The sequence below is a fragment of the Pagrus pagrus genome (genome assembly GCF_965226575.1).
Source record: "Pagrus pagrus genome assembly, chromosome: 24".
In the NCBI taxonomy this organism is placed as follows: domain Eukaryota; kingdom Metazoa; phylum Chordata; class Actinopteri; order Spariformes; family Sparidae; genus Pagrus; species Pagrus pagrus.
In genome coordinates, this window is record NC_140206.1 from 8,702,670 (window position 1) to 8,846,848 (window position 144,179).

Below are 144,179 nucleotides of genomic sequence, written 5' to 3' on the forward strand. Positions count from 1 at the left end.
CCTTAAGCCGGCCTCATGAAACATTGTCCCTCTCACTAAAATATTCGCCAAAAATACAAATTCCACCCGAATCGAATGCGGACTGCTGTGTCTCGTTCAGCCAGTATAGGACCACATGTGGGAGATATTTCGAGTCAATCGGTCCAAAGACCTGGAAGCTATTGAAAAAATTGGCCGACGTTTTCATGAAAAAGGCCATTTTTTCCTATAAAATATTCGCCAAAAATACAAATTCCACCGGAATCGAATGCGGACTGCTGTGTCTCGTTCAGCCAGTATAGGACCACATGTGGGAGAAATTTCGAGTCAACCGGTCCAAAGACCTGGAAGCTATTGAAAAAATTGGCCGACGTTTTCATGAAAAAGGCCATTTTTTCCTATAAAATATTCGCCAAAAATACAAATTCCACCGGAATCGAATGCGGACTGCTGTGTCTCGTTCAGCCAGTATAGGACCACATGTGGGAGAAATTTCGAGTCAACCGGTCCAAAGACCTGGAAGCTATTGAAAAAATTGGCCGACGTTTTCATGAAAAAGGCCATTTTTTTCTTTAAAATATTCGCCAAAAATACAAATTCCACCCGAATCGAATGCGGACTGCTGTGTCTCGTTCAGCCAGTATAGGACCACATGTGGGAGAAATTTCGAGTCAATCGGTCCAAAGACCTGGAAGCTATTGAAAAAATCGGCCGACGTTTTCATGAAAAAGGCCATTTTTTTCTTTAAAATATTCGCCAAAAATACAAATTCCACCCAAATCGAATGCGGACTGCTGTGTCTCGTTCAGTCAGTATAGGACCACATGTGGGAGAAATTTAGAGTCAATCGGTCCAAAGACCTGGAAGCTATTGAAAAAATCGGCCAACGTTTTCATGATAAAAGGCCATTTTTTTCTTTAAAATATTCGCCAAAAATACAAATTCCACCGGAATCCCATAAAAACTGCTGGCCTTTCTTCCGCCAGGATGGACAACATGTGTGTGCAATTTCGAGTCAATCGGTCAAAAGACGACCGTAACCCTAACCCTAGCCTCATAACCCTAACCCTAGCCCCACAACCCTAACCCTAACCCTAACCCTAGCGTCAGCCTTAAGCCGGCCTCATGAAACATTGTCCCTCTCACTAAAATATTCGCCAAAAATACAAATTCCACCCGAATCGAATGCGGACTGCTGTGTCTCGTTCAGCCAGTATAGGACCACATGTGGGAGATATTTCGAGTCAATCGGTCCAAAGACCTGGAAGCTATTGAAAAAATTGGCCGACGTTTTCATGAAAAAGGCCATTTTTTCCTATAAAATATTCGCCAAAAATACAAATTCCACCGGAATCGAATGCGGACTGCTGTGTCTCGTTCAGCCAGTATAGGACCACATGTGGGAGAAATTTAGAGTCAACCGGTCCAAAGACCTGGAAGCTATTGAAAAAATTGGCCGACGTTTTCATGAAAAAGGCCATTTTTTCCTATAAAATATTCGCCAAAAATACAAATTCCACCGGAATCGAATGCGGACTGCTGTGTCTCGTTCAGCCAGTATAGGACCACATGTGGGAGAAATTTCGAGTCAACCGGTCCAAAGACCTGGAAGCTATTGAAAAAATTGGCCGACGTTTTCATGAAAAAGGCCATTTTTTTCTTTAAAATATTCGCCAAAAATACAAATTCCACCCAAATCGAATGCGGACTGCTGTGTCTCGTTCAGCCAGTATAGGACCACATGTGGGAGAAATTTAGAGTCAATCGGTCCAAAGACCTGGAAGCTATTGAAAAAATCGGCCAACGTTTTCATGATAAAAGGCCATTTTTTTCTTTAAAATATTCGCCAAAAATACAAATTCCACCGGAATCCCATAAAAACTGCTGGCCTTTCTTCCGCCAGTATGGACAACATGTGTGTGCAATTTCGAGTCAATCGGTCAAAAGACGACCGTAACCCTAACCCTAGCCTCATAACCCTAACCCTAGCCCCACAACCCTAACCCTAACCCTAACCCTAGCCTCAGCCTTAAGCCGGCCTCATGAAACATTGTCCCTCTCACTAAAATATTCGCCAAAAATACAAATTCCACCCGAATCGAATGCGGACTGCTGTGTCTCGTTCAGCCAGTATAGGACCACATGTGGGAGAAATTTCGAGTCAATCGGTCCAAAGACCTGGAAGCTATTGAAAAAATTGGCCGACGTTTTCATGAAAAAGGCCATTTTTTCCTATAAAATATTCGCCAAAAATACAAATTCCACCGGAATCGAATGCGGACTGCTGTGTCTCGTTCAGCCAGTATAGGACCACATGTGGGAGAAATTTCGAGTCAACCGGTCCAAAGACCTGGAAGCTATTGAAAAAATTGGCCGACGTTTTCATGAAAAAGGCCATTTTTTTCTTTAAAATATTCGCCAAAAATACAAATTCCACCCAAATCGAATGCGGACTGCTGTGTCTCGTTCAGCCAGTATAGGACCACATCTGGGAGAAATTTCGAGTCAATCGGTCCAAAGACCTGGAAGCTATTGAAAAAATCGGCCGACGTTTTCATGAAAAAGGCCATTTTTTTCTTTAAAATATTCGCCAAAAATACAAATTCCACCGGAATCCCATAAAAACTGCTGGCCTTTCTTCCGCCAGTATGGACAACATGTGTGTGCAATTTCGAGTCAATCGGTCAAAAGACGACCGTAGCCCTAACCCTAGCCTCATAACCCTAACCCTAGCCCCACAACCCTAACCCTAACCCTAACCCTAGCCTCAGCCTTAAGCCGGCCTCATGAAACATTGTCCCTCTCACTAAAATATTCGCCAAAAATACAAATTCCACCCGAATCGAATGCGGACTGCTGTGTCTCGTTCAGCCAGTATAGGACCACATGTGGGAGAAATTTCGAGTCAATCCGTCCAAAGACCTGGAAGCTATTGAAAAAATTGGCCGACGTTTTCATGAAAAAGGCCATTTTTTCCTATAAAATATTCGCCAAAAATACAAATTCCACCGGAATCGAATGCGGACTGCTGTGTCTCGTTCAGCCAGTATAGGACCACATGTGGGAGAAATTTCGAGTCAACCGGTCCAAAGACCTGGAAGCTATTGAAAAAATTGGCCGACGTTTTCATGAAAAAGGCCATTTTTTTCTTTAAAATATTCGCCAAAAATACAAATTCCACCCGAATCGAATGCGGACTGCTGTGTCTCGTTCAGCCAGTATAGGACCACATGTGGGAGAAATTTCGAGTCAATCGGTCCAAAGACCTGGAAGCTATTGAAAAAATCGGCCGACGTTTTCATGAAAAAGGCCATTTTTTTCTTTAAAATATTCGCCAAAAATACAAATTCCACCAGAATCCCATAAAAACTGCTGGCCTTTCTTCCGCCAGTATGGACAACATGTGTGTGCAATTTCGAGTCAATCGGTCAAAAGACGACCGTAACCCTAACCCTAGCCTCATAACCCTAACCCTAGCCCCACAACCCTAACCCTAACCCTAACCCTAGCCTCAGCCTTAAGCCGGCCTCATGAAACATTGTCCCTCTCACTAAAATATTCGCCAAAAATACAAATTCCACCCGAATCGAATGCGGACTGCTGTGTCTCGTTCAGCCAGTATAGGACCACATGTGGGAGAAATTTCGAGTCAATCGGTCCAAAGACCTGGAAGCTATTGAAAAAATTGGCCGACGTTTTCATGAAAAAGGCCATTTTTTTCTTTAAAATATTCGCCAAAAATACAAATTCCACCCGAATCGAATGCGGACTGCTGTGTCTCGTTCAGCCAGTATAGGACCACATGTGGGAGAAATTTCGAGTCAATCGGTCCAAAGACCTGGAAGCTATTGAAAAAATTGGCCGACGTTTTCATGAAAAAGGCCATTTTTTTCTTTAAAATATTCGCCAAAAATACAAATTCCACCCAAATCGAATGCGGACTGCTGTGTCTCGTTCAGCCAGTATAGGACCACATCTGGGAGAAATTTCGAGTCAATCGGTCCAAAGACCTGGAAGCTATTGAAAAAATCGGCCGACGTTTTCATGAAAAAGGCCATTTTTTTCTTTAAAATATTCGCCAAAAATACAAATTCCACCGGAATCCCATAAAAACTGCTGGCCTTTCTTCCGCCAGTATGGACAACATGTGTGTGCAATTTCGAGTCAATCGGTCAAAAGACGACCGTAACCCTAACCCTAGCCTCATAACCCTAACCCTAGCCCCACAACCCTAACCCTAACCCTAACCCTAGCCTCAGCCTTAAGCCGGCCTCATGAAACATTGTCCCTCTCACTAAAATATTCGCCAAAAATACAAATTCCACCCGAATCGAATGCGGACTGCTGTGTCTCGTTCAGCCAGTATAGGACCACATGTGGGAGAAATTTCGAGTCAATCGGTCCAAAGACCTGGAAGCTATTGAAAAAATTGGCCGACGTTTTCATGAAAAAGGCCATTTTTTTCTTTAAAATATTCGCCAAAAATACAAATTCCACCCAAATCGAATGCGGACTGCTGTGTCTCGTTCAGCCAGTATAGGACCACATCTGGGAGAAATTTCGAGTCAATCGGTCCAAAGACCTGGAAGCTATTGAAAAAATCGGCCGACGTTTTCATGAAAAAGGCCATTTTTTTCTTTAAAATATTCGCCAAAAATACAAATTCCACCGGAATCCCATAAAAACTGCTGGCCTTTCTTCCGCCAGTATGGACAACATGTGTGTGCAATTTCGAGTCAATCGGTCAAAAGACGACCGTAACCCTAACCCTAGCCTCATAACCCTAACCCTAGCCCCACAACCCTAACCCTAACCCTAACCCTAGCCTCAGCCTTAAGCCGGCCTCATGAAACATTGTCCCTCTCACTAAAATATTCGCCAAAAATACAAATTCCACCCGAATCGAATGCGGACTGCTGTGTCTCGTTCAGCCAGTATAGGACCACATGTGGGAGAAATTTCGAGTCAATCGGTCCAAAGACCTGGAAGCTATTGAAAAAATTGGCCGACGTTTTCATGAAAAAGGCCATTTTTTTCTTTAAAATATTCGCCAAAAATACAAATTCCACCCAAATCGAATGCGGACTGCTGTGTCTCGTTCAGCCAGTATAGGACCACATGTGGGAGAAATTTCGAGTCAACCGGTCCAAAGACCTGGAAGCTATTGAAAAAATTGGCCGACGTTTTCATGAAAAAGGCCATTTTTTTCTTTAAAATATTCGCCAAAAATACAAATTCCACCCGAATCGAATGCGGACTGCTGTGTCTCGTTCAGCCAGTATAGGACCACATGTGGGAGAAATTTCGAGTCAATCGGTCCAAAGACCTGGAAGCTATTGAAAAAATCGGCCGACGTTTTCATGAAAAAGGCCATTTTTTTCTTTAAAATATTCGCCAAAAATACAAATTCCACCAGAATCCCATAAAAACTGCTGGCCTTTCTTCCGCCAGTATGGACAACATGTGTGTGCAATTTCGAGTCAATCGGTCAAAAGACGACCGTAACCCTAACCCTAGCCTCATAACCCTAACCCTAGCCCCACAACCCTAACCCTAACCCTAACCCTAGCCTCAGCCTTAAGCCGGCCTCATGAAACATTGTCCCTCTCACTAAAATATTCGCCAAAAATACAAATTCCACCCGAATCGAATGCGGACTGCTGTGTCTCGTTCAGCCAGTATAGGACCACATTTGGGAGAAATTTCGAGTCAATCGGTCCAAAGACCTGGAAGCTATTGAAAAAATTGGCCGACGTTTTCATGAAAAAGGCCATTTTTTCTTTAAAATATTCGCCAAAAATACAAATTCCACCCGAATCGAATGCGGACTGCTGTGTCTCGTTCAGCCAGTATAGGACCACATCTGGGAGAAATTTCGAGTCAATCGGTCCAAAGACCTGGAAGCTATTGAAAAAATTGGCCGACGTTTTCATGAAAAAGGCCATTTTTTTCTTTAAAATATTCGCCAAAAATACAAATTCCACCCTAATCGAATGTGGACTGCTGTGTCTCGTTCAGCCAGTATAGGACCACATGTGGGAGAAATTTCGAGTCAACCGGTCCAAAGACCTGGAAGCTATTGAAAAAATTGGCCGACGTTTTCATGAAAAAGGCCATTTTTTTCTTTAAAATATTCGCCAAAAATACAAATTCCACCCGAATCGAATGCGGACTGCTGTGTCTCGTTCAGCCAGTATAGGACCACATGTGGGAGAAATTTCGAGTCAATCGGTCCAAAGACCTGGAAGCTATTGAAAAAATCGGCCGACGTTTTCATGAAAAAGGCCATTTTTTTCTTTAAAATATTCGCCAAAAATACAAATTCCACCAGAATCCCATAAAAACTGCTGGCCTTTCTTCCGCCAGTATGGACAACATGTGTGTGCAATTTCGAGTCAATCGGTCAAAAGACGACCGTAACCCTAACCCTAGCCTCATAACCCTAACCCTAGCCCCACAACCCTAACCCTAACCCTAACCCTAGCCTCAGCCTTAAGCCGGCCTCATGAAACATTGTCCCTCTCACTAAAATATTCGCCAAAAATACAAATTCCACCCGAATCGAATGCGGACTGCTGTGTCTCGTTCAGCCAGTATAGGACCACATTTGGGAGAAATTTCGAGTCAATCGGTCCAAAGACCTGGAAGCTATTGAAAAAATTGGCCGACGTTTTCATGAAAAAGGCCATTTTTTCTTTAAAATATTCGCCAAAAATACAAATTCCACCCGAATCGAATGCGGACTGCTGTGTCTCGTTCAGCCAGTATAGGACCACATCTGGGAGAAATTTCGAGTCAATCGGTCCAAAGACCTGGAAGCTATTGAAAAAATTGGCCGACGTTTTCATGAAAAAGGCCATTTTTTTCTTTAAAATATTCGCCAAAAATACAAATTCCACCCTAATCGAATGTGGACTGCTGTGTCTCGTTCAGCCAGTATAGGACCACATGTGGGAGAAATTTCGAGTCAATCGGTCCAAAGACCTGGAAGCTATTGAAAAAATCGGCAGACGTTTTCATGAAAAAGGCCATTTTTTCTTTAAAATATTCGCCAAAAATACAAATTCCACCGGAATCCCATAAAAACTGCTGGCCTTTCTTCCGCCAGTATGGACAACATGTGTGTGCAATTTCGAGTCAATCGGTCAAAAGACGACCGTAACCCTAACCCTAGCCTCATAACCCTAACCCTAGCCCCACAACCCTAACCCTAACCCTAACCCTAGCCTCAGCCTTAAGCCGGCCTCATGAAACATTGTCCCTCTCACTAAAATATTCGCCAAAAATACAAATTCCACCCGAATCGAATGCGGACTGCTGTGTCTCGTTCAGCCAGTATAGGACCACATTTGGGAGAAATTTCGAGTCAATCGGTCCAAAGACCTGGAAGCTATTGAAAAAATTGGCCGACGTTTTCATGAAAAAGGTCATTTTTTCTTTAAAATATTCGCCAAAAATACAAATTCCACCCGAATCGAATGCGGACTGCTGTGTCTCGTTCAGCCAGTATAGGACCACATCTGGGAGAAATTTCGAGTCAATCGGTCCAAAGACCTGGAAGCTATTGAAAAAATTGGCCGACGTTTTCATGAAAAAGGCCATTTTTTTCTTTAAAATATTCGCCAAAAATACAAATTCCACCCTAATCGAATGTGGACTGCTGTGTCTCGTTCAGCCAGTATAGGACCACATGTGGGAGAAATTTCGAGTCAATCGGTCCAAAGACCTGGAAGCTATTGAAAAAATCGGCAGACGTTTTCATGAAAAAGGCCATTTTTTCTTTAAAATATTCGCCAAAAATACAAATTCCACCGGAATCCCATAAAAACTGCTGGCCTTTCTTCCGCCAGTATGGACAACATGTGTGTGCAATTTCGAGTCAATCGGTCAAAAGACGACCGTAACCCTAACCCTAGCCTCATAACCCTAACCCTAGCCCCACAACCCTAACCCTAACCCTAACCCTAGCCTCAGCCTTAAGCCGGCCTCATGAAACATTGTCCCTCTCACTAAAATATTCGCCAAAAATACAAATTCCACCCGAATCGAATGCGGACTGCTGTGTCTCGTTCAGCCAGTATAGGACCACATTTGGGAGAAATTTCGAGTCAATCGGTCCAAAGACCTGGAAGCTATTGAAAAAATTGGCCGACGTTTTCATGAAAAAGGCCATTTTTTCTTTAAAATATTCGCCAAAAATACAAATTCCACCCGAATCGAATGCGGACTGCTGTGTCTCGTTCAGCCAGTATAGGACCACATCTGGGAGAAATTTCGAGTCAATCGGTCCAAAGACCTGGAAGCTATTGAAAAAATTGGCCGACGTTTTCATGAAAAAGGCCATTTTTTTCTTTAAAATATTCGCCAAAAATACAAATTCCACCCTAATCGAATGTGGACTGCTGTGTCTCGTTCAGCCAGTATAGGACCACATCTGGGAGAAATTTCGAGTCAATCGGTCCAAAGACCTGGAAGCTATTGAAAAAATCGGCAGACGTTTTCATGAAAAAGGCCATTTTTTCTTTAAAATATTCGCCAAAAATACAAATTCCACCGGAATCCCATAAAAACTGCTGGCCTTTCTTCCGCCAGTATGGACAACATGTGTGTGCAATTTCGAGTCAATCGGTCAAAAGACGACCGTAACCCTAACCCTAGCCTCATAACCCTAACCCTAGCCCCACAACCCTAACCCTAACCCTAACCCTAGCCTCAGCCTTAAGCCGGCCTCATGAAACATTGTCCCTCTCACTAAAATATTCGCCAAAAATACAAATTCCACCCGAATCGAATGCGGACTGCTGTGTCTCGTTCAGCCAGTATAGGACCACATTTGGGAGAAATTTCGAGTCAATCGGTCCAAAGACCTGGAAGCTATTGAAAAAATTGGCCGACGTTTTCATGAAAAAGGTCATTTTTTCTTTAAAATATTCGCCAAAAATACAAATTCCACCCGAATCGAATGCGGACTGCTGTGTCTCGTTCAGCCAGTATAGGACCACATCTGGGAGAAATTTCGAGTCAATCGGTCCAAAGACCTGGAAGCTATTGAAAAAATTGGCCGACGTTTTCATGAAAAAGGCCATTTTTTTCTTTAAAATATTCGCCAAAAATACAAATTCCACCCTAATCGAATGTGGACTGCTGTGTCTCGTTCAGCCAGTATAGGACCACATGTGGGAGAAATTTCGAGTCAATCGGTCCAAAGACCTGGAAGCTATTGAAAAAATCGGCAGACGTTTTCATGAAAAAGGCCATTTTTTCTTTAAAATATTCGCCAAAAATACAAATTCCACCGGAATCCCATAAAAACTGCTGGCCTTTCTTCCGCCAGTATGGACTACATGTGTGTGCAATTTCGAGTCAATCGGTCAAAAGACGACCGTAACCCTAACCCTAGCCTCATAACCCTAACCCTAGCCCCACAACCCTAACCCTAACCCTAACCCTAGCCTCAGCCTTAAGCCGGCCTCATGAAACATTGTCCCTCTCACTAAAATATTCGCCAAAAATACAAATTCCACCCGAATCGAATGCGGACTGCTGTGTCTCGTTCAGCCAGTATAGGACCACATTTGGGAGAAATTTCGAGTCAATCGGTCCAAAGACCTGGAAGCTATTGAAAAAATTGGCCGACGTTTTCATGAAAAAGGCCATTTTTTCTTTAAAATATTCGCCAAAAATACAAATTCCACCCGAATCGAATGCGGACTGCTGTGTCTCGTTCAGCCAGTATAGGACCACATCTGGGAGAAATTTCGAGTCAATCGGTCCAAAGACCTGGAAGCTATTGAAAAAATTGGCCGACGTTTTCATGAAAAAGGCCATTTTTTTCTTTAAAATATTCGCCAAAAATACAAATTCCACCCGAATCGAATGCGGACTGCTGTGTCTCGTTCAGCCAGTATGGACTACATGTGTGTGCAATTTCGAGTCAATCGGTCCAAAGACCTGGAAGCTATTAAAAAAATTGGCCGACGTTTTCATGAAAAAGGCCATTTTTTTCTTTAAAATATTCGCCAAAAATACAAATTCCACCGGAATCCCATAAAAACTGCTGGCCTTTCTTCCGCCAGTATGGACAACATGTGTGTGCAATTTCGAGTCAATCGGTCAAAAGACGACCGTAACCCTAACCCTAGCCTCATAACCCTAACCCTAGCCCCACAACCCTAACCCTAACCCTAGCCCCAGCCTTAAGCCGGCCTCATGAAACATTGTCCCTCTCACTAAAATATTCGCCAAAAATACAAATTCCACCCGAATCGAATGCGGACTGCTGTGTCTCGTTCAGCCAGTATAGGACCACATGTGGGAGAAATTTCGAGTCAATCGGTCCAAAGACCTGGAAGCTATTGAAAAAATTGGCCGACGTTTTCATGAAAAAGGCCATTTTTTTCTATAAAATATTCGCCAAAAATACAAATTCCACCGGAATCGAATGCGGACTGCTGTGTCTCGTTCAGCCAGTATAGGACCACATGTGGGAGAAATTTCGAGTCAATCGGTCCAAAGACCTGGAAGCTATTGAAAAAAATTGGCCGACGTTTTCATGAAAAAGGCCATTTTTTTCTATAAAATATTCGCCAAAAATACAAATTCCACCGGAATCGAATGCGGACTGCTGTGTCTCGTTCAGCCAGTATAGGACCACATGTGGGAGAAATTTCGAGTCAACCGGTCCAAAGACCTGGAAGCTATTGAAAAAATTGGCCGACGTTTTCATGAAAAAGGCAATTTTTTTCTTTAAAATATTCGCCAAAAATACAAATTCCACCCGAATCGAATGCGGACTGCTGTGTCTCGTTCAGCCAGTATAGGACCACATCTGGGAGAAATTTCGAGTCAATCGGTCCAAAGACCTGGAAGCTATTGAAAAAATCGGCAGACGTTTTCATGAAAAAGGCCATTTTTTCTTTAAAATATTCGCCAAAAATACAAATTCCACCGGAATCCCATAAAAACTGCTGGCCTTTCTTCCGCCAGTATGGACTACATGTGTGTGCAATTTCGAGTCAATCGGTCAAAAGACGACCGTAACCCTAACCCTAGCCTCATAACCCTAACCCTAGCCCCACAACCCTAACCCTAACCCTAACCCTAGCCTCAGCCTTAAGCCGGCCTCATGAAACATTGTCCCTCTCACTAAAATATTCGCCAAAAATACAAATTCCACCCGAATCGAATGCGGACTGCTGTGTCTCGTTCAGCCAGTATAGGACCACATGTGGGAGAAATTTCGAGTCAATCGGTCCAAAGACCTGGAAGCTATTGAAAAAATTGGCCGACGTTTTCATGAAAAAGGCCATTTTTTTCTTTAAAATATTCGCCAAAAATACAAATTCCACCCGAATCGAATGCGGACTGCTGTGTCTCGTTCAGCCAGTATAGGACCACATGTGGGAGAAATTTCGAGTCAATCGGTCCAAAGACCTGGAAGCTATTGAAAAAATTGGCCGACGTTTTCATGAAAAAGGCCATTTTTTTCTTTAAAATATTCGCCAAAAATACAAATTCCACCGGAATCCCATAAAAACTGCTGGCCTTTCTTCCGCCAGTATGGACTACATGTGTGTGCAATTTCGAGTCAATCGGTCAAAAGACGACCGTAACCCTAACCCTAGCCTCATAACCCTAACCCTAGCCCCACAACCCTAACCCTAACCCTAGCCCCAGCCTTAAGCCGGCCTCATGAAACATTGTCCCTCTCACTAAAATATTCGCCAAAAATACAAATTCCACCCGAATCGAATGCGGACTGCTGTGTCTCGTTCAGCCAGTATAGGACCACATGTGGGAGAAATTTCGAGTCAATCGGTCCAAAGACCTGGAAGCTATTGAAAAAATTGGCCGACGTTTTCATGAAAAAGGCCATTTTTTTCTATAAAATATTCGCCAAAAATACAAATTCCACCGGAATCGAATGCGGACTGCTGTGTCTCGTTCAGCCAGTATAGGACCACATGTGGGAGAAATTTCGAGTCAATCGGTCCAAAGACCTGGAAGCTATTGAAAAAAATTGGCCGACGTTTTCATGAAAAAGGCCATTTTTTTCTATAAAATATTTGCCAAAAATACAAATTCCACCGGAATCCCATAAAAACTGCTGGCCTTTCTTCCGCCAGTATGGACAACATGTGTGTGCAATTTCGAGTCAATCGGTCAAAAGACGACCGTAACCCTAACCCTAGCCTCATAACCCTAACCCTAGCCCCACAACCCTAACCCTAACCCTAGCCCCAGCCTTAAGCCGGCCTCATGAAACATTGTCCCTCTCACTAAAATATTCGCCAAAAATACAAATTCCACCCGAATCGAATGCGGACTGCTGTGTCTTGTTCAGCCAGTATAGGACCACATGTGGGAGAAATTTCGAGTCAATCGGTCCAAAGACCTGGAAGCTATTGAAAAAATTGGCCGACGTTTTCATGAAAAAGGCCATTTTTTTCTATAAAATATTCGCCAAAAATACAAATTCCACCGGAATCGAATGCGGACTGCTGTGTCTCGTTCAGCCAGTATAGGACCACATGTGGGAGAAATTTCGAGTCAATCGGTCCAAAGACCTGGAAGCTATTGAAAAAAATTGGCCGACGTTTTCATGAAAAAGGCCATTTTTTTCTATAAAATATTCGCCAAAAATACAAATTCCACCGGAATCGAATGCGGACTGCTGTGTCTCGTTCAGCCAGTATAGGACCACATGTGGGAGAAATTTCGAGTCAACCGGTCCAAAGACCTGGAAGCTATTGAAAAAATTGGCCGACGTTTTCATGAAAAAGGCAATTTTTTTCTTTAAAATATTCGCCAAAAATACAAATTCCACCCGAATCGAATGCGGACTGCTGTGTCTCGTTCAGCCAGTATAGGACCACATCTGGGAGAAATTTCGAGTCAATCGGTCCAAAGACCTGGAAGCTATTGAAAAAATCGGCAGACGTTTTCATGAAAAAGGCCATTTTTTCTTTAAAATATTCGCCAAAAATACAAATTCCACCGGAATCCCATAAAAACTGCTGGCCTTTCTTCCGCCAGTATGGACTACATGTGTGTGCAATTTCGAGTCAATCGGTCAAAAGACGACCGTAACCCTAACCCTAGCCTCATAACCCTAACCCTAGCCCCACAACCCTAACCCTAACCCTAACCCTAGCCTCAGCCTTAAGCCGGCCTCATGAAACATTGTCCCTCTCACTAAAATATTCGCCAAAAATACAAATTCCACCCGAATCGAATGCGGACTGCTGTGTCTCGTTCAGCCAGTATAGGACCACATTTGGGAGAAATTTCGAGTCAATCGGTCCAAAGACCTGGAAGCTATTGAAAAAATTGGCCGACGTTTTCATGAAAAAGGCCATTTTTTCTTTAAAATATTCGCCAAAAATACAAATTCCACCCGAATCGAATGCGGACTGCTGTGTCTCGTTCAGCCAGTATAGGACCACATCTGGGAGAAATTTCAAGTCAATCGGTCCAAAGACCTGGAAGCTATTGAAAAAATTGGCCGACGTTTTCATGAAAAAGGCCATTTTTTTCTTTAAAATATTCGCCAAAAATACAAATTCCACCCTAATCGAATGTGGACTGCTGTGTCTCGTTCAGCCAGTATAGGACCACATGTGGGAGAAATTTCGAGTCAATCGGTCCAAAGACCTGGAAGCTATTGAAAAAATCGGCAGACGTTTTCATGAAAAAGGCCATTTTTTCTTTAAAATATTCGCCAAAAATACAAATTCCACCGGAATCCCATAAAAACTGCTGGCCTTTCTTCCGCCAGTATGGACAACATGTGTGTGCAATTTCGAGTCAATCGGTCAAAAGACGACCGTAACCCTAACCCTAGCCTCATAACCCTAACCCTAGCCCCACAACCCTAACCCTAACCCTAACCCTAGCCTCAGCCTTAAGCCGGCCTCATGAAACATTGTCCCTCTCACTAAAATATTCGCCAAAAATACAAATTCCACCCGAATCGAATGCGGACTGCTGTGTCTCGTTCAGCCAGTATAGGACCACATTTGGGAGAAATTTCGAGTCAATCGGTCCAAAGACCTGGAAGCTATTGAAAAAATTGGCCGACGTTTTCATGAAAAAGGCCATTTTTTCTTTAAAATATTCGCCAAAAATACAAATTCCACCCGAATCGAATGCGGACTGCTGTGTCTCGTTCAGCCAGTATAGGACCACATGTGGGAGAAATTTCGAGTCAATCGGTCCAAAGACCTGGAAACTATTGAAAAAATTGGCCGACATTTTCATGAAAAAGGCCATTTTTTTCTTTAAAATATTCGCCAAAAATACAAATTCCACCCGAATCGAATGCGGACTGCTGTGTCTCGTTCAGCCAGTATAGGACCACATCTGGGAGAAATTTCGAGTCAATCGGTCCAAAGACCTGGAAGTTATTGAAAAAATCGGCAGACGTTTTCATGAAAAAGGCCATTTTTTCTTTAAAATATTCGCCAAAAATACAAATTCCACCGGAATCCCATAAAAACTGCTGGCCTTTCTTCCGCCAGTATGGACAACATGTGTGTGCAATTTCGAGTCAATCGGTCAAAAGACGACCGTAACCCTAACCCTAGCCTCATAACCCTAACCCTAGCCCCACAACCCTAACCCTAACCCTAACCCTAGCCTCAGCCTTAAGCCGGCCTCATGAAACATTGTCCCTCTCACTAAAATATTCGCCAAAAATACAAATTCCACCCGAATCGAATGCGGACTGCTGTGTCTCGTTCAGCCAGTATAGGACCACATGTGGGAGAAATTTCGAGTCAATCGGTCCAAAGACCTGGAAGCTATTGAAAAAATCGGCCGACGTTTTCATGAAAAAGGCCATTTTGTTCTTTAAAATATTCGCCAAAAATACAAATTCCACCCGAATCGAATGCGGACTGCTGTGTCTCGTTCAGCCAGTATAGGACCACATCTGGGAGAAATTTCGAGTCAATCGGTCCAAAGACCTGGAAGCTATTGAAAAAATTGGCCGACGTTTTCATGAAAAAGGCCATTTTTTTCTTTAAAATATTCGCCAAAAATACAAATTCCACCCGAATCGAATGCGGACTGCTGTGTCTCGTTCAGCCAGTATAGGACCACATCTGGGAGAAATTTCGAGTCAATCGGTCCAAAGACCTGGAAGCTATTGAAAAAATCGGCCGACGTTTTCATGAAAAAGGCCATTTTTTTCTTTAAAATATTCGCAAAAATACAAATTCCACCGGAATCCCATAAAAACTGCTGGCCTTTCTTCCGCCAGTATGGACAACATGTGTGTGCAATTTCGAGTCAATTGGTCAAAAGACGACCGTAACCCTAACCCTAGCCTCATAACCCTAACCCTAGCCCCACAACCCTAACCCTAACCCTAGACTCAGCCTTAAGCCGGCCTCATGAAACATTGTCCCTCTCACTAAAATATTCGCCAAAAATACAAATTCCACCCGAATCGAATGCGGACTGCTGTGTCTCGTTCAGCCAGTATAGGACCACATGTGGGAGAAATTTCGAGTCAATCGGTCCAAAGACCTGGAAACTATTGAAAAAATTGGCCGACGTTTTCATGAAAAAGGCCATTTTTTTCTTTAAAATATTCGCCAAAAATACAAATTCCACCCGAATCGAATGCGGACTGCTGTGTCTCGTTCAGCCAGTATAGGACCACATCTGGGAGAAATTTCGAGTCAATCGGTCCAAAGACCTGGAAGCTATTGAAAAAATCGGCAGACGTTTTCATGAAAAAGGCCATTTTTTCTTTAAAATATTCGCCAAAAATACAAATTCCACCCGAATCGAATGCGGACTGCTGTGTCTCGTTCAGCCAGTATAGGACCACATCTGGGAGAAATTTCGAGTCAATCGGTCCAAAGACCTGGAAGCTATTGAAAAAATCGGCCGACGTTTTCATGAAAAAGGCCATTTTTTTCTTTAAAATATTCGCCAAAAATACAAATTCCACCGGAATCCCATAAAAACTGCTGGCCTTTCTTCCGCCAGTATGGACAACATGTGTGTGCAATTTCGAGTCAATCGGTCAAAAGACGACCGTAACCCTAACCCTAGCCTCATAACCCTAACCCTAGCCCCACAACCCTAACCCTAACCCTAACCCTAGCCTCAGCCTTAAGCCGGCCTCATGAAACATTGTCCCTCTCACTAAAATATTCGCCAAAAATACAAATTCCACCCGAATCGAATGCGGACTGCTGTGTCTCGTTCAGCCAGTATAGGACCACATCTGGGAGAAATTTCGAGTCAATCGGTCCAAAGACCTGGAAGCTATTGAAAAAATCGGCAGACGTTTTCATGAAAAAGGCCATTTTTTCTTTAAAATATTCGCCAAAAATACAAATTCCACCGGAATCCCATAAAAACTGCTGGCCTTTCTTCCGCCAGTATGGACAACATGTGTGTGCAATTTCGAGTCAATCGGTCAAAAGACGACCGTAACCCTAACCCTAGCCTCATAACCCTAACCCTAGCCCCACAACCCTAACCCTAACCCTAGCCTCAGCCTTAAGCCGGCCTCATGAAACATTGTCCCTCTCACTAAAATATTCGCCAAAAATACAAATTCCACCCGAATCGAATGCGGACTGCTGTGTCTCGTTCAGCCAGTATAGGACCACATGTGGGAGAAATTTCGAGTCAATCGGTCCAAAGACCTGGAAGCTATTGAAAAAATCGGCCGACGTTTTCATGAAAAAGGCCATTTTTTTCTTTAAAATATTCGCCAAAAATACAAATTCCACCCGAATCGAATGCGGACTGCTGTGTCTCGTTCAGCCGGTATAGGACCACATCTGGGAGAAATTTCGAGTCAATCGGTCCAAAGACCTGGAAGCTATTGAAAAAATTGGCCGACGTTTTCATGAAAAAGGCCATTTTTTTCTTTAAAATATTCGCCAAAAATACAAATTCCACCCGAATCGAATGCGGACTGCTGTGTCTCGTTCAGCCAGTATAGGACCACATCTGGGAGAAATTTCGAGTCAATCGGTCCAAAGACCTGGAAGCTATTGAAAAAATCGGCCGACGTTTTCATGAAAAAGGCCATTTTTTTCTTTAAAATATTCGCCAAAAATACAAATTCCACCGGAATCCCATAAAAACTGCTGGCCTTTCTTCCGCCAGTATGGACAACATGTGTGTGCAATTTCGAGTCAATCGGTCAAAAGACGACCGTAACCCTAACCCTAGCCTCATAACCCTAACCCTAGCCCCACAACCCTAACCCTAACCCTAACCCTAGCCTCAGCCTTAAGCCGGCCTCATGAAACATTGTCCCTCTCACTAAAATATTCGCCAAAAATACAAATTCCACCCGAATCGAATGCGGACTGCTGTGTCTCGTTCAGCCAGTATAGGACCACATCTGGGAGAAATTTCGAGTCAATCGGTCCAAAGACCTGGAAGCTATTGAAAAAATCGGCCGTCGTTTTCATGAAAAAGGCCATTTTTTTCTTTAAAATATTCGCCAAAAATACAAATTCCACCGGAATCCCATAAAAACTGCTGGCCTTTCTTCCGCCAGTATGGACAACATGTGTGTGCAATTTCGAGTCAATTGGTCAAAAGACGACCGTAACCCTAACCCTAGCCTCATAACCCTAACCCTAGCCCCACAACCCTAACCCTAACCCTAGACTCAGCCTTAAGCCGGCCTCATGAAACATTGTCCCTCTCACTAAAATATTCGCCAAAAATACAAATTCCACCCGAATCGAATGCGGACTGCTGTGTCTCGTTCAGCCAGTATAGGACCACATGTGGGAGAAATTTCGAGTCAATCGGTCCAAAGACCTGGAAACTATTGAAAAAATTGGCCGACGTTTTCATGAAAAAGGCCATTTTTTTCTTTAAAATATTCGCCAAAAATACAAATTCCACCCGAATCGAATGCGGACTGCTGTGTCTCGTTCAGCCAGTATAGGACCACATCTGGGAGAAATTTCGAGTCAATCGGTCCAAAGACCTGGAAGCTATTGAAAAAATCGGCAGACGTTTTCATGAAAAAGGCCATTTTTTCTTTAAAATATTCGCCAAAAATACAAATTCCACCCGAATCGAATGCGGACTGCTGTGTCTCGTTCAGCCAGTATAGGACCACATCTGGGAGAAATTTCGAGTCAATCGGTCCAAAGACCTGGAAGCTATTGAAAAAATCGGCAGACGTTTTCATGAAAAAGGCCATTTTTTCTTTAAAATATTCGCCAAAAATACAAATTCCACTGGAATCCCATAAAAACTGCTGGCCTTTCTTCCGCCAGTATGGACAACATGTGTGTGCAATTTCGAGTCAATCAGTCAAAAGACGACCGTAACCCTAACCCTAGCCTCATAACCCTAACCCTAGCCCCACAACCCTAACCCTAACCCTAACCCTAGCCTCAGCCTTAAGCCGGCCTCATGAAACATTGTCCCTCTCACTAAAATATTCGCCAAAAATACAAATTCCACCCGAATCGAATGCGGACTGCTGTGTCTCGTTCAGCCAGTATAGGACCACATGTGGGAGAAATTTCGAGTCAATCGGTCCAAAGACCTGGAAGCTATTGAAAAAATCGGCCGACGTTTTCATGAAAAAGGCCATTTCTTTCTTTAAAATATTCGCCAAAAATACAAATTCCACCCGAATCGAATGCGGACTGCTGTGTCTCGTTCAGCCAGTATAGGACCACATGTGGGAGAAATTTCGAGTCAATCGGTCCAAAGACCTGGAAGCTATTGAAAAAATCGGCCGACGTTTTCATGAAAAAGGCCATTTTTTTCTTTAAAATATTCGCCAAAAATACAAATTCCACCCGAATCGAGTGCGGACTGCTGTGTCTCGTTCAGCCAGTATAGGACCACATGTGAAAGAAATTTCGAGTCAATCGGTCCAAAGACCTGGAAGCTATTGAAAAAATTGGCCGACGTTTTCATGAAAAAGGCCATTTTTTCTTTAAAATATTCGCCAAAAATACAAATTCCATCCGAATCGAATGCGGACTGCTGTGTCTCGTTCAGCCAGTATAGGACCACATCTGGGAGAAATTTCGAGTCAATCGGTCCAAAGACCTGGAAGCTATTGAAAAAATTGGCCGACGTTTTCATGAAAAAGGCCATTTTTTTCTTTAAAATATTCGCCAAAAATACAAATTCCACCCGAATCGAATGCGGACTGCTGTGTCTCGTTCAGCCAGTATAGGACCACATCTGGGAGAAATTTCGAGTCAATCGGTCCAAAGACCTGGAAGCTATTGAAAAAATCGGCCGACGTTTTCATGAAAAAGGCCATTTTTTTCTTTAAAATATTCGCCAAAAATACAAATTCCACCGGAATCCCATAAAAACTGCTGGCCTTTCTTCCGCCAGTATGGACAACATGTGTGTGCAATTTCGAGTCAATCGGTCAAAAGACGACCGTAACCCTAACCCTAGCCTCATAACCCTAACCCTAGCCCCACAACCCTAACCCTAACCCTAACCCTAGCCTCAGCCTTAAGCCGGCCTCATGAAACATTGTCCCTCTCACTAAAATATTCGCCAAAAATACAAATTCCACCCGAATCGAATGCGGACTGCTGTGTCTCGTTCAGCCAGTATAGGACCACATCTGGGAGAAATTTCGAGTCAATCGGTCCAAAGACCTGGAAGCTATTGAAAAAATCGGCCGTCGTTTTCATGAAAAAGGCCATTTTTTTCTTTAAAATATTCGCCAAAAATACAAATTCCACCGGAATCCCATAAAAACTGCTGGCCTTTCTTCCGCCAGTATGGACAACATGTGTGTGCAATTTCGAGTCAATTGGTCAAAAGACGACCGTAACCCTAACCCTAGCCTCATAACCATAACCCTAGCCCCACAACCCTAACCCTAACCCTAGACTCATGCTGTGTCTCGTTCAGCCAGTATAGGACCACATGTGGGAGAAATTTCGAGTCAATCGGTCCAAAGACCTGGAAGCTATTGAAAAAATTGGCCGACGTTTTCATGAAAAAGGCCATTTTTTTCTTTAAAATATTCGCCAAAAATACAAATTCCACCCGAATCGAATGCGGACTGCTGTGTCTCGTTCAGCCAGTATAGGACCACATGTGGGAGAAATTTCGAGTCAATCGGTCCAAAGACGTGGAAGCTATTGAAAAAATCGGCCGACGTTTTCATGAAAAAGGCCATTTTTTTCTTTAAAATATTCGCCAAAAATACAAATTCCACCCGAATCGAATGCGGACTGCTGTGTCTCGTTCAGCCAGTATAGGACCACATCTGGGAGAAATTTCGAGTCAATCGGTCCAAAGACCTGGAAGCTATTGAAAAAATCGGCCGACGTTTTCATGAAAAAGGTCATTTTTTTCTTTAAAATATTCGCCAAAAATACAAATTCCACCGGAATCCCATAAAAACTGCTGGCCTTTCTTCCGCCAGCATGGACAACATGTGTGTGCAATTTCGAGTCAATCGGTCAAAAGACGACCGTAACCCTAACCCTAGCCTCATAACCCTAACCCTAGCCCCACAACCCTAACCCTAACCCTAGCCTCAGCCTTAAGCCGGCCTCATGAAACATTGTCCCTCTCACTAAAATATTCGCCAAAAATACAAATTCCACCCGAATCGAATGCGGACTGCTGTGTCTCGTTCAGCCAGTATAGGACCACATGTGGGAGAAATTTCGAGTCAATCGGTCCAAAGACCTGGAAGCTATTGAAAAAATTGGCTGACGTTTTCATGAAAAAGGCCATTTTTTTCTTTAAAATATTCGCCAAAAATACAAATTCCACCGGAATCGAATGCGGACTGCTGTGTCTCGTTCAGCCAGTATAGGACCACATGTGGGAGAAATTTCGAGTCAATCGGCCCAAAGACCTGGAAGCTATTGAAAAAATTGGCCGACGTTTTCATGAAAAAGGCCATTTTTTTCTTTAAAATATTCGCCAAAAATACAAATTCCACCGGAATCCCATAAAAACTGCTGGCCTTTCTTCCGCCAGTATGGACAACATGTGTGTGCAATTTCGAGTCAATCGGTCAAAAGACGACCGTAACCCTAACCCTAGCCTCATAACCCTAACCCTATCCCCACAACCCTAACCCTAACCCTAACCCTAGCCTCAGCCTTAAGCCGGCCTCATGAAACATTGTCCCTCTCACTAAAATATTCGCCAAAAATACAAATTCCACCCGAATCGAATGCGGACTGCTGTGTCTCGTTCAGCCAGTATAGGACCACATGTGGGACAAATTTCGAGTCAATCGGTCCAAAGACCTGGAAGCTATTGAAAAAATTGGCCGACGTTTTCATGAAAAAGGCCATTTTTTTCTTTAAAATATTCGCCAAAAATACAAATTCCACCCGAATCGAATGCGGACTGCTGTGTCTCGTTTATCCAGTATAGGACCACATGTGGGAGAAATTTCGAGTCAATCGGTCCAAAGACCTGGAAGCTATTGAAAAAATTGGCAGACGTTTTCATGAAAAAGGCCATTTTTTTCTTTAAAATATTCGCCAAAAATACAAATTCCACCCGAATCGAATGCGGACTGCTGTGTCTCCTTTCAGCCAGTATAGGACCACATGTGGGAGAAATTTCGAGTCAATCGGTCCAAAGACCTGGAAGCTATTGAAAAAATCGGCCGACGTTTTCATGAAAAAGGCCATTTTTTTCTTTAAAATATTCGCCAAAAATACAAATTCCACCCGAATCGAATGCGGACTGCTGTGTCTCGTTCAGCCAGTATAGGACCACATGTGGGACAAATTTCGAGTCAATCGGTCCAAAGACCTGGAAGCTATTGAAAAAATCGGCCGACGTTTTCATGAAAAAGGCCATTTTTTTCTTTAAAATATTCGCCAAAAATACAAATTCCACCCGAATCGAATGCGGACTGCTGTGTCTCGTTCAGCCAGTATAGGACCACATCTGGGAGAAATTTCGAGTCAATCGGTCCAAAGACCTGGAAGCTATTGAAAAAATCGGCCGACGTTTTCATGAAAAAGGCCATTTTTTTTCGTTAAAATATTCGCCAAAAATACAAATTCCACCGGAATCCCATAAAAACTGCTGGCCTTTCTTCCGCCAGTATGGACAACATGTGTGTGCAATTTCGAGTCAATCGGTCAAAAGACGACCGTAACCCTAACCCTAGCCTCATAACCCTAACCCTAGCCCCACAACCCTAACCCTAACCCTAACCCTAGCCTCAGCCTTAAGCCGGCCTCATGAAACATTGTCCCTCTCACTAAAATATTCGCCAAAAATACAAATTCCACCCGAATCGAATGCGGACTGCTGTGTCTCGTTCAGCCAGTATAGGACCACATGTGGGAGAAATTTCGAGTCAATCGGTCCAAAGACCTGGAAGCTATTGAAAAAATTGGCCGACGTTTTCATGAAAAAGGCCATTTTTTTCTTTAAAATATTCGCCAAAAATACAAATTCCACCCGAATCGAATGCGGACTGCTGTGTCTCGTTCAGCAAGTATAGGACCACATGTGGGACAAATTTCAAGTCAATCGGTCCAAAGACCTGGAAGCTATTGAAAAAATTGGCCGACGTTTTCATGAAAAAGGCCATTTTTTTCTTTAAAATATTCGCCAAAAATACAAATTCCACCCGAATCGAATGCGGACTGCTGTGTCTCGTTCAGCCAGTATAGGACCACATGTGGGACAAATTTCGAGTCAATCGGTCCAAAGACCTGGAAGCTATTGAAAAAATCGGCCGACGTTTTCATGAAAAAGGCCATTTTTTTTCTTTAAAATATTCGCCAAAAATACAAATTCCACCGGAATCCCATAAAAACTGCTGGCCTTTCTTCCGCCAGTATGGACAACATGTGTGTGCAATTTCGAGTCAATCGGTCAAAAGACGACCGTAACCCTAACCCTAGCCTCATAACCCTAACCCTAGCCCCACAACCCTAACCCTAACCCTAACCCTAGCCTCAGCCTTAAGCCGGCCTCATGAAACATTGTCCCTCTCACTAAAATATTCGCCAAAAATACAAATTCCACCCGAATCGAATGCGGACTGCTGTGTCTCGTTCAGCCAGTATAGGACCACATGTGGGAGAAATTTCGAGTCAATCGGTCCAAAGACCTGGAAGCTATTGAAAAAATTGGCCGACGTTTTCATGAAAAAGGCCATTTTTTTCTTTAAAATATTCGCCAAAAATACAAATTCCACCCGAATCGAATGCGGACTGCTGTGTCTCGTTCAGCAAGTATAGGACCACATGTGGGACAAATTTCAAGTCAATCGGTCCAAAGACCTGGAAGCTATTGAAAAAATTGGCCGACGTTTTCATGAAAAAGGCCATTTTTTTCTTTAAAATATTCGCCAAAAATACAAATTCCACCCGAATCGAATGCGGACTGCTGTGTCTCGTTCAGCCAGTATAGGACCACATCTGGGAGAAATTTCGAGTCAATCGGTCCAAAGACCTGGAAGCTATTGAAAAAATCGGCCGACGTTTTCATGAAAAAGGCCATTTTTTTCTTTAAAATATTCGCCAAAAATACAAATTCCACCGGAATCCCATAAAAACTGCTGGCCTTTCTTCCGCCAGTATGGACAACATGTGTGTGCAATTTCGAGTCAATCGGTCAAAAGACGACCGTAACCCTAACCCTAGCCTCATAACCCTAACCCTAGCCCCACAACCCTAACCCTAACCCTAACCCTAGCCTCAGCCTTAAGCCGGCCTCATGAAACATTGTCCCTCTCACTAAAATATTCGCCAAAAATACAAATTCCACCCGAATCGAATGCGGACTGCTGTGTCTCGTTCAGCCAGTATAGGACCACATGTGGGACAAATTTCGAGTCAATCGGTCCAAAGACCTGGAAGCTATTGAAAAAATTGGCCGACGTTTTCATGAAAAAGGCCATTTTTTTCTTTAAAATATTCGCCAAAAATACAAATTCCACCCGAATCGAATGCGGACTGCTGTGTCTCGTTTAGCCAGTATAGGACCACATGTGGGAGAAATTTCGAGTCAATCGGTCCAAAGACCTGGAAGCTATTGAAAAAATTGGCAGACGTTTTCATGAAAAAGGCCATTTTTTTCTTTAAAATATTCGCCAAAAATACAAATTCCACCCGAATCGAATGCGGACTGCTGTGTCTCCTTTCAGCCAGTATAGGACCACATGTGGGAGAAATTTCGAGTCAATCGGTCCAAAGACCTGGAAGCTATTGAAAAAATCGGCCGACGTTTTCATGAAAAAGGCCATTTTTTTCTTTAAAATATTCGCCAAAAATACAAATTCCACCCGAATCGAATGCGGACTGCTGTGTCTCGTTCAGCCAGTATAGGACCACATGTGGGAGAAATTTCGAGTCAATCGGTCCAAAGACCTGGAAGCTATTGAAAAAATCGGCCGACGTTTTCATGAAAAAGGCCATTTTTTTCTTTAAAATATTCGCCAAAAATACAAATTCCACCCGAATCGAATGCGGACTGCTGTGTCTCGTTCAGCCAGTATAGGACCACATCTGGGAGAAATTTCGAGTCAATCGGTCCAAAGACCTGGAAGCTATTGAAAAAATCGGCCGACGTTTTCATGAAAAAGGCCATTTTTTTTCTTTAAAATATTCGCCAAAAATACAAATTCCACCGGAATCCCATAAAAACTGCTGGCCTTTCTTCCGCCAGTATGGACAACATGTGTGTGCAATTTCGAGTCAATCGGTCAAAAGACGACCGTAACCCTAACCCTAGCCTCATAACCCTAACCCTAGCCCCACAACCCTAACCCTAACCCTAACCCTAGCCTCAGCCTTAAGCCGGCCTCATGAAACATTGTCCCTCTCACTAAAATATTCGCCAAAAATACAAATTCCACCCGAATCGAATGCGGACTGCTGTGTCTCGTTCAGCCAGTTTAGGACCACATGTGGGAGAAATTTCGAGTCAATCGGTCCAAAGACCTGGAAGCTATTGAAAAAATTGGCCGACGTTTTCATGAAAAAGGCCATTTTTTTCTTTAAAATATTCGCCAAAAATACAAATTCCACCCGAATCGAATGCGGACTGCTGTGTCTCGTTCAGCAAGTATAGGACCACATGTGGGACAAATTTCAAGTCAATCGGTCCAAAGACCTGGAAGCTATTGAAAAAATTGGCCGACGTTTTCATGAAAAAGGCCATTTTTTTCTTTAAAATATTCGCCAAAAATACAAATTCCACCCGAATCGAATGCGGACTGCTGTGTCTCGTTCAGCCAGTATAGGACCACATCTGGGAGAAATTTCGAGTCAATCGGTCCAAAGACCTGGAAGCTATTGAAAAAATTGGCCGACGTTTTCATGAAAAAGGCCATTTTTTTCTTTAAAATATTCGCCAAAAATACAAATTCCACCCGAATCGAATGCGGACTGCTGTGTCTCGTTCAGCCAGTATAGGACCACATCTGGGAGAAATTTCGAGTCAATCGGTCCAAAGACCTGGAAGCTATTGAAAAAATCGGCCGACGTTTTCATGAAAAAGGCCATTTTTTTCTTTAAAATATTCGCCAAAAATACAAATTCCACCGGAATCCCATAAAAACTGCTGGCCTTTCTTCCGCCAGTATGGACAACATGTGTGTGCAATTTCGAGTCAATCGGTCAAAAGACGACCGTAACCCTAACCCTAGCCTCATAACCCTAACCCTAGCCCCACAACCCTAACCCTAACCCTAACCCTAGCCTCAGCCTTAAGCCGGCCTCATGAAACATTGTCCCTCTCACTAAAATATTCGCCAAAAATACAAATTCCACCCGAATCGAATGCGGACTGCTGTGTCTCGTTCAGCCAGTATAGGACCACATGTGGGAGAAATTTCGAGTCAATCGGTCCAAAGACCTGGAAGCTATTGAAAAAATCGGCCGACGTTTTCATGAAAAAGGCCATTTTTTTCTTTAAAATATTCGCCAAAAATACAAATTCCACCCGAATCGAATGCGGACTGCTGTGTCTCGTTCAGCCAGTATAGGACCACATGTGGGAGAAATTTCGAGTCAATCGGTCCAAAGACCTGGAAGCTATTGAAAAAATCGGCCGACGTTTTCATGAAAAAGGCCATTTTTTTCTTTAAAATATTCGCCAAAAATACAAATTCCACCCGAATCGAATGCGGACTGCTGTGTCTCGTTCAGCCAGTATAGGACCACATCTGGGAGAAATTTCGAGTCAATCGGTCCAAAGACCTGGAAGCTATTGAAAAAATCGGCCGACGTTTTCATGAAAAAGGCCATTTTTTTTCTTTAAAATATTCGCCAAAAATACAAATTCCACCGGAATCCCATAAAAACTGCTGGCCTTTCTTCCGCCAGTATGGACAACATGTGTGTGCAATTTCGAGTCAATCGGTCAAAAGACGACCGTAACCCTAACCCTAGCCTCATAACCCTAACCCTAGCCCCACAACCCTAACCCTAACCCTAACCCTAGCCTCAGCCTTAAGCCGGCCTCATGAAACATTGTCCCTCTCACTAAAATATTCGCCAAAAATACAAATTCCACCCGAATCGAATGCGGACTGCTGTGTCTCGTTCAGCCAGTTTAGGACCACATGTGGGAGAAATTTCGAGTCAATCGGTCCAAAGACCTGGAAGCTATTGAAAAAATTGGCCGACGTTTTCATGAAAAAGGCCATTTTTTTCTTTAAAATATTCGCCAAAAATACAAATTCCACCCGAATCGAATGCGGACTGCTGTGTCTCGTTCAGCAAGTATAGGACCACATGTGGGACAAATTTCAAGTCAATCGGTCCAAAGACCTGGAAGCTATTGAAAAAATTGGCCGACGTTTTCATGAAAAAGGCCATTTTTTTCTTTAAAATATTCGCCAAAAATACAAATTCCACCCGAATCGAATGCGGACTGCTGTGTCTCGTTCAGCCAGTATAGGACCACATCTGGGAGAAATTTCGAGTCAATCGGTCCAAAGACCTGGAAGCTATTGAAAAAATTGGCCGACGTTTTCATGAAAAAGGCCATTTTTTTCTTTAAAATATTCGCCAAAAATACAAATTCCACCCGAATCGAATGCGGACTGCTGTGTCTCGTTCAGCCAGTATAGGACCACATCTGGGAGAAATTTCGAGTCAATCGGTCCAAAGACCTGGAAGCTATTGAAAAAATCGGCCGACGTTTTCATGAAAAAGGCCATTTTTTTCTTTAAAATATTCGCCAAAAATACAAATTCCACCGGAATCCCATAAAAACTGCTGGCCTTTCTTCCGCCAGTATGGACAACATGTGTGTGCAATTTCGAGTCAATCGGTCAAAAGACGACCGTAACCCTAACCCTAGCCTCATAACCCTAACCCTAGCCCCACAACCCTAACCCTAACCCTAACCCTAGCCTCAGCCTTAAGCCGGCCTCATGAAACATTGTCCCTCTCACTAAAATATTCGCCAAAAATACAAATTCCACCCGAATCGAATGCGGACTGCTGTGTCTCGTTCAGCCAGTATAGGACCACATGTGGGAGAAATTTCGAGTCAATCGGTCCAAAGACCTGGAAGCTATTGAAAAAATTGGCCGACGTTTTCATGAAAAAGGCCATTTTTTTCTTTAAAATATTCGCCAAAAATACAAATTCCACCCGAATCGAATGCGGACTGCTGTGTCTCGTTCAGCCAGTATAGGACCACATGTGGGAGAAATTTCGAGTCAATCGGTCCAAAGACCTGGAAGCTATTGAAAAAATTGGCCGACGTTTTCATGAAAAAGGCCATTTTTTTCTTTAAAATATTCGCCAAAAATACAAATTCCACCCGAATCGAATGCGGACTGCTGTGTCTCGTTCAGCCAGTATAGGACCACATCTGGGAGAAATTTCGAGTCAATCGGTCCAAAGACCTGGAAGCTATTGAAAAAATTGGCCGACGTTTTCATGAAAAAGGCCATTTTTTTCTTTAAAATATTCGCCAAAAATACAAATTCCACCCGAATCGAATGCGGACTGCTGTGTCTCGTTCAGCCAGTATAGGACCACATCTGGGAGAAATTTCGAGTCAATCGGTCCAAAGACCTGGAAGCTATTGAAAAAATCGGCCGACGTTTTCATGAAAAAGGCCATTTTTTTCTTTAAAATATTCGCCAAAAATACAAATTCCACCGGAATCCCATAAAAACTGCTGGCCTTTCTTCCGCCAGTATGGACAACATGTGTGTGCAATTTCGAGTCAATCGGTCAAAAGACGACCGTAACCCTAACCCTAGCCTCATAACCCTAACCCTAGCCCCACAACCCTAACCCTAACCCTAACCCTAGCCTCAGCCTTAAGCCGGCCTCATGAAACATTGTCCCTCTCACTAAAATATTCGCCAAAAATACAAATTCCACCCGAATCGAATGCGGACTGCTGTGTCTCGTTCAGCCAGTATAGGACCACATGTGGGAGAAATTTCGAGTCAATCGGTCCAAAGACCTGGAAGCTATTGAAAAAATTGGCCGACGTTTTCATGAAAAAGGCCATTTTTTTCTTTAAAATATTCGCCAAAAATACAAATTCCACCCGAATCGAATGCGGACTGCTGTGTCTCGTTCAGCCAGTATAGGACCACATGTGGGAGAAATTTCGAGTCAATCGGTCCAAAGACCTGGAAGCTATTGAAAAAATTGGCCGACGTTTTCATGAAAAAGGCCATTTTTTTCTTTAAAATATTCGCCAAAAATACAAATTCCACCCGAATCGAATGCGGACTGCTGTGTCTCCTTTCAGCCAGTATAGGACCACATGTGGGAGAAATTTCGAGTCAATCGGTCCAAAGACCTGGAAGCTATTGAAAAAATTGGCCGACGTTTTCATGAAAAAGGCCATTTTTTTCTTTAAAATATTCGCCAAAAATACAAATTCCACCCGAATCGAATGCGGACTGCTGTGTCTCGTTCAGCCAGTATAGGACCACATCTGGGAGAAATTTCGAGTCAATCGGTCCAAAGACCTGGAAGCTATTGAAAAAATCGGCCGACGTTTTCATGAAAAAGGCCATTTTTTTCTTTAAAATATTCGCCAAAAATACAAATTCCACCGGAATCCCATAAAAACTGCTGGCCTTTCTTCCGCCAGTATGGACAACATGTGTGTGCAATTTCGAGTCAATCGGTCAAAAGACGACCGTAACCCTAACCCTAGCCTCATAACCCTAACCCTAGCCCCACAACCCTAACCCTAACCCTAGCCTCAGCCTTAAGCCGGCCTCATGAAACATTGTCCCTCTCACTAAAATATTCGCCAAAAATACAAATTCCACCCGAATCGAATGCGGACTGCTGTGTCTCGTTCAGCCAGTATAGGACCACATGTGGGAGAAATTTCGAGTCAATCGGTCCAAAGACCTGGAAGCTATTGAAAAAATTGGCCGACGTTTTCATGAAAAAGGCCATTTTTTCCTTTAAAATATTCGCCAAAAATACAAATTCCACCCGAATCGAATGCGGACTGCTGTGTCTCGTTTAGCCAGTACAGGACCACATGTGGGAGAAATTTCGAGTCAATCGGTCCAAAGACCTGGAAGCTATTGAAAAAATTGGCAGACGTTTTCATGAAAAAGGCCATTTTTTTTTTTAAATATTCGCCAAAAATACAAATTCCACCCGAATCGAATGCCGACTGCTGTGTCTCGTTTAGCCAGTATAGGACCACATGTGGGAGAAATTTCGAGTCAATCGGTCCAAAGACCTGGAAGCTATTGAAAAAATTGGCCGACGTTTTCATGAAAAAGGCCATTTTTTTCTTTAAAATATTCGCCAAAAATACAAATTCCACCCGAATCGAATGCGGACTGCTGTGTCTCCTTTCAGCCAGTATAGGACCACATGTGGGAGAAATTTCGAGTCAATCGGTCCAAAGACCTGGAAGCTATTGAAAAAATCGGCCGACGTTTTCATGAAAAAGGCCATTTTTTTCTTTAAAATATTCGCCAAAAATACAAATTCCACCCGAATCGAATGCGGACTGCTGTGTCTCGTTCAGCCAGTATAGGACCACATCTGGGAGAAATTTCGAGTCAATCGGTCCAAAGACCTGGAAGCTATTGAAAAAATCGGCCGACGTTTTCATGAAAAAGGCCATTTTTTTCTTTAAAATATTCGCCAAAAATACAAATTCCACCGGAATCCCATAAAAACTGCTGGCCTTTCTTCCGCCAGTATGGACAACATGTGTGTGCAATTTCGAGTCAATCGGTCAAAAGACGACCGTAACCCTAACCCTAGCCTCATAACCCTAACCCTAGCCCCACAACCCTAACCCTAACCCTAACCCTAGCCTCAGCCTTAAGCCGGCCTCATGAAACATTGTCCCTCTCACTAAAATATTCGCCAAAAATACAAATTCCACCCGAATCGAATGCGGACTGCTGTGTCTCGTTCAGCCAGTATAGGACCACATGTGGGAGAAATTTCGAGTCAATCGGTCCAAAGACCTGGAAGCTATTGAAAAAATTGGCCGACGTTTTCATGAAAAAGGCCATTTTTTTCTTTAAAATATTCGCCAAAAATACAAATTCCACCGGAATCGAATGCGGACTGCTGTGTCTCGTTCAGCCAGTATAGGACCACATGTGGGAGAAATTTCGAGTCAATCGGTCCAAAGACCTGGAAGCTATTGAAAAAATTGGCCGACGTTTTCATGAAAAAGGCCATTTTTTTCTTTAAAATATTCGCCAAAAATACAAATTCCACCCGAATCGAATGCGGACTGCTGTGTCTCGTTCAGCCAGTATGGACCACATCTGGGAGAAATTTCGAGTCAATCGGTCCAAAGACCTGGAAGCTATTGAAAAAATCGGCCGACGTTTTCATGAAAAAGGCCATTTTTTTCTTTAAAATATTCGCCAAAAATACAAATTCCACCGGAATCCCATAAAAACTGCTGGCCTTTCTTCCGCCAGTATGGACAACATGTGTGTGCAATTTCGAGTCAATCGGTCAAAAGACGACCGTAACCCTAACCCTAGCCTCATAACCCTAACCCTAGCCCCACAACCCTAACCCTAACCCTAGCCTCAGCCTTAAGCCGGCCTCATGAAACATTGTCCCTCTCACTAAAATATTCGCCAAAAATACAAATTCCACCCGAATCGAATGCGGACTGCTGTGTCTCCTTTCAGCCAGTATAGGACCACATGTGGGAGAAATTTCGAGTCAATCGGTCCAAAGACCTGGAAGCTATTGAAAAAATCGGCCGACGTTTTCATGAAAAAGGCCATTTTTTTCTTTAAAATATTCGCCAAAAATACAAATTCCACCCGACTCGAATGCAGACTGCTGTGTCTCGTTCAGCCAGTATAGGACCACATGTGGGAGAAATTTCGAGTCAATCGGTCCAAAGACCTGGAAGCTATTGAAAAAATCGGCCGACGTTTTCATGAAAAAGGCCATTTTTTTCTTTAAAATATTCGCCAAAAATACAAATTCCACCCGAATCGAATGCGGACTGCTGTGTCTCGTTCAGCCAGTATAGGACCACATCTGGGAGAAATTTCGAGTCAATCGGTCCAAAGACCTGGAAGCTATTGAAAAAATCGGCCGACGTTTTCATGAAAAAGGCCATTTTTTTTCTTTAAAATATTCGCCAAAAATACAAATTCCACCGGAATCCCATAAAAACTGCTGGCCTTTCTTCCGCCAGTATGGACAACATGTGTGTGCAATTTCGAGTCAATCGGTCAAAAGACGACCGTAACCCTAACCCTAGCCTCATAACCCTAACCCTAGCCCCACAACCCTAACCCTAACCCTAACCCTAGCCTCAGCCTTAAGCCGGCCTCATGAAACATTGTCCCTCTCACTAAAATATTCGCCAAAAATACAAATTCCACCCGAATCGAATGCGGACTGCTGTGTCTCGTTCAGCCAGTATAGGACCACATGTGGGAGAAATTTCGAGTCAATCGGTCCAAAGACCTGGAAGCTATTGAAAAAATTGGCCGACGTTTTCATGAAAAAGGCCATTTTTTTCTTTAAAATATTCGCCAAAAATACAAATTCCACCCGAATCGAATGCGGACTGCTGTGTCTCGTTCAGCAAGTATAGGACCACATGTGGGACAAATTTCAAGTCAATCGGTCCAAAGACCTGGAAGCTATTGAAAAAATTGGCCGACGTTTTCATGAAAAAGGCCATTTTTTTCTTTAAAATATTCGCCAAAAATACAAATTCCACCCGAATCGAATGCGGACTGCTGTGTCTCGTTCAGCCAGTATAGGACCACATCTGGGAGAAATTTCGAGTCAATCGGTCCAAAGACCTGGAAGCTATTGAAAAAATTGGCCGACGTTTTCATGAAAAAGGCCATTTTTTTCTTTAAAATATTCGCCAAAAATACAAATTCCACCCGAATCGAATGCGGACTGCTGTGTCTCGTTCAGCCAGTATAGGACCACATCTGGGAGAAATTTCGAGTCAATCGGTCCAAAGACCTGGAAGCTATTGAAAAAATCGGCCGACGTTTTCATGAAAAAGGCCATTTTTTTCTTTAAAATATTCGCCAAAAATACAAATTCCACCGGAATCCCATAAAAACTGCTGGCCTTTCTTCCGCCAGTATGGACAACATGTGTGTGCAATTTCGAGTCAATCGGTCAAAAGACGACCGTAACCCTAACCCTAGCCTCATAACCCTAACCCTAGCCCCACAACCCTAACCCTAACCCTAACCCTAGCCTCAGCCTTAAGCCGGCCTCATGAAACATTGTCCCTCTCACTAAAATATTCGCCAAAAATACAAATTCCACCCGAATCGAATGCGGACTGCTGTGTCTCGTTCAGCCAGTATAGGACCACATGTGGGACACATTTCGAGTCAATCGGTCCAAAGACCTGGAAGCTATTGAAAAAATTGGCCGACGTTTTCATGAAAAAGGCCATTTTTTTCTTTAAAATATTCGCCAAAAATACAAATTCCACCCGAATCGAATGCGGACTGCTGTGTCTCGTTCAGCCAGTATAGGACCACATGTGGGAGAAATTTCGAGTCAATCGGTCCAAAGACCTGGAAGCTATTGAAAAAATTGGCCGACGTTTTCATGAAAAAGGCCATTTTTTTCTTTAAAATATTCGCCAAAAATACAAATTCCACCCGAATCGAATGCAGACTGCTGTGTCTCGTTCAGCCAGTATAGGACCACATGTGGGAGAAATTTCGAGTCAATCGGTCCAAAGACCTGGAAGCTATTGAAAAAATTGGCCGACGTTTTCATGAAAAAGGCCATTTTTTTCTTTAAAATATTCACCAAAAATACAAATTCCACCGGAATCCAACCAAAACCGGCGAGCCTCATTCCACCAGTGAGGAGGACATGCGTGTGCAATTTCGAGTCAATCAAAAGACGACCGTAACCCTAACCCTAGCCCCATAACCAGTGAGGAGGACATGCCTGATCGATTTCGAGTCAATCGGTCCAGCCAATCACATAACCCTAACCCTAACCCTAACACTGGTGTAAGCGACCCTGCTTACACCAGTGAGGAGGACATGCCTGATCGATTTCAGGTCAATCGGTCCAGCCAATCACTAACCCTAACCCTAACCCTAACCCTAGCCTCAGCCTTAAGCCAGGCCTCATGAAAGATTGTCCCTCTGACTAAAATATTCACCAAAAATACAAATTTCACCCGAATCCAACGGGGACTGCTGTGTCTCGTTCAGCCGGTACAGGAGCACGTTTGGGGGAAATTTCGAGTCAATCGGTCCAAAGACCTGGAAGCTATTGAAATAAATCGGCGGGGTATTTTTTCGTGAAAAATGGTCTTTTCTTTAAAATATTCATGTAAAATACAAATTCCACCGGAATCCAACCAAAACTGGCGACCCTGCTTACACCAGTGAGGAGGACATGCCTGATCGATTTCGAGTCAATCGGTCCAGCCAATCACTAACCCTAACCCTAGCCTTAGCCTTAAGCCAGGCCTCATGACAGATTGTCCCTCTGACTAAAATATCGTGGGGCCCTAGGCACAGCGTGTGTTCTGAGTGTAGGGAGGGGCGGCGCTGGATGGGAGACCGCCTGGGAATACCAGGTGCTGTAAGCTTTTTTACTTCTCTGCACGCACAGCAGAGGGAGCTGCTGCTGCTGCTGCTTCATTAGAGACACACATCATTTAGTCTCGCTTCAACTCAAAACAATTCTTTCCTCCCCCTGAGTGTTGCAACTTCTGATATGAACTTCTTAAATATGAAACATGAAGTTGCAATGAACTTTTCAAAAAAACTAAGCAGCACTTTAGGAAGCAAGGTTTGAACCCAGAGCCTTGAACATGGTGCATAGCAGACTGGACCAATGACTGGGACATATTGTGTTGCTTCCCTCAAATCTTTTTATGAGATCCCAAATTGATTTGAACAGACATTATTTACATCCTCGATGCACCCTTTGAGCTTGTGCACCTACTTCAGTCAGGGTGCTTTTAGCTTAGCAGCTACAAGTCAGTCATGCTGATAAAAAAATATTGAATTGAATGAATGACTGTGGGGATGACAGTGGAATTCAGGAGTAGCCCCCCTACACTGCCCCCATCACCATTTTCAATAACTCCGTGTCTGCTGTGGAAACCTTCAGGTTTCTGGGATCTTCCATCTCCCGGGACCTAAAGTGGACACCCAACGTAGACTCCATAATCAAAAAGGCCCAGCAGAGGATGTACTTCCTGCGTCAGCTCAGGAAGTTCAACCTGCCCCAGGAGCTGCTGATCCAGTTCTACGCAGCAATAGTCCAGTCTGTTCTCTGCACCTCCATCATCGTCTGGTTTGGATCAGTCACCAAACAGCACAGGAACAGACTGACACAGACAATCAGGACTGCAGAAAAAATCATTGGTGCTAAACTGCCCACCATCCAGGACCTATACTCATCCAGAGTCAGGAAACGGGCAGGAAACATCTCTGCAGACCCATCACACCCTGGACACAATCTGTTTGAACTTCTCCCCTCCGACAGGCGTACACTGTACGCCAAAACAACAGTTTCTTCCCCCAGGCCGTCACACTGATGAACACTTGATCAGTCACCCAGTGTCAGTAACCCCCTGACTCCAAAATCATCCACTCACACTTTACATTTACAGACTAGATTGCACTTTATATGTACATAAAACCTCACTGTAAATAATATAATATATATAGTTAAATAAATATTTCTAATAGACTGGACCTCTGAACACTTGACTTACTATTCTTTGTTGTTCTTGTTCTTTCTAGTTGAATGTTTGTTATTTTATGTTTGTTATTTTATGTTTATGCTGATGGAAGCTGGAAGATAACTTCAGCGTTGTGTTACTGCTATCATAATGTTATGTTACAACTATTAGCTAATACAATTGTTAAAGCCACCCATTTCACAACTGCTTGAACTCAAATTTGGTATCTATCCATGTGTCATTAATGTTGGTGTTGTGGGTTATGATTACCTTCATGACATGATGCACTCAAGATATCTCATTAACTTAAAGTACAACCTGCTTAGTAGTTCCAGTACTGTAGGTTCACAAACCATGGATTTATGTAAATAACTAAACACTTGATATGGTATACAGACAGACACTTTAGGAGGGGTAGACTGACAGATCGACAGACAATTGGTAGATATTGTAGACACAGGAGGGGTAGACAGACAATAGAAGGGGTAAAAAGAAGCAAAATTGGTCTATAACATCTATGTCCTTTTCAGGGACCACAACAAGCTGTAAGCGAAAAAACAAGATGGGAGCTTTGGTTTTCGGGGGAAAAAAAAAAAGGAGGTGCTGGAAAAGGATAGTCATTTGTTACTCCAGATGCAAGGCCGCACAGCACCAACATGAAATGGAGATGACTTTTCTTGGCCAGCTCATCAAGGATGGACAATCTCAGCGTTGTCCCCCAGTTCCTCCCAGCCACCACTCTTTCCCCCAGGAGCATCACACCAACCACCAGAGTTTCAGCCAGTATTGCCACCTTAACAGGGGTCTCGCACCCAGCAGCACACATCTGCCAAGGACGCTTCAGCCTCTACGTACCCTACCTCAAACATCTTATTTGCAAGACCTCCTAGACAACCAACTTACTTTCCCTCATGATAGCCAAACATAGGTCAGTCAAACAACTAGGCAGTTTCTGATTTTTCAGTTGAAGCTTTAAAGTGAGGCAAACAGTTTTAGGAATGCAAACTTGTTCAATAATACAAAACATGTATTCAAGTATTCAGTTAAGTTTTATTACATAAATGTCATTTTGTTTACAGAAAAAGTTTCACTGCCACTGAACAACAGAGAAGTTAACTGAATGCACTTTGAATGTTCGAGTTGCACTTTAATGAAGACAAAGTACATTTAAAAAAAAAAAAAAAAGCTAGTCTGTTCCTCTTTTCCTCTCAAGTGGGTATTTGTAAAAGGTGAAAATAATGCAGGAACATATTTAGATAACTGAAGGCAAGGTGTCTGTAGTCCTCATAAAGTAACCATAGTTAGACACTTCATGGAAATAGCGTGAAAGTGCTTCCCTCACTCTGTGGCCCAACGAGGTTCTCAGCGTTGTCATTGGACTCTGAGGACAACCAGAACCAATGACAAAGACATCCTGGTCTTCAAACAGCCCCTTGGACTTCACACGTTGTGGAACACAGCAAGCTGTAAAGGTAAAGTGACATTATTAGACTTTATCTGTGGAGGTTGTTTGTTTTTTCGTATACGTTTACATGCACTGAGATGCACTCTTTGACACATCCACATGACCTGCACCTTCAGCGCCCTGTGTTTATGTATTTGTGTCAAACAGAATGCCAACCTCACCTGCATTTAATTTAAATTGGTGTTTGTCAGACCCTGAAGACTTTGGTTGATATATGTAGGTCTGTCTTGCTCTGAAGAAATGTACTTTATATTCTTTTACCTGGAGACAGGAGTGCCTCTATTTTTTTCCTTAGTTGTCTGTATTTTCCACAAACAGCAAGACCTCCTTGGTTTTTGTTTCATAAGGTTTCACATTTATTTGTCACATGTATGTCAAAAGAGGCACCGTGCACTGAACAGTTATTGCTGGCTCCTATATGCTAAGAATAAGAGACTAAAGAAAAGAATGACAGTAAGTTATCGTAAGTTACGTGTGATGACAAAAGGCACATTCATGATGTCCACGTCCAGCTGCTTGCTAAAGCACCGCCATCTGCTCATCTTCCAAATGAACACTCAGTCATTCTGGCTCTGCTCAGACTATAGTTGAAGTGGTGTTGGTCCTCTGACAGCCCACCCTCTGGGTATCCCTTCATGATCCAGCTACGCCGAGGATAGGCTGGATCACCGAGGAGCATGATGGCACTGCTGTGCCACAAATGACTTTGGTGTCGTAAGGGAATAGAATATGGAAATTGATGTCTACTGTGACATAAATGACAAATCCACATAAATGATGTTTACCAAGAAGCAGCATTAACACTTGTGGGAAGAGCGTTCGCCCCCTCGCCTCTTCTGTAAAGGTCAGAGTTCCGCAACACCCTGCAGTCGTGAACACTCCCTGGATATCCCACACTGATGTTTGTGAACCTGTGGCAATGCTAACATACTATGGATAGAGAAAGATGCAGTTATAAAAATGCTTACTACAGATTGATATTAATGACAGTAATAGGCTACCATTTCAAATGCTTCGTTAGGCTATGTTTTCACTGCAAAGACTCAAAATCAAACCAAGAATATTTCTAGTCCAAACAAATCTAATTACACTTAAGATTCATCACCTAAAAAGTAAGTACACACACACACACACACACACACACACACACACACACACACACACACACACACACACACACACACACACACACACACACCCCCCCCCCCCCCACCCCCCCCCACCGGGATGTGCGTACCATCAATGCATCCCTGCAGCGAGGGTAGCCCCATCGCGTTAGGAAGCCCCGGACGATGCGCTGCAGGTGATCTCCTACAGTAATCTTGATGTACTCTTTTTGCAGAGCAGTCAAGGTGGTACACACCTCACCGACAACCACACACACCATTGCTTTACCAATGCCAAAAAGGTGCGCAACGGTGCGATACCCTGACCTTGTGGGTACCGCACCGTTGTGTGTGTGGTGTGGTGGTATGTCGCAGTTACCACAGGGCAACTGCGACACGCTTATCCACCGCTATTGCCTGCCTGAGGTGCGTGTCCAGACGTGTGAGCCTTGATCGTAGGAGATCAGTCAGCATATCAAACGTTGCTCAGCACATTCTGAAATTTGCAAGCCATTGGTCATCGTCAAAACTGCCAAGGACTACATTTTCCCACCAGTCGTAGCTCTTCGGGTGGCAGCACACTTGTCGCAACAGGCTTTGTATTTGTGAAGGCAGTGGAGGTTCTCTGCCACGGCCAGAGAACCTCCACTCCACTAGAAAAAGCACCCTTCAACATTTCTGGCCCAAGGCCATGTGTAGCGATGCTGTAATTGGACCAGTTGGCCTCCATGGCTGTCTTCATCTTTGTTAGTGTGCCTGCAAAAGTCTTGAAAACAGACGTTATTGACATGTAGAACAGTAGTAGGGGTATTGTAATACAGTACTGCATAGGTAGATACAAGCCTTTTTAATCTTGCTTACTGGCATTGGTAACAGATCAATGAACCTGCAGTGTTGGGCCTTGATGATGGCCTGGTCTGCCTCAAGGCAAGCCTGGCCAATGTCTTTAATTGGTAGGTATTTGAAACCCAGGCGACTGACATCCTTCTATAAATACAGAGTGCAAAAGCATACAAAAAATATATTTGTCAAACTAAGAATGCAGTTTGGACTGTTAAACACAGAAACAAGATTCAGTCATTCCAAGAGAGTTCTGATTTGCATGTGAGACATATGACATGATAATGAGATAGCTTCTATAAACAAAGATGTTTACCCAACATCCCATCTCACTGTTTTCTGCAACCAAAAATATGTATCAGGGTCAATAATCCATGTGCCTCCCTATAGACCTTTGTTTATTTTTAGGCTATGTAATCCAATAGCCTGCCTATTCTATTGGGATTCTTAAAACTGTTGTATTATAGGGTGACGGCTAGAGGTCAAAATTAAAATAAAAGCTGTATTTTGCCGGGCTTACATACACCTATCTGGTGCATGGGCTAGAGGGCGGCAGTACCTCCCAACAGAAGCAACTTTGACAGTTGTGGCTAGGCAGAAAATAACTTAATGCTACCTTTTTGAAGATTTTTTGGGATACACAACATTGTTCACCAATGCAAAATACATCCATGTACTCTCCATGACATTGTGGGCAAAGGGATCATTGTTATGATTGGACATCCCAGTGAGGTTGCAATGTCACCCCTATTGCATGCCACACTGCTGTAAAGTGTAAGATGGTGGTACTGGAAAAGCCTAATATTTTCTAAGATGGTACACGAGGTAAAACAAAAATCACTGCCCAATGTCATGCACAATAGTTATTTCTGGGAATGCATTTTTTATTGTGTGTAACCAGAACCAATTTCAATGCCTTCACATCCTGCTGACAGCGCAAAATTTTAAATGGTAACATCAAAACTTCAGCCTAGCCACACTTTTTACAAAAGGTTCTTATATCAGCTGTGTGAAGTGATGGGGTGGTTCACTGCCCATTCAAACCACGCACATCATGTTCTTAACTTACCAGTTACCTTCACACAACTTGCTGACACTTGTTGACAGCCTGATTCGTGGTCCTGGCTCCACCTGCGAGTCGTGCAACTTGGCCATGAGCGCCTCTTTTTGGCTCTTGCCTTTCCTTAAGTAGGCCACCAAAGCATTGGGCGAATAGCCTTCTGGTTGTCCACACCTTCTGAACAGTTCCTCCCTAGTCACTTTATAGCTGCAATATCAGATATATTGGAGATTTTAAGCAGGCATAGTTAAAACAATCTTCTACCTTGTAGAAATGTCAGTATGTAACACTTTAGGTATAGCAGAACACATACATGAGACCTTAAAAGGGTTCTTCATAACTCATTCCTAACAGCTTCTTAAGACATGACTCAGTACCCACTCTAATATAATGGGACAATGTGTAAACCAGTACACAGTTATTGTTTGGAACTATGAATTCCTGGGAATAATTATGTAAATGTATGAAATGGAATGTTACCTTTTGGCCTTTGTTGTGTCAGGTATCTGGAGAAGACTCTCCACTTGGAATAATACTGTAGAAGTGAACAAATATTCACCGTACGTACCCTCTTCATCATGTGGTGCGGCAGCAGCAAGTACTGATGCTGCTGTATTTTCTAAACAAGACAAATTGAAATTCAGTGACGTACAACAGTGATGGTTTTGGACAAAATGATTCATTGTGTGTCCTCACCTGCTTCTGCGCTAAACTCTAATGAGCAGGTGCATTTCTCCTGGAAGACATTTTGCAATAGACATAACTGTTGAGAATGAATAAACCAGCTGTTAAGTAAAGAATGTGAAAGAATTTGAAGTATGATAAACTCTTGCCTTTTTCTTCCCTGTAAGGTTGGAGTAGCATACAATACAAATACCTGTCATATCTAAAAAGATGAATATAATGTTACTTTGTATAACAAAAACAAAATATATTACTGACATGTTGGGGGCCATAACCAAGCTCATACCATGTGTCACATACTGAATACTTCATACTACTAGTAGCCCACCAACAACAGCTCCCATAACCAAGTATGCACATCTCATGGAGTACAATCAGGACACACTCTACTTTCATGCCTTGAACATCCATGACGCTTTGAAATCTGACCCTATCCAACACAAACCCTTATAATGCTGGGGATCGTGGGTCATAATCGCCAGAAAAGTATGGTAGTTTTCATGCTGCAAAATATGACTGGATATAGTATTCCATTCACACATTTTCACTATGCCATGAATAGGGATATACTGTACGTACTACTACATAAACTACTACACTGGGAACACAGGATTACTCCAGTGTGCTATACCCTCAGACACACGATGTAGCAAAGATGTGACCTGAAGTATGGAACTGAATGCTCTGATTTTACTACAGTACACTTAAATTCAAAACCATTGCATCTTACATTTCTGCCACAACACCTGTCTTAGGGCACAGCACTCTGGAGTAAGCCCCTGATACTTCTTACCAAGAGACTTAAACAAAAGGAGCCCCAGCCTCTTCCTCTCATTGTCAACAGATCATTGGAGGTGCCCTTTTTCCCCGTTCAGTAACATCTCTGCAAACTAAGAGAGTGACAGAAAGGCAATCAATTCTGTAACACCAGTAATACGGTTTTCTTTTGAGCCATTGTGCATCTCCAGTCCCTTACTATCAAATAACATCAAATCATTTATAAACCTTACAGAACTGAATTAATTAGTTTTAAATGACTAATGCGACAGAACCCCTCCCCATCCCTTTACCTCCCTTTCTTTACCACTGCGGTGAAAATGCCAGATGACACCCCACCCGTTGTTGTGAGACACTACATTCAACTTCCAGCCGCGAATGTGCTGAAAGATTAGAGCATATTTGAGAATGTCAAGAAAATGAAGGATGAAACACTTTATATCTGATGCAATACAAAACCTTGTACCTCCAATTTTGTCCAATGTGGGAGCACTGGTCCTCGTTCTCCCCGAGGGAATTGATATAAGACAGGTGGTTTTAGGGCACAGCACTCTGGAGTAAGCCCCTGATACTTCTTACCAAGAGACTTAAACAAAAGGAGCCCCAGCCTCTTCCTCTCATTGTCAACAGATCTTTACCACCGCGGTGAAAATGCCAGATGACACCCCACCCGTTGTTGTGAGACACTACATTCAACTTCCAGCCGCGAATGTGCTGAAAGATTAGAGCATATTTGAGAATGTCAAGAAAATGAAGGATGAAACACTTTATATCTGATGCAATACAAAACCTTGTACCTCCAATTTTGTCCAATGTGGGAGCACCGGTCCTCGTTCTCCCCGAGGGAATTGATATAAGTGATCTCCTTCAATTTAAGTTGCAGCGCTAGACAGATAATGGAAAAAAAAAGGTAACTTCATTAATTCAGTTTGCCTGAAAAATTGAATAAACCTACATCTACCTATATAATGTGTCACCAAATTCTAATATTGCCCAGATAATTCTTACTTTTCTGAAATGGTGCCTCTTTGCCCTAGAGCTGCCATCTAAGATGAGCCTCAACCCATGGCAATTAATTGCCACTATTCCAGGTGTAAATGAAAGACAAATATTAGATTACAGTTAGATTATTAAAATGCATCATTCCCAAGTTCTACAAAATAAAATCAACTGAAGACAAAAGTTGCTTGGATTACCATGCTGAAGATGTGGAATAAGGCATCCATTGTCTGAAGAGCAACTGCACAGATACATTAAAGAAAAGAATGATTATAAGTAATAAACCATTTTAGAATGCACAGTCAGAGCCATGAAGTGACAGGCTGATAGTTGTTTTGACAGCCAACAAAAAGTATAATAGAAACAAGAGACAAACATTACCTCATCAGGTACTTCATACGTACCTCAAACAAATTAACTGATGGGCCGGCCAAAATGAACAAAAGAAGGGCAGGCACCCAGACCAACCCACCAGGGCCGTCAGATCTGGGGCCAACCCTCTACCCTAAAAAGAGTAAACCTACAGAAAATAAAGCCGCGAAAACTAAACTACCGTACCCATCAGAGAAGCAAAAAACAAAAAAACAAATCAGCATACTACTACCGTCAGCCTCCCTGGTTGGCATGAGGTTGAAGCGTGAGCAAGAGAGAGACCAGAGCTTAGTGCCCTACCCCCTCTTATAGGATTTCCACCAATTAGCCAAACCGCTGTCACCTGGCCAGGTCAATCAGTGACAGATCCTGGCCACAGAGGGGAAGCATGTAACAGGAACCATGACTGACATGTTGACTGGTCAAGCAAGAAAAACAACCTACCTTTAGGTAAATAAAAAGAGGGAAACATTTTGATCCACAGTGAGTGGGCTGTCACCAGGAGAGAGACTGAACTGCCCTCAGACAGTTATGATTTAGGCTACTGCCCTGAGAGCAGGAGAATGTTAGTTCAGCCCTGGGAACAGGAAAGACTAAACAACTTACAGCTCTGCCTTGCACATCAAAGCAGGCTGCTAGATAGCCCTAGCTTGCTAGCTTCAAAAAACATATCTCAGCATTATCATTATAGTGAAATGACCATATATTGTGCCATAATGACACGTCACCCCATAGCAATATCCCTTCACATTGACATTTTAAATTCATGCAATTAAGTAGTCCAACTTACAGCTGTGCCTTGCACATCAAATCAGTTCAAATGCTAGTTCAACTGGCTACTTGCTAGCCATAGCACATGCAACTTGCATCCCTTTTTCTTGTTAATTGTAAATATTTGCTGTTTTTCAAGGTTCTGGAATAAAGGTTGTAAGTGTTCCATTTTCAACGAGGGAAAAAGTGTTTCATTTTAAGTAAAGAAAAATCTAATTGAAAAGTATCTGACGACAAAATTATTAATTTAATTCCTTGTATTTAAATTCAAAAGATTAAAAGTAAATGCTGTGTATAACCAAAATTCATTTAACTATTGCATCTATGAAAATGTAATTGGCATCAGAATATTTTAATAAGACATATTGTTAGAATTAAGTGAACAAATAGTGTTGCAATAAAAGGATTGATGATCAGAGTTTAATTGACTTTACACATTTCAATCACTTTTTATCAACACTAATTACTTGTGTTGAAATTAAATCTCTGATTCCAGCTGTAAACATTGTGAATATTTTGTGGTTTCTTTACTCCTATGATAGTAAACTGAATATTTTTAAGTTTGTTGACAAAACGGGACATTTAAAGACGTCATCCTGGGCTTTGGGAAATATTCATTATAGTTTTTCAACATTTTATAGACCAATTACAGCCCTACTTAATAGGCGATTTTGTCTTCATGAGTATTTCTCTTTTTGAAAAGACTTTATTTCCACCCTCTTCACTGTAGCTGCTTAGCTAAAAGCATCCTGCCTCAAGTGGGTGCATCAAGGATGTATATGTCTGTTCAAATCAATTTGGGATCGCGTAAAAAGATTTGAGGGAAACACAACACTCTTTAAAAAGTTCATTGCATCTTCATGTTTCATATTTAAGAGTATCAGAAGTCGTAACACAGCAGCTCCCTCTGCTGTGTGTAGAGAGAAGTAAAAAGCTTACAGCACCTGGTATTCCCAGGCGGTCTCCCATCCAAGTACTAACCAGGCCCGACCCTGCTTAGCTTCCGAGATCGGACGAGATCGGGCGTGTTCAGAGTGGTATGGCCGTAAGCGAGAGATGAAGCTACAAACAGGCCTTTTATAGATGATGTTCATCGTATATCTGTCTGCTCTTACATAGGGTTAAATAGAAACATGTTTTTATTAATTCTGGCTCTGATTATAATGACATCATTTCCACACCTGAATGATAAAGACTTTTCCAGAAGTATAAGTACATTTACTCAGCTACTGTATTTAAGTCATGTTTTCTTTACAGGTAGTCGTAGGCTTCTTCACTCATAATAGTTTCTACTCTGGTACATTTATACCATATATTATTAAGAATATTTTTATCACAGTAAATATATAAAGAAACTATCTACATGTAAAATATAAGACTACATAATATGTCTAACATCATCTATAAAAGGCCTGTTTTTTAGCTTCATCTCTTGCTTACGGCCATACCACTCTGAACACGCCCGATCTCGTCTGATCTCGGAAGCTAAGCAGGGTTGGGCCTGGTTAGTACTTGGATGGGAGACCGCCTGGGAATACCAGGTGCTGCAAGCTTTTTACTTCTCTCTACACACAGCCAAAGTCTACCAAATAGACCAGAGTTCTGGCTGACAATCTAAGGGGAATGAGGTTCTTGGAAATTCAGAGGGTGATTCAGTATGAGGGTGAGAGCCACCGGTGTGCCATTTCCCACCTCTTTTCATGTCGTCACACCCTGATTGGCCGGGAGGGAAATCCCCCAAGCTGCTTCCACTCCTCAAATCAGGAGTCAGTCTCTTCACCTGTGCACAGGTGCTCTGAATCCCCTGTGATTAGTCCAGAGGGAAAACCAGCCCAAACAAGAAAAAAATGCAGTCAAACAATTGGACTGCTACAATATGAAATCAGTTTAGTGAGGTTTTTTTTTTAATCAAAAGCTTCACTAGATAACCCAATTTCCCTTCAGGGACTAATACAGTTATTGTAGCAGTGGGTACATTTAAATACAATCAAAATACAAGGACAGATATAGAAACAATAGAATACAATAAAATGCCAAAGTAGCTATACAAAAGATAGGAGGTAGTAAAGTAAAATGGAATAAAATGAAAAAAATATATACTGAGGTAGAAGAAAAAGACAAGAGGAACATAAGGTGCAGTATTTACAGTAATAATAATTTAAAGCACATTATTTGAGTGTTATGGAGTGTGCGTTATAAAGTCTGATGGCACCAGGAAGGAGCAGTTTCCTGTGCCGTTCCTTTAGGCAGCGGGCTTGAATGAGTCGGTTGCTGAAGCTGCTCTTAAGCTTGTCCAGAGTTTTGTGGAGGGGGCGAGAGGCATTGTCCATGGTTGCAAGCAGTTTTACCAGCATCCTGTCCTCCCCCACCTCCTCCAGGATGACGGCTTAGAGCCAACAACAGACTCTGCCTTCTTGATGAGTTTATTCAGTCTGTTGGCATCCTTCGCTTTGACGACTGCACCCCAGGAGCATCTGGTTGCAGACATTAAAGGACCTGAGCCTCCTCAGGAAGTAAAGCTGGCTCAGGCCCTTCTTGTAGATTGCCTCCATGCTTGTGGACCAATCCAGTTTATTGTCTAGCACAACACCCAGGTATTTGCATGACTGCACTATTTCCACATCTGTCCCACCAATGCAGACTTGAGAGGGTGGGGGCTTGTTCCTCCTGATGTCCACCTTGGCCTTCAGCAGCCTGGGCTGGATGCGGACAGTGGTGTTGGTCCATCCAGGGAGGGGAGGAGTAGACGTCCTGCAGCAGGTACAGTGACTTGCAAAAGTATTCATACCCCTTGAACTTTTCCACATTTTGTCAAGTTACAACCACAAACGTAAATGTATTGGGATTTTATGTGATAGACCAACACAAAGTGGCACATAATTGTGGAGTGGAAGGAAAATGATACATGGTTTTAAATTTTTTTTACAAATGAACTGAAAAGTGTGGCATGTAAAAGTATCCAGCCAGCTTTACTCTGATACCCCTAAATAAAAACCAGTGCAATCTAATCTATCTCAGTATAAATACAGCTGTTCTGTGAAGGCCTCAGAAGTTTGTTAGAGAACATTAGTGAACAAACAGCATCATCAAGCCCAGGGAACACACCAGACAGGTCAGGGATAAAGTTGTGGAGAAGTTTAAAGCAGGGTTAGGTTATGGAAAAATATCCCAAGCTCTGAACAACTCACAGAGCACTGTTCAATCCATCATCCGAAAATGGAAAAGGTATGGCACAACTGTAAACCTGCCAAGACCAAAATGAAGTTTTTGGCCTAAATGCAAAACGCTATGTGTGGCGGTAAACTAACACTGCACAGCACCCTGAACACACCATCTGGATACACAGCTTCCTGAGTGACAGACCACAATCCAACAGAGTGGGCAGTACCATCTCCCCACCCGCCATCACCAACACAGGAGCCCCACAAGGTTGTGTCCTGAGCCCTTTCCTGTTCACCCTATACACCAATGACTGCATTAGCCCCTCACCCATCACGACCTACCTGAAATACTCAGATGACACTGCAGTACTTGCACTTCTTAAAAGGCAATAATTTGGTAATGGCCTATCACAACTCCATCTCATATCTCGCACAGACAATCACGTACAGTTAAATGTCTCCAAAACAAAAGAACTGGTTTTCAACTCCTCCAGCAGGTCAGCCCCTGACTCCACCCACAACCCTGTCAGCATAAGCAGCTGAGATGGTGGAGAGCCACAAATATCTCGGACTCACCCTGGACAATAAACTAAGCTTTGAACAACACACCACTGACATCTATAAACGCTGCCAACAAAGACCCTCCGCCATCCGCACACTCCGAGCACTCAGTTTCCCCTCACCTCCTGTTGCTACTTTTTATAAAAGCATCATTCAGCGCATGCTCCTCTACCGTTCCCCCTGCTTCTTCAACATGCTGTCAGCACCCAACAGAAACAAACTAATACAGATCAGACACACAAAGCTACCAAAATCCTCGGGCTCCCTACCCCCAACCTCTCAGACCTCAATAGCACAGCCACTGGACGCAGAGCTCAATCCATAGCACTTGATCCCAGTCATCCCCTTAACACATATTTCACACTCCTTCCATCTAGCCAACGATACAGGTAAATAAAATTTAACAAAAGCTTCATACCATATGCCATAACTGAACTAAACAAAAGAATGAAGAGATTGTAACTGTGGTGGAATGTATACGTGTTTGGTGGCGGGTATACGTCTGTGGTATTGATGTTGTTTTTGTTGTTTGTGTAATTCTGGCGGCTGTACGGAATGCGAAAATAATTATCCCGGAAGAGACAATAAAATTTATCTATCCATCTATCCCCACCGTAAAACATGGTGGTGGCAGCATCATGCTGTGGGGATGCTTTTCTTCAGCAGGGACAAGGAAGCTGGTCAGAGTTGATGGGAAGATGGATGGAGCCAAATACAGGGCAATCTTGGAAGAAAACCTGTTCGAGTCTGCAAAAGACTTGAAACTGGGGCGGAGGATCACCTCCCAGCAGGACAAGGACCCTAAACACACAGCCAGAGCAACAATAGAAAACTTTAGATCAAAGCATATTCATGCGTTAGAATGGCCCAGTCAAAGTCCAGACCTAAATCCAATTGAGAATCTCTGGCAAGACTTGAAAATTGCTGTTCACAGACGCTCTCCATCCAATCTGACTGAGCTTGAGCTATTTTGCAAGGAAGAATGGGCAACAATTTCAGTCTCTAGATGTGCAAAGCTGGTAGACATACCCCAAAAGGCTTGCAGCTGTCATTGCAGCAAAGGGTGGTTCTACAAAGTATTGACTCAGGGGGGCTGAATACTTCTGCACGCCACACCATGTATCATTTTCCTTCAACTTCACAATTATGTACCACTTTGTGTTGGTCTATCAAATAAAATCACAATAAAACACATTTTACGTTTGTGGTTGTAACGTGACAAAATGTGAAAAAGTTCAAAGGGTATGAACACTTTTGCAAGCCACTGTATGGGGCTGATATGCGAACTGCAGGGGGTCTTGTGATGAGCACACTAGGGGTCTGAGGTCTGCTAGAACAAATCTCTCATGACCTTCATGATGTGAGGGTTCGGTGCAATCGACCTGTAGTCATCCAGTGCCACAGGACATCCTTTGGGCCCAGCGGTCTGTGTTGGGAGGTCCAGGTCCTGGAGGCCTTGAGGCTGCTCGCATTGCACAAGTGTGCTCATCAAAGACTGAAACAAAAGAATTACAAGATATTGTAGGTATACTATGTAATGAAAGAAACGAAATCAACAAAGATCATGCAATGTAACTTTTCCAAGAGCTTCCAGACTGATACGCACACTGTCTGATGCACCGAATGAGGCGTGTTTTAGATTGGTAAAGTAATCAGTAATCTTAAGTCTTTACTCAAAACAAGTACATTACCTGAGTAAATTCTCAGCCTATTTTTTACTCTGTATGTTCGTGCATGGTCATGGTGTGGGATTGGGAATGGGAGTTGGAGGTTCATACACATACATTAACTACATAAACGCATTACCTTTGGTAGACTGTTACGAGGCAGCACAGCTGTGTCACCGAACAGAATCACAGCTGCTGAGTAGTGATTCATCAAGTAGATGATGTTCACCACACTGAAGGTCGGTATATCTCACTGTGGTGGATGAGGATGTTGAGGCCCGTCATCTCTGAAGGGAGCACTGCGACAACCACCTCTGTGTCCGTCTTTCTTCACAGTAAGGTTAACTGAAAGTCAGAGTTACGTATGTACATACATAAAAATAGCATACAGCAGTGATTAAGTGAGGCATGTAAACTTGCACACATTTCATGAAACACACATTACAGATAAGGCTTTAAAAGCTACTTAAGGGCTAATGTTAGTGTGACTGGTGAATAGTAACTAGCTAACATCTGCATTAACATTAACTGGCTCAAGTTGCTTACTGGCAGAAAAACTGGATGATGGCTGAGTAAAAGTAATGCATATTAACAGACCATCTCTAACTCGTACTGATTTGACAAGTTTTAATTACCTTCACTGTGTAGAAAGTCCTGGAGGTCCACAACAAATCCTCTGACACGAGAGAAAATGGTGCAGTCTGTAACGCTCCTCGGCTGCTATTGCGCCTGTTTACAGGTGGCGGGGCTTACTCACAAAGGGGACATTCCCAGCGTCCTTTGTTGGTCTTTTCTAAGTTTGTGTCCATATCGACACACTGGGAATGGAACCATCTCACACATTCACCACACTGGACCTGTGAAATTATTGATTGATATATATTTTGCCATTAGACACCAAGGCATTTTACATGCTTTTATCAGTTAGCTTTCCTTCAGTCGGACTCGAGTGTACCATGTTATGTCCACATTTTTACTGCTGCTTCACAACAACTCACCCAGTCTGTATTGGGAGGTCCAGATCCCAGAGGCCTTGAGGCTGCACACATTGCACAACAAGTGTGCTCATCAAAGACTGAAACAAAAGAATTACAAGATAGTATGTATTTATTTACATAGGATATTGTAGGTATACTGTGTGTGTTAGTTACAGCATATGTACCTGATGCCTCTAGGATTTGGAGAGCCAGATCTCTCCTCTCCCTTTCCATCTCCTCGGTAGATGTCTCAAATTTAACATCAGAGGGAAGGACTCCATCAGAGCTTTTGCCATCTATACAAACAACACTGCCGTTACGGAGGGTGTTTCTTCTTCATTAGATAATGCCACCACTGACACACTCGTGACATGTATCCAGTCCTTTTTCCATCGTCACGTTGTCAGTCCGTAACATTTTTATCAAAAAAGTCCCCCAAACAGCAGAAGCTGTCGGGGGAATGACTTCCAAAATAAAGAGAAACTTTTTTTCTAACGAGAGAAATGAAATCAGCAAAGATCATGCAATAGAACTTTTCCAAGAGCTTCCCGACTGATACGCACACTGTCTGATGCACAGAAAGGGGTTGTGTTCAGAGTGGTAAAGTAATCAGTAATCTTAGGTAATGTAGTTGTTTTGAGTAAAGACTTGATAATTCTCAGCCTCTCTTTACTCTGTATGTTCGTGCATGGTCATGGTGTGGGATGGGGAATGGGAGTTGGAGGTTCACACACACACACATTAACTACATAAACGCATTACCTTTGGTAGACTTTTACGAGGCAGCACAGCTGTGTCACCAAACAGAATCACAGCTGCTGAGTAGTGATTCATCAAGTAGATGATGTTCACCACACTGAAGGTCAGTATATCTCACTGTGGTGGATGAGGATGTTGAGGCCCGTCATCTCTGAAGGGGAGCACTGCGGCAACCACCTCTGTGTCCATCTTTCTCCACAGTAAGGTTAACTGAAAGTCAGAGTTACGTACGCACATACATAAAAATAGCATACAGCAGTGATTAATTGAGGCATGTAAACTTGCACACATTTCATGAAACACACATTACAGATAAGGCTTTAAAAGCTGCTTGAGGGCTAATGTTAGTTTGACTAGTGAATAGTAGCTAGCTAACATCTGCATTAACATTAACTGGCTCAAGTTGCTTACTGGCAGAAAAACTGGATGATGGCTCAGTAAAAGTAATGCATATTAACAGACCATCTCTAACTCGTACTGATTTGACAAGTTTTAATTACCTTCACTGTGTAGAAAGTCCTGGAGGTCCACAACAAATCCTCTGACACAAGAGAAAATGGTGCAGTCTGTAACGCTCCTCGGCTGCTATTGCGCCTGTTTACAGGTGGCGGGGCTTACTCACAAAAGGGACATTCCCAGCGTCCTTTGTTGGTCTTTTCTAAGTTTGTGTCCATATCGACACACTGGGAATGGAACCATCTCACACATTCACCACACTGGACCTGTGAAATTATTGATTGATATATATTTTGCCATTAGACACCAAGGCATTTTACATGCTTGTATCAGTTAGCTTTCCTTCAGTCGGACTCGAGTGTACCATGTTATGTCCACATTTACTGCTGCTTCACAACAACTCACCCAGTCTGTATTGGGAGGTCCAGATCCCAGAGGCCTTGAGGCTGCACACATTGCACAACAAGTGTGCTCATCAAAGACTGAAACAAAAGAATTACAAGATAGTATGTATTTATTTACACAGAATATTGTAGGTATCCTGTGTGTTAGTTACAGCATATGTACCTGATGCCTCTAGGATTTGGAGAGCCAGATCTCTCCTCTCCCTTTCCATCTCCTCAGTAGATGTCTCAAAGTTAACATCAGGGATCAGAGGGAAGGACTCCATCAGTGCTTTTGCCATCTATACAAACAACACTGCTGTTACGGAGGGTGTTTCATCTTCATTAGATAATACCACTGATACTGGCAACAAAAATGGGAGACCCATTACAGAAGACATCCACCCATGACTAGAATGCCTCCCAAAACTTTTAACAGATTTGTAATTTCTCTTCACATGGTAATTTACATTTGCCTTAATTGGTTCAAATTAAATCGTCTCTAACACAAACGTTTCATACATGACATGATGAAAACAAAATCTCCTTGGCGTACTGTACCTTGACAACAATAACACCGCAACTACATCCATCCTGTTGAACTGGGTGGCCCACAACTCCCCCTCTCCACTTAATGTCCACCCAGTCTGTTTTGCCACTTGTCCTCCTCATCCTGAAGTACTCCCTGAATAAGGATAATGTTAATACACTTAATTACAACAGCTTTCAATGTTTGATTGTGGATGTAACTAAATTTCACTCACTTTAAACATTATTTTGTAGAATTTTCAAAGATAGCTTAAATGTTGACTTACTGTACTTTTTCAGCAGCACGTTCAGAGTCCTCAAGCTCTGTTGATGATGGTGCTGGATCCATCAAAAACACAGTGCTGCTTTCTGCATGAATGTACTGTGACAGAACCAAAAAAAGGAAAAGAACTATTCACAAATACTTTCATTACTTCTGAAGTGGTGTGCATTAAAAGACAAAACATGCAAAATGATCAAATGACTAAAAACAAAAGAATTACAAACCAGCAACTTCCAGTGGTTGTTGTTGACGAGGACAAATGACAGAACAGCGTCAAAGCTTTCAAAGTTGACCTGCAAGAGTGTGAAATGAAAAAAGGATGAAAACAAACATGCAGACTTCTAATGACAAATTCATACTGAAGTTTACCCCTGATAAGTATGTTCTTGTGCACTTAAAGTCTAGGAATCAGAAGGTTGCTGGTTCAAATCGCCGGCTCCCCCAGCTGCATGTCAAAGTATCCTTGAGCAAGACCCCATATTGCTCCTGATGAGCAGTTGGCACCTTGCTTGGCAGCTTCTGCTATCAGTATACTAATGTGTGTATGAATGTGACAAGTGTTGTAAAGCGCTTTGAGCGGTCAGTAGACTGGAAAAGCACGATAGAAAAAACATTTACATATAGGGAGGATAAAGTAATCAGTAATCTCAGGTAAACACTTGTTGATTCTCAGCCTATTTTTTACTCCATGTAGCTAATGTATGTGTATGAACCTCCAACTCTCATTTCCCACCCCGCACCATCACCATGCACGCACAAACAAACACATTACCTTTGGTAGACTATGACGAGGCAGCAAAGCTCCGTCACCGAACAGAATCACACCTGCTGAATAGTGATTCAACAAGTAGATGCTGTTCACCACACTGAAGGTATGGGCAGCAACATGGAACAGGGCCTCCATGACCTGACAAAAAACACAATAATTAGCCAATTAATGCACATTTCAAACTTTGCTGAAGTTTAATTTCCAGCAATTTAAGAGTATCTAAACATTCTTGATATAAATCTTAAAATGCCAGATAAAGTAAATGTCACGTACCTCTCCTACCAACCACCGATGTGGCCGAAGCGAGCATAGCTCACTGTGGTGGATGAGGATGCTGCGGCCCACCATCTGTGAAGGGAGCACTGCAACAACCACCTCGTTGTCCCTCTTTTTCCACAGTAAGGTTAACTGCAAGTCAGTTACCAGGCAATCAGTGCATGCTGTTTAATATTAACACTCTATGAATTAGAGTTTTGGAAAAACAGAACTTTTTACCTGTGCGTCTCTGTCTCGTTCATCCTGATCCACTTGTGCCATGTGGGCTCTTGGGGTTTGACTGCCCTGCAGAGCTGTTGGAGTAATCCCATTAATGACAGTACATCCAAATTTCTTTAGTTTGATGTAGCCTACAACAAAAACATAGGCTAACATTTCAAAACTTCTGGGGGCTCAACAAAGTTAACATTTACTGGGAGGCCTACCTGTATGAAGCACCTCTGTCCGGATTCCTCTTCGGTCTTCATTCCAGAGGACCCTCAACCACTTTAGACCATTTTTGGTGCCTTCAAAAATGGCCAGTGAAATTGAGGACCACTGCTCAGAAGAACCCTTTTCTCCTACTTTACCGAAACCATGATCAAGGAAAGACTTGACAAGGAATTCCCTCCCTCCAGCTTTTTGCCAGAGGTCGGTATTTCTCTGTCTTTGGCCTTTTCTGAAACGTCCCATTTTTTTTTTTTTTGGTTCAACAACAAACAAATTCACCATGAACGCTGTTTATCCAAAATGTCCTCTAGTTTCCTCTTCCTCTTTATAGGTTCTGTGTGGTTGTCAATCAAGTACAGGTGCATTATCGCCACCTATAGGATACTGCTCCTGAGGATTTGAGCCCTGAATTGTTGTACAATCCTGTCTCACACTGTTGAATGTTAGTTGTTTGTTTCTTCTTCATAAATCTCCTGATAATAAACAAACATTGTGCTCCTCAAAAACTGATGTTAAAGTGCTGCTTAGTTTTTTTAACAAGTTCATTGCAACTTCATGTTTCATATTTAACAGTGTCTGAAGTAAAGGGACACTCAGGGAGGAAAGAATTGTTTTGAGTTGAAGCAAAACTAAATGATGTGGGTCTCTAATGAAGCAGCAGCAGCAGCAGCAGCAGCTCCCTCTGCTGTGTGTAGAGAGAAGTAAAAAGCTTACAGCACCTGGTATTCCCAGGCGGTCTCCCATCCAAGTACTAACCAGGCCCGACCCTGCTTAGCTTCCGAGATCGGACGAGATCGGGCGTGTTCAGAGTGGTATGGCCGTAAGCGAGAGATGAAGCTACAAACAGGTCTTTTATAGATGATGTTCATCATGTATCTGTCTGCTCTTACATAGTTAAATACAAACATGTTTTTATAAATTCTGGATAAGAAGCTCTGATTATAATGACATTTCCACACCTAAATGATAGACTTTTCCAGAAGTATAAGTACATTTACTCAGCTACTGGATTTAATGTCATGTTTTCTTTAAAAAGGTAGTCATAGGCTTCTTCACTCATAATAGTTTCTACTCTGGTACATTCATGCCGTATATTATTAAGAATATTTTTATCACAGTAAATGTATGAAGAAACTATCTACATGTGAAGTATACAACTACATGTCTAACATCATCTATAAAAGGCCTGTTTGTAGCTTCATCTCTCGCTTATGGCCATACCACTCTGAACACGCCCGATCTCGTCCGATCTCGGAAGCTAAGCAGGGTCGGGCTTGGTTAGTACTTGGATGGGAGACCGCCTGGGAATACCAGGTGCTGTAAGCATTTTACTTCTCTCCACACACAGCAGAGGGAGCTGCTGCTGCTGCTGCTGCTTCATTAGAGACAGCTTTCAAATGAACATTTATCCCATAATTGCTCTTTTTAAACAACCCCATATTAACTTATTCAGGTCTCAATTCTAAGACAAAACAAATCCATCAGAATTGAGAATCAATAATTTTCTTGTTTAATACTTTTCAATTAGATTTTTCTTGGTCATTCTTAAAATTAAACAATGTTTCCTTGTTGAAAATGATGGAACAGTTACAACCTTTATTCCAAAAACCTGAAAAAAAAAAAAGCGAATATTCACAACATTTAATGTGCAAAGATATAAAGTGTTTCAACCTGGTGACAGTAACTCTCTACAAACGTTTCCATCTTACAGCCATAAGGGATACAATTAGTTGGCTTTCCATTTTGAACAAAACATAACTCCTTTGCGTCATCTCAACATGACTGAGACTAGTAGACTTTACATCCCACGAGATTAAAACATGTCTGAGAGAAACATACATTTAATTGAAGTATTCATTAAATGCATATTTGTAAGATGAACAACCCACAATTTCCCTTTTTTCAGTGTAGGACACACCTGTTTTTATTGGATTTTACCGCTTTTATTTCCAATAGCTTCCATGTCACGTGACCCAGTGACAATAAGACCAATGGCAGACTGTGAAGAAGCACAACTCTGTCACCAAACAGAATCACACCTGCTGAATAGTGATTCAACAAGTAGATGCTGTTCGCCACACTGAAGGTATGGGCACAACATGAAACAGGGCCTCCATGACCTGACAAAAAACATAATAATTAGCTGATTAATACACATTCCAAACTTTGCTTATAAACAAACATTGTGCTCCTCAAAAACTGATGTTCAGTTTGCTACAACCACTTTTCTTCTCACCTGTGTTTCAGGTTCTTGTCACATGCACAACAATAACAGTGATCAAATAAAGAGGTATGTATTTATAAATTATGTATTAATGATTACTGATGTATTAATGAATGGAGAATAAAGCTCATAGTAAATACAACATCTGAGGGGTAAGCCTTTTCAAGATTGCTGAATTCAAATCTTTTGTAATGCCTCAAAATAGAGAAATAATAATATGAACCCCATTGACAATGCATTACAGGTGAACAGGGTAAAAAAGTCAATAGATATCGCCATGAAACTTCTGTAGATTACTGCTTACCCTGAGACAACAAAAAAATCGTATTGCAAGATATGTGAAATTTTGTTTTAGCATCCAAATTAGGTGTTACATAATTAATTATGCACTAATTTGCATCCAATATCAAAAATGACAAATATTGTTCATAAGGAACAAGCCAGGGAGATTTCATGTAGATATGTGATACTTTGATTTTCTATCCTATTCACCTAACACATTGCCTATGTTATTAGGCCTATAGGCCTATGTTATTGTGGTAATTAGGAGGCTTAAAACTCATTTTTTGAGCCTGGCATATAGCAGATTTAGATTCAGCAACCTTAAATACCCCCAAAAATGTTGAATAAGCCCATTTTCTGAAATCCTACCTCATCTATTGGTAGAAAGTGAAAACTTGCAGTAACATCTTATACAAATATGCAGCCAATAAGTATACAAATAATAAAAGCACTGGATGTCTTTCTGCTCACAATGTAAAGGGAATACCAGGTGCTGTAAGGTTTTCACTTCTCTGTACACACAGCAGAGGGAGCTGCTGCTACTTCAATAGAGACGGTTCTTAAAACGGATCAGTTTCAGCTTGATCGACTTATTCTCAAAAATGGTACTATTATATAAAGTACTATAAATATGTTGTATATTGTTGCCACTGTGGTCAAAAATATTCGGTCAGTGTTTCGATCGTGTGTAATCACTTAGCGATGTCAATATTGTGTCGATTCATTGTGCAGTCCTGCTCTAATGTGTGTCTTAAACTATCTTATAAACAATTTTATCAAAGAATATTCATAGAAAGTGACTAAAAAAAAAAAACAGTAATTCCACAAAGAACGTATTTATTTCCTCGGCATTCACCCCAATCGAATACAACCTCAATGTGATGGTGCAACAGAAGTTTCATTTAATAAAAGCTATTTCTCCAAAACGCAACAAATTACAAGTAATTAAAACACATTTTCAAACAAGATAGTAAACACTGCATTTATCTACATTAAAAACACATTTAGAAACAATACTCTTATTACCACGGCTTTAAAGAAGAGATTAAAATAGAGTGCAAGGCAACAGAATCTGCTTGTAAAGGCATCTTAAAACAAGAAGTTAAACCAGAACTCCTGAGTCTTTAAAATGATTTCAGTCTGTCAGGATCATCTTGTGTTAAATGAAACTGATTGATGACACGTCAGTTCCTCCAGGTGTAGCTGTAGTTGTTCATGTTGATGTGAGTCAGAGCAGTCTTGCCCAGGTTGGAGGGCTGCTGGAGCTGCTGGATGGAGGCAGGATGGAGACCACAACCGGACAGGTCCACCGAGCCATCAGTTACCTGAGAACACACACAGAAAGACAGCTGGAGTGAGCTATAGATAGATGGATAGATAGATAGATAGATAGATAGATAGATAGATAGATAGATAGATAATGACTTTCTTACCTGTTCCTCGGTGGTGTGTGTGTTCATGACGGCGGTGGGTGCGTGTGTGTAAAGAGTAGCGGAGAAGTTCCCTTTCTGAGCGGGTCGGAGGAGGGTTGTGACGGTGTGGAGGGAGGAGGGGAGGATGGGTCCTGAAGGAAGGAGGGACAAATAAATAATTACATCAACAACTTCCTCCAGTTATTTTATACATTAATGATAGAAGAGAACAGAATTGGTTCAGTGAGCTGATGAAATATGAAACATGAGGTGAGATGGTGCAGCTGTACCTGTGATCTCTAGACTGCTGATGTTCTGGTACGTAGACCCAACCTGACTCTTCACATTCACACTGCGGGCCTGAAAAACACACATACACACTCTCATGTACAGACATGTACACACACAGAAACGGTGTGTGTGTATACTGTGTGTGTGCAGTGCTGGAATGTAAATGAGTACATTTACTCAAGTATTGTACTTGTACTGTTTTACATGCTGTATCAGAGCCAAATATGTGGATAATTTACTTTTACTTTTGATACCTAAGTACATTTATTATGAGATACTTTTAGACTTTTACTGGAGTACTATTCGTATGGGTAACGTTTTTTTTTTTTTTACCAAAGTAATATTTGAACACAATATCTTTACTTTGTGTGCGTCTGTACCTTCAGCGTGTGCATCGTAGCTCCTCTGAAGGCGACAGGAGCCAGCAGTGTTGGAGGTAGACCGGCCTGAGAGCCGGCTGCAGCCACCAGACTCTTACAGTTGATGAGGAAGTTGATGAGGGTGAAGGTGTGTGATCCCTCCACACACACCACAGACTCCGGCTTGTGGTCCAGAGACACGGTGTGGCCCTCCTTACGACTGCACCGGTGGGTCAAGGAGCTTTAACTGGTCATTATTACATTAAACTGGACATAGATCTGACATGCAGCTGACAATATCAGAGAGGATACAGTTGAATGCTGATGCTGTCTGGCTTCTTGATTTTGTCCTGGACTCCCATCTCCTTCAGCCAGGAGAAGTCACCATCTTCATCCTCTCCTTCATCACCTGCCTGACAGTCCTCATCCTTCTTCAGCTCACAACACCTACAATCAAAATTATAAGCATAATAATAATAAATGTCAGTGCAACCAAAATCAGCCTTTTTATAGGTTAGGTTCGACCCATACATACATATATGCTGATATTGATAAGCTGATATGGGCAGATTTATCAGCCTCTGGTTACCCATAACCTTGAGACCAGTTATGAATTACTTTCTGTTTGTGTTTTACCCTCTGAAATGACCGGGAAATGCTACTATCAATGCGATACGCGCCTGTAAAGTCAGCTTTTAAGCACAATGGCTTAATTAATGGTCCGTTTTATTTAATGGTTATACTGCAGATTAGGAAGTCTTTGATTATTAAGTGTAATCAAAGTACAATGTGTGTCATGTGACATGGTGTTGATTTCCAGGCACAACAAACTCAACTCGCAAATTCTTACAATCACATGTATGGTTAAAGTGTACAGTGGAGACAGAGAATGAAGGGAAAACACACTTACTCCTGTGCCTTCTCCTTCTGCACCTCCTCCTCCTCTTCTCCCTGGTGCACTGACGGGTTCTGCTGCTCCCTGCTTTTCCTCCTCTCGTCCACTAGAGGGAGGCTGAACTCTATACCTGCGAAGGTACACAGGATGATTGAAGAGCTGCAATGCAATGGTCAAACTTCTGATGAACCAGATGTTTTTTTTTTAATGAATAAAGATCTGAGGTAGCTGGAGGAGGAATAAAAATCCTCATGTTCCTTGATGCCTACATTTTTGGGGATGTACGACATGACAAAATTGTGCAGGATTTGAAAAGATCTCACTTTGTTGACTCCTTGCTGTAAATATTATTGAAATGGACAGAAATTATCTCTGCTGACACTCACCTTCAGCCTTCATGGCCTCTCTTAGACCCCTGGTTGTCGGAGAGATTAATGCAGAGATGCTGCTGGCTCCCCCGAGACCTGCTGCCCTGAACAACACTGTAAACTGAAGGAATAGAATATATTAATAGATTCAGTCAAACCACATTGAACATGTCATTACACGATAATTAAATTCAATAAAAAACAGAAACCTACAAAATATATACACCTACCTGGTAAGAGCAGAGATAGAAGTAAGGACACAGTCTGGCCTTCAGTAGACTGTAGAGAGACGACAGACTGACCGACCTGAAGAAGACAGATGGAGACTTTATTGCAATTCAGGTGGATCAGAACATTTTCTCTGACTAAGTAAACAGATCCAGATCTCCAGCCTCACCATTCCCTCATGAGGCTCTGCTGTAGTGCTGTATCTTGTGCCCACGGGCTACTCTTCCCAGTAAAGCTCCTCTCAGCGTTGATCCTGGGGAACAGAGTGATCCAGGGCAGGGACGGGTGCTGCCAGTATGCAAGACTCTGCTGGAAGGCACAACGAAGCTCCGAGCAGGACTTGGGATCCTGCAGGAAAACATTCAAGTGAGTGTCTTTTGTAGAAATTTCTCTAAACATGACACCCGCTGTAATGTCACATCTAATAACAACACTTAAACTGTACCTGTAGACTGTGTGGGAGGGTGCTAAACTGAGCTCTGCAGTGCTGGCTGAGCCCCAGAGCTTCCTCCTGGGCTTTGGGGTGCTCTGCCCACGACAGGGAGAGCGGGGAGGTGAAGAGGAGGCGAGTCTTCAGGCTCCAGTCTGCCGGGTACTCTGTGCAGACGGGAGGAGCTATGGAGGCCGGCGCAATGGCCTGGGGACTCTGGGAAGAGAGACGAGAGGGGGTAATTTTAACTTTTGAACAATTGAGAGGAAACAAACATTTTGTGTGGATATGACAAACCAAAGTGCAAAAAGTAATGAAGGAATCCAACCTTCAGCAATGGACTTTTAACATCTCCCTCCTCTTCTTCAAACAGAGAGTCGTCTTCGGAGAAAGTGAGACATTTCTGCAACAGGGGAAGTGAATATGGAAAATATGAAACTTTATGTCACAAAACAAAATTCACTTTATTATTTTTTCATACATAACTAGGAGTCAACCACAGGAATGTGGGACCATTCTCTGGTCCTCATGTAATTTACTTTATGTATCTTTCAGCATATTAAGCAAAAATAAAGGCATCAATGACAGCCTTAAAAGAAGAGAGGCATTTCCAAACAAATCTCCTATCAGAAATATAGAAATTTAGTAAACTCCTACTCTTTAAATCAACAAAAACTAACAGTTGTAACTTAATGTTGTCATAAGAGCTTTAGACAGTTGTTGGGTTGAATTCAGCTCACATATAACACATAAACATGTAATAGTTTGAATAAAATAAATGTTTTTATGACTAGTTCATTGAACAGGGGTACTGACATGCCTTGTTGGGTGGTTTTAAAAATTAGATTTTTTTTAAAGGGGGTTCTGCATTGCGTCTGTACTCGTGTAGCCAAAACACACTTGAATGTGAAGGCATAGTAACTAACCTTGCTGGACATATGTTGGTGTTCCTGCTTTTCTACTTCGTTCAGCCTCGCACTGAAAGGTAAACCTGTCTTTGTTGACATGTCGTCTCCCTCCTTTTCCGTCGATCTGTTCATCTTGAAACTGTCCGCAGCTTCAGCATTTCCTTCGTCGTTATAAATGAGTAATTTCTTTTTAGGGCTGAAAGTGTTCTCAATATTTGCGAACGGGTTCCGGCGTTTTATTCCACCTCCGGAGCGATTCTGGCTGTTGAAAAGCGGTCCAGGAGAGAAGGGCCGCACGCTGGCCGGAGATGAGTCGCTTTGTCCCGGACTGGCAGTGGAGCCCTGGCCGCTCGGGCTGGAGAAGACACCGGCTTCGCTTCGGGCTCTTTTCCTCCTCATTCGCATGATTTCAGCCGGTCGCTTGAAGCTGGGCGAATAGCCTGCCTGTTGAGACATACTGAAGATGGATATTTTATCAAAAGTAGCCAAAAATTGAACGACAAACGTTAAAAACACTGAGTACGCTGCTGTTTCGCTGTTGCGCCTTCCGCACTTTACAAATTTGGCGCGTAGCGTGCTGACGTAAAGAGGTCCGCTCGTGTTGCGTTTCAAGCCTGGGAAAATTGAGTGACCGTTCTCAAACTTGTGTAATTAGAAGGGAAATCTATCTCTGAATGTGCAGTTTTCACCATGCTTCATGTCACGTGATCACAACTCTTCATGTCAAGCAATCACATATTTCTTGAATTTGGAAAATTAACGTCATTTCTGGTTTACTATGATACATTAACCGTAACCATACAAATGTTCGTGGCTTTTTACAACTGACATTAAACATATCACGTACCTATTGGTAAAACTTATCATGCCAAGCTTACCCTGATTAAGATCTGTATTATTTAATCATTTACAATAAATTGATTTATTGATATTTAGGAAATCAATACAAACAAAACAATAGTCAAAAAGCAATACATTTTGAAAGTGATTAAATATTTCCAGATCTTAGTTTATGCCCTTTTTATCTAATATGTGGTCTGTAGCTAACTTCACTTGTTTTAACATATTAGTCAGATTTTTTTATTTTCATTTTTTATATTACAAAATACACCTAATTTTGTCTTCATTACACCTGCTGTGCTCAGTAATGAAGCAGCTAAGTAATGATTTACATTAATCAATTGTATAACAGAACATTCCTTGTTTAATCATTATTTCAGGGGATTGTATTATTTTTTGTACTTATAACAAGTTTGTGATACAGTGTCAGTATCCAAACTTAATTGACACCCTGATTCTACACAACTGCACACACACAGCCTTTGGATTTGTAGTACATCTCAAATAGATAAATAAATAAATCTGTTGTCTCTCATGGATTTTCCCCTGCCATCACCACCTCTGTCCCTCTGTCACAGTGATTAATAGGACATTATGTAAATTTTGACTCCTTGTTAATTTCTCCCTAGTTTGTCATTACTGGGGGTCATCAATCACATCTGAAGCTCAGCCAGGCGGCAAATGATGGCTGCTGGTAGGAAATCAATTCTGGTATCTGTTGGTAGGCTCAAAGACAGAAAACTGGAGTCTTAAGCATCAAAAATTGTGATTTTGCAGGGCTGCTGAAATAATGTCCTCGACCCACAAATGGACACGCATTAAACCCCAGAAGCCCATTTGGGAAGATGCGTTATTTGTTGGTTTTCTTTAACTGTTGCTGACCATATTTTACTATGGACCCACTGGAGACACATGAAGAGTTCAGCCCTAAAGAAAAACTGAACTCTTCTCTCAGGTTCATCCTTAACATTGGGGTGTCATAGTGCGATTAGACCACTAGATGTCGCTGTTCACCAAAGATAAATTACCTGTTAAAGCCAACTGTGTACCGCAGGATGATCTCTCTCAATCTTTTCAAACTATTCTCTCATGTCCAACTTGAATTTCATAAGAGTCTCTGAAACAAAATGAGAAATTTCCACATGTATTGTTCATTTTAAAGGTTTTCTTGAGAGTTGGATTACCTATAAAACGTATGATGTACGAGGGTAGAGAGGAAACAATTACTGGAAGTGCATGTTTCAAGCTAACACACTCCAGTATGACTTGGAAAATGGTCAGCAGTAACAAGCAGTGCATGTTATTTATGTTGAATGAGGAAAAAATGCAAAATGCTGCTGAAGTCCGTATGTTCTGTATTATATAAATGTACAATTCAACATGCATTTCCATCACTTGTGGCATTAGCATGAAACAAATGTAGGACGTAATCGGTGCTGTTCATCCCCTGTGCGAAATGAGGCCACAATGAGCCTCCTCCATTGTTCCCTATTCTTGTAAACAAATTGATCCTTATTGAACCTCAGCTCGACCTCTGGGATGTGATCTGCCTCCATTCAAATCAGCCATAACAGCCATCTCTGCCTTATTTGAGTGAGAAACCTAAAGCGCTCTCTAAAAGGTGGTTTTGTTGCCAATGCGTCAAATGATTTTGTGGGATTGTGGAACAGTATCTGGGGATGAGGGGTCTGAGTATGTTTGATATGAACTAGCTCATGGTTAGTCTCTTTTCAGCAACATTCATGGTGGAAAGTGGCATAAAATACTTGTGAAAACATGTCGGATGCAGAGCCCCCAATTCTGATATCAGAAAATGTGATAGAAAGGGGTTTCAGATGTTTCCGTTGAGGCATACTGAACCCTTAACTTTCTCATACCAACAACATTCACACACACACTTCTCGCAGTGATTGGCGAGCAGTGGGTGTGAATGTTGCGTACTGTTATTCATATTTGTACGAGAATAGTTAATCATGTAATAGTTTGTTTTGAGCACACTGACGCCTTCGCCTGGACTTCCTCATGTTGCACAGTAGAGAAAATACTCCCTGGGCCTTTCCCAGTCATGCCTGGATGTGCTGACAAGGCTGCCTGAACAGATGAAGTTAGTACTCACCTGAGTTTCGGTGCTGAGCATTAGGCTTCAGTACCCACAGATGATTTCGATGTCTATTAAGGTATGTTCATGTCAGTTATTTGATGAGTTTTAGATCACTGTGAAATCTCTCTCCCAACCTTTGCCTGCAGTAGTTCAGCTTTTTATAATGTGTACTCACTGTCTGGCTGCAATCACTTCACCTTTATTTAGCAACCTGTGTGTCTGTGTGTGTGTGTGTGTGTGTGTGTGTGTGTGTGTAAACTGGCAGAGAAGGCAAGCTAGGGCTTGTCTGTTTGCCTGTAGAAATTCCTTCATGTTCAGGAATAGCAATGGATGAAATGTCGACGTGTGTGTGGTTTGGCATAGATACAGGTGTCAGCATGCAGCACAGATTTTTAAATTAAGAGAACTGAAAGAACTCAAACGTTGTTCTGTTTTTTTTAAAAGCCTTGTGATTTAAAACATGGCAATATATTTACCTTTACCTTTTTACCTTTACCCTACCTTTTTAACTCCTAATTTAGACTTTTTCTATCCCACAATTTTGACTTTATGTCTCATAGTTATGACTTTTAATGTCATAATTCTGACTTTCTTTCTTGTAATTATGATATTTAATCTCATAGTCATTACTTTTTATCCCATAATCTTACTTTATATCTCATAATTATGACTTCTTAAATATTTTTTTCATGAAGCTTGTTTTTCATTTAATTTTTTTTCTTTCTTTAGCGGAAATGGGCTTCGAGACGAATCAGACAACAGGACAAGAGTTGTATTTTCTTCACAAAGAATATTTATATAAATCAAAACCAAATGTGCACAATCAACAATGTCAAAATAAATCTGCTCTGTGTGTGTGTGTGTGTGTGTGTGTGTGTGTGTGAGAGAGAGAGAGGGGGGGTGACGAAATCATGATCAAATGCAGGTGTCATTTACAGTCATGGTTATATACAGTACAAATTGACAGTGGATCATGTGTAAATGTGACACATACACACCCACACACACATGAAATGCAACCAAAAATGGTATTGTATGAATAAATTAAAGTATATAAGAAAACTCCATGCTGTCAGACATGTTTGGAAATCAGATTAAAGCATCTGGGAGTGAAGCTGCTGAAGGAAGATAATCTTTCAGCAATCAAAACCAAATGTGTCCAATTTTGTCTCAGGAGCCATTAAAAGGTTTGTTTCTTTATCTTCTTCGAGAGATGATGGGCTCTAAACATGTCGACCAAGAAGAAAAAGAGACGATCTGTAACCATGGAGGAGTGAAACAATGATAGATGAAGGTAAAAACAAACAGGCCGTCCACAATATTTGGCATGAGCAAATCTTTTCACAACACCAACAACATTTATGAGGAAGAAGTCTTGTTATTTTACAAAGGAAGCTGATTTCAGATCAGTCCAGTGCTGCTGCATGCACTCTGTCAGTGTAAAACCAAAATGTTAGCCCGCTTCTCTTGGCTCGTCCTTCGCTCTTCTCTGGAGTCCTTTTTCTGTGTCCTGAGAGTGAGACTGGGAGGTCCACTCTCTGCTGTCTGTTGGCTAATGCACCTGTCAGTCATTCTTGTTTTTCATTGGCCAACATTGTTTGTCAGTAGATGGTTTTAAAGTGGGTGCGCTCATCCGGCTCCTGGTCGAGTGATGGACGAATAAAACTGGGTTGAGTTTTCCCAACAAAGAAGTTTCATTGTTGGTTTCGGTCTTTTCATGAGACTCGTGAGAAAAATAGAATAATGCCAAACTGTTCCTTGTCATTTAACTGGGATTATATTATCCTATTTTGGATTGTCCGCCATCACGTGACCAGGCTGTTGCCGTAAATGAACGTACCCACTGCGTGCCGGTCAAAGTGTCCTCCACCACCTCGGCCGGCTCAGTAAGGTCTCCACACAGCTTCAGCAGCTGCCATGTTTGTCGGGGAGCTACTGTGGCTGGACTCCACCTCTTCACCCACTCCTTCATTCTGATTGGGCAGAGATGGGTGCAGGAGGGAGGAGCCTGTGGAGGCGTTGGTGCACGGCGGCAGGATCCTCGGCGGGGAGCGCGAGTCGCTGCTGCCTCCTCCTGCCATCATGGAGAACTGGTACGAGCCGGCAGCGGTGGAGTAGTACAGGTGGTACGGCGAGGAGGTGGACTGGAAGGGCCCGTTCTGGGCCTGGTGGGGGGTGTTCGCTGGATAGGGAGGAGGCAGGTAGGTGTGGTACCTCCCAGCAGGAGTGGTTGCCATGGCGGTTGCCATGGTAATTCCAAGGGCACCATTGGAGACAGGGTTGTGAGAGGGAGTGTAGGTGAAGGCGGCTGCTGTAGGAGGGTAGTGGACCCGAGGGTCTGAGAAGCGTGATTCAGGCAAGGAGGGGAGGGAGGTAAAAGGTCGTTCTAAGGTCATCCTGGGGTCGCCGAAGGCCGTGAGGTCAGGACCTAAGAGAGGGCAAAGGGCAAAGGTTACAGCATACTTATTTCACCGTCAGGATTCTAGGCATACACACTCTTGTGTGTGTGTGTGTGTGTGTGTGTGTGTGTGTGTGTGTGTGTGTGTGTGTGTTACCTGTAAGTCGTGAAGACAAGTCACTGAGCGAGGATCGACCAGGAGAGAGGGGATTGGCTGTGTGGACAGTGGGTGTGGTGATCTGGCCAAGGTAGGGGTATGATTGGTCGTAAGACCAAGATGGAGACGACTGCATCTGTCTGGAATCTGAGAGAGAAAGATAAAGTTTGTTATTTTCTTTGAACTTCAAGTCTACATTTCTATTTTTCATGTTATTTTTATTCAGTTACATTCCATCAGTGAAAACAGCGAACAGACAACTCAACAAACAAGTGCTTTGTGTAACTGAGATGATTACAAAACACTTTTTTCACCACATTATTACCATTTATCAGTGTTTACCTGGAAAAGTAACTCAGTAAATTTACTCGTACTGTATAGGTACAAATTACAGTACTTAAGAACAGTACTTGAGTAAATGTACTGAGTTACATTCCATCAGTGGAGGCTTTTGACAATATCCCATGACTTTGCTCAGCAAAAAGCCACAAGTGAACTTTAAGTTTAGAATATTTCATCAGTTTTGTTTTGGCCCAGAAAACATCTCGTCTTTAACTTTACATACGTGCATTAACAACATATTGAAAACAATAAGCATGTGCAGAAGTCCCATTAGAAAAAAGGCTGATTTAAGCTGATTTAAATGAACTTGAGACAGAAGAGTTTGATAGTGAGAGAACAGAAGAAAGAGAGATGGAGGAGAGGAAGCAATTAACTTAGTGTGGGGGTGGACGGATGAAGGGGAGGGCTGTGTGTGTTTATGTGTGTGTGTGTGTGTGTGTGTGTGTGTGTGTGTGTGTGTGAGCTCTTTCATTCAATCCAGTCTTTTTCCCCACAGTCTAATAAATGGCACTGATCACCCACAGACTTGCAGACAAGAGTGTGTACATGCATGTGTGTGTTTCGCGCATGTGTGTGTGCAGACAGACGAGGAGGCAAACTGTACACAGCAGCCAAGACGTCAATGAAGGCTTTTCAAGTCTCGCCAAGAGCTCTCCCATGCATTGATGTGTGTGTGTATGTGTGTGTGCGCTGTATCTGGGTGGTGGTGAAGCCCAGGCCCCGTGCCAAGCCCCCTCCTTTCCTGGCTTCTCTCCCCTGGCAGAGTGCACTAATGTGGGGCAGGAGTCACAGACGGCCTGCTGCTTGGAAACAGAACTAGAACACATAGAACTGCATCTCTGTGGTGTTTTATGGTCGGCTAATGAATGTCAGAAATAATGTGACGCCAATTATGTGTATTATACGTAATCCAAATATTCAAATGTAGAAAAACAGAAGGTTTGTGGAGGATGTTGTGCTTGAATTTTCCAGATGCATTGAAGGATTTAGTGTTTCTTTATGAGTTGAGAACATTCTCCATTCTTCTAAGAGTAAAAGTATTGGATTATCTTATAACAATGCATGGTCACAGAAAAAATTAACAGGGCTCATGAAAAGCTGAAGACAACTATACGGAGGTAGAAGGTCAGGCTGTGTCGTACCACGTGTGTGGCACCCGTTGCTCTGTATTTGTTACACAGTAAGGGGTTCATTTAGGGTCAACAAGAGGCTTGAAGCCTTTTTCTTTAATTGCAGGAGGCACAAACAACCTAAAATGACCGAAACCATCCTTTGGAACAATTTATTTGACGTCTACTTTGAGTTTTTAGTCCCATGTCCCATCTGCTAACATGGAGGGGTTGTGATGTATGGCGATTAAGAGGTTTTGGCTTCATTTTTGGGGAGCTGTCATGTCGTCCTATATGTCAATGGGTGTGTATCAGCTGGGAAAATGTCTTTGCAAAGGATCCATGTTTAAGACAGGGCTGTAACTCAGGATGAAATGAAAAATGCCTTTTAGACCCTTTTAGATCACATTGTGCAGGTAATGCAGGTAATTAATAAATATGCCAAAAAAAGCTAAAGAAAAACATTTTGTTGTATTCTTACATCAAAAATCCGATCGTGTTTTCTTCTTGTTCAACCATTTTCAACCATTAATATCACGATATCCACCCATCAATCAAACTTATTGATGGGTACGGAAGCTAGACACTCTCACTTTGCCTCATATATAAACCAGCCAATCCTGGCTCAACAGACACTAATACAAGCTGGAAGTTGCCAACCCATCCTCACCAGAAAAATAGCTGTATATTTGCATTCATTGTTAGGCGGTGACCTAGTGACCATAATAATTATAAGGGGAGCAAAGGAGGAAGTCAGGTGACGTAGTGTAAGAGAGACTAAGTCAAGGAGGCAGGCTGTGGTTGGCTAAAAGGAAAAGACTTGCACCATGTGAAAACAAAAGTCATGATGAATTATCTCGACTTACGTAACGGACTCAAATTTCGCCATGTACATTACGTCACTTTTGCATAAATACCATACTTATTTGTTGTTGTGCACAGGGTCTTATGTTTTGCTCTGGGAGAAACAACACAAAGTGAGAACATGATTTTAAAAATATATAAAATTGACAGAATATTAAAAGGATTTTGGTCTATATGCACTTATAAGTTGAAAATATTTATGCAATGCTTATTTAAGTTCTCATAATACGAATATAACATACTTTATTCATGTTTTACTTAACTTTTTCTAATGTTATTGAATATTGTGCATCTTAACATCTTCTTGCTGTATCCGTTGGTTGCAGCAAAGCCCACATTATCCTCGATTTCATCTGTACTTTTATCATGTGTCACCGCTCTGTGTATTTTACATCTGTTATGAGCTGTAAGTGGTTTGGCAGCAGAGGGAACATGGACTTTTACTGCACTGCCACACATGTGCAGAACGAAGCACCGGAGCACACGTGAACGCATTACATTACATTATTGTACAGTATTTATTACTCACAGTTAGGACATTTTGAGAAGTGAAATGAGGGAAGACGATTGTTAAAAGAGAAATGAAAGCAGAGCGGGAGGGGGTGATGGTGGGGGAGAGAAGAGGAAAGAAAGGGGAAGAGAAAGAAAAAGAGAGTGGCTTAATAACGGTTTCCTATTGCTATTTTCATTTTTAGAGGGATCAGAAAAATAGAGAAAGCAGGAAACAGGGAGAAACCTCTGTTTCTACAGTGTGGTGGGGTTTTTCTCAGTCTCTCACCACTCCTCCACATTCTTTATTTGTTTTTACATCTCTGCTCTTTACCAGTCTAAAGAAAAGATAATTTTCTGTTGCAAAACATGTTTGTGAGACCTACAAATACAGCAAATATAGGAGCCTCATTTAAACACAAAGAGACAGATAATCAAGAGCTTGCGTGATACCCAATGGAGGTTCACTCTGGAGGAGAGAGTCAGACCTTCTGGAGGAATAAACACCAGGACTCTGCTCTGATGCGGAGTGGTTTACCGATGGGAGGAGAGCTAAGAGATTACTTTTTAACTTTTGGGATAAAAGTGGATTTATCCAGACTCTTCAGTCCTGTTCATCTACCTGACTGCAGCAGTGATCCACAGAGCTGAGCTCAATGTCAGGTTTATGTACTGTAATGCTAATTGACGGCAATCTCTCTCGGAGTTAAAGCAGCAGGCGGCCTAATGAAACGCACTGTTACCTTGAATAAACTTGTGGATTTCTCTGGGTTTGAATATTGTTGGAAATAATTGGGATAATTTAAGTACACAACTCAACAAAAGTAGTTGTTTTAAGACATTTTACTTCAGTTAATTCTTACATATTATATATTTAAAGTGATAATCTCTAAGAAGTAAATGCCCAGTCATGGCCAGCTGATGAAAGTATTGCAATATTTATATATTAACTTCATTACATACTGGGTGTCTATAGCAATATTCCTGGAAAAAAATGCTCTATTAAGTTACTGCTAATTCAAACTGAACATTTCCTACAGCTGCAGCTTCACATTAAAAGCATTTAACTGATGAAACATGAGTATGAAGTAGTCAACAGAAACACATTGTGTGGTCAGGGAGCTTAACACAAAAAAATGCATTCACAAAAAAGGGTCATTTGTTGACCAACTTCTCAGTAAAGTAACCAGCTCTTTTCACTGTGCCCTGCTGTTTGCAGACTCCTGCCATGTGCAACATAAAATAAGGTCACAATGAATCATGGGGAAAGGCCAATTATTGCCTGACTTCTTTATTAAAATGAAAACAATTTGCTTTTCTTGTAGTATTGGAGTGCCTTTGCTATTACCACCAATAATTACAGGTGTCGCCAAATCAACCAGGACTGAAATCTTTGAGATATCCACTTTAAAGTAAATCAGAAATCTTATGTACAGTAAGCTTTACCTCAAATTCTGACAGTTACACATTTGCTTTAAATTTTTTTCTCCCACAGTAGCACTTCCTGCCAGCTGACTCTCATTTCCTCCTTAAGGCACAACTTGCTTCCTCCCCTACAGGCACACACACACACACATGCAAATGCACACACAAGAAACAAGTGCGTAAACACACACACGCACGCGCGCGCACAGCGTCACTACCACAGAAGTCGGAAGAGGAACAGATACCGTCTTTTTGGTGCCACATGGGGTATCCACGGCAACCGCAACACACACTTGCACAGGTACACACACACACACATGCAATACACACACACACAGACCACAATGGATCTCACCAAAACCACAAGGAGGAACAATGAGGTTTGATACAAGCGTGCGCGCGCACACACACACACACACACACACACACACACACAGCATGTTGTTTTTGTCTGTTTTTAGATGCTGTAAATGATTTTACATTAAATATTAATCTGCACATTAGCACTATAAATGTAAACTGACAAATCTTCCTTCTCCTCAGTAAATCAAAAAGGGGAACCTCTTTCACACATACGGTTAGAGTAAGGCTTCATTTTTCCTCTGTGCAGAGAGGCACTTGAACTAACCACCAGAGCATCAGAGCCAGTCCCCCAGGAACAGTGCTGGGCTTCATGCTAAGCTAAGCTAACTCCTGGCTATAGCCTCTTATTTAACAAAAGAAATGAGAGTGGTATCTTCTCATCGCTCTCTATAAGAAAGTGTTCTGAATCATGAACTGGTCATGCACAGTGACTAGTAAAGTAAAGTCCTTAAATATCCTTGTGAGACAGTGTTTTTCCCACGGAAACGATGGTCAACTGTCTCGCCAACTCCACCTCGTTACACACAGTTTCTGAGTAATCCCTGACCATTAAGTCAGATTCTGAAGGGAGAGAAAGAGGGAATTTCTTCAAGTTTGTCATTAGAGGAGAAAATGACGCCGGTGTAGTTTTATCTCCAAGATATAAGGCACAGAAATAAACTTTGGGGAAATAATTTTCTCTTTTCTGAAAACAATTACTGTTCAGGTTTCCACCCAGCATGAATCCTGCATGACTCAAACAAATCATCGTTCTGGTGGCCTCTCTGGTGTAATGTACTGTGCTTCACAATCCAACCACATGAGTTGATTATGTCCTGTTTTATGCAGCTGACTACAACTTGGATTAAAGGAAATTTTCTTCCAACCTAAACGTCATTAAAATGAGGATTCTCATCATATAAACCAATAGACAGTCTACATTACTACATTTAAACCTCAGAAACCATAGCAAGCCACTGCAGTGTAACTATACAGTTGGACAGTGTTAGCCACAGGAACTCTGGTCTTATGTAAAGTCACGTCTGACTAACCTGTGAGTTTCCTGTTTTCTTAAAAATGTATCATCGTTTCTAAAAAATTACCTCATTGGGTTATGTTTGAGCTTATCGAGAAATCAGAGCAGCATAGTTTGTCAATACGAAAGCGACAACTGTAGATCAGGTGGTAAAGCCGGCCTGTCATTAATTGTCAGGTTGGTTGATTCATGGTTCCTCCTGCCCATATTTGCACTGGTGGGATGCGCCAGGAAAAATGAAGCGTCTTTGATTTTACATGGCTTGCAGTGATAAGACACCTTTCTTGATGAGGGTAAATCAGGTTTTTTTGGTTGCTTTGCACCCATCTGATGGCACTTTTCCCCAGCTAGTAAGTCGAAAGTTGTCTCAGTTGTGGGAGACAGATAACAGCATATGTATCCTTTACATTTAAATCAGGAAAATGTGACAGACTTTAGCACCTAGAAGTCCCATTTAAAGGTCCCATTTAATTTTTTATGTTCATAGTTTTATTTTGGGTTCATTTCGCTTCTTTTCTGTGCTCTTACCAGCAGTTATCTGAGCGTGCGAAGGGCTGGAGAAGGTCGCAGAGTTGATCCCTGCAGATTGGCGGGCGTTGATGGAGGCTTGATGGGGATGGTGGTGGGGAGGCGTCACCCTCATCGAGCTCCGTCTCAGATGCTCCAGCTCCGTCAGCCTCTCGGAGAAAGCCAGAGTGCCGGGTTTGACCTCGTCCATCTTCTGGCGATGACCTGGGAGACAGAAGTGACATTACTTTTCCAGCCAGAGATCTCTAGAGGCGATTTGTAGGCAGCAGATTACTTCATGCTTGAAATCTGATTACATAAACCAGGGATTACAGTAACAGTTACAGCCCAACACGGGCTATAACAATGTTCCGACTTTGTTAACACACTCTGTCTGATATTGCGTTCGGGAATCTGACGATGGGCGCCGCATAGGGGTCTGGCTGTCTCTTTGTGAGTGTGTGTGTGAGTGTGTGTGTGTGTGTGTGTGTGTGGTGGTCTGTCACGCTGTCTGTGGTGTTGGCTGCACTTCAAAGCACTGAGACTGAGCTCCAGTTACAGGCACTTCCTCCCAATGGGGGAAGTGTGCATGTGTGTGTATTTATACTGTGTATGTGTGTATGTGTGTGTGTGGGCGAGTTAGAGACGAGTGATGGTTATTCACAGCTGAGCGGAGCTGGCAGGAGTCTTCCTCTCTTTCTGTCACCTCGCTTCTGACTCCTCTGACCAGTGTCGCTCACTTCAGTTCCATTTAAAATGGATGATAAATATTCATGTGACATATTTTAGAGTTTATGAACAAACACAATCTGTCTTGTCGTGAGAAATCCCAGTGTTTCATCACACTGAGTGGGAGAGGAACTCAGTGTTGCATCAGGTTCCTTATTGACTCATCTGAGAGTTTGTCTGTAGGGATTAGAGGCATGTCTCCACTGAGTATCTAGTTGGTTTGTTGACTTCAGTTAAACAATGTGATGAGTATCTTTTTCAATTTTAAGTGATCACATAAAAACATTACATCCGGACGATACAATTCTGTTAGCACATGAGAAGAATGCAATGTGCCTATGCAAAAGTGCATATTAAAGGTGCAATATGTGAGAATTTTATTTGAAAAAATTAAAAAAGTATTATCAAAGAGAAATGATCAAGAGAATCACAATAAAAACTGTTTTGATATTATGACATCTGTGTACTGTGTTGCAGAGATATCTACTGAAGTTAGCATGCTAACCAGTTAGCTTCATCCCATCCCAGTCAAAAGCTCCTGTGCTAATGGTGTAAAACACCAACACTACCGTGGTGCCAAGCTCCCAGTTCGAACCGCTAGCTGCACAGCTAACTGAGCTAACTAACAAAGGGCCGCTACAGTTAACAGCTACAGTTAGCAGCAGGTAGCAGTTGCTCTGGTGATGTGCTGCCCCCCTATTTGTTCTCACGTACTGCACCTTTAAAATCAAATATAATCTCCACGTGTTAATATCTGCTGAGGAGGACAAATGTCAACATTTGTGTGTCAGTGTCACTCACGTCGTGGCTCTCTGGGACCGTCCACTGTGATTTTAATGGCTCTCTGGTATGTGGCCACCTGAGGAGGGTTGGTGAACACTGTGATGGTGAGAGTGAAGCTCTTTCCTAGGTGAGAAAAGTAAAGGAGGAAAAGGGGAGAGGAATGGAAAACAGGGAGGGGAAAAACATTCTCATCAGTATTAGGATCTTTTTCAAGTTATACTCTCCTCTCTCATCAAGTTCTTTCCTCCCTCCCTCCTGTTCTCCCCAAATATCCTCTCGGCCTGCTTAATGCATTAAGTAAAGTAAGTCATGGACCCCCAGACAGGAATAAACCAGATGCCACACACACACATGCACACTCACACTCACATGCACACACAAAACCCCTGACAAGATGAATAAAGAGAAAGGCCATGGTATGCTAATCCATCACGTACTGACGCGATGATGAGTGAGGGTCAACCATGTGTGTGTATATGCGTTTCATTATGTCACTGCTGCTACGTGTTTATGTCACAGATCAAATTCTATGACGACTTTTATGAATGTGTGGTCCGGACCACTAGCTGCGCAGCTTACTGAGCTAAGTGGCTAACGTCAGCAGCCAGGCTTCATTCAGCTCGCCTCAGCACCACGTCATTCCACTTTTTTTTTACCCATTTTTGTGCCCACTAATGTGCACAATTGTGATTGAACCATGGCCACTTATTTAATAAAGACAGTTTGAAATATCCTGTAGCTAATGTTAGAATCTTTTATTAATTAGCCTACTGTTGCTGTGGTGACTTGCAGCCTAAAACAGTCAGAGCACTGATTTAGAAAAGAGAATAAAGTGTCGACCATAACTATGCTGAACACGTCCCAATATACAATTTTAAGGGACACGCGCCAGCCAATCGGAACCAAGAGTTTAATTTGACCGTGGTATAATCCAAAAATATCAACCATAAAAACCTGTATCAGTTGAACCCCGGTTATATCTGAGAACAAATATATGTTCACTGTAACAAGTGTTTGTCTACACACTAAGAGGACTGTTCGTGTGTGTGTGTGTGTGGCTGTTGGGGGGTCGCTGCCAGCCTCAGCTCTGGAATCAGCGATCACTCAACACTATGCTAGCTGCAAACACACACGCACACACACACACACACACACACACACACACACACACACACACACACACGTGCAGACCACCGCTGTCGTTGTGTGCCAGGGCCGGAGTAAAGTTACCACATGCAGACAGTCTGATGCCACACAAACAGCAGACACATGTGGGTAACGCCAGGTGTTACTCTCACTTCTCTCATTCCCTTCTCTCCCTCTCTGAACATTTCCCTTCTACAGTATTACTGAGAACTTCTAACCTTTAAAATGTCGTCTTAGATTATGTGTGTGCAATAAATCACACATCTAGTTATTTTATACATGCTGAAAATAATAACTAAAGTGATACCGATGATAAATTAAAGCAGACCTATTGTGCTTTTTTGTTTTGTTCCTTTCCTTCAGTGTTTTATAGGTTTAGTTTACGCCTAACTTCACGGTAGAAGTGAAGCTAACTAGACGCTGAAACCACAACAGAGCCGGTTGGAGACACGGTGAGTGGTGCTGGCTCAGGCGTGTGTGAGCTGACCAATCAGAGCAGACAGGGTGTCAGGTGCTGCAGCACTTGACAGTTTGAGAAAAGTAATGTGCTTTATGAGCACTGAAGCATGTTAACCTATTCTAGTAGTAATCCAAAACAACATTATGAACCCATATATGAGCATAATACTGTATGTCTCCTTTAAAACCTAAATTGAAGGTAGCTACAGGTGGGACTCATAAATAAATCTGACTTTCCACTTGTCTACATGAAGGATACGCACTGAACGTTGATCTGAACTCATGTAGTATGAGAACAAATCTAAGTTTCGTGGTTGGGTGATGCTGTGGTAACCCCCTCCTCAACTATAAAAGCAGGTAAACTGAGCCACGTTAACATCTGCTCTCTATTGTTCTGCTGCCCTGTTTACTTGCAGAAGCGGTTGATTCAGATCGGTATGTGTTGTTCTTTGTGCCACACAGAAATCAAGTTTACACCCCACCTGACTCGCACAAACTGGCACTGTGCCATACCGAAGGCCACTAGAGGGTGTGTTATCACCCAAATCCTCCACCGTGTCCCAGCACTCCGCACACATACACGGCGTACCTATTGTATACTGTATATTCTGCTCTATACACGGTGTACACAGCTGTACGTAAACAAATAAATTGTGTAGAATAAATTGTGTACAGTGTGGAGAAACATGGTGTGTGTTTTCGTGCAGGCTGTTTACACAGAGAGAGTTTACAGTAAGAGATTTTGGCTGATAGAGGGAGACAGGAGGAGGGAGAGAACAGCTGAGGGCTTTGTGTCTGTTGTGTCTATCTGCCAGCCGGTGGCATCACACACACACACACACACACACACACACACACATGCCCACGCACACACACTCCTGGCAAAAGTGTTTTCCGGGACTTTCTTTCTAATCACCCCTACGTGTCTCTCACTCTCTGTAGATAAGAGCGGATTTCACACATGAGGTGAGTTGTGTGTGTGTATTCATGTGTGTGTGTGTGTGTGTGTGTGTGTGTGCATCATGTCAGGGCTTGCTGAGTCAGAAGTCGTCCAGTTTTGTTCAAAATAAGCCGATCAGATGGGATCTCTTATTTACACCGTCTTCTACAAAGCAGCGTGTGTGTGTTCCCGGAATAACAAGGTGGTTGTTTGTGTTGTGTGTGTGTGTTCACACACAGTCAGATATTGTGAAAGAGAAAAATGATGGTCCTGTTTAAAAGAGGAACTAAAAGAGAGACTGGTTGCGCACACACACGAACACACACACACACACACACACACTCACACACACACACACACACACAGATAAAGTGGTAGTAGGCTGAAACATCATATGAAACAAACACACAAGACATGACAGGTATTGCATCATCTGTTTACGAGTTTACTATTTACTTTACGGCCTCGCCGGTGTCGTAGTGTTTTCAGATTAAATCGATTTAGTCGCTCTGCTTTACATATTTTCCTGTTTTTGCTTCTGTAGCTTGTTTGTAGCTGGTAGATGCAACAGCGCCTGTTAACCAGAAACCTGTTGCACCAAGTTTGCAACATGAAATCATTTCCTTGATCTTCATTTTAACAAACATTATATATATATATATATACACAAATATTGTTTACTAGTGCTCGGCATTATACCATTATATTTTGGTGTTGTCTTTTCCCTGTTTTAAAGGCTGCATTGCAGTAAAGTGATGCAATTTGAACTAATTATTGCCTTTACCCACTCAGTCATTACATCCACATTACTGATGATTATTTATATAATATTTTATGAAAGTACCAATATTGCACTTGAAGATATTGCAGCAAAATTGTTATTGAGGTATTTGGTCAAAAATAAAGATAGGTACAGATGAAGAGATGAAAGATGATCCTGGGAAGTTGGTTTGAGTTTTAAGCAGTTTTCATAAATTGGCGTAGTCCGCCTCATTCACTCTGGAGACCGTTTTAGATAACTGCACTCTGAAGTGTGAGAAGTGCTCAGTGTGGACAAATAGCTAAAAAAAGATGAAGAGGAAGGGGAGTTTTCACAATATCTGGTTAAATATGGACGCAGTCGAAAGCTGCGTTTCCACGTAATTGTCTAGCAAATCTGAAGAGAGCTGTTAGATTGTTGCAAAAAGGGAAAAATGCAGATAATTCTTGGGAAGTTTGATCATGCATTAAGGGGATATCCAGAAAGATTTCAGCAGCAGAAACAGCTTCTTCTTCTTCTTCTTTTTCTCTCTGAGTGGAAACAGCTAGTCAGTCATGTCAGTTAGATGTTCGTTATGACAGAACTTATTCAGAATACCTTTAAGCACATTAACTCTTTTTTGCAAAACTGAGGACGTTTTTGTTTTCATAATTTTGCCATTTCCATTATCGTTTCCATATGTCCATAACGACTCTTGCATAACATATGTTGGAAACAGGGTTTACGTTTTACCAACCTGGAAACTCATCTCTAAATCGGCACCTTCCTATTAAATCATGTTGATATTCTGATGTTTTAACAGATGAGATGTGAGCTAGGGGTCTCCACTTAAAACGCTGCTATCTTAAATGAGCTTCGGCCAACTGATTTCAGGTGTAACGGTGCAACTTTAGTATCTTAACTGAAAAACTGACTCTGTAAATCATCAACTTCAAAAGGAAACGGTTGATTTCACTCAGACTTTTTTGCGCTGACAGAAAACCGCGACTCATATGCAAATCCGCGGAGCAGCTCTACATTGTCGTAAACTCTGTGTAAATACTGCACAAATCATGAGTGTATCAGTGTCTCTGTATGTTGCAACTAAGTGCTTCTGCAAAAACAGGCAACACTGACTAATGATGACTAAGTTTGAGATCTTTGACACTCACTCCCACCCACACACAGAAACACACTCAGAGAAACCGCTAGTCAAACCGCTAAACCACTCATTGCTATCAGCTGCAAAGACTTCCCACACACGGACAGTTAATGACATTTTAGAGGTTTTAGGTGAAGAAACTCTACTCGACATGTGGTTTGATGTGGGTTTTTGTCATTCAATACACTAAAACCCTGAAAGTATTCATGATTTTCTCCAGAAATCAGGATGTCAAAGCTCCTGAAACAACACAGGACCCTCTACCAAAAGTAATCTCATCGCGTCCATCACATCAGGAGGTGGAGATGAAACAGATAAGCCTGTTGTCTGTTGTCTTCTAACAAGTATTTTGTGTGTATCAAGTTTTTTGTTGTTCAAAAACTATTAAAAACTACAAAAAATCCCACAAACACCACCCTGCTACCTCAAATACCCAGTAGAAAACCAAATATGTATTCATCCACTGCAGGAAATAGTCCCCAAAAAAATTTGCTCTTCTTTCCTGTTTAAGTAACGTTCGATAAAAACTACAGTGACCAGATGTTTCAGGAAAGTATTAAACACTTTTAGGAGATAAAACTATATATTTGTGAGGTGTTTCACTTGGAGCTCAGAGTATTTTAGAAACAGTTACACACTTACACTACACCTACACTACATATGGTACATCATAAACATTCAACCTGCTTAAACATCAGCATGTTAGCATTGGCATTACAAGCATGTTAGCATATTGATGTTAGCATTTAGCTGAAAAGGCCACTGTGCCTCACAGAGCGGCTAGCATGGCTGTACACAACAGGAAATGACACAAAAATGGAGCTACCAACCACAATATACATATAATATACCAATTAAGAGTGAAGATTAATCGAAAAGCACAACGGACAAACAACTAAGAACACCATGAATGTAAAAGTCGCAGTTAAAAATAGCTATCGTAAAAAGGAGACATTTAAGTTCCCCTCCACCGCATGTTGTTATTGTAACAAGATAATAGTTAGCCTGTTTAGGGGGATATAAAACTCAAATAAAAAAGAGAAGGACGCCGATATAAAACTGAAAGTTAATAATTACAGAGACAATACACAGAGCTATAGAAAAACCACCATGTTTTGTACCTTTACACACTCCTCAGATCGAGCGATGCTGGGAGAGTGAAGCTCATTGTACTCCGCGCTGTTGAATTTGCATGAAAACAAATTTCTACTCCTCAACTTTCTTCATTTGAATTATACTGCGTATGAATTATTAATACGCTCATTTTTCAACAGGAGGACAGTGGAATCTGTCACATAGCGACAGTTATTCCTACATTTCCATTCAGCCGGGGAGCGCTGGTCATCTTTTATATGTGTGCATGTGAATAAGTGAGTGTGAGCAGAGCTTGTGTACACAGGTCTGGTGTTTTAAATAGATAAGTTGGGACATTTGCCTGCGACTGATTTAGAATAACTGGTCTAGTGTGTCCGTTAAAAACTGAGAGGGGGGGTGAGAGAGAGAGAGAGAGAGAGAGAGAGAGAGGGGGAGGCAGACCGAGGTAGACGTTGAATGGGGTGTTACAAGGAAGTTGTGTGAATACTGTTTTTATTCACATGTACTTCCCCTAACGTATCCACGCTGTGTTGTGTGCTTGTGGAAAGCTATTTACAATTTAAACCCCGGATAGGTTTTATGAGGTCGATACTGTTCTCACGAATCTGCATTCACATTTTCATTGTGACTGTATTTGTGTGTGTGTGTTATTATCCGTGTACCTCTTCCACTGCGGCCCACAAAGCGCAGGTCGTTGAATCTGGCCACTTGGTTCTTGATGGCGGCCGTGGCGTTGCGAAGCTCAGCTGAGTAGTTCTCATCGTTTCCTGCCATCACCGTGACGAGGGTGCCGTCGGGGATGTCGCCCAGTGCAACCACCTAGTGACACGACGAGAGAAAGGAGGAGAGAAGATGGTGTTTATGTCTTTTGACCTTATGATATGCAACCTTTTTGTTTTTGTCTTTTAACGTTTGGTTGCTTTTGCAATCTGTTGTAAACACATGTCAAAAATCTTGGCTGTGGTTTACACACAGCCTGGTCAAAGCTGGGAAAACATGTCCACATATTTGAGTAGGTCTTGTGACCCAAGACCACACGAGACGATCTTTGCTTGCTCAATGTGCTTACAACTAGCTTACAGTTTGCTTAACTAGTTTGCAACTAGCTTATAACGAGCTCAACAAGCTTACAACTCGTTTATAAGTAGCTCAACAGGCTTTAAACTAGCTTATAACAAGCTCAGGTAGCTCACAACCGGCAAACAACTAGCTTTTAGCCGGCTCAACTAGTTTACAACTATCTTTGAACAAGTTCAATAAGCTTATAACTAGCTTGAAACCAGCTAAAGTATCTTACTAATAGTTTAAAGTTTGCTTAACTAGTTTACAACTAGCTTATAGCCAGCTCAACAAGCTTACAACTAACTAACAATTAATTTATCAGTATCGTGCAATGCTACAGGATTATTATGTTTATTATGTTCAGCTTTGTTAGTTTCTATAAGTAGGTATACATAACTCATAATGACAAAACTTTTTTTTTTACTGTCATGCTTCATTAGCCAGCAGTTCCTGTTTGCACTGTAGCCATGGTAAACAACAATACCTGGATTACTGTAGATACCGAAAAAGCGTTCAGACGTGACAATCATGTGGCAAGATCTGAAGTTAAAAGGAGCGTCTTGTTTCTATGCTTCCTTAGTGGATTTATGGTGTTTAAGTGGATGTTTATGTATATCAGAGATACAACTGCCCCTGTAAAGGCATTTATACAATCAAAACCTGCAAAGCTGCACAACACAACTACACAGTCAAACCACCAAAGGGTCCATTTTATTGCCCTTATAGGTCACACAGCAACTTTAGACTGTTTGAGCTCTCATATGTCATGTAGGAGATGCAAATGATGAAATAAAAAGCAGGTAATTTTGCCAATTAATAAACGAAACTCTCCCAAAACACATGTGTAGAGTGGAAATGTGTGACATTCGGTGCACTAGAGAGCACATTCTCCTCCTCCACGCCTACGCAAATACAGAGCCGGGGAAGCTGATTTCCATATTAACGCTAATCACGCCAAACCATCAGTGTGCAAATGACCACAGGAGATAGCGACACTACTATGGACAGTTTCTCTTTCAACCCTCAGCTCTCAAAGCCAGTAACCACAGCTGGTAATAGCTGCGACACTTTTGGGTAAACTTCTCAGTTAAATCTTTAACTTCCCACTTTAAACGTCCTCATGAGTCATCTGAAAATCGAACAAAACCATTGTTTTCAAGGGAATGTTATCGGTCCAACTCTATTGTGTACCATCTAAGTGGCCTTGAGAATGAGTTGAAAATATCAATACGCTGATGCTCCAATAATCAGCCAATGACAGTATTGATCTGAGCCTGCGGTGGAATGTGAATGGAGAAAATCCTTCTGTACTGGTAAAGGCAGCGGTGACTCACTGGTACTGAAAAGTCAGGGCCTGCAAATACTTTAGTATCAAGAGGAAGACGGAGTGCGTGCACACACACACACACACACACACACACGGGCAGACAAGAGAGAGACTGGCAGCAATGGAGCATGAAACCAGTCAGGCAGAATAAACAAGTCAGAGGAAACAATTATGAAGCTCTCAGGCCAATATGTGTGTGTGTGTGTGTGTGCATTCTGCCTGTGTATACCTACATATTGTGCGTGTGTGTGTCCCTACAGTATAGTGTGTGTTGTCATTAGACCATATCTGCACCTGTGTATATTTAAATGTCTTCATGGAAAGTGTATTTGCGTGTGTGTGTCTGTATACTATGCTATATGTGTGTGCGTGTGAGCATTATAACAGTCATCCATTATCAGTAAAAGGCAGTGACATCCGCTCATGACACTCCATAATGATGCATAATGCACCAAACTCACACTAACACACACACACGCATGTGCGAACACTAATGCATAAAACTCAATAAATCAATCAGTTGTGTGTTCCGCGGCTAAAAGCTGCTTTTCCACAAATGCATTTTGTCTCAAAGTGCAGGAAAGCCGTCCACACACACACACACATCGATGCACGAGGGAATACGCAGCGCAGAAAATTAACCCGTCATACTGAACATGTAAAAATACGGAAGATGGATGGATCAAATTACTCTGTTTTTTTTCCTTGTAGATATATCATAAAACAGTCTGAATGGGAAAAGTCATTTCCATAAAAAGGAAATTGAAAGAAAAAGTATTGCATTAGCACACGAGAAGTCAGACGCTTAGTTTTCTGAGCAGACTTTTCATCGCTGTCCAGTGAAAACCATGTATTTGCATGTATTTGACGATTTTTGGCAAATTGTTGAGCAAAAGAAAAAGTCCCAGTGAGTCATCTGAAAAATACTTACTAAGCAGAAAACGGGGCTGTTTGCTCGACCTCATGACACTCTGAGATAAATACTGTTCATTGGACAGCTGCATTTTACACTTTAGACTCAAATAATATATATATATATTATAATTAAACCGAAACAATTATGCCTACACATCCTCTCTCTCACTTATTCAAGTGAAAAAACATGAATAAATGACTTTCATCTGTCATTTTGCTCCAAATGCTTCCATTAAATCTCATTAGCGCTGAAGTAATTGGTCAGTGAGTCAATTAGTTTGTTGCCAGTCAGACTATTTTATTCTCAATGAACTGCTTATGTCATTTATAAGTAAAAATGCTGAACATTAAGCATTTCCAGCCTCTGAAAGATGAGGATTTGCTGCTTTTCTTTATCTTAAAACGAAAGATTTTTGACATTTTATTGACAAGAAATTTGCAGAATGAAAAAAGGTAAATAAGGACATGTATAACTGAAGAAATTAATGAATGAACTTTGGTATATTTAGCCTTTTATTTGCAAGATCCTTTACTTAAATAAACGGAGTAATGATAATTATCTTTTATTTAGTTTCTCTGTGTTGTTTTATCGACCCTGTTGTTTTTGTTCCTAAAAAGTTTGTTTGTTCTCTTTTGTAATTTGTCTTGCCTTGTTTAGGTCTACTTCTCCCTCTTGTCCTGTGCTGCGTCATGTGTGTATGTTGGTCTCTTGTATTGCACTATTAAAAAGTAACACCTCACTGTAGAAATACTTTGTTAGAAGTCAAAGTCCTGCATGTTAAACGTACGGGAAGTACTGTCAGCTAAATGTAAAGTAACATAGCTGTGATCAAAATGAAGTAGAGTGGAAGTACACAGTAACATACACACCTTAAAAGCGATGGGCAGCGTCTTGTTACACCTCCAGTGTGTGGGCAGCACAGAGCAGAGGAAGTTGGGACTGTCGGTCTTCACCAGCTCACCTGGATGATCTGAGATCACCTGAAAAAAACAACACAGTTACCTTCTGGAATCAACTATGAGCTGTTTATAATGAACGTTTATAATTCAACATATATTTCCGTACCTCCACCATGCCGCGGTCGGCCATGCGCAGTTTGCCCACCAGCGCTGCCCCGCCTCCGGCCTCCTGGGCGCCCAGGGGCAGGGCCTCGGCCATCTTCCCCCCTGAGGCGAGGGTGGTGGAGGGGGGAGTGTAACGCCGGCCAGAGGCTGGGTCTGAGGAAGGACAGATGAGGTCAGATGAGTTCATTTTAGGCTGAGAATAAATATCTCAAGAGTGGAGATATAAAGTCAACAAATACAGACACAAATCAGAGGAGGGGAACAACACAGCAAATATGTAATTAATTGATTAAAATTTTGATAATTAAGTCATTTTTTGGCAAAGATGCTGCTTTTCTGGTTTTTCTTAGTCTCCTACGATAATAAATAATGTAATTTCTTTTGGTTGGTTGGAGAAAACATTTGAAAACATCACTTTGGATTGTTCTCTACTTTCTGACATTTTATACAGAAAAGGATTAATTGATAAATTGATAAAACACAGCTAATATTCCTGAGATTCTAGATTTGATATATTTCAACAAACAGCTTAAATTGCTAAAAAAAAAATGAATTAAGTTTGGTTGAACTGGTCTAAGAGAGCTGAATGACTAAAATTATTTTAAAAAAATCGCTGTCACGTAAAGAAATCAGACATAAACACGACTGCACAGACAAAACTCACAGCTCAGAACTGGGCGCATGATGACACACACTGTGGTCACACTGACTCGAATACCAGAGTGTGTAGTCATGAAACTAAACACAGCAGCAACACTCCTGCACTCATCCGCTTCTTTTAAACAAATACTTTAAATCGAGGGCTTCCAACTCGATTCATGCAACATAACAAAGAGAAGTGCATCTGGTGAGAAATGTGAATGAACCAGAGGGAATCTGATAAATGAGCAGCTGTGTGTGTGCGTGTGTGTGTGTGTGTGTGTGTGTGTGTCTGCAGCGTCAGTGGCTCCTGTCGGTTTGTCAGTCAGCCAACCCACAATTGAAGCCACATGCTGGCGGTTTGGAGTTTAGTTTACAGTTTGAAACCCTCCCACTGCTACTATACTGTACAACTGAGCGCTCGACACATGCGGGAGACACACAGCCTCATTAAACCTCGAGACCTGGAGTCAAATATGAGCGGATTCGGGGTGTGAGACGCCAAAAATGTGACTCTTTAAAGTCACATATTTCTGCACCAAAGCCCAGCAGAGAAACAAGCAATTAAAGCATCTGCAGAGGAAGGAAAAGAAGTGTGAAGTCGTGTTAGCTCTCTGATGAAATGTGACAAATAAACAATCTCCCCTTGTGTGTTCACCTAATTTTAGAAGCTGTTACACAGTTGTTAGTGAAGCCTGAACGTCTTATCTTTTAGTCTCCCTGACACGGCAGTTATAAAAGAAGCAGTTTTTAAAGTTAGAGTTTTGTATGGGAAGCAGCAGGGTTGTAGATCGTGCTAACGGCCCCGGCTCAGTTCATTGAAAAGGCTGGACCATCAGAATTTGTTCTGTCACAGCAGCGGCTACATGAGCCGAGGAGAACGGGCCTTTTCGGGCAACGCTGGTAGGCGATGTTGGAGTATAAATTTAACAGGAAGTGGCATGTTTTTAATGAAAAAGGTGAAGAATACAGGGATGCAGGTAATCCAAGAAATGGCAGGTAGTTTAGTTTTTCTTCTTCTTGCTCCTGTTTTGTTCATGAATGTGTACAAGTACGATGTGTAGAGGTGTATTATTAGTCTCGTGTGATTTTTTTTGGGAAATTATACACTGAAGAGAGCAAAATAAACAAAATAATGATATGAATGAATGAACTTTGAGTTCCCGTTAACTCGTCGATTTGTGACAGATATTCTCATGAGCTGATCAGAAGGAATCTGGATGAATTTAAGGAAAAAGAAGCAAAAAGAGAAGATAAAAAAAAGAAAAATGCCTTTTGCAGATGATATTTGTATTAAAAGGTACATTTTATTGCAATTTGATCAATTTTACAACCATTTTTTATTCCGTTATTTGCTTTAAAAGTCTGATATCTGTCCTAAAACTCTCCTGTGACCATAACACGAATGTCTCCCCGCCTCATAATTACAAAATAATATAGTAATAAGTGATTATTTTTTATTCTAAGTATTATCAGAGGTGCAGCGTGTGTAAATATGGGTGCACACTAGAGTTTATAGGGACCTTTTATAGCGAAAATGATATTATCATGTAGGATCTTGTATCTTGCAGGGAATATTTGTGTTTATAGTCTTTTTTAAGCATCACATGTGTAGTTCAGGTACTTTTTAATAACAAACCTATCAAAGCACAACTGTAAATGTAAGTGTGTGTGCTACATGTGCATTAGGACAGGAACAGAGAAGTAAATCTCTAAAATGTTCACATTTTTACCTCATAACAGACAGTTTGCTCTTTAAATCCACTTGAAAACAGTGGAACAGGTCCCTAAACGCAACACCAGCATAAACACACACACAGAGCCAGAAACGCACATTTTCAGTTTCCTATTTCTTCTTCTGTCTTTTCTGATTTTATAAGCAGATGCCTCGCATGTGTTGACTGCAATAAACAAGACATTACCAGATTTATGAATGATTTAGTGTCATTTTTTCCTTCTTTACACACATTACATCATTACAGACTGGTGCTGCAGCCTGCAGCGACGCTCGACATGATATAAAGCATCAGAGACAGAGTATAAATGTTAATTTCTTGAAGAATAAATGACTTTTACCGTATTTCGCGTCCCACAGGAACACCATTTGTGCGCCACAGTGCGCCCACAGATACTCAACTTCCCCGATCTTCACTATAAACCTCCCGATCTCGCGTTGAAATCAATAAACAGATGCTTTTCTCTCGCTATATTAGTCGATGTATCTTCTCACGGTGTCGACTTCTGGTCAAGTGTCCGTGAAGAGTCGCCCAGTTGCGGCGCTTTAAACCCGGTCCGGACGCGCCGGATTTCAGCCTCAGTGCGTAAAAAAAGCCCCGAAACAAAAAACGAGGTCCGAAGCAGATTTCCAAACCTTGAGTGTGTTTTTCTTGTGTTCCTGTGAATAAAAAGTCACTCTGAGACTGGATTTTTTGGAAAAAGTCTTCAAAGCTCCGTCTGAGTCCTCGCAGCCGAGTTTAAGCTTCCACACGTTTGGCAGCGAAATCGGAAAAACGCGCGAAGAAAAGAGGAATAAAAGTATCAAGTATTTATTATTTCAAATCTAATTTCATCCTGATTTTAATACCCTGCACTCTCTCTCTATTCCCCCCACTATGTCTCTCTCCCTTCCCCTCCACATGAATGGACATCCCGCTGACAGCGTCAGGCTTTTACCGGCAGACCGCTGGATTTGCATCTCGTCTGAGCACCGAGCGGCTCAGCCAATGGGGAGCCTCGCCGCTGGCTGTCACTAGAAGCGGCGAGGCCAATCAGAGTTATGTCCGTCCGAGAGGAGGCGGGGTTTAGAGGAGGAGGAGAGGGGGAGAGAGCAGAGCCGCTTCACTTCCCCTTCTGCTGAATAAGCGCCAGAAACTCACTGAATGTGGTCAAATACAACATTGTGATATATAATCCAGGATCACGTGTTAAATCTGTGAAATAAACGCTGAACATGGAGACGAGAGAGTGAGCCAAAGTTGCAATAGCTCCTCCAAAATACAACAACAAAGTAAAATTGAATAAAGCATCAAAACTTAAAGGAAAACAGCATCTCCAAATGTCAAAAAGTCCAAAAAAGAAAAGAAACAGAAAAAGAAGATGCTGCTGCTGTGTTAGTAAAGGCAGTGCATCCAAAGCAGTGCTGTCAGTACCGGATGTAGACGATAGGGGGCAGTAGGTGATCTAAGTCTTGGCACTGGCTCCCTCTGTAGCCTCCTGAGAGCCAGTCTGAAGGATCAGCAGCACCAAATCAGTAATAAACCATCGAAGCACTCAAGCCAGACTCCATTTAAAAAGTAGGAGTTTTAATCGAAGTCGTCTGTGACCGACAGAAACAGTTAAAGTTTGACTTTAAACATTTCCTGAATTATTTGGAGCCATTTCCCAGTTTGAATATCACACAGCAGCTGCAGTTTGGTTCATTAAAATCTCATTTTATTCCCACGCATATGACACATCATGATTTAAATTCACAAAGAGGGATCACTTTCAACAATTACATTTGGTTTCTCTCACTTCTGCAAATTTTGCACCACCTCTTGTGATGCGTCATGTCTTACTAAGTTATTTAGACTCAGTCTTGAGTCTTATTTATTTTTATGAACATGTTTCAGGCAGTTTTATCATTATTTCAAGACGCTATTTAGATTTTTTTTATGGGTTTAAATCTTTAATATGATAATATTAGAATTGTTACTCATGACTCAAGAATTTAATTTCTGTTTTATTCTAATTTGTGGCACATTTTCTGTCATCTGCTTTGTGTTGTCGTTGCAGTTATAATGCGTCTTTTCTTGGCCAAGACGCTCCAAAAAATGTTTTTCATGTCAATAACTGGTTTAATAATAGTTTAGTAAAATACAACAAAGTGGTGGATGACTCTGTAAAAAGCCTTACAGATGTAGATATGATATTGTATTTCTTATAGAGATAAAACAGGTATTTTTTTAGTGTGACATTGATTCAATAGATGAGTAAGTAGAACACATTAAAAAAATTAAATTAATTTAACTGTCTTAATTTGAATAATTCTCATTAATGCAGAGATGAAAATTGTGACTCACAAAATAAGATACTGATTTGTTTATTTTGCCATGATATGATTATATGACAATAATAATAAATGAGAAATAAAAAAGTGATAAGAATTATAATCTTGAGGCCAAATAGACGACTTAAAGAAAATAAAATCTATATCTGAAATCCAAGAGGAGATTAAATTGACACGTATGTAAAGGGAGTTTGGAATTATTTTCTCTCCATGCAAGAAAATGCATCTTAACACTGTGATGCAATTATTTTTTCAACAAGCAGCTGACGGATGATGAAGTGAGGTGTATCAGCTGTGCAGCATCTCACCGACCACCGATGCATCCTGTTACAACCCAGCTCCAATTTACATTTAATCCACTGCTGTTTTAATTAATCAAAGATCTAAATATACAAGTTAAACTACTTTTTTACCAGGTGGTAGTCACACTGTATAGAGTTTATATCATATTGATACAGTGATGAGTATTTATTCCCGCTGTTAAAAAAAAATACGGTGTCTGCATTGAGGCTCATAATTAATCTTATTGCCAAAAAAATAAATATATGGAAGCAAAGAAAGGACAAATGAATTTATATAAAAGCATATATTATTAATAGCAAAGAAATTGTGAAATTAAATTAGCAGAACATTTCACCTCAAAAACTTTTTTTTTTCTTTTGTCTTTCTTTAACTGAGTTTGAGTAACTTTTATGTAGGAAGAAGGAACATTTTTATGAATTTTGGACACTTGTAATTGAAAAGACGGAGATTAAATAAAAACATTTAAGTACTTTAAATTCAGTGGCACCATTTCACCATCAAGTATTCAGTGGTGATTAAATGTCACCTTTAGGTATTCAAATCATTATTGCCTCCGTATAACATCTGTATACTGTCAGTTTTCACAATAGCTCTTAAATTAGTAGATAAGAATATCTGAGATCTTCCATAAAAAAGAATAAATTTGTGTGTGGCTCAACATTAAAGGTAGTTTTTGGTTTAAGGGTCAAGTTCGTGGCATCCCGTGCACCTGCCTGTTTCAGTAAGGCCTTTTTTGGAGTCAGTCAATTTGATTCGAGTGAAATCAACACGCTGTCGGATGAGTTTTAGGGAAACGCCAGTCTGCCTCTGCATCCATAGCTCTGTAGCCAAAGGGGGGATGATAAAAAATGTAAATGCCTCCACTCTCGCCTCGGCCTGAGACGACCGTGATGTGATTTGCCCTCGGAAATATCTATTTTTCACTTCCTCATCGAGGGCCTATTTGTCCTTTTTGTTTACTGAAGGATGAATTCAGAAGCCTCAAAATTGCGAGACAAAAAATCACTGATTGTTACATCGCACGAAATTCTGGCAACAAGATTAACAATGAAACATTTGATGAATACATTTTAGTACAATTTTCAAGCAAAACCTGCAGCTGAAGCTCTTCTGTCAACCTGCGATTTCATCAAAGTTAGTGTCATTAAATCTGACACTGGACATTTATTCCTCATAGAACCACACTTATAAATAATTCAAACCCTGAAGGATGCTTTGAAACTATATATCTGTGAACATTTTAGGCCTAATGCCAAGTGTGCCGACAGATTCTATAGAAACAAACCAAGTTTAGATGCTCACATTAATTCATATAGTCACGTATCATCATACATGTTTATCCTGATGGGGATTTGTGGCACTTTTTGGAAAATGATGCCTTGAGGTACCTCCACAAAACGTCTGAAATTGCATTATTTAGTTGAAAATATAAGTTAATACTCCCCTGAAATAATAAAAGGTTTTGATCTGGTCTTATCCTGCTTGTACAGTCTCTTTAAGTCCTTTAAGATTTGAGATTGATGTCAAAATATTTGTGCAAGTGGGATGAAATTAAATTGAGACACTGTGAGGACGTTCAAAGAGACAAATAAAGCAGAGGAGGGAGACAGAAAGAAAGAAAGATCATGACAGAGGGAGAGGAGTTGGATTACGCTCAGCCAGCGTTTCCCACTGACTGGCTCGCCACGTGAGCCAGTCAGTGTCCTCTGATCCATAATCAATACCCAGTCACAATCGCCGATCAAACTTATTGATACCAGCATTGCTTGATATGATCAGCTGCAGTAGAAATGCTTTGTCATCTGATCAATCAAACATAAACCAAGGACTCCTCAAAATTGAATACAGATACAAGAAACAATGAGTTTTTCTTACTCTTGTAACTGCAGATCATTCTATCATTGACTATTTGTGGTCCATCAAGGCCTAAACAGATGATTAAATACTGGAGGGGTAAATACTTAACATGAGTTATATCTGAAGACAATACAACAAAAGATATTGAAAATAACCGATTAGGCTAATAGCAAAAAATTACGTAATTGCAGCATCATCCAAGCAAAAATCACTATCAGCCTTCAAAAAGCACACATTTCCTGTTGTGAAGAAATATCTTTGCTTCTTAATTTTGTCAAACTTGTGTAAAGGATTTCCCTGAAAATCACTTCAAAATAAAAAGCTGATAATCATCAAAGTGAAAGTACAACCACACCCTTGGTTTACAGTCCTACTGGTCACAACCATCCAGTTTAGCATCTATATTCCTCTCTCAGTGTATCTGATCATCAAACACTGTCTCCTCGAGTCAGATTCAAGTCAGTGTTTAAGTGTGGAGATAAGACATCCTCACAAAAACCCTTTATGGACCCTGTAACTGATATAAAATGCCCCAGAAGTCTGCAAAAATCCACTGGAACACCCCAAGAACATGTCAAACATTATTAGATACCATTGCAAGTACTTGAAAGATCAACCCTATCGAGAACATGTCAATGTTGGATGATACTGAAAACCCCTGGATAACGTTCACTGTCTTTCATATCTAATTCTCATGTTCTACAATTTCTCCACATGGCAAATACAGTTTGGTTAGGTTTCTGGCCCGGAGGTTAGGGTAAGGCGTTCGACTTAGGAGACTGAAACAACGTTGATTACAGATCTGTCTCCTCTTGCTACATAAATGTCAAACTCTTTTTGCATTGGCTCCCAATGTTGGAAGTGCACTTAAAGGTAGGGAAGACCATTCTGTAGTCACACTGCCAGGTCGACAAATACCAAATACCATACCTTTGGATAAGAGTTTGGGCCAAATACCGACCAAAAGCATTGGTATTCGACGACCTGGGAACGAGACTAATCTTTATCCAGAATTGCCTTCCCTACCTATAAATTGTGAGGTGAAGAACTGTCCCTTAATTCCAAGGAAAACTGGGGTATGACGGATAAAATAATAATCGTGGCTACAAATAATGTGAAGGCACACGACAACACAGGTACATGCCAAAAACATTGATAAATGTCGAGTTCAACGTAATTAAAGTCAAAGACTGGTACGACAAGACCAGGTGATGACGATGACTATGAGGTGTCAAGAAGAATCAGCTTTACCAAAGAGTCCGCTGCCTGTTCGGCCTTTCCTCATCAGGTACATGGCCCAGGACAGGGGCCCAGAGCTGGAGAATGCCCCAGGGTTCATGCTTCGATCCTGGGTGTAGAAGCAGCAACAGCTGGGGCCAAAATGTCCGGCACCCAGAAGGAAGAAGAAAAGAGGGTATCAAAGGAAACAAGAAGAAGAAGAAGAAGAAGGGGGAAAAAGCAAAAGGGGAATTGGATCAAATACAAATAATAAGAGAGGTTAAATCAGAAAGAGAGGGAAAAGGAACAGATTAAGTTTTTTGTCACGTTTTTTTTTAGTCCAAAGTCCAAAATTTGAAGTCAGCAAGAACATTTAAGAGACAGAAACTTGTTCGGCGAAGAAGCTCTCCAGCCTGTCCTCACCTCCACAAACTGCTTTTATACCCCTCGTTCATCTCCTCACCCCCTCACCCCCTCCCTCCCTCCGTCTCACCCTTCATATTAGTAAAAACAAGAAAGAAGTGAGGGAGTAACAAGCGAGGGGAGAGAGGAGAAGGAGGAGAGGAGCCAGTCAAGCTTAATTCATTCCCTCCTTCTCTAAAGCGTAGCCACGGGGGACACGACTCCACTTTGCCCTCAGGCTCTTTAAAGCTGCTAATTTCATTTAGCTACTCAAATGATTTTCTCCATTTTTTTTTCTCCCCCCCTTCTTCTTCCTCCTCCTCCTCCTCACTATTCTAAAGTTCTGGTTGAAAAATCGAGGTCACTTGATAGAAGTCTGTTTGTCTCCAGAGGTTTTTGCTAAATGTGTCTTATTTTTGGAGCCATGTCCGTAAAATGCTGTTGTATAGATGGACCTTAGCTTGTAGAGACATAGCAATAACAGTGGCTAATAGATGGATAATTGCTTGCTTTGTTGCTTTGCCTCTGTTTAGCTAGTAAGCTTGCAAAAAACAACACAATCCTCAGGTTAGCTACCTACCTAACCTGAGTGATTGCCTATGATAGCTATGAGTTTGTTGGACTCGGGTACTTTAAAATGCTAGGAGCTAATCTGTTTGTCCATTGAGTACCTTTGAATCTGTGTTCATGAAATGTGATTGATAAAGATGGATTTTATCTTGCTAACCAGCTTGTTTATAATGCTAGCTAACACGCCTTGAGGTATACAGGAGAGGCTAACAGAAGCATTTAGCTTTGTTGCAGATTGGTTGCTTTGCCTTCGCCTAGCTATTTAGCTGTCAAAGGTAAAAACCAACACAATGCTCAGGTTAACAACCTGTCTTAAGCTGTCTTGGTTGGTTTTGTTGGCTGTTTTGTCTTTATTAAATATCTTTATGTTCCTAGCCTACAATTTATGAATGCACTTTGGCTAGCTAACACATCATGCTGAGTTATAGCATCAAAAGTGGCTAATTCCTCTGTGCACTGGCTGCTTTATTAGCTCTTGACAAGCTAACGGACCTAAAAACTGAAATTTTTAAATGCAACTAACAAGTGTTAATAATCTTACCTGTCTTAACCCACTTCACAAAAAGAATGGGGACAGAAAGCAGGAAAGGAAAAACAAAGTGGATTAGAAAAAGAAGTTAAGAATGAATTTGAGTCGAGGCTAATAAAGACCGTGGTATATATTGTGGTCCATGTTATTTTTTTCCTCATTACTCACTTCCTACTTTATTATGTTGTTAATTAGCCTTCTTAACTTAAGTAAAAGTCATAATACAAGACTGTAAAAATAGTCACAAGTAGGCCTTAAAGGCAGGAAAATGCTATTTACTGTACTCTACTGACTGTAACCCTAACCCACCAACTCAACATTTTGAATGTAAGAACTTTAATTGTATTTTCCTCACAGAATCGACGCTGTCTGTTGGTTAAAGCTGGATAGAGATGCACGACCAAACCTCAAGGTGACCACTGTGACACACACACACACACTGGTGGACAGTGAGCTTCCCCACAGCGACTCTCCCAGAGGCCCTTCAGCTGGTGACATCACCACAAAACTCCCTGTGTGTGCGTGTGTTTCAGAGAAAGACGGGGCGTGTGACTGTGTGCAAAAGCTCCCTGTAACCCTCAACCTCAGACCAACAGTGGTGTGTGTGTCACTGGGTTATGGTGAGCCACAGTGGTCGTCTGAGGTGTGTGTGTTGTTCGCAGCGAACCAAAACCAGACCCAGACTCAGCAGATCCTGTGTGTGTGTCGCCTGATGGTAAACCAAAGAAACAGAACTGCTTTGGTTGGCACACAGATGGTTTGTCACAGCAGGAACAAATATATACGGATATACCAGATTGGCATTGTTAGAGATATCTTCACAGTGAGTGCCTTTAAAAAAATATTAATAACTTTTCTGCCTTCGTAGAAGGAGATGAGGTGCTGATGAGAGACCAGAGAGATAAAAAAAAAAAAACAGAGGACGTCTCCTTTTCCCCAGACTCCCTCTATCCCTCCATCGATCCCTCGCTCAGGGTGGCAGTGAGTGTGTTTGTGAGTGTGTGTGTGCGTCTCTGTGTGGTATTGATCCTCGCCATGCCACTGTCACTGGCCTCAGGGTGGCCTCAGCTCAGGGGACGACAGGGACAGACAGCCGCTGGCACACAGAGAGAGGCACAGAGGTGTTGTTTATTTTTGAGTTTATTTCTTTTCCACTAAGATTATAGTATTTTCAGAATACTTGGGACGTGAAATATAATATCTATTATTGTGACAGGCTCATTATATAGTATTAGTGATTAATGAAACTTTTGCCAGTACAAATAATCATTTAGAAAAGTAAACTTCATACTTTTGTAGGCCTGATTCACATGTTTTTGTGAGGTAACTGCACATTTATACATAAATTGGGGCCACATGAAAGTAATTACGGTCAAAATTCTAAATTCAAACATTAAAATTAATAAAATGAATGATTAAGAGTGCAGTAAAATACACTGTTATTCTTCTGTACATCAAGATTTCTTGTTGTAACACCAGTATTATCAGTGAAAGTATCAGTATAGCTCCATCAATCACATGAAGACACACGTCCATATATTATGTTTTTAACGAGTCACAATGTCAGTAATATTAGACGCTGACACATTTAGATGTCAATGTCTGTGTTGCGTAATTTCCAGATCCACGCTTTCATTAAACTTTCATTGTTTCATCACATTTAACCTCTAATTTCAGTGTGATGTGTAACTTTTTACATTTTTCTCACTCAGCACTTTAAACACTATGTCTCATGTATCAAATGTCATAACAAATCATCCACAGGCTTATAAAGGCAACCAAGAGAGGCGAGGAAGGTCTAATTTTTAACGTCACGTGTTAATTGCTACAAATTGTTACATAGAGCCGCTTTAAGTTTTGATTTTGTTAAACTAAAATTCTGTGTTCAGAGAAGCAAATTGAATTTTTTTTTTAATTACTGATGGTAGCAGATAACATGACGATCCACACACACACACACACACACACACACACACACACAGAGTAAAAACGATAGTAATAGACCTGGATGAGTCAGTACAGACACTTCAGAGGCTCAGTAGATTTGTATCGAAGCACTCTCATCAATTGATCAGTGACGGAGGAGTTAGCAATTGTCTCTAGTTAACAGAGCAGCCAAATCTATCGCTCTCCTACACACACACACACACACACACACACACAAACGCACACACACGCACAGTATATGCACATACACCTCCTCTATAATTCATGGGGTGTATTGTGCGGATGCAGTTAACTGCCGCTTAAAAGTAATTAATTGATTTTCTGACATATCAGTTAGCAGCAGCACCAAATGACACACACACGCACACATATACACACACACAGGACAAAATGCAGACTTGCACAAGGACATGCGCTCACACACGTACACACACTGATGATCATTCATAGACCCCGACACACACACACTGAACCGAACTGTAATTATTCTGCTGTGATAATAAAGATAATCTCCTCCACATGTTTTCTACACACAACACAGTGGTTGTCTAAAGTAAAGTACGCGCCATTATTGTGAGTATTGTACACAAAACGCCTCATTTACAAAGAAAAACATGAAGTTTATTTTAAATATATTTTTTTCCAATGATGTTTTTGCAAAAAGAGGCCTAAATGTGCTTAATTCTACTATTAAAACCATATTGAGTTAAGAATTTCTTCAAAATGATTTTATATATTTTGGCATTATTTTAGCCTCGTTGAATTGCCGCATTAGCTCTAAGACATTACAATGATTATTACAACAAGATGAATGATTCTGTGTTTAACATGTTGCTACTTGGTGGTCTGAGTCCGCCGGATTACTTTATGGCACAAAAAGGGCCGTTGCTTTACGGCATTAACCGTTAAAGGGTGCTGTTGTAAAGCTTTCAGGGTTTCTGCCACTAGCAGATGGAGGAAGAAGTGAAAGGTTGATGGTCAGCAAAGGTCAGCAAAGGTCACCATGGATAATTACATGAAGGTGATATTCAATGCTTAAAGTAAAACACCAAACGAGCCCATAGACATAGACTCTGTATGCCCTAAAATACAGTAAAAAGACCAAAACTGATAATGTGTATTCACTCACGGCTGAAAATAGTTCTCAACAAATTACCCATTTCCTCGTGTTTGTGCAACTTTTGATCAAAACCACAGTGACCTGCTGTTTGAAGAAATAACTGAGCCTTTGTTGAAAGTGGAAATATATATTTGTGAGGTGTTTTTAAAGATTAACGCCTTCAGTAGGAACCAATGGGATTGGAGCGCAGAACCACAGAGAGGAAGTCGGACAGGTAACACTTTACAATACGGTACACAAAAATGTGAGTAGTTACTCAGGAACGAGTGAGGAATTAATCAGGAATGACCTGATAATGAATCAATAAATAATGAGTATTTCCTAAATAATGATATGTTACTTAAGAACTGACTTGGAGATGCTATATATTAATGAATCATTAGGTAATGATTAGTTATTAATTGACAAACTGAGCAATTTCTAACCCTTTTTTCTGACAGTGCTCTAGAAAGTAATGACGGAAAACTTAGTGTATGATGTGTTGCTTTACTTGAGGGGAGTACCTAATGATTAACAAATTAGTAATGAATGACTTTTTCTATATTGTGTTGGAAAGTGTTACCATTTTACATTTTGAAAATGAGTCAACAGGGACAAGACAAGCTGTGTTTATCATCTGTAACACACACACGCACAATATATTTATCAGAAATATATCATATTGCAAAGCATGTTGATTTGTTATTACAGAAAACAGTCTGAGTTCCTATAATCACTTTTCTCTGCATAAATTCTCTCCAAAATGGCTGGAAAAGTACTTTTAATGTGTGTATTTGTCCTTTGTGTGTGTGTGTGTGTGTGTGTTGAATTATTCAGCCGGCCTCTGCGATGAGAGAAGACGGGCTTATTCTTGCTAAACTAAAAATTGATTTTCTGACACAAGAAATGAAGGACAGAGAGACAGAGAGAGAGACAGAGAGAGAGAGAGGAGAGCTTACCTATTCAATCATGCACACAGTCAAAGTTAGTTAAATGTTCATTCTTTCAACGTGGAAATGGAAATAAAATGGAGGAGGACAGAGGAAAGTGAGACAGCGTCTCTGACGGAGAGAGACAGGATGAGACGGAGAGACAGCATGACGGATAGAAAGAAAGAGAGGGAGAGGAGTGAGGAGGATAGAAGTGCCTCAGGCTGTGTTTAGTGCAGTTTGAATGGCTGAGCAGGTGCATTAGAGCAGAAACTTTTAACTCACATACACACTCACACTGAGAGGAGAAACACACATACACACTGCAGACTGGACGGTCAACATGGACGTCACAAGTGATCAGAGAGGTTTACTGCAGGGAAGTCCTGTCTGTCCACTCCGTGTCTGTGAAGTCTGTCCGAAGAGATGAATGAACTACTGACAGATGCCTCACACTAAGGCCCTTTTTCCTCCATTTTAGCCTTCTGTTCACATTAACGTGGAGCTAACAGGGATGTGAAGAAGACACATTTCTCTTTTCAAGGTTGTAGCTGTCTGTGATGTCAAAACAGTCGATCTATCCAGTGCAGTAAAGCACCATTTTGTAATATGCCAACCATCCGTTCAATTTGTAGGAGTATCTGAATGGAGCTTAATGCTAACATCGGCATGCTAACATGCTCACCATGAAAATGGTAACATCCTGATGTTTAGTAGGTTGAATGTTTATATTTTCCACCATGTCATGCTAGCATGTTTGCATGCTAGCATGAGACGCCATTGCGCAGGCCTCCACAGATGGCGAGCAAGCCAGGAGCGCACATAGGGATGATTATGTCTCAGAAACACAAGAGTGCATACAAACAAAATATTCTGTGAATAAGCAAGAGGTCATTATCCAACATGGCTACATGCACTTTCTGGCATAAGTAGTTAACACAGATGTACTGCCAAACATTAGATTTGTGTCGTGTAATCATTTTCTCTGATTTTTTGATGCATGCTCCCTAGCACAGGGTATGCATCAAGCGTGAACCTAGCTAAGCTTTGTTGTCAGTGCACGGGGTACTGGTACAGAGACAATCGAGCAGAAAGTAGCGGGCTATATGTAGAATAAGGCATATTCTGTATATGAATACTCTACGTTATATAAAGTATGAGAACAAAGAGACAAGTAACCACAAGCCACAGAGTCTGAAGAGACTCTGAGTCCAGTGTTGTGCATGTGTCTCCACCATCACTGACAAGGAAGGCTCGAGGGATAATGACTGTATTACAGATCAGCCACAGTTTATCCATCCATTCATGCACCCATTTTAATCTTATTATCTGTGTCCATGTTGAGGTGGCAGCAGACTAAGCAAAGTAACTCAGGGTTAAGTCTAAGGTAGGCTGGAAAGTGGATGACCTTTTGCACAGACCACCATCATGCACAGCTGTAACTGACATGCAGCAGCGTTTCACTGCAGCAGGGTCGTTGGTTGACCGTTGTGGGATGAATCTATGTTGCACTTCCAAACTTAAATAGTGAAAAGGGGCTGTATGTAGTTAAGTGGAAAGAATTGATGCAGACAAATAGATGGATGGATAGAGTAGCAGCAGTGGTGTGTGGATAGAGGGATGAATCCAGTCCCCGAGGGCAGGAAGAGAAGGATGAGAGGAGGATCGAGGAGGAGATCCCTGAGGAAACGAGGGATTGAGTGGAGGAGGACAACAGAGACTTGGACTGATGATGGAAATCTTTTATCATCAGTCTTTTCAAAGTGTTATTGTTATTAAATCACAGATTCACATATAAGATATGTCATGAAGAATACAGACTATGGTGAGTCATCGAGGACTGATTGTTTCCACTGTTTCCTGCATGCTTTGGGGGCACATGCATGGAACTAAATCTGGGCACTGCTCAGGAGGTGATACTGAGTCCAAACTCAAGGTATTTTCAGGGGAGGGAGTGCAACAGTTCATAGGTTGCAACACAGCAAACATGGCAAATTACTAAAAACTCTAGATTGTGTGTACAGTGTTGTTGAGTACACTACTAGCTTAACTACATGTAACATTCAGGCAGCATAGCTTTTTTCGTAATCATATAACATTTCAAATAGTACATTTTTCTTTTCACTACATTTATTTTAGCTTTATTTACAGGTCAATATGCAGTTTTCACATGAGTAAAATCTAATCCATTTGCGCAAAAAAGTCAATAACATACTGTATCAATGTATGTGTTTCTTATGTGAAAATGTTTATTCGTATTTGAAAAAACAATCTCCTGAGAAATATCCAGTGCACATGAGACATTATTTTATTTTCACATGTTTTACTTACTTGCATGTGTACATTTGTAAACATTTGGATATTACATGTGAAGAAGCAGATTGCACTTATTTTATGTGCCATGTTTTCTGTCCATATGTGGGAATTGTAATTCACATGTGAAAACTTTTCTTATGTTAAAATTTTCGTTTACATGTGAAAATATCCATTTGCATGTGAAAATGTGTCTAATTCTGGAATTTATTTTCTGCAGTCATCAGTATTAACAGGCACATACTGAGTATACTGTACACCCCAATCTAACAATCACTATGGACAGCCACAAAAATCAATGACTGTTTCCACGGCCTAGATCATTTCTGACAGGTAGGATGGGAGACTTCCAATCAACTAATTAGCCATTCACACCCCTCAGGCTTTGGTTACTTTATGCTTTTTGTACCGTGTGTGTGTGCAAATGTCTGCATGCTAAGTAACCCAGATGATTCTGGAAAACACAAACGGGTCATCAAAGTGGAAGAAACCAGCAGAATCAGCCAATCAGGACGCCTCAAACCCAACCACACGAGGACGCACAGAGTCCCAAACGAGCCAATGAATAAATCAGAAGGCTCAGTCGCTGGGCGGAATTTACAATACAGAATAGCAGGGCGCTAATGGGTACGGGCCACACATGCACACCCATAACGACAACACTTTGCATTCGCTTGTTAACCACAATGTGGGGACAAATGGGGATGGAAGGGGTGAGGAGGAGTGAGAAATGGGTGAGGCGACTCTTTGCATGACTTCTTCGTTAACCACAGGACTGAAGGGACCTCGCCTCGCCTCGCACAGGACACCTGTCCCACCAGACTTTACAGGCACGCGGCCGCCATCTCGCCCATTAAGGCTGAGGGGAACCAGTGCGGTCTGGAGGAAAAACGGGCGAAACAGTGAAAAAGCTCCCGGTGATCGGAGGGTTCATCGATCGTCAGATGGCTGTTCGCTGTCGGCGGTTTCTCGAAACTTCGGAGGAGGTTAGAGTCAGCGGGTAAGTGTTGCGAAACAAAGAGGGCGACTGAAAATAGACATTCGTTAAACCAGCAGTGCCAACACAAAGTTTTCATGGTTTTTTGTGTATTTATCACAGCAAATGAAACTGTTTCACAATAAGAAATATGCGCGATTATTGCTGGAAAAGTGCAAGAAATCTACCAAATGTCAAGGTTTGTCGCCGTGACCATAACCCCATCCAACCTAAACATAACCACTGACTTCCTGCCCTCTAATGTGGCTGTGCTGTGCAGGGCTGCTGAGTTCGGATTGGGTGCACAGTGTGGTAAGGCTCAGCTTTACCATTAATATGGGTCTGTGGCCTGGCTGGTGGTTCCTGTCACACTCACACACATTAACACTAACCTTTTCAGAGTATCCTAAGACCAGAAATAATGCCAAAGACAAACAATAATTAGGTCTATGGCTGTAACAGCTGATCCCACACACTCATAATATATGCACACACACTCATGCATGATGAGTTGTGTACGTGGACACTAGGATGACACAGATATTGATTTTTGAAGGCCGATATTGATATTTTTGGATACCAGCTGCCAAAATGTTATATTTTGAGGGGATCCAAGTTAAATCAGCTTTATTTCCCATCAACCGTAGTTGGGGGAGATACTTACACATTAATTAAGTTAATTACACATTACTCAGATAAAAAATAGTTACATTACTTTACTAATTACTCAGCATTAAAAGTAATGTGTAACGTTAGCCTCAACCTGGCTCTCACTTTTCAACAGTACTGTAATACTACCATTAGTACTTAACCACAATAACCAAATCTGCAATAGAAAATACAAACTGCATTTAAGATCGGGTTACAATGGATTTGATGGTAAGGATGGCAAGCTGCCATTCCTAGACAGCAGTGTTCATGTGAAAAGACCACAGTGTACAGGTCTGCATGGTCCCTATTTAAACTCTAACCACCATTCAAAGATCAGTGAAGTGAAGTGGAGGGTAGCGAGAGGGAGGTTAGAGGGAGTGGATGATGAAAATCTACCCCGACCAGGACCAAGACAGATGTTCCCAACTCAACAGAGACCAGAAGCATCAACTCCTTAAAGCGGCTGGACTGTCAGAACAGAGTAACAAGGAGTCAGCATGTACTGCAAACCATCCATCACCCCAACATCTCTGCTAGTATCCTACAGACAGGATCCAGGTGTCACATGTGACAGCTGTGGAGAACAGCAACAGAGTGAATGAAGAGCAGAAACATCAGCTGTCTATGAGCGGGGGAGGTCAAAGGTCAATGACCTGGAGGCATATAGTCGTGAATGTATTATAGACCAGGATACGAGGAGCCCAAGCACCCAGGAAGAGCTGCAGGCTTTGAAGCCAACTTTCTTAGTGGCCAAATTGTGTAATTCCAACGTTACAAATAAGGTTGATTGACTCTTTCTATTATGAATTTTTGATCCATGGAGGTTAAATATTAGTAAAAAAAGTGATTCAAGAATCAGTGACGTCATCACAATGTAAAGGCTTTGGGCCAGCGGGAGAAACTCTACTGCGAATAACCAGAGAGCTGCATAACCAGGATCACTATCTAGGTTTTTTTTTTAATTTAAGCATATATTCCATGTAAGACCTCCTATTAGGATGCGACCAACTTTAAGGTTAACTGATGACAAATGAGCGACCTAATCTGCTGATGAAGACCATGAGATGCGGTTGAAAGTCCAGAAAAAGCTATTAAGTTTGAGTAAAGATCTGTATGATCAGTTTGTTCAAATTACACACAGAAAAATATACTTCTTCCATGAGCTTAAGTAGTCTTTTATCTGATATTTTGATATGAATTACTCAACTCTGAACATTTATCCTGAAAAAAAGCTCTCTGAACACTTCTGAGGCCAACTCCAGCTCTTTAATGAAATCCATACCCTCCTCCAGAGAAACATATCAGTATGTGTGAAACAGTGGAATCCGCGCAGACGCTGTCCAGATCACGTCGATATTAAAAAACACTGAAGCGATTAAGCAGGCGCTCGGAAGGAAGTGAGGGAGAGAGAGGGAGCAGCAGAGAGGGAGGAGATGGAGGAGGAGGAGGAGAGATGAAAAAGAGGAGAGGAAATGAAGGGATCTTTATAGGAGCTCCGTCTTCCTGCTGCAGCTGATGGAGGAGGACAGGAGGAGGAGGACGCTGTAAAAAATGATGCGCTGTAAAATGTGATGGAGGAAATGTCTGTTTTCTGATCCACCACAGTTACTTTTTACGTTTACAGGCCGAGGAATGATTATTTTGTCACTCTTGCCTTGAAATGAATTAACCGTGTTCATAAAACAAACTGGATGATGCGTGAGTCCGTGCTAAAACCACAAGCAGAGTGTTGACATTTTTTGCAGCGGGAGGTGCCGAGATCAAACAGCAGAGCCCGGCCGTGTGATGTGTGGCCAGATCGCCACATGGGAGCCACTGTGTGTGCGTAGGTGTGTATACAGTATGTGTGTGTGTGTGTGTGTGTGTGTGTGTGTGTGTGTGTGTGCATGTGTGTGTGTGTGAGGAATAAAAAGACAGACAGATTCAAGATGAATCCATAGAAGGAACTCTGTGCTTATTCCCAGGCTTCAAAATAAGAGCCAAGAGATCACAGCTGGACAAATGACCCAAAACACACACAAACACACACGCACACACACACTCTCTCTCTCTCTCTCTCTCTCACACACACACACACACACACACACACACACACACACACACACACACACACACACACACAACTTCAGTTAAATAAAAGGAAGCATTGCAAAGAGACCAAAAGAAAGATTGAAAAGGAGATTTTATTGAGTCCTTATGGGGCGCTTTATCGCCGTGTCATCATGAGTGTGTGACTACTACACATATATGGGTGCTGTGTGTGTGTGTGTGTGTGTGTGTGTGTGTGTGTGTGCGTGTGTGTGCGTGTGGCTCCAAAGTGCTGAATCATAATGATTGCAGCAGACAGCTCCTCGGTGAGACCGAGGTATAAAAACCTGTCTGAGTGTAATAGTTGGACAGCAGGAGGTGACACACACCTACGCACACGCACACATGCACACACACTTTCATATGGCAGCACAAAGGAAAACTAGTGTTGTACATTCTCAAATCTATTTTCCAACTGTATTTATTCCCGTAGCCATGAGCAGGAATGGGAAATTCCAGTACAAAGTAGGAAAAGATAATTATGTCTCCAATAACACACAAATCCATTAATAGCTGTTGGCTACTTGATGAGATATTCGTGCTCCCCAGAGGATGATTCCTGGTGATTTAAGTAACCATTCTGACTTTTTCCAGATGGTTTGTTACACAGAAGTATCTGGAATGTATCTGTGGAAGCTGTTTGGAAAAGGGCAGACACTTTCGAAAGAGTACCTGGCACGTGATTTGACAAACCATAAGATTATCACCGTCTATCACTGGCTAGCTGCCAGCGGAGCCTGTCAGTAGAAAAGCGATAAGATCTGATCAAGAAAAGCCTTTCTGTCCTCTTCTGTTAATGAAGAAATACTCTCAAGTTCTGATATTAGCTATAGCAGCTAAGCTAACCTCTTTGGGAGCAGCCACTGTTGTTTTCAAGTGAACAGTTTCTTCTCTGGGTGGTTGTCACACCTTAATCTGCCCCATAGCTGCCAGTTGTTCCTCACTGGATGAAGATTGGTTCAAACCAAATTTCCACTTGTACCCAAAAATGAACATGTAATGTGCTTTCCTGGAGTGACACCTGATCACTCCTAATCTAACGTTCTCGCTCCCCAGAGGATGAACCCCTTTCTATTTTGGGAGCCCCATTAGCTTTACACAATTGACACCCAGAGGATTAAATACGAGACGAGATAACTTCTAATCTAATGGGCACATTGCGATTAGTTGTACTGATCATGCTCATGCCCCCCAGAGGATGAACCCTTTCTATTTTGGAAGCCCGATCAGCTTCACTTAAGCGACACCCAGAGGATCAAATATGAAACGAGATTACTACTAACCTAATGGGCAGATTGCCATAAATGGTGCTCAGCATGTTCATGCTCCCCAGAGGATGGGTACTTTATATTTTGAAAGTCCCATTAGCTTCACTCAAGGGACACCCAGAGGATCAGATATGAGACAAGATAACTTCTAACCTAATGGGCAGATTGCCATGAATTGTACTGAGCACGTTCATGCTCCCCAGAGGATGGACACTTCATATTCTGACGACCTGCAAGCTCAGATAAAAAATACATTTTAAGCCCCCTTACTTGTTCTAGTCAGGCTCAGGATGGATATGAGAGTCTTCTGGTTGAATCATCAATTCCTTTACTGAATTGATATAATAAATCAAGATATCACACATCGTGTAACACAGTAATTTTTCTTTAAAGTACTTTTCTGGCACTGAAGTCTGATAATCTGTCTAAAACATCCAGGACATACAACAGATACACAATGCGTACAGATATATGCTTTCTAAGCCTCCACACAGTCGGACCAGCTGATGACAGGAGGATGAAGAGAGATGTGTGAACGCAGTGACCGGTTGGGAAAGAGTCGTCCTCCACAGTAAACTGGAGGCAGGAGAAGGAGGGGTTTCTGGTAAAACAACACTACTAATTTCTCATAAGTCCTTCCTTCCCCTCTTTCATCTATCCCTTTTTCCATTTCATTCTTACTGACTTCCCAACATCAGCAGCATGCTGGAAAACACATTTCTATCTTCTGGAGAGCAAATGGGGGAATCAGATCACAAGCCTTTTGTGCAGCAATCAGTCTTTTTCAATATTTAAAATGGTTTTAGGATGGATTGCTTACTTCACTTTAGGTAGGGTTTATAGAAATAATCATTTGTAATGATATAATCTTATCTTGGCCTGTTATCTCCAGAAATGTTGTTCATATTGAACAGTTTTGAGCTTCATGATTTGCGTCCAATAACAACATTTAGTCCTTCATGTAGAGAAGATGGTAGACGAGCATGTGGTGAAGACCAAACTGAAGACTCAATCATCACAGTGGATGGAAGTAGGGGAGGTTGAACCACCATCTGGTTCAAACGTGGTTAAGCCTACTTCACTGACAGTCATCACCGCAGCCGAGAGCGTCAGAGCAGCCCACAGACTGGAGTCACGCTGGCCTGCCTGCCCCTTTCTGCTTCCATCTCAGTGAGTTTTGTGGTTTGTGGTCATTTCTAAACTCAGATTGTAAAGTTTACAGCCCGCCATGCTGTTGCTCCTACATGAATCTATTTGAACCAATAACCGAACAAGGGTTGCAGTTTTGCATCTCTGCCAGTATGAATAGTTTTGATGCCAAATACTCACAGGCGAGTATTCTGCATTTTTCGTGATGTTACTTCGTCATGTCCCTGGTGTACATCTTTGCATCTCTGCCTTTGTTGATACAGTTAGAAGCCTATCACACTGAGACACGCCTCCCCAGCAAAACCTTAGTAGTTGAAACTTTTCAGCGCAAGATGTGGAGTCGCACCACTTGTCCCATTAAATTTATATGATGGCCGGATGTGCACACAGCCCGGCTCCACAAACGCTTTTTGGACCATTCTCTGTGTGATCGGGGCCTTAGGGATGCAGAAACTGGCGGCATCATGAGGAGTCTAGAACTGAACCGTGGATGCTACGATTGTGATACAGACCTTAACCATAAGGCTGCTGGGATGCCTAGGACAGTTTCTTTTCATGGTGGAGGCCCTAATTGCTTTGGTGATGGTCCCACCAGCTGCAATGCCAAATAGACGTGGAGATTAGACCCTGTTGCTGAACTGACAAAGATTGTTTGAAGCATACCGATTTTCGGTTTTCATTTCAGTTTTTGGAAGCAGCATAAACTCCACCCTGTCAGTTGTCAGTTGTGGCTGAGTGCATCCTGTGCAGGATTTCACTGTTGCATTCACGATGAAAAACACACTTGAAAAAAACAAAAAGAAAAAACAAGAGAGCCGATTAGAGATCGCGAGACCCGATCAGCGAATAATGACACCTGATCCACAATGTGTTGGAGCTGCCACTGTCGAAACATGCAATCAGATCATTTACCTACGTATGTATATGTAATATAAAAATACTCAAGTTAATAACAAGTAAATACAGTTAAGTATTGTTTGTAAAAGTGTCAAAAGTAAAAAGTCGCACTCCTTCTTCTCTCAGCTCTCCTCCTCCTCTCTTCCTGTTACTGGGCTGCTAAAATAACGATTTCCGTTCCTCTTCTCAAGTTGTTGTTTTGCTCCGACTTGTTTTTCTTTTCACGCAGGGGCACACACACTCACACTCACACACACACACACACACACACACACACACACACACACACACACAGTAGAAGTCCAGTCAAGTCCCTCTCTTGTGGTTATTTATTGCAAAACTCTGCTTGGTTTGTGGCTTTTGGTAAGTGTGTGCGTGTGTGTGTGTGTGTGTGTGTGTGTGTGGGTGTGCATGAGATAGAGAGAGTTGGTGTGTGTGTGTGGTTTACCAGCCTGGCTAACCAATATACAGTAAATGCAAAACTGGTTGCCGCAGACACACACACTGATCCTCTCCCTCTGTCTGGTTTTCATTCTTCATTTATTTGAATGTCTACATTCAAATCGCACAAAGACAAACATTTGAATTGAAAATCTGCGGGATCACATTACAGCGTGATGACTGACAATAGCAACCTCTCCGGATCTTTGCGGCTCCAAAACAAACAAAAAAGTATAAACACGCTGTATTTTCTTCCTTGACAGAAAAAGTATTGCTCTGTTGTTGTTGTTGGTGTGTGTGTGTGTGTGTGTGTGTGTGTGTGTGTGTGTGTGTGTGTGTGTGTGTGTGTGTGTGTGTGAATGCGAGGCCTTGTCTCTCTAACCGTCGCTCTGTCACACACATCCTCCTCGCTTCCTTCTCCCCTCACTATCTCCTCTGTCTGTTACAACTCACACACAAACACACACACACATACACACACGCAGACACACACACACACACAGCCAACAGACATTTTGAAACAGCCTCTGTTAGTTAAACAGGATTGAGTAAACTACGCCGTTTGTCCTCTTTAAAGGACAATTCCAACATGTTTTATCCACCTCACACTGTAGCTGCATGAAACATGTGTGGTCAAACACATCAGTTTCCATATTTTTGGAGCCCTTAAGCGTTCAGTATTGAATAAATGAACAGGGACATATGAAATAAATTGTCATTACACAACAAATTGTGTAAAAAAAAGTATATATACATAAATTAACAAAAAACTGGTTAAAGTATTTGAAAAAAACTTTCATAATCAAATTCATTTTTAATTCCTTACATTATTAATTAAAAAATTAACAATTAAATTGAAATTATTAACAATTTTGATGATGGAACAATCACTTAAGTCATTTCAGTTCTTAGCTTTACTGATTAAATCATCTCAAAAGTGAGAATTTGCTACTTTTCTGTTTGATATCACTGTAAAAACAAAACTAATCAAATGACATCCCCTCGGGAACTCCTGATTTCACTTATTTCTAACATTTGTTGGCCTTAACATTTAATTGATCTGATAGAAAATCAATAATAAAATTGTTATGTAGTTGCAACCTGGATCATATCTATAAATCCAGACTCCAACACACAGAACAGACCAGAGGAAAGTTTTAAAACGTCCAATATGAGCCTGATATGTGATGCCCTGCTGCCCTGCAGGTGACCTCTAACACAGCCACTGTTATTCCTTATTAACTGTGCTTTGACACCATTATAAGTTATGAATGTGGGAAAGTTCATATTTGAGTGTTGTGTCTGAGAGCATGTGAACGTCTGAATGAGAGTCAGCATCACCTCCTCTAGAATCAGCCCGGAGCAGACCTGTGGAGTTTCCTCTGTTACGCTTTGCCGCCTCCTGATAACACACTCTCTGTCTGTCTTTGTGACGCTCACACACACACACTCACACACAGCAGGTGGAGTCTCCAGATAACCAGAATCAGGCCTGGTCAGGCCCATAAGATGTGGCCGAGAACGAGTGGAACGTGGCTGATGGAGCGCGCGAGACGATGGCTTCAGACGCGACGGGAGGGCGTAAATTAAAGACAAAGATTGACAGAAGAGCAAAAAAACAAGCTTTTAAAACAGTTTGATATATGAACGGAGGGAAGGGAACAATGCTGAGTCAATGAAGGGATGATGGAAATGCACAAAAGCAAGTGGAGTGGCTTTCGTTTGGAGCCAAACATCTGAGATATATGGTGCGGGAACGGAGGGATGGAGGATGGAGAGGGAGGAGGAGGAGGAGGGGGAAAAAGAAGGAGACTCCAGAAAGAAAAGTTTCCCTTCAAAGAATTATAAGTAAAAAGTTTAATAATTGGATGAAATTAATAATAAAAATTAAAAAAAAATTAAAAATAAAAAAAAAAACACCAGTAATATTGCTTAATTATCTTATCTTATATCCTGGTCTGTGCCTCTCCATCAGAACACAACGCCACCTGTTACATGGAGCTGGAGGCAGAGGAAGTTAATGACTTTTTTTTTTTTTTTTTTTTTTGCAATACTGGCTTTCAACTGACAATGTTGGATGTGGCTTCTTGGCAAGACTCCAAGATGACAACAGGGTATTTTTTTTTGCACATTGTAGAGGATGAGAAATGTCTCCAAAGACCACTCTGCATCATTTCACTGCAATGGGATTGGACCACCAACCTTCTGAGTAGGCGATGGTCGCTTTACCGCCTGAACCACAACTTCCTATTACACTTTTGTGGTGTGAAGCTTTGCATTTATTTCTTCAGCTTGTGCATTGGCTTTACAGCAGTGAATGCAATGTCTTATTTGACATGAACGTATAAAACTAGTCTCATTATGACGTCCCGTAGGCTCTTGTATACTGTAGTTCCATATTTATGACATTTCATAAGAAACATTAAGACCACATTTCACCAGTGTAATATGACTTTTGAAGAAACACCTTTGATAGGAGATGATCATGTCACCTTGCATCAGTGTATAACACCCAGACTTGTCAGCCATGGAAAATATTCTGATTTTAATTGGGTGCGAGGTCGTTAAACACATCATCGATTGACTTAGAACAGAACTCATGTAGATCAATAACATTATGAGTGCATAAAAACAAGTCTAAAAAACACACATCTGTTTGAAACAAACAGTAAAGCGTCTCTGCCTCGGATAAACTGAAAGTCAGATAAGTCAAAGGAGATAATCTCAACAAGGGAACAACTACAGTAACCACACACACACACACACACACACACACACTGAACTGATAAAGCAGCAGTGTGTCCTGTAGATTTGCCCTGTACAGTACACTCTAACAGACACAAACACACATGCATACACATGTGTTTACATGTAGATGGAGATAAGGCAACATTGTGTGGTTTCTCATGTCACAGACGTGATGATTGGAGGACAGACAGGCGGTGACATAACAACTCACCGACGACCAATAGGACCGGAGGAGATGGAAACCAATCAGAGATGGGAGTCACATTGATTGTAAACCACTGATGGGTTAACCACATGTGATCTGATCAGCTCGTACTGGTTGGAGTCCAACAGGCTGTGGTTTGATCTTCTCAATGAGTTACACAAACTTTACAATGAGGAGAAACTTTGTTTTTTTTGTAGTGCGACTCATTCAGTAAGCTAGTTTTGAGCAGGCCTGAGGTTAGATAACCAACCAACAAGATGCGTCGTGATATCTGTGGTTTTATTGGTCGGATCCAATGAACTTTTTGTATGCAAGCATCCTGTGTCAAACTGTGGATGATGCACACACACCAATAAACCCATGAAACCTCAGCACACAGGCGGGAAACACGTGATTTGATACCTTTGAACATGTTTGACTGCAGTTACAGCAGGGCAAAGCGAGATAGGCTCACAATGACACACACACACGCACTTTTTGTCACGTAACAATAACTAAACAACAACGTGTCGACTTCTTGCTCAAACACCGAATACAACAGGGATCACAGATGAGATGACTAATCCAACATTCTCAAAGACAAAGACAGCGCAGTTCGTGACAATGGTGATGCAACCTTTGATTTTAAAACTACATTGTCATTGTGGGAAGCTTCTCTAACAGCCTGAAGACACTGGAGAAAGTTTGATAGAAACAAACATGTTCTGCAAAGCTTGAAACGCACAAATATGACTACACAGTGAAGGGGTTGTCCTTGGACTCTTGATGACCTCTGCTGTTATTGAGGAGTTGGAGAAAGTCGCCATGTTTGCAGCGCTCCCTGTGAATACAGATCGCCGCCCGCTAGTTAGCCATCAGTGCGGTGTGTTCAAGTGCAGCTTTTAGGCCGAGATACCGGCAACATGAGACAACAGAACAGAGACAAATCAGCCTTCATCGCCATTAGTTTTTGACATTTTTATACTTTTCTTTACTTTTAAAACTTTCAGCTGATGGATTTGCATTTGAAAATGTTCTGTTGTCAATTTCATGTTTATGTATTTTAGATTTCAAATTGCAATTTCATGATATCAATGTGTCATTGTCAGTATTACAGTAGAATAATGTTTTCTTTTTTACCATGGAGTAGAGTAAATTGTAAATTTCTCTTAATACCCGATGACAAATAATAATGGTTAACTTGGAGCAGTTTTTAGGAAATTAGATTTTTTTTCATAAGAGTAGAGAATAATATCTGGTGTTTTGAAAACTACATTACACTACACTTTAAAAAGAAAAAAAATTAACTTTATAATAATCAGCACTTGTATCCTGTTTTCTAGCAGAAACCCACACAGTGTCATGGGTGTTGGCACTGATGATGCAGTGCACAACTCACAATGGGCCGTGCAAATGATTTCAGACGTGAGAACGCTGTCGAGAATAAACTATTTTTCTTTAAAAGTGCCGCACCAAGATTTCACAGGAAACACACACACACTTAGCACTCACTGTCACACAGTGTTCTCGAGAATTTCCGCAGCAGAGACAACGTCCACTGGAGACACGCAACCTCAGGAAGTTTTTTTTTATTATTCTAAGTCTGCATCAACAAGTACAGTATTGTTATCAAATCAATGCAACAGCTGGACGACCTCAAAGAAGATTTGAACCACTTTGAAGATGAATCAACCAATTCTCGTGTTGCTTTTACTGTAATAATGCAATAAGTTAGATTTATGTATAGTCAACAAAACCGTAAGTTCACAACACAAATCACTCTTACAATTTGATTTATTCTCAAAAATTATTTCCTTTTTAATTCATATTTGTGTTGATTTTTGATGACAGTCCTCTGATTTCTTCATGTCTGTGTTTTTATTACATGCCGTCAGGGTTAACTTTCATGCCACTGATTTCCAGTTTCATTTCTCAGTAAACGTTGCATGAAGAGGTGTTCGAGGGGAGTGGGCGAGGAGAGTGTGATACACATTTAACCTGCGTACTAACGCCGCAACGAGACTCCTCTGACACGTGGCTTTAGGATGCTAGTGCTCTACATGCAATGATATTTTAGACAATAGAGTGATTTTGAGAGATGTACAATGAATACATGAGGGTGTAATGTTCAGGTACACACACATTAGGGGACAGGAAGTGTCCCAGTGCTGGTGTCAATGTTCGTTTCACGGTCTCAGTGAAGACAAACTGCCAAACCACATGAGTAATCATAAAGAGATGACCATCGTTACCTCCAGTCGTGCAACACAAAGACAGCGAGCGGTGGGAAAACGAAGCAGACACGAATAGTCATTCACACAGCTGCCGGTTGATGCAGCAGGAAGGAATGCCTGCTACATTCCTCACTCTCCTCCCTCCCGTTATCCTCCCTGTGAGCTGGGAGGCTGCAGGCTCACAGCCGTGAGACCTGGAGGGTGCTGCTGCAGGATAGTCTCATGATACCTGAGCCTCCAACCTCCCACTTATACCCAAGTGCAGTTTTCAAAAGATACAGGCTCAGTTTTAGGCCCAGGTGACACACATTGACACAAAGACATGTTTCAAACAGTCCTTAATTCATCATAAAGTTAAAAAAAGACTTTATCAGAGCATAAAAACCAACAGAGCAGCTCAACAGCGGAGGTTCACATGACTACACACAAACACGGAAAAATAGACTTACCTCGTATAAAAGCTGACTGATAGGTTGACAGTGTTTCAAAGATACTGTTGGAGGCCATGAAACGCTTATTCCCCTGACGCCTCGTCCTCTCCACCTTCTTTACCTGCGCGTGAATACAAACACACGGAAAACGAGAGGTCAACGAGAGACCGTCCAACGAGCCCAAACGTCAACGTCCATGTCCAATCTCTTAACCACAAACCACATCTATCTATGTGGCCGTGTGTGTGTGAAGTAATGTACGGAGTGTATGTAACTCATCACCGACTCTTGGATACTAATAAGCATGGATTACCGAACACACCATAATGTGTTTACAACCCTATAAAACTGAAAGGGGTATATAAGTAACACTGAAGAGACATCGAACATGTGGGTTGATTTCAAGTGGTTAGGGTGTCATTGCTTGCTGAGGATGTGAGGTCATTTCCTGCTTCTGATTTGAATGTTTCAGTGAGCTGAGGAGGTTGTTAAATAGGTTGTGTTTGATCAGCTAATGGTTGACTGCATGCAAAGAGTTATCACGAGAAGCAGTTAACCTGGTGGGGGATCAAGTGTTGCGTGGTTTTATCTGTGATTTGAGCACTGGTCACTCCCTATGCCACCCACAAAGTGATGTCGGGAGTGACCAGACAGTCAAAACAAACACCAACGAGTGGTCCTGTAACCTCAGCGCTACTTACGTACTCATTGCTGTGAGTTTTGGTCCAGTTGTGGCTCGGACTGGTCATGTACAACCACCACAACAAGACCTATGACGGCAGCTAATGCTAGCTAGCTCCTCTGTGTAATGTGGGACAAAATAACATTTAAGAAAAAAATTGTTGAGTAGGAATCAGCGCTGTTAGCAAGCTAGGCTAAGTAAAATCGACTGTCCGATTGGGTGTTAATTAGTCTAGCTTTCTTCATTCAGTAACACAACTTTATAACTTTACACACTGGGAGTTTACTGATAGACAGATGCCTTTTTTGTTGCCAAAGTTGGCCTATTTACTAACTGTGAAATACTGTAGCTGTGGTTTACTAGTTAGCTCAGATAGCTGTGCGGCTAGCAGTCCTATTAGCCGACTCGGTACTGTACTTTTAGAGTCATCTTTCTCCGTCCAAAACATGTACTGTTGTAACATGTAATGGAAATGGATATTAAAATGGTACATAATTGCTGCAGAATCTTTATTTCCTCGCACAAAAACTGAGAACTCAAAGATTAGTTTGGCTTTAATTGTTTCAGTGGCTCACAGCTCAGTTAGGTGTGATTGCTCTGTACAAATTTGGAGGGAAATCTGCAGAAATGATGGCACAAATGTGGTAGATGCTGTTTTTTTTCCCTGATTGTGGCTTGAACTGTCCCCGTTTTTGAGAATGGCAGCAGGGAATGAATGGGAGATGCAAAAACGAGATAATGCATCAGCTCCAGCATGGTCTCATTTGTTTACCATGAGCTCAACAAGGAATCCAAATGAGTTTGGCGATAATATAATGATGTTTGCAAATGAATCACATGAAGCTACCTGTGCTGCATTCAGTTTTTAAATAGAAAAGTTTTTAATGAAAGCACCACCTGTTAAAATACATTCAAATGTTGTAGTTTAGCAATAACAGGAGGCTCGTTAAACAATATAAATAGTGGAGGTGAAGAGGCTGTGGTTGTGGTATTCTTACCCCAGCCGAGGTGTCCCGGTCCTGGGCAGAGGTGGTACAAAACGCTCCTTGTGGTTTCTCCCAGTCGACCAGTGACTCAGATGCAAAATAATCCACAAAACTCTCCCATTCTTTCTACCTTTCTCTACTTCTTTCTCTTTCTCTACAGCTCTTCTCTGCTTCCGCTCTCTCTCTCTGTCGCCATACACATCTTCCTTTATCTCTCAACGCTCTTTATGACTCTCTCTCTCTCTCTGGTTTTGGTATGTGGTTCTCCAAATCCCCTTGCTGATGACTTTTTCGTCTTCGGAGTTGACTCTCTTCAACATTCAGTGTCACCAAACGAGAGATTGTCTCTCAAGCAAGCCAGTTTGGTTTCTATTAATCTGGCATTGTGGCTTTAGGATATGCATGTGTGTGTGTGTGTGTGTGTGTTGATGTGTGTGTGTGTGTGTGTAATCAAACTAACCACCTGCCCCCCTCAGCCAACAGTTTTTCATCGAGGAAGTAGCTGTGGTTAGAGCGAGCGAGGCAGAGGGAGAGGGCGTTGTGGTGTGTGTTTTCGAGCGCCCATATGTGCGTTTGTGGTTTGTGTGTAGCTAGAGTTAGAGAGAAAGAGAGAGAGAGAGAAAGAGAGTGAGTCACCTCTACTTCACCAAGCCTCACTGCAGGTCAGACTGTTAGACCGCTGTGACCACCAGTGTGTGTGTGTGTGTGTGTGTGTGTGTGTGTGTGTGTGTGTGTGTGTGTGTGTGTGTGCAGGATGAAGGTTAGTTGAGGGGGGAAGTGTAGTCCATCCATTATTAGTAGAACTGACCGACACTGGGCCGCTTTTTATATGGCGTGCAAGTTAGTGACAATAACATTTAAAGGGAAATTCCACTCATTTAACATGTCTGTTAACTCACCTCGCACCTCAGGTGGTGAAAACAGTTGTATCATGATGATGTCACAGTGATGTCATCAAGGTCATCTTGGGCAATGATGTGGATACGACACATTTTTGCGTTTCAAACTGGAAGCAATGTCAGGGAGGTTAAAAAACTCAAGTTACTGTCAAGTTGCATTGTGGGTCAGCCTCTGCTGCTTCATTTAAAAAAGAAATATCTGTCTAGGTGATACAGGGAGGTAAAGGGAAGGCAGGTAAAGTGGCTGGAGCACTTACTCAAGAGAACAAGAGATGACCTGATAGGTGACAAGTGTGAATGAGCTGGTATATATATCTGCAGTGCTGATGAGCAAAGTGGGAACAGGTGTGTGGGTGGGAGGGGATGTCAGGTGACCAGGACTGGCAAGAAAGTCTGCAGGCATATGGCGGATGGGTCGAGGATGGTCGGTCTGGGAAGCTAGAAGCTGGAGACAGGGACAGAGAGCCATGCCAGGCAAAAGAAACAAACAACTAGCTATGTATGTAGATATTCAAAGCCTCATTGTGCTATTTTCATGTTGTATGAAAAGTCCCCTAACCCTCCTAATCCTATTCACAGGCCTTACACATAGTGAACACTATAATAAGATACCATAAAAAAGACACGTTTCTACATATCATGCAGATTCAAACGTCTTCACGTACACATGATTGCACAGCGTCATTTGTTGAATTAAAGGCAAAAAGGTCATGAAAACTGAAACTAAAGTAATGAAACCAACCAACACAAGGTGCGTGGGGTTGTGGTGGGTTCAAAGATGCTCTGAAATGTGCTCGCAAGCTTCAACTAGAACTAGCTTCAGCTCAGTAGAGCGCATACCTCCGCCAAGGCCCAACAGTCCACTTTTGTATGGACTCATATATACCAGACACCTAAACACACCAGATTTTTTTTTTTCATCAAGATCCGTGCATTATTCCCTGAGAAATTAACAAAGGTAAAAACACAAGGTTAAAGAAAGTGAGAAAAAAAAAATCCTGGATCCATCCGCACCAAAAGTTATTTGGGTCTTTTCTGGACCGAGACCCATCCTCCATCCAAGTTTCGTGGAAATGGGTTCAGTAGTTTTTGTGTAATCCTGCTCACAAACCAACCAACCAATTGAAACAGGAGAAAACATAAAAGTAAAAGGACATTTGAGCTCATAACAACAGTAAGGTCGGTTTACATGTAATTCGTTGTCTTTTATAAAGACTTTAAACTTTTGCCAAATTTCTCTGTGTTGTCCTGGACTTTTCTATTCTTCTTTCTATACTGCACTCAGATTTATTTCTGTTTCCAAGGCAACAGCCGTACACCTGGTGCAACAAAACGCATCCATTGATTTTCTATGAGAATTGTCTTCATCTTCATATAAGATGATATTGCTAGTGACTGAAGATAGAAAGGTGGCAGGGCCCGCCACATATCAACAAAGTAAAACAGTATGAAGTTGTGTTGTCCTTACATAGTAATACAGTTACATAGTGCACCTTTAAAGAAATCACGTGGTATTGTTGTTTATTTGAGCCATAAGTGCAGATACAAGCTTTCTGAAGCACCTCATGCGTATTCAAATCTTGCAGTGAAAGTCCGTGTTGAAAGTGAAAATCAGGAACCCTGTGAAACAAAAGTGTTGTATTGTTTGTGTCATTTGAAAGCCCCGATGTGTGTGTGAGCGTGTTTGTGTGCAATCACAGATCAAACACCTGCTGGTTAAGAATCTGGTATCGGCTTTTCGAGCGATGCGTTGACAGAGTCCAAACACACACACACACGCCCACAGGGAACTTGACCCTCAACTCCACACCTCCTTACACCCCAACACCTGCACTGACACACTTCGACCCCTCCTCGGCTCCACCTCTGCCACCTCAACACACACACAATGCCAGAACAGCTGCTGCTCCACCCCTGCAGGTTTAGGTTACTGACGCACCTTGACCCTCAAACTAAATCTTATTCAATGTTTGCAAAATCCAGTTTTTCTCAGGTTTCCAAGCGGCCCTGTTCAGGTAGATCAGGTGTCCTAAAGCAGATACTGATCGGACTCCTTCAGGACAGAGGGTAGATGAGGACTGGGTCTGGAAACAGACCAGTGGACGTCCTACTGTATGTCCTGGGAGAGCTCAGCGGGAGGCAGCTCACCCGCTGACCTCTGACCCCTCCCAGACACAACACGACCTCCAGCTGCAACTTCCTGGGTCACGCGGGGTCAGACATCGACGCAGGGGGCTGAATCAGCTGGAACAGAAAGAACGGGAAAAGATTCACCACTTTGGTCCCACATTGATTTGTACACGTTATTTACACACTTTTTTAAGCTGAAATCGTCAAAGTAGGTGCTAAGCTAAAAGCGTTAGCACACACCCCGGCTAAATTTGGGTGCACAAGCCGTAAATAACGTCTTTTTGCAAAATCCATCTTCCAGATTACGCTGCATGAGCTGTATGAAGCCATTTTATGGTTCATTTTTGGTTGTTTTTCCACATTTTAAAACATCTACGTCAGTTGTTTAGGAGAATGTTGCAACATCGTTTTGCTGTGAAGCTCCACAAATGTTTTGCAGACTTTCCATCGGCGTGAGGGTGAGTGGATAATGACCGCATTTCCATTTTGGGGTGAACTGGTCCTTTAATTAAGGTCGACGCTGTGATGAAACAGAAAAAGTAGGAGGAGGAGTTTGGTTTGTTCTTCATTATCTGCTTACAGCTGCCCTCCCTTCATCCCCTCCTCTCTCTTCTCTTTCTCCTCCTCCTCCGCTGATTCCACTTTTTTCCGTCCCTCCTCCTCCTCCTCCTCCTCCTCTTCCTCCTCCTCCTCCTCTGCACCCCACGGAGCTCCCACGACATCAAACCCCATCATGTCTAGACCCTGCTCATGTGTGTGTGTGTGTGGGCACGTCGCCGTGTGTGTTCTTACCAGCTGCTAAAATACAACAGTTGAAGTGGCCTTTGAATTCAACAACAAACAAAACTTCCCAAAAAAAAAAGTGGATTTAAAGTCTGGATGCTGTCCAATGGCAGGCTTACTTTATGGGCTACCATTCAACTATAGAGCGCACTGAATTACCAACGCGGCCAGACTTTGAGTCATAACACCAGACTAATGTCCTCTGAGCATCAGACGGACGGTTGGCTGGCCCGCGCTCCATAAAACTGATGAGTATGATGCATTTGACTGAAATGAACTGGAACAACTGTCTGTAAACGTTTGAAAGGCCAACTCAGTCTCTGCTCTAACAACTTTAAAGCTCCGTGTAATGTTTGCTGTCCGGAGCCAACGGTAGCCACAAGTGCAGATAAAGGTGAACTGAATGTTATATCCTTCATCAATAATCCGAGCCAGGCTGTGAAAGCAAAACCTCATCGAGAATTGAGTTGAGTAAGATTGTGATTGATAGCTCATGAAACAAATCCCTCATTTGTGAGAAGCAGAGTCTTTTATTTCTTCTTTCTAGAGTTATATACAGTCGTCCCAGATGTCAGCTGATCATGAGATAGCCACAGAACCACTTCCTACTGTAGCCACATAAAAATACAAAAAAAAAAAAACAATTACTGGGAAACCATATTTTCAGTTCTTTCTAAAAAGGGAAAAAAGTATTTTCAGTAATAAGGAAACTGAAATATTGTTCTTCCCTTTAAGTTCCCCCAAATGAAAAAAAATGGACAGTAGCATGGTGGGGAAGCAGCTGGTTAGCATGCTAATGGCGCGTTGTAACGTGGGAATTTTAACTGGACCGTCCCTTGAAGTTGGATTTCTTCAACCTCAACCTCAACCTTCAACCGTGAAAGCTGTAGAAATATTAGATCCTGTTAGCACTTCTGTTTTATTTGTGTCTTACGAAATCAGTCTTGCATGTACTGTAGTCCAACTCCTATCTGTGGACATGTTCCCACCTGTTGTTTTTATTCTCCCTGCTCTGAATATCGCTAATGGAGTATTCCTATCCGACGGGAATCAAATGTCGGGAATCGTTTTGCATAAAGTCCGATTTAAATGTCTGAAATATTAAAATCAGTCCTGTTGCCAGGCTCTCTGCAAAAATATCAGCACCACATCTTTCATAAGCTACCGATGGTCTGACTTTAAGCTGAAATATGCTGACGAGCATTTTTTGACGATGATGTGATCATTGCCAGACGTCTTGCATCACCAACAGGGAAGCAAAAGGGAGATTCCTGAATCCTCCCCAAGAAGAAAACAATGCAAAACATATATAAGTACTTCTTTAATTCAAATTAAACACAGGATTTTATGTTGAAATATGGCAAACAATAACATATTTCTCAACAGGTATGTATGATTTCTTTCATGGGAATACTGCTGATGAATGCTCATGACATCAAAAGTGCAAAGGATGAAGTAAGACAGAAGGGAGGTGATGAGGGACGGTGGGAAGAAGTTGAAATGAGAGAGGAGAGTGAAGATGGAGGAGGAAAAAAATGTTCGGCTGTCTGGTTAGTGTGAGAAACTGATGGATGCACAGTTAGTCACCATCTTCCTCCCACAAAGAGCAGCTGTTGACTAACTACACCCCTGTTCACTGTGCTGAACTTTGACAGTTTGAACTTTAATACAAAGCATCGGATTAGCATTTTTCCCTCTTCCTCTTCTTCTTTGTTGTCGCCTGCTCCTCACATACAGTCGTGTGTCTGATCTGGGTGTTATGAGCATGTACAGAGATATTTCAACACAGACCTGGAAGTTTCCTTTTACTCTTTAACCTCGTCTTTTCTTCCCCCTACCCTGCCTGTCCCAGGGGAGCAAATCATTTTGTTTAAGCGTGTGTGTCTAAGTGTGTGAAGTGGGGCTTAATGGGACTGTCTGTAACAGCACAGGGGGTCAGATCGTTTACCAGGACACACACACACACACACACACACACACTGAGTTTTTATTCCTCCGTTCCACTGAGCTGCGATGATGTCATGGGGTGATCATTTCGCCGTCCCGTTGAATAGTGTGTGTGTGAGAGTGTAACAGATGTCAGTGATGAGGCATCGTCTGAACAACACTGCCCTTGAAGGACCAGAAAGGCCCCTTTTGTTCGGCTGATGGACAAACGTAACGGCAGAGTGTGTGATGTGTGTGTCAGAGGTGGAATAAATTCCTCCTCTTTTACTTTTACTGAAGTAAAAGTTGCACTACCACAGTGTAAAGTTACCTCATTACAGCTTCAGTATGACTCAACAAAAGTATCAGCATCACAATATTCTTCAGTTACAAAAGAAAAAGCACTCGTGGCCCATCTCAGAAGAATTTGTGTTTCTATTAATGCATTATGATTATTGATCCATCAAACTGTTCATCGCTGTAATATCCCAGCTAGTAAAGGAAGATGTATTTGAGTTGTGTGTGACTGAAGAGAGAAAACAGACGATCAGAGGCAGATTCATGGATCTAAACAAAAGATAGAGACGTCTCATTATGAGACACATGGAGGACTATCCTGGAAGTGTGTGTGTGTGCAGGGGTGTGTGTGTCAAGGAGGAGGTGTTTTACTGGAAGAATCCCCCTCCTGTTACTGAGTCACTAAAATGGAGGCGATGGAATCTCCTTCACATCTCTCTGTGACACACACACACACACGAACACACACACACACACACACACACGCACACACACACACACAAGCACAAGCTCCTTGTCCTTACCCACAGTCACATACATGCGAGCGGAGCAGTGAGATGTTGGAAGATCTTACATCAGACACACACACACTGAGTCACGGACACCTGGTGCTGTCATTCCACAGACATGTGTTGTGTCTGTCGTCCTGTTCGCTCTGTCAGCTGCACAGACGCCGGCAGCTGCTCACGAACATGCAGAACATGGACTGTAGGTCAAGTTTGGACATGAAGCTGTCAGAGGCCTATATTTTATGGAAACCTTTAGTATCTGCAGAAAAATAAAAGCAAAGAAAAGCAAAAAGAGAATTTTGATGTACCACAAGAGTAAAAGTTCCTGTGGGAATGTGTGCTTGCATGTATGCGCTCGGTCGAAGCAGCAACTTGCTGGATAATGTTACATAACATAACATAACACAGTGAGCTCCGGGACCACCAGTTTGATTGACGACCAAAGATTTCATCATGCTTCTTTCATGACTATCGCAAAAATCACACATGAACTTTTAGCACACGATACCACAACAACGACGAGTCCTCTTTACGCACCTTTATGTTTTTACACTGAAGTAGTGTGTGATCTTGGATAGCATGCCACCGTTCTACGAGCAGCAATATGGCAATAACATTAATGCTTGTTATGTGGTGGTTGATACACATTTTCAGTTGCCGTTCTTCTTCTTTGCGTTAGCTGCTAAATGCTGCTAGCTCCTCTTCTCGGTCGTGGCTCAAACACATTGTACCACATAGACAGAACAGACACAGGGCAAATGCGTCTCACAGTTGAAAGTAGGTGTATGTTTAGGTGGGAAAACTGCATTTAAAAGGTTGTGATGGCAAACTGAGGTAGATGAAACCACAGAACTGGCTTTGATAGAGAACGTTTCTCCGTGCATGGTTGTTGCTTTGCATTGAAACCGTGTGTAGCTACGTGAAATGAAGAAAATGCACGTTAGGTAGTGTATCGCCTCGACTGGACACCATCAGAGTCGACAGAAAGTAAACGGACACAATACACATGATTCAAGACATACGGCATTATTAACCATACTTACACACACACACACACACACACACACACACACACACACACAGAAGCATAATGCCATCCGAGGCTAATGAGGTGATGACTGTCTGAGCGTTTACTGTATCTCCCTCTCTCTCTCTCTGTCAGTATGGAGATCGGGGGTTGGCAAACAGAGCACAGCAAATGTGATAATTGGTCCCATGTGGTTTTCAGGAGTGTATTTCCGTGTGTGTGTGTGAGTGTGTGTTAAAGGTTTTGTTTGTTTGTTTATTTGGTGTTTTTGGAGACGGGGTTTTTTTTGTTTTGTTTTGTTTTGTTTTTTTCTACCACAGCACTTTGGAGTAAAAGTTGAAGTCCAAAAAGTTCACAGCAACTTGGCTCCAACTGAATTTAAAAAGGGAGGGTGGAGGGTAGAGAAACTACAGGGAGAGGAAGAGGAAGGTGGTAAAGAAAGCAGGAATAGAGAGAGGATTTAACGGTAGTGAGATACGAAAGGGCTCAATGATGGTATAGCTCTTATTTTGTTGTGTAAGTCTGACTTTTTTGCGTATGAATGATCATTTATACAGAGATCGCAGGTTGCGTTCACTCAGTGTCTCTACAGTGTCTGAATAGGAGCCCACAGAAGGATTAAATCTAGAGTTTGTTAAAGACCAGAGCACATTGAAAATTATTGTGACACCAGAGATGTGACTCATCATTTCCCCTCAACAGCTAATGAATAGCAGCTCAATCATTCCCAAGAAACGATAATTAAAAACAACTACGGGACTAACCAGTCCTCTGGTTTAGCATTTCCATTAAATTTCCTTTTCAGAACCATTTCATGATACACCCCAGGTCTAACATGTGCTCCGAAAAATGAGATTTTTCACCATCAGTCCTGACTAACTATACACTGTATGTCTTGTTAGAACAACAGTGTTATCTTCCTGGAAATCATCTGATCAAAAGCAGCTCATCTCTAATAAGAAACACTGACAACATGAAGAAGTGTAGACTAACAATGATGCTGATTTATTACATCGGGTTAGCTCTTATTACTTGCAAGCCATTTGCAATAAATTACTGTTGAACTCAACATGCACTCATCAAGTTTTTGAACAATAGATTTAGAAATTTTTCATACTCATACTGAACTGCTTAAGCTGGAGAGAAGCTAACCATTAGCTTGCTAGCCGGTCCATCTGGCCTAGTGCTGAATAGCTCCTGCAGCTTCTTCCAATTTCATCTCTACCTTTGTTTTACTGCCACTGACACTTTGTCCACCATTACTCACCATTGTATTAAATGAAACTAGTCCACCTTATTCTTAGCCCCCATGACACATTGAGCCAATCAAGTCTTTTAACCAGAATTAGCATTTTCCAGATCTAAGATCTAGGTTATCACTATTACTATGCTTAGCCCACTTAGCTCACATTTCAAAAGCCTTTAAAATGCTGCTAGTGCATCAGTTATTATGACACTTACTATTGTTTCTTGCGCTTGTCCGTTGAGCACATAATTTCCCCAGTAGCCTCCCCAGGAGACCATCACTGCATCCTGGGTTAAACGCCACCAAAGATGCTTGTGATTGGCTTAAAGACATGCAAACAAGCCATTTTTCCCCTATAGCAGAATGAGAAATGTTGCAGTGGAGAAAGGTCTGGCGATGTGAGACTATTCACGTCACTACCAACAATACAGGATGGCTCATTTGACCAAAAACACTTAGTGACTTGTTTTTGCACCACTTTATTCTCAAATGTATCTTTGTGATCTCAATTATTTCCTGTTTTCGGAGTAAAAACTGGCAGTTTTTACTGGCATTTTTATGAATTCATTGAGGTTTTCCGTTTATTCGTCACCCGTTAGCAAGTTGTGATCCAGTAAGTTTTCTGGAAGAGCAGTTGGGAAACTGTTGGGAAACAGTTTATGGGTAAAATATCCAGACGGGAATGTGTCAGCCCTGCTTACTCATGGCCTAACTACCTTAATATAAAGAGCAAGATTGAATTTTTATACAGTTTCCCAAATCCTAAAACGCAACAGAGTGCTGCATCACATCACTTTTACAATATCAAAAGTAAAAGTCAAACCATTTTCTTTTTGCAGGCACCTTTGCTGAACTCCAGCGTCTTCCTCAAAGTAGGCCCTGAAAGTTGCCTGTTTGCTTAACAAAATGACACGTTTCCTCTTTACATCCTCTGACTAATCAACAGCCCCCCGAGGAGCCAGCAGCCTGATGGATATACGACGCAGAGGGAGGGGGGGACACATGTGGCCCTCCTCCGGTAACGAGGACTAACGCTGCTTACGATCCTCCGCTGACGACCTGCTGAGGATTACGACACGTCGTATGTTTGACATTTATGACATGATTACTAAATTTAAAGGCCATGCAGGATTGACACACTTATTTTTGTGTGTGTCTGTGTGTGTGTGTGTGAATGCTTACGATGTAACGACCAGGTTTATGATGAGGGTTGGACCGCTCTTACAGTGTGTGTGTGTTTATGACATAATTAGTGACTTTAAATGCAACACTTGGACGGCACACTTACTGTATATGTGTGCGTTAATGCGTACATTAACAACCACTTTTGTTGTGAAATGATCTGCGTGTGGTTGTGCGTGTGATGGCTTTAACAACATTACGACTTGACGTCTTCAATGAGCTAACAGTATTACAGGCTGATTATTGGACGTGGAATATTTAAAGTGTGTAATACAATGTCACTAATGGGTTAATGGCTGCAGTAAATGGCACAAAAACACACACACACACACACACACGCAGGGACACACTCGAGTATGAGTATTTAACTAATTTTTTATATCAGTATTGAAACAGCTTTAATTCTGAGCATCTTTTTTACATAAAATAAAAGTGTAATATTATAATCAGAGGTCTGCTAGGGTCGAATAATTCAGACCTGATCTGAGATTCATGAAAAACCTAAAAACACCATGAAAACATCCATTAGGCAGTCATACCATTGTGATACAGTTAAAAATTCAAATTCCCCACAAAAATCTCATATTTACCAATAAAAGTTATTGCCTGGAGGAGCAACATGGCTGCTTAAGCTGCCCACAACACCCAATCTGAACCGCTAACTGCACGGCTAACTGAGCTAAGGGTAGCCACAGTTAATAGATATGTCGCCCATGTTTGTTTGGAGTGTGGATTTGATGGCCTGTTCTTATATATTGCACCTTTAAGACCATACAAGGTACTACCCTGAAGTGGTAAACTGTTTTGCACAACAACCACTGACTGACAAACACCTTGCTACCGTAAAACACACTCATAGAATGGCTGCATGGACAATAGACATGACAAATCACCATTATAATGGTTGTTGAATCCATAACTGGTAAGAAAAAGTGTCAAAATACATGTTTAAACATGGTGTGCAGGCTTTGTATGGTTATGTGGGGCCATTGATCCATATACACCTTATATACCTTTTTTTTAACAGATCCAGTGGCACTAAACTAACTTTAAGGCACTTATCAAATCTAATCTAAGACATACATCACTCCGTTCCTAGTTAAAGGTCTCAACACAGGAACAGTTTTACTGATACTGCTTCTCAAAATCAACGGCCGACAACTTGCAGTGCCAAAACACACAGACAAAGACACACACATGGAGTCAGACAAACAATAGGACACACGCCGGCGGTGTGCATAACGCTTTGGTTTTGCTGCATGTTTGGCGTGGACACACCTCCTGCATCTGTCCACGCTCTCTCTCCTCTCTCTCTCTGCCTCTTTACATCAAAGCCATCCACGACGTCCCAGTTAATTATCAAGCAACACACACACACACACACACACACACGTGCAGCAACCTGATCATTGGCGTGTTAATGTCAGGCTGTTTTCTGACACGAGATCGCCACGCTACCTTGAACACCATAATTATGTCACTAACACACGCACACACACTCGTGCGCAGTGTGTAATTACAGGTAAAAGGAGCTACGAAGAGCAGCAGGTGGCGGCTATATCATATTGTCAGACGGGCCTTGATTGGACTTTTAAACAAACCTCAGGGACACAAACAGAGCTGAAGAGATTTCAGGAGTTGCTTGATTTAAGGTGGTCATTAAATTTGTATTGTTCTTCATATAAATAAATATTTTTACTTTTCAACAGATTCTTAAATGTTAAAAATTAGAAATAATCCACAAAGTTGTTTAGTTCCATACCAAAGCCAATTCTAACCAACTCCCCAGCTTTATGGAGCCTTTCAGCCTTGTTTAGCTTCTGGTCTTGGTTCTCATTAAACTGGTTTCATGCAGCAGCAGGCAGGTATTTTTATTTAAATTTTAAAAAATCAGTATATAATAACTGAAAATGAATTTCACTGATAAAACCACTGAACCTACTCGGCACCAAACAGCGGCAAGATGCAGTTAGAGACTAGCTGGTGAACCTAGTGGAGCATTTAGCAGCTAAAGCACCAGATGTACTGTATATAAGACTGAACCCTTTTATTTACAAAATAATATCTTTTAAAAGCTGGATACGTCTAAATATTGGTAATCAACTGCATTGAAAAACGTTAAAGGCAGATAAATGGCTTGCTGTGTACACAGGCGACATGTTAGCCACACCTACTTTAAACATAGATTAACATATCAGAGCTGTGTTGTGGATTTATTCTGCCCTCTAGTGGCCAAAAATAAAAGGATGCAGCTTTAAGTTTAAGTTTAACTTGTTCAAGTCAAAGGAAATCTACTCTGAACTCGACTACAAAGTGAAAAATATGTTCTTACACCAACACAAGTGACTAGAAACACGTCGTCAGCAAAATCATACTCTCACTGTAAATTTTGAAAGTTGACGTTACTTTAAAAAAAAGTCCGGAAACTGATTACCTCAGAATAACCAAGTAAAGCAGACGACTAAATTGAAGTTATATGAGCTAACTTAAAATTATTAATCTACTTTACTTGGTTATTTTGAGGTAATTGGTAAGTGTAGTATGTGCTCTCTTTTCTAGTGGTTCCTAGAAGTTGAAATGTTCTTAACTTTTTCCATTCCCATTTTTTCCATTAACTACACTTAATCACCCCACGCTGAACTGTCTGACATCCTTACCAAGGTGTTTTTGAAGCGGCTGCGTCTGTAGCAACTTGTCTCGGTGTCATCTGGGCCTTTAGGGCCACCTTTAAATTAGACTTGACCTAACATACCATAACAATCTATACAGTTTGGTTTATATCCTGTGATAAGAGCACAATAACAGTTAGTTGGCATAAACAATGACATTATAATCCAACAAAAAGTCCTATACTACATCTAAAAATAATAAAAACATCCAACAAAATATCAGTTCTTCATGTCATACATGTTGTTATTGTTTTACATTTTACTGGTCTATCTTAGGCCGCGTTAACGGCCTCATTTGAATCCCAACACTGAAACAAAAGAGACTGTTTGATACTAGTGTCTGTTGATTTGCATTACTGCACTTATCACTCCAGCCTCCTTTCACTTTGTCTCTCAACTCAACTCCACTGCGAGTGTCTGTGTCCGTTGGAGCCTTTTAAATATGTCATTTAGCCACAGCAGTGAAGATGTGAAGATGTAAAGATGAGACACACACTGCTGCACACGCACACACACACACACACACATGCATAGACCACAGTGGTGAAAGAGGGTTTTGAGGCCACGGTGCGACTGCCAAGAGGCCTGTGGTGAGTGGCTTGCCGCAATGTTGGACCAACCCAAACACACACACAAACAATGTGGTATTAAAGAAAGACGAAAAAGCAAAAGAAAAGAAGATGTGTGTGTGCTGTGTGTGCACTTCAGTAGTAACAGTTTTTAGATGCGAAACATCCTGAACAGCTGAAAGAGCTGACACTCTGCCAGAGTTTTCATCAGATAATCAGCACTCTCTTTCCATCTGTTCTGTTTTCTTCTTATTCTTGTGTTTCCTCTTGACATTTGCTTCACCTCATTTATATTGACTGAGTTCCTTCATATCCCAGGACGCATTTCTAGAAATCCCCCTCAATAGTTTTAGAAAGCTAGTGAGCACAAACAGGGAACCAATACAGACAAGGGGATTTGCCTTTGAGGTACTTCAACAGATTTGTTTTTGTTTCCCTTCAGGGTTATTGTTTGTGTGTCGGTGTACAATTTCTGTTGGTTGTTTAATGTGTAGAATTAATTCATTGATTGATACTTCGCAAATTTGATTTGTACAGTTATTTTGCAATACTTAGGACCCCAGGAAGACTAGCAACCACTAGGTAATGTGGATCTAATCAAGAATAAAGACTTCTTTGCTATTTAAAGACTCAATTCAGAAATGAAAAATGAATTATGTTTGGTGCTGTGTTCTTATCTTATACTATATATATATCGGTACAGAAGCCCGAATCTGTCATGGGTCAAACATACTAAACACATTATTTTTTTCCATTTTTGTAATAACAAGTTACATTTTATCTATTATCTTGAGATCACAAATTATTTCTATCATTATCAGGGAATAACAAAGGTTGTTTCCCCGAGATAACAAGATCATTTTATTTTGTTTGTTTGGCTTGGCACTGCTGATCTAAAAAACATTAGGCCATAAGGAAAACTTTTGTTTTCTCGTAATAATGGGTTCAGTTGTTTTCCCAACACACACAATTTCTTCAGAAAATGCAGGCACTCTACTTATTAATCATATCATTTACATTGAACAGATGCTTTTGTCCAGAGCGACTTACAGTAATCCATACATTCATACACTGATGGCAGTGGCTGCCATGCAAGGTGCCGACCAGCACATCAGGAGCAGTTTGGGGTTCGGTATCTTGCCCAAGGACACTTCGACATGCAGGGGAATCGAACCAGTGACCTTCGAATTGCGAACCAGCAACCTTCTGATGACAAGACGGTGGCTCTACCCCTGAGCCACAGCCGCCCAGTCCAAAAACTCCCTTGAGCAATACTCTTCCAGCTGTGTTCCTGGCTGGTGCTGATAGCGTTGTGAAAAAAGAAAAAATCTATTGTATCTCCATCAGCGGGGTCAGCGCAGGGCTCAGCAGGGTTTTGGGAAGGTGGTAAGATCCTGAAGCTGTTCTACATTTCCTGAAGCGACTGCAGAGTCCTGGCAGGGACTTTGCGTATTACTGGAACATCCAGTTGTTAACAATTTAAGACATCTGCTTTCAATAGTACGTGAGCTGCTACTAGCTAATTGTCAGGCAACAAACAAGTCTCACACACACACACACACATTTAGTTTTAATGGCAACAACTGGTGCTGCTTTAAATGAAAGACATCACACTGCACACGCACACACATTTCCTCGACCCAGCGTTCACAGAAACATCATGACTCCTTTAATTGAAACAGTCAGTGTTTATAACCCCATTGCTCATCTATATTACTCTGCCTTGTTTTCCTTTAACCCGTTCGCCTTCTTGTAAATTCTTACTCATCATCTGAGTTGACTGAAGGAAAACATGAAACTCACTCCGTGTGTATGTGTGTGTGTGTGTGTGTGTGTGTGTGTGTGTGTGTGTGTGTGTGTGTGTGTGTGTGTGTGTTGAGAGCATCATAATGTAGCATAACACTTATCGAACTAAAATATGTGATTCATCTGATGCATCCAGTGTGTGTGACTCAGCTCGGCAGCATGGATTGGGTTTGCAGTGACCCCTACAGGTCAGAGATGACATGGCAACATGATACAGAACAAGTTTATCTAATATCATAGATATTATGGCAGCTTGTGGTCAAAACCTAAAATTAAGCATTTTTGTTCCTTCTTATTTTTAGCATAATTAATCCTTTTTTAGGGAAACGTATACTGCACTACCTTATTTAACACTTTGTACAGACACATATTTATATTTGTATAGCTGTATAGTCTTGTGTATTGTACTGCATGTTTGTACCTGTTTTTTTGAGTGTGTTTGTTGCACCATGTGTAATATGAATGTTTGCTTCCCTCCCACTGAATGTTGCATCATTCATTCTTTCTGCATTGCTGCATTGCACCGACAATCAAGTCTCTGATCTTATTTTCTAGCTTTTATCATGCGTCATCTGAAGTCGGGGAAACAAACATTTTTTCTAACTCTTATCTGACAAGTTAAAGATTAGACAATTGAGCACTGACTGCTGCTGTCATTTGTACTTCAGATGTTTTTGCTTCATCTTACAAACATGAAACAAGAAAAGCGCTTTTTTCCTTTGGTATTTCCAAATGCACCGAGGCCTTTTTTTATTACAGCAGATATTTCTATTCAAAGACGGAAAAGTGGCATTATAACAAACATTAGTGATGGCTCGGTTACACCTGTGTGTTGTGAAAAATGTCCATTCCAGCTTAGTTTCACTAAAAAAGGAGTGATAAGACCGATCGTAGAAAAGCTCGAAGAGATTATTTTTTTCAATATTCACACCAGGAGTGTGTTTCCTCAGAAGTCAGTGTGTTTTATGCTGTGTTCACTTGACATGGGAATTCCTGCTTACACCACTCGATTGTAACAGAAACTTCAGAGGTGTTTACTTTGCCAGGGTGTCTTTATGCAAGGATAGAACTTTTTTCTCTGTCAACCACTTTGGGTGCAGACTGAAATATCTCAAAAGCTATCAAATGCAGTTTTGTTACAGACATTCATGTTCCCCAGAGGATGAATCCTAATGACTTCCTCTGACTCTTCTTTACCACCTTTTACTTCAACTTACAATTAGACTTGCCTTTTTATTTAAGCTATCTGCTTGAACTCTTCTGCTCACATCTGTGCATGAGGATGCTTCTCTTTTTTCTTTTTTTTTTTATATCTGTCACATATCTATATTTGCACACAGCTGATTCTGCAGTCGGCCCAACCTGGTGGAGCGTGGTGTCTGCACGCAGATTCTCGGTTCACACAGGAAGAAGAAAATAACTCCGCAGAGCAACAAACAGCAGAGGGTGTTTGTGCAGCAGTGAGAGGCGACTCTGTGCCTATTGTGAGCGCTGACAGTTATATGATGCAGGCTGAAAGGCGAACAACAGCAACAGAAAGAGATGCAGGCATTCGTCTGTGTGTGTGTGTGTGTGTGTGTGTGTGTGTGTGTGTGTGTGTGTGTGTGTGTGTGTGTGTGTGTGCAGCCACAGACAGCACGTCTCCTCGTCTGCTGCCCCTCAAATAAATTCTGCGCTGTTGTTTTTCCACTAATACAGCTACTGGAACAATCAAATATATTGACCAACACACACACAGGCACACACACACACAGGCGCACACACACACACACACACACACACACACACACACAGATAAGTCTTGTCATGCACTTGAGATGCATATTGGTTGAGGTCTCTACAACTGGTCCGATATGCAACATTATCTGGTCACATACTGGCTCCACTGTGGACACACACACATCCACATTTAAAGACAAAACGGTGACGCAAAGACACACACTTTCAAATACACATATAGACTGAAACACACACACACACACACAAGCTGACGGACAGTACACACTCGCACAAACTCTGCGTCTGCTGGTCTAGGCCCATTGATCCCAGGTTCGGTGCCACAGAGCTTTGAATCCAATGCTGATAAGAAATACTGACACATAAACAAATATGCACGCACACACGCGCGCGCGCACACACACACACACACACACACACACACACACACACACACACACACACACACACACAGGACAGACACATAGACTCCAGCTGTAGTTGCATTTTTCAAGTCGTTTATAATATCAAGCTTTGATGCTGTCTTGTTTTTGCAGCAGGTGGAGACATCAACCAAACTCCATTCAAAAAACTGGTAATTTAGTGCTTTCATGCCTTTTACAATGTAATGAATGAACAATTAAATCTCTCTGAATATCTGGTACAGTCGAATGTATATACTCTAACTACGCTATAAAACCTGAATACATTTTTTGATAATATTATTGAGAAGTAGGAAAATATGTTAAATAGGAGTTTCCCAAAGATGATGTGTTGGTGTCACCTATCTATTGGTTTAATGTAAAGCTGTAACACAAGCTACTTTGAGGACTTAATTATCTGCTTTGATGCCTTTGTTATATTGTAATTGCAGCCATCCAGATATCCACGTCAGGGATTGATCACGGTAAACCACTCTCCTTCTGTGCCTGTAGTTATTTTTACACTCTGTAGACTGTGCAGAGAAGCAGGCAGAGCATTATTACTGCATGTCATTAGATAAGCTGGTTTGGACTAACTTGTAGTTTAGTTGATGGTAAACCAGAGGGTTTTGAGAACATTAAGTTGAGTATTGATTACTTCAAACCTGTTTACATATTGTACCAATGTTGCCCAAAAATGATAGAAGACACCGACACTGATATTTGTTCAGCTTTGGTGCTAGTGACTGTATAAGATATGGACGGATCTCCAGGGTCAGTGCCTTAAAACCCCCCATGCTTTCTAATGGCCAGCAGGGGGCAACTCCACTGGTTACAAAAAGCCTGATTGTATGTAAGCTTATGAGAAAATGACCCTACTTTGCACTTGATTTATTGCCTCAGTAAACTATTTCGTAATGAGTTTTTGTTTTCAGTCATTAGTTGCAAGTCTTCTTCAATACAGTACAATGTTAATTTAGTAAATTATGGTTCCATTTAGGGTTAAATAGACGATAAAGCAGGGACACAATATCCTCCCTGGATACGGTCGCTTCTGGCTCAGAAAAAAACAAGATGGCGACAGCCGTAATGCCAAACCGAAGGGCTTCAAAATGGAGGTCTACAAACCCAGTGCAGGTGGCCGAACACTTTTTTTATTTCTTGCTTTCTCGCAGAGTGTTTTGTTTGCTCACCCCTTGTGTTTCGGAGAATTAGTGCAGCGGAAAAACGTCAAGCGAATGCTATTTGTGAAGGCCCGCACCATGGTGTCTTGCATGTTTATATAAAGAAATGTTGATTGAAGAGGGTGCATCCATCATACACATACAGTGATAGTGACACCTATTGTTTACAAAAGGAACTGCATTTGAATATCGTCAGCAAGCCAAATATAGTTTTTATTCTTAAAATGACTGTATAACACACTGTATCAATTAAGGTGTTGGGCTGCAGCTTCTAACGAGTTCACAAGTTCAGAGCTCTGCAGAGGACTGTGTGTGCTGCTAAGCGGGGGCTGTATCCTGAACTTTACTTATTCAGTCTCAATATGTCCACCATATGTTAAATTCTACTCCATTAGCTAACTAAGTGTGTCGACTCCAAAGTGTTGCTGTAAGAGTAAACAGGTGTGCAGCAGTTCTTTGACAGATTGGACTGGAAACAGCAGCACAGAGCGTTGCCAGCCTTAAACACAACTATCGTGTTTAAACTTCTAAAATCCTTAAAATAGCACTTTTGTACATGGTTACCCGTCCGACCACCGCCGTGCTAATTCTGCCGTGCACTGACATCCTAATAAGTTGAACCAGCTGGCAGCAGTATTTCTGAATGCATCACTATCTGTCTTCAAATGTGACAAAAAGTGGTCTCCACGCGGAGCAGGGAGGGAGGAGAGAAACTGATGGCATCACTCTGTCCTCCCCGAGGGACGACTGAAACCCTTTTAGGGCTTGTCTCTCTCTCTCTCTGTCCCTCCATCATCTCTTTCTCCAGTTTTCCCTCTTCGCTATCTCCCCCTTCCTCCTTCCCTCTCTCTCTCCCTCCGTCACCCTATCAGGCAGGGCAGCTCTGCAGTCGATAGGGCCATTAGTAAATAACAGATACATAATTTATTAAATATCCTTAGATACATATTTCAGCATCAAATTACCAGGCAGGGGAGAGGAGGGGGAGGGAGAGAGAGGACGGGAGAGAGACACAGCTCGTTGACACTTTGCTGTGTCAGTAATTATTTCACATGGAGATTTAAATGAAAAATTCTGTCTTATATTAAACAAATAGCAAAACATTTATACACTGATCACTTAAGAAAGGAGCAATAATTTGATATGATATAAATAATGCCAATAAACACATTATATATAGATGCTAAAACAATAAACATACAAAAATAAAAGTAAATATCGTAAAATAAAATGAAGTTGTTTCCCTAAATTTGTTTGTTTTCTTATAAAATAAACTCAATATCCTACATAATGTTTATTGAATTAAAGGCTGTGCAGTTGAGAGACTTGTGAGGTTAATATCATGTCACAGGCGCCTCGTCGACACGGTGGTGCTTTGGCGCTAACATCAGCATGCTAATATGCTAATGTGCTTTATCACGTTCGCCATCTTTGTTTAGTGTGCTAGCGCAGTAAAAGTAGCGATAGCATCTTTGCATTAGTATGGTCAAGATAGTAAATAGATAAATTAGATAAATTAGCTAAGTATAATTTCCTGTTAATCCTTCATGCACAGGAAGTTAATTCAAATCCTGCATGGTGGTGGCGGACTCTGCCACTAACAATACAACCTACAATATCAAGTGGTTATTACAGAATGTAAATGCATCGATGGGTTTTGCTGAATGAATGCACACAATAAAAATCATGACAAATTGTGAGCAGCTCCATTTGTGTCCATGGACAGAAAAAACATTCAAATTTCAATGTTACACACTCAAAATGTGTTTGCAGCACAACAATGCAGCCAGAATCTCAGAGCTTTTGAAGCATACATCCTCTGCATCCTTTCACACACACACACACACACTCACGCATTTGCGTCATCGCCGGTATGACGCACTCCATCGCACAATTTGCAGAAGTTGAAGTTTCACACAGAACGGCTGCAGCTCACCACAACCGCAAGATTGACCAAAACACACACACACGCACACACACTTCCTCCCAGGCGTGTGAAACTCGGAGAGAATGCGGAACAGCAGCTACATCCTCGTTTGAATATAATAAATACATCTCGTTTACCTCATACTGTTCATCTATTAATTAATGGTTTCACTTCATAACCGCTACATAGTCACATGGTGATGTCACATGATGCAGTTAGGCCTTAAGTTAACCTGTACTGTACCCATGTACACTTTTGAGGTACTTGTATTTTGAGTATTTACATTTTCTGCCACTTTATACTTCCACTCCACTACATTTTGGAGGCAAATATTGTACTTTTTACTCCTCTACTTTCATTCTTTCAACCCAGCCCAAAGGAGAGCGATCATCAACACACTGGCTGCAACAAAGGCAAACTGGAGCGTCCCCTCTATCTGCCTCAACTCACCCCTAGTCTTCATGTGGTTAGTTGTGGTGGGTATTTATGCACTTATGACCACTGGTATGAAGACACTACAAAAAATAAAAAATCCAGCAAAGCTCAAAGGAGCAATGTTGAAATCAGCATGTTCAAAGAGACAAATCAACTCACCCAGGTGTTACCTCTCAAGCCCTGCCAAACTGCCTGGGAAACCCCAACAATCAATTGCACATGGAGGCCTTCAACACAAAAGAGAGCAGCTGATTAAATGCTCACAGACAAAATTCAAGTGAAACACCTTGAATTTGTACCTGTACAGTACTCGAGTAGATATACTCAGTTACTTCCCAGGTACAAACACTGATAAATGATGATAATGTAGTGAAGAAAAAAATGAAATACAGGGGAAGTGTTTTGTGATCATCTCAGTTACACAAAGAACGTGTTTGTTGAGTTTCCTGTGCACCGTTTCCACTGATGGAATGTAACTGAGTACATTTACTCAAGTACTGTACTTAAGTACAATCAACTGAGGTGGTTGCACTTTCCATCTCCTGCTGCTTTATACTTCTACTCCACTACAATTTGGGAGCAAATATTGCACCTTTTACTCCACTACATTTATTTGATTGCTTAAGTTACTAGTTACTTTGCAGATTACATGCTGCAACAGAGCCAAATATGTATAATTTACTTTACTTTTTGATACTTAAGTACTTTTAATATCAGATATTTTAAGACTTTAACTCAAGAACTATTCAAATGGGTGACTTTCAGTTTTATAAAAGTAATATGTTAACACGCTATCTTTACTTTTATACATAATATATAGTTTTATATATAAAAAAAACAACCCTAAAGTCTAGAAGTTATCCTGGATCTCACAAAGATGGAAAAATAAGAGAATTCACAAATGGCACCTTCCCATAAAACACATGGATCATTGCACACACCTTTTCATTTCTCTGACTTCCACTATACATCACACATTTTCTCCCTCACATACTAATATGTGAATATTTATTCATATTTGATGCCACTTTGGATAAAAATCAATCAGGTAATCAAGTTGTCGCTATGAAATCGGCGCTCCGGTGGCGTTTTGCATATTCACCGCCGCTCACATCATTAAAAACACATCCATCGACGCCAACGCCGCCGACTCGCCTTTAATTAGTTTGAGCAAACATATCGAGCTGCTTCGCACACACACACACACACACACGTTTAACTGTGAAGATGTCTGCATTGCAATAATGCTGATTCGGTATAATTTTCATTAAACATTTAAGGTACAAAAGTGCAGAAACTGACAGTGAGCTGATGTGTGTTGCATTCTGGGAGAATCTGGGCCTGTTGGGAAAATAAAAGCATCCATGGTAAAGGTCACCTAAGGTCAACAGATAATCTCTGGTGAAATCTATGCACTGTAAGGGTCTTGCTGTTAAAGATGCTAATAACTGTGCCTGTGGGTTATTTATAAACACATATACATAAACACAGAGTATACACACAAGTGATAATTCAGGAGTTCATTTTTAAATTTCTTTCTGCCATTGCCAATACATTTGTTAGCAAAAATATTACGGTTAAAAAACAAAATTGAGGCAAAATCTTAAGAACCGACCGGAAACCGGAAAAATACGGAAAACTGGCAAATCTGCAAAATCCTGGATTTTATTCAATGACCGATCAACATTTCCATACCACATTCATTATGAAATGAACAATAGTATAAAAAAATGTCAGAAATATCATCTGAACATGGTCAAGATAGTTGAAAGTGACAATGATCAGTTAGATAAAACTCACAAAATCAATGTTAAATGACTTACATGTATAATTTCCTCTAAGTCCCTCATAGACATGCAGGTAATTCATATCCTGTGTGGTGGTGTTGGACTTCTTGTATGGGTTTAAAGGTGTACTATGTATTTGGTAATGATACAAAAGTAGATTTGATAGACAATTTGATATATCCCCATAACTGAATAAACAAGATGTCCTCAGAGTGTAATTAGGTCCCCAGAATGCTGTATGAAGCAAGACAGGTGGCTACTGTGAAGAGTCCTGCGAATATAAACAGTTTGTATTGTGTTGTCTTTTGATGGCAGCTTATCTATTCAGTTTATTCAGTTGTGAAAATTAATGAATTGATTAAAATGTTTTCCCCTAAACGACAAAGTAAAGATTGAACCTTTGAGATTGTGGTTTTCAAAAGAACGCCTTTAAAGGACATGCTTCACAGTGCTTGTCAGATGGGGGAACACCAAAGGTTTGATTCTTGCCTCTCGTCCGACACTTCGACTGCAGGCTTTTGCCTTTAGATGTGGCCAACACGCTGTGCAGCCTAGTTCGTTTGAGGCGCACTGAGACCTGAGTGCCTTGCCAGATCAACGTGCATGTTGCTACCTGCATTTGTACTGAACATTGGCGTTGGATGTACATTTTTTGGACCCTTCTGTCAAGGAAACACCGTTGAGGTGGTGTGTAGCTTTAACAGGAAAAGTCCAGACTTCATCAGATCATCTGTTCACATTAGAAGAGAGAATAAAAAAGCAAATGGCCTCCAGTTTGATGGGTTTTGAATACAATATAACGGCATGGAGCACTTTCCAGATCTAATGTACATAATGTGTGAATTTCCTCAGTTTGAGTGGTTCGTCTTGGCCGACGGAAATGTGTGTGTGCATGTGTGTGTGTGTGTGTGTAAGTGCCTTTGAAGCGGCTCGCTCGCTCAGCCCCGAGCTGCTGATGGAAAACCTCTCATGTGTCGAAATGACCGCATCACCTCTCGCTGCCCACACACACACACACACTCTCACACACGCACACATTCCCTTGCGCCTTACCGCTCCCACAAAGCCACAATGCATCTTGGGAACCATTAAGGAAACCAGAGACCACCGCAGTGGGCAAAGGACACAAACAGAGGGAGAGAGGAGGAGGGCGAGAGAGATAGAGATGGATGATAGGGAGGGAGAGCGAGAGGAGGTGAAACGGAGGCAGGCTTCAGGAGACTGATCATTTCTCTGTATTGCTTCGTTATGATTGTGATGTACATACTGTAATGTATGGAAAAACCACTGTGGTGGTACAGTGAGAGGTCAGACTTTAATGAGGCTAAAAGTTTGCTAGCAGCTCCTACAGGCAGGTGGACTCATTACACCTCAGAATATGACATGTACAGATACTTTTTTGAAGTTTTATTTAAAAAAAATAAACTTAATTAACTGTCATGGGTGCAAGTTTGTTAGATTCTGATACTTCGTGTGTATAAGAGGGAATCTTGGATTGGAAATCTAAAGGAAAGGTCAAGGGCTCAACAAAATCATTCATACTCCAGGGACCGTATCAAATTTCATGTCTCTTCTAAAGAGTTTCCGTGTCCCATGATAATGTTTCTATGGCTTTCCCCCCCTGAAAGAGGAACATTATGAAGGAAGCATTCAATAGTTGTGATTTGCAGTCTGGCATCTTGTTTTTTTTTTGGAGCCAGAACTGACCCTATTTGAACAAGAGGGTGGAGCTGAGGGGACACCGTGGTAGCAACTTGTCACCACAAGGCCACGCCCTAAAGCTTACCCTGCTTTATTGTCTATTTTACTCTAAATGGGACCGTAATTCACAAACTGAACATCATGCCGTGTTGAAGGAGACTTGAAACTAGATATTGAGATCATAGACTTATTACAATAATGTTTACTAAGGCTTTAAATCAAGTGAGAAGTAGGGTCATTTTCTCATAAGCTTACATGCAGTTGGACTTATATTTGAAACCAGTGGTGCTTCCACATTGGTTTCACATTTCAGAACCGGAAGCTCCATCCATATTTTATACAGTCAAAGCTTGAAGGCCAAGCTGAGACAGCCCTGGTGACCGCTCTGGCTCAGGAGGCATAAAAATCACAGAAAAATGGGACTGAACGATGAGAGAACCTCAAAGAAATGATGAAGAGCAAGGCAGAAGCCATGACAGGAGAGTCAACAGTACGCTGGATGAGAAATTAAAAAAGCACAAAGGAAAAAAAGCATCAGAAGAGTGAGAGGATCAGGATTGCTGTGAGGTGAGAGTGATGCAGCGGGACAGCTCAGTGATGGTCGCCTGCGATGCTGCTGCTGATATTGACACCATGTGAACCCGAGAGGCTGCGCTTTAATGCTAACCACTGCACTCTGCTGGAGCATCAATCACACACACACATGCAGCCACACACACAGGAGAGGCCAACAATTGCTTAGCACACAATGCTCATACAGTATTTACTTCATTCATCCCTCCTCTATCTTCTTCTCTCATCCCTCCATTTTGTCACCTCTCCTACATCATTTTCTCTCCCTTTTGTTTCACTCTCTTTTCTCCCCTCTGCTGCCGTTCTTTTTTTTCCCCTCTCTCCTCCTCTCAGATGTGACCTGATCCCAGCGGATCGAGTGTCATTTCTCTGCTGTAATTAAAGTCCAGTTTACTGCAGTCCACTCTGGTGTCTGGTGGCAAGACGAGAGAGAGGGAGAAAGAGAGTTCAACTCCTTCTCTTCCCCCTTCTCCATTTTTCCTTCCTTCCCTTCTTCCTCTAAATCTTTTCATTTCTTTCTTTTTCTGTCCTCCTTTCATTTTTCTCTCTTTTAGTGCCTTTGTGTTTTCTTTATTTCCCTTCCATTCATAGATTTACCTACATTAATTGTCTAAATTGCCCTTTAATTCTTGTTTACAATTAGAATTTATTCCCCAACTCAAAATTGGAGTAATATTTAAAGTCATTTTTCAAAATAAAAAATAAAAAGTAAAAAAAAAAACCTTTTCACTTGTATTTCACTTTGAAGCTTTCCGCCACGTCACTGCACACTTTTGGTCAGGTGCAGTGACGTCCTCAAGTCTATGCCAGCTGCAACCTTGTGGTACAGATCAAGTCCCGGAAATCACTGCACCAGACCAAAAAATAGTCCCAGCATGTGCGTCACCATATAACCACAACTTTTTTTACATTCGGTTTGTGTGCAAGTTAGACAAATAAAATATAAACTTTAAATTGGTGAGTTTTAGAGGTGATGGTACATAGACTTTGTTATCTTTGAAGAACCCATTGCTAGCTGTTTCCCCATTTCCAGTCTTTATGCTGAGCTAAGCTAAGCTAATTAACTGCTGGCTCTAGTTGGATATTTAACAAGCAGACATAAGTGTGGTGTTGCACTTCATCTAACTCATCACAAAAAAACAATTAAGCAAAACTATTTAAACTATTTCTGTTGAAGCTGTCATTACATTGTATGCCCTCAGAGTGGTCTGGTAGGCTCTGCTCCAATGGTCAACACTATCAGAGCTGCACTTCCAGATGTCCATCTAACATTACCATGTTCGGCACCACTCAGAGTGACATCCGTAGAAGTGAACCTCTCGTCAGTCTCAGTTGATTCTACCGTTCTGTCCCATGTTGCTGACTCTGCCTTTAAAATGACTAATCTGTAGAGGTGGGATTATAGATCTGGTCAGGCAAAGGCTTCCTCTGATAGGTCTAATTATAGTGGGTCGCCACGGCGATATGATAGCCAGGAAGTATCGTCTCCCCCCTACCCTAGACTGAGCTGATCACATGGCCTGGTTTCACCTGAGGAAGGCAGATTGATGAACAGGTTCTAATTACGTTACACTCAGCACGGCTCTAATAAACAGCAGAAGATCCAGTTTAAAAATGTTGTTCTGTACACACTTTACTATTAATACAGATTTGTTTGGGAGTATGCACCAATTTATAACAATATCAACTGAATTTAAAGGGACGATGATTACCAAATCTTCAGACAACGTCATGCGGAGGTGTTTTTAAAGTCACTGTTTGTGATTGACATTGTGCTTTCATGGGACATATTGTTAAATAAAACAGTGTTTTTAGTTAAATTACTAAAAACTTAAAGACGTAATGTAAACACATATAGATATAGATCATCCATGCAAGCAGCTTAAGACCAATTATTGCGTTTATTGTTAGGTGGTGACCTCTAGTGGCTGTAATAATTATGACAGGAGCAAAGGAGGAAGTCAGTTGATGTAATGTTAGAGCGACAAAGTCCAGACTTTAGACATTGAGACTTTTACCCAGAAGACCACAGTTCATGTCAGCCCATTCTCAATCTGAACGTTGAAAGTTGAGAGTGAGTCAAAGTCAATGTTGACTCTTTTTAACTCACATCGCGCTCTTAACTAACGTCAACTTAAATTACGTAACCAACATACTTATCAAAACCAAAACCATGATCTTTTCCTGAACCTAACCAAACTGCGACCTTTCACAATGTTATGACGAAGCTCTGTTACAATTATGCTGGTACACTTCACATGTCATATATTGTGTTAGGAGTCACTGGAAATCGACCTATTCAGTCGTTCAGATATGGAGACACGTTATGTAAACCTGGGGCAGAAAACAGTCGAACCAATCGCTTTGTTTTCACCCGTGGGCCACATAGTGGTTTAATGCTTTTGTCCACATCTGTGTCTGTAATTATAATTCACTCATAATGTGCTTGTAGCAGGCTTATGATGCATTAAGACCACTTTAAGTGTTCCCACGGTCTTCAGACTGTGATTACTGATGGATCGTGTGCGTGCGGAGTCCATTTCCAGAAAACAATCAACTGACTCCCCTCAGCCGTTCTGTGAGACAACAATACACTTAAAGTCCCAGTCAGGCCGAGAGGAGAGAGGAGACGCTGCGCTGCTTTAATGTCACTGTAAAGAGATCAAGACTGCACACATACATCCACAGAGAGGGGCGACTGTGTGTGTCACTGTGGAGGAATGAGGGGGAAATAAGTGAAGGACAACGAGGGCAAGAGTGACGGAGAGAGAGGGAGTCCTCCAGTCTCCAAACATCTTTTATACAATTAGAACTTACTGTAAGCCTTTATCAAAGAAACATACTGGAAATCTGATTTATATACTCTTTTATTTTTCAATTACTGATGGAAAAATAATTCCCCTCCATCTATTATTTGATCTAAACCTCTATTATGTAGCTCAGGTTTCTACCTGTTACTCATTTTGTTCCTTATTTCCACGTTGAGTGACCACAGTTGGCAGCTCCTTTAAACTGTGGCACAAATCACCAACAACATCAGACAAAAATACAAAACATAAAGCAAAAAAATGCTTAACCTTTTATTATTTTTTCATTCATTGATTCTCCTGTATGTGTGTTTTTGGGAAGCAGGTGAAACTTATTTTTCTGACCTGTAACATTACTGTTATTAGGGGGTTGTTTAAGGGAAAGGGCTCCGTGGGGAACCGGAGAACTGAACGCTGTATGATAATATCAGTTTCAGCTGGAGGGAAACACGAGCAGAAATCTTTAAGAGACAGAGAGGGCCCACATAGATCTCCAGGGCCGCTTCTCAACCATTTCTGGACGGCCCGTGATACACTACGCTCTGCTCAGCTTGTTTCTTCGGGTCAATCCCTGGTGAGTATTACAATCTAAGTGTGTAGCAACATTTCTGTGTGTGTGCTAATAAAGGACATTCGGACGTGAACACAGCTATTTAGGAATGACGGAGGACTTTCATCTGTGAGATAAACACACCTGCCTTCACATGTTCGCCATGTTAGTGCACATTGTTGTTTCCTCCACCTCCTCTCCAGCCTCAGTCCTCTCGCTCCCCGAGGGAGGTTTCCTCTGATCAGTCCCAGCGCTCTCATCTGCTTCTCAGTACTTCACGTGGACTGATAAGACACGGAGAGAGCACCACAAACATTTTCATACAGAACTTTTTTCAATACACTTAATATCTGAAATGGCTTTTAAATAAAACACAATTTCTTTTTTTATTTGCACATCCATAGTGATAAAAACAGAACATCTTATTATGAGATATTTTTTTCTATTTGCATTTCTAAGAACCGATATAAAAGTTATACTGACACATAAGTAATAAGTATTAAGAAAAGTAAATGAAATAAGTAATATTAATGTTAAATGGAATTCTCTTATAATTACATAAATATAAGGTCATAGGATTCATCTAACTGTCAGATAATGTACTGTTTTATACTTTTATATATATACTGTGTATGAAATAGTTCAATATCTTCAACAGCTAACACATTAAGAGCGAACAAGAATATATATGTATATAATAATGTAGCAGCCACAGAGTTCATTTTTATACATAAAACACACATTACCTTTTGATACTTCAAGTACATTTTCTGTACTTTTGCTTAAACAAAATGCTTAATGCAGGATTTCTAAATGTCATGTGGGATTTTAACAGTATGCCACCTTTACCTGGTTTTTTAAATGAAGACTATCACGTCCCTTCCACTAGTGAAGTTACCTTTTTTGTTCTCTTTATGTTTCATCGTCTCCTGTGTGATTACCTGCCCTGATGTGTTGCACCTGTGTCTCCCCAGAGTATATAGTGTCAGTGTTTCCTCTCTTCCTTGCCAATTAACCTTGTTCCTTTGTGACAGAAGTCCTAGAATTCCCTTTATGTTGGTTTTTGTGAGTGTTTTAACCAGTTTTCTGCGTGCCGACTTTCACGCCTCTGCCTCGCTGATTGATCTCCTGAGGACCGGCCTGGTTTGTCATTAAAGAACTGATTGTGAACTTTTACCTGTGTGTCTGAGTCTGCATTTGGGTCCAAGCCTGTGCTTGGGAAAAAAGCTCAAGACTCCAGTGAGGTAAATAGTAGAAACAAAAAGCCAGCCAGCTTTAATAATAAGCTGATTCTAAAAACTGTCAGGCAACAGAAACTAAGAAAACAAACAGAAGCAAATCCAAGAACTAAGAAAATTTAAAAAATACAGAAACTAAAGTACCAACTGATGCTGGGAACGCAGGCAGCAAATACAAACACAGGGACAGGTGAAACAAATCAGGGCAATCACAAAGGGAGTAAGAGACAAAGTGTGACACATGAGGGTGAAACCTTCAAAATAAAACAGGAAATGACTGAACTAAAAACCCTGAATCAATGCATTGAAAACCTCATCAATATCTACATTGCTTTCCAAATAAGAA

At 41.5% G+C, this 144,179-nt stretch overlaps 2 protein-coding genes and 2 long non-coding RNA genes across 10 annotated transcripts; all 4 read right to left on the bottom strand.

Moving 5' to 3' along the window:
• Positions 1–36,163: 36,163 nt before the first annotated feature.
• On the bottom strand, positions 36,164–42,670 carry LOC311253262. Of its 4 annotated transcripts, none has more exons than XR_014621656.1 (12): positions 42,445–42,670; positions 42,238–42,281; positions 42,050–42,123; positions 41,839–41,926; positions 41,508–41,755; positions 41,335–41,424; positions 40,277–41,154; positions 40,061–40,199; positions 39,590–39,787; positions 37,812–38,667; positions 37,360–37,504; positions 36,164–36,573 (listed from the first exon to the last, which is right to left on the bottom strand). It is a non-coding gene; the product is annotated as an uncharacterized lncRNA (long non-coding RNA). The 4 variants fall into 4 exon arrangements; XR_014621657.1 differs by having other exon boundaries at positions 37,812–38,446; positions 38,542–38,667; positions 41,335–41,755; XR_014621658.1 differs by having other exon boundaries at positions 41,335–41,755.
• A 6,168-nt stretch (positions 42,671–48,838) lies between these two features.
• LOC311253238 lies at positions 48,839–49,650 on the bottom strand. The gene is made up of 3 exons (XR_014621651.1): positions 49,571–49,650; positions 49,208–49,429; positions 48,839–48,917 (listed from the first exon to the last, which is right to left on the bottom strand). It is a non-coding gene; the product is annotated as an uncharacterized lncRNA (long non-coding RNA).
• Positions 49,651–56,817: 7,167 nt separating this feature from the next.
• Positions 56,818–61,374, bottom strand: donson (DNA replication fork stabilization factor DONSON). 2 transcript variants are annotated; one of them, XM_084346781.1, is made up of 12 exons: positions 60,848–61,374; positions 60,250–60,324; positions 59,937–60,137; positions 59,661–59,839; positions 59,494–59,569; positions 59,282–59,384; positions 58,911–59,025; positions 58,313–58,447; positions 58,022–58,220; positions 57,641–57,710; positions 57,372–57,502; positions 56,818–57,263 (listed from the first exon to the last, which is right to left on the bottom strand). In XM_084346781.1, exons 1-12 carry the CDS (start codon positions 61,283–61,285, stop codon positions 57,123–57,125), a joined length of 1,863 nt encoding a protein of 620 aa, XP_084202907.1. In that variant the 5' UTR covers positions 61,286–61,374; the 3' UTR covers positions 56,818–57,122. The 2 variants fall into 2 exon arrangements, with proteins under 2 accessions (XP_084202907.1, XP_084202906.1); XM_084346780.1 differs by having other exon boundaries at positions 56,818–57,287.
• A 3,220-nt stretch (positions 61,375–64,594) lies between these two features.
• On the bottom strand, positions 64,595–115,427 carry runx1 (RUNX family transcription factor 1). 3 transcript variants are annotated; one of them, XM_084347071.1, is made up of 9 exons: positions 115,357–115,427; positions 112,801–112,903; positions 83,863–84,014; positions 83,667–83,777; positions 80,155–80,311; positions 73,970–74,074; positions 72,461–72,664; positions 66,326–66,472; positions 64,595–66,198 (listed from the first exon to the last, which is right to left on the bottom strand). In XM_084347071.1, exons 1-9 carry the CDS (start codon positions 115,381–115,383, stop codon positions 65,654–65,656), a joined length of 1,551 nt encoding a protein of 516 aa, XP_084203197.1. In that variant the 5' UTR covers positions 115,384–115,427; the 3' UTR covers positions 64,595–65,653. The 3 variants fall into 3 exon arrangements, with proteins under 3 accessions (XP_084203197.1, XP_084203198.1, XP_084203199.1); XM_084347072.1 differs by lacking the exon at positions 115,357–115,427 and adding an exon at positions 114,463–114,661; XM_084347073.1 differs by lacking the exons at positions 112,801–112,903; positions 115,357–115,427 and adding an exon at positions 86,577–87,095.
• Positions 115,428–144,179: the final 28,752 nt, after the last annotated feature.

Coding starts and splice junctions, on each gene's coding strand:
- runx1 (XM_084347071.1), bottom strand. CDS start 115,383: ATGATACAACTGTTTTCACCACCTGAG. Junction 80,312..83,666: donor CGCTGCCCATCGCTTTTAAG/GTGTGTATGTTA, acceptor TCGTGTCACTAG/GTGGTTGCACTGGGCGACAT. Junction 66,473..72,460: donor GCACGCTCAGATAACTGCTG/GTAAGAGCACAG, acceptor TTTCTCTCTCAG/ATTCCAGACAGATGCAGTCG.
- donson (XM_084346780.1), bottom strand. CDS start 61,285: ATGTCTCAACAGGCAGGCTATTCGCCCAGCTTCAAGCGACCGGCTGAA. Junction 59,840..59,936: donor CCCTCCCACACAGTCTACAG/GTACAGTTTAAG, acceptor GTTTTCCTGCAG/GATCCCAAGTCCTGCTCGGA. Junction 59,385..59,493: donor TCTATCTCTGCTCTTACCAG/GTAGGTGTATAT, acceptor CTATTCCTTCAG/TTTACAGTGTTGTTCAGGGC.